At 48.9% G+C, this 144179-nt stretch overlaps 1 protein-coding gene across 1 annotated transcript; it reads right to left on the bottom strand.

Annotated features, from left to right (window-relative positions):
* Positions 1-26559: 26559 nt before the first annotated feature.
* On the bottom strand, positions 26560-133335 carry ADCY9 (adenylate cyclase 9). Its single transcript, XM_063935023.1, has 10 exons — positions 130841-133335; positions 52399-52589; positions 50726-50827; positions 47764-47984; positions 47054-47156; positions 46563-46771; positions 43790-43949; positions 40772-40920; positions 40638-40679; positions 26560-30532 (listed from the first exon to the last, which is right to left on the bottom strand). The coding sequence occupies exons 1-10, from the start codon at positions 132513-132515 to the stop codon at positions 29464-29466; spliced, it is 3921 nt and encodes a 1306-aa protein (XP_063791093.1). The 5' UTR covers positions 132516-133335; the 3' UTR covers positions 26560-29463.
* Positions 133336-144179: the final 10844 nt, after the last annotated feature.

Below are 144179 nucleotides of genomic sequence, written 5' to 3'. Positions count from 1 at the left end.
AGTACAATATATGACACACCTCATCTCACACAATAAATCTCTCCCAAGTAGATTAGTCGGAGCCGATACAGCCAGCAAAAAGGAATGCTTGGTTTGCAAAGGCTCTATCGTAATCTCCGCTGGTTTACTTAAAGGGTAGTGTTGCACTACTCCTGTTACCTCCATTGCTGAAATTGTTTTACCCGAGGTTTTCATACCTACCGTTGAATTTAACACTGACCTGACCGCCCCTGTATCTACAAGGAAAGGTAGTGATCTACCAGCTACATCAATTGTAACCTCGGGTTCATTTCCAAGGCTAGCAATTAACTTCACTGGCTGCAAACTACATGTGTGGCCTAACCCCTATTGTATGTTGTGACCCTCCCGCAGCGCGCTGGCAGCTACAATGTGTGAGGGGGGTAGCTGAGAATTTCCAGAGTTCTGCCAGTCCCTCCTAGGTGGGTACCTCCTGGTTTCCCCTGCATGTGGCTCATAACTCCTCCTATGCGGTCCCTGATCCCAATTACGTGTGTTATACTGTGGGTCATGTTCTGGTCTAGGGGGTCGGTATACCTTATGGGTGTCTTTAAAATTACAGTTCCGTGCGTAATGTCCTTCCCTCTGGCAGTTATAACATTTTACTACATACGACTTACCATCAGGGGTCTGGGGTTTTGGCTGATGTGGCTTCGTTGTCAGGGCTTTGATACTTACTGTTATGAGCCACGGCTGTGACTCATTCCTGTTTTGCATTTTTGGTTATGTATTTTATGTTATACTTCTGTTCATGTTCCCCGTGGGTGTCATGGGGTGTTCGGAGTTCACCCTTAAGGAAAGGGTACTGTTATGAACCACAGGTAGTGGTTCATTCCTATTTTATGTTTATAGTTGTCTTGCAGGCCAGGTTTTCCCGATGCTCTGGTTTAAGAATATTCTTGTTTGCTGCCAGTGGTGAGTCTGTGTAATTGCAGCTTGTTCCCATGTGTTCAGCCTCACTTGTCTGTTGATTGCACCTCTCAGTTGTGCAGCAGGGCAGCTGCACGACATAATTAATTAAGACTCTCTGTTATATGCTGGCTCAGTGCAATTCACAGACGCTGGTGATATTTCCAGGTTTCTTGACTTCCAGAGTTCTTGCGTTCTGAGCTAGTCCCTGCCAGTTCCTGAGCTCCTGTCTAGCAGTGTCTGTCTAGCTGCTTCCAGTGTTGGTTCCTGTGTCGATTCCTGTGTCGGTTCCTGTGTCCTGCCGTGAAGTGTTCCTGTCCAGAAGTCCTGTGGCTTTGTCTTTGCCTAGTTGAGTTTCTGGCTTCTTGGTGTCCACCGGTCTGTCGTTTGGGATTCTGCCTGTCCTCCGGTTCTGAGAGTCTGTGTCGGCTACATTGGGGGTTCCTGTCCGTTTGCCAGTGTTTGTACCGGTTCCGTGAGTAGCGGCTTTGCCGCGTCCGTCGGCCTAGGCCGCAGTATTCTTTGGTTATATTTTGTTACTGGTGTTTTGCAGAGGGTTCTGCTTATGCTGTCACCGCCGGTACACAACAGTATTGTGTCGGCGAGTGGACAGCATTTCCTTGGTTGTTCTTTTCCTTTGGCGGCGTGCCGCACATATATTTAGTTTTAGGGTAGTTAGTAGCCCCTAGCTTTCTGTTGTTTTAGTCAGAGGTCCCCTTGTTATTATCCTGTCTCGGTTCACGCCTTGTCTCACGCTAAGACCTGGGGGCATCGGAGTTGGGCAGACATAATCCGCCCTTCAAACGCGGCTGCCGTGGGCCCAAGAAACCATAGTCACTCAGGCGTGAACTGACCACACGGGTAAAACAACGGAGGTAGGGTGCTAGGGGCTATTTCCACACCACACCTTATTTCAGCGTCACGTTCTGCTGCTCAGGACTCACTACGCAACATCTCCCTTGTTCTGAGCACCAGGAACCTAACATTATCACCAGCCATACAACAAAAAAGAAATAAAGCTTTTTCTTTTTTGGCCCAGTCCAGTGTCTTGTCTAGAATCCAGTCCTGTCTAGAATTCAGAGTCTTGTCTAGAATCCAGTCCGGTGTTTAAAAATCCAGTCATGTCTAGAATTCAGTGTGCAGAATCCAGTCCGGTGTTTTAAAATCCAGCCCAGTCTTGTCTTGTCTAGTTTAAAAATCCAGTCCAGTCTTGTCTTGTCTAGAATCTTGTCTAAGAAATCTTGTCTAGAATCTTGTCTTAGAATCATGTCTGGAATCATGTCTAGAATCTTGTCTAAGAATATTGTCTAAGAATCTTGTCTAGAATCTTGTCTTAGAATCGTGTCTAGAATCGTGTCTTGTCTTGTCTAGTTTGAAATCCTCCTATGCCTATTATGCAAGCCCTGCAAGCATCTCTCTCAGCCCTGAACTCTGCTTTCAGTGCTTTGAAACCTGAGCGGCTGGAAGTTTTGCAGCAATCCTTAAAGCAACTGCAAAACCTTCTGACCAAAATTTTGCTTATTTTGCCAGAAGTTGTTGAGAGTTCATCCTATAAAGAGACTCTTGCTAACAGTATGGTGACAAGTGAATCCTCAGGTTTAATTAAAGAGAAAAGGTTTAAAAGTTTTCTGCGGCCCAGGCTCTCAGAAGAGGAGCGTCTGCGTCGCAGAAACTTAGATTTATGCCTATATTGTGGGGGTTTAGGCCACTATCTGCAGACCTGTGAGTTGCGCAAGCCAAAGTGTGGCGACAAGTCCTGCCCTCTGGCCAAGTTTAGTCAGGATACAAGACCTACTCCTGTCTCTACTGTGGCAGAGGTACTTGTCACACAACCCACACTAAAAAGCACTCTGTCCTATAATTGGGGTCCTTGGGCTAGGGAGCCCCATTATAGATTCAGGAACCAAAGGAGAATGTTTCTCTCCTCTCTTGATTTTCCTGTTGCAGCAGAGTTGCAAGCCCCTGGAGCGGTGCCCGATGCCCGGGGTCCTGGAGTAGTGCCCGATGCCCAGTGTCCTGGAGTGGTGCCCGATGCCCAGGGTCCTGGAGTGGTGCCCGATGCCCAGGGTCCTGGAGTGGTGCCCGATGCCCAGGGTCCTGGAGTGGTGCCCGGTGCCCAGGGTCCTGGAGCGGTGCCCAGGGTCCTGGAGCGGTGCCCGGTGCCCAGGGTCCTGGAGCGGTACCCGATGCCCAGAGTCCTGGAGCGGTACCCGATGCCCAGAGTCCTGGAGCGGTACCCGATGCCCAGAGTCCTGGAGCGGTACCCGATGCCCAGAGTCCTGGAGCGGTACCCGATGCCCAGAGTCCTGGAGCGGTACCCGATGCCCAGAGTCCTGGAGCGGTACCCGATGCTCTAGGTTATAGAGGGACATCGAATATTATAGCTCAGGTGTCAATACCAGAAGGGGTCTCAGAAGCTGTTACCCCAGGTAGAGACTTGAAAAGCGCAACTCCAGAGAAGGTGTCTAAAACCATAGTTCTAGAAGGGAACTCGAGAAGCAAAACCCCAGAAGGGATCTTTGAAGTAATATCCCCAAGTGGGGTCTCGAGAAACAAAGCCCCAAAGAAGGGTCTAGAAGTCACTTCCCCAGGAAAGGACTCAAGAGGCATAGCGTTAGTGGAGGTTCTGAAGGTTATAGCTTCAGCAAAAGTCCCGGAAGTCATAGTCCCGGGAGACGTTTCGATAATTATCGACTCAGAGAGGGAGGCCGACGGCTCGGTCCCAGTGAGGGAGGCCGACGGCTCGGTCCCAGTGAGGGAGGCCGACGGCCCGGTCCCAGTGAGGGAGGCCGATAGCCCGGTCCCAGTAAAAGAATCCGAGGTTCTGGCCCCAGCGGGGTTCCCGGAGGCCACTGCCCCAGCGGGGTTCCCGGAGGCCACTGCCCCAGCGGGGTTCCCGGAGGCCACTGCCCCAGCAGGGTTCCCGGAGGCCACTGCCCCAGCGAGGTTCCCGGAGGCCACTGCCCCAGCGGGGTTCCCGGAGGCCACTGCCCCGGGTGGGGTTCAGAAAGTCACTGCCCCGGGTGGGGTTCAGAAAGTCACTACCCCAGGTGGGGTTCCGAGGGCCACTGCCCCAGGTGAGGTTCCGGGGGCCACTGCCCCAGGTGGGGTTCCGAGGGTCACTGCCCCAGGTGGGGTTCAGAAAGTCTTAGCCTCGAGTAAGGTCAATAGTGACCAGGTCCTTGCAAAGCACTCTAGTCAGTCAGATGGGAAGGAAGCAGATCCTGACTCTGTTGAAGCAGAGTTGCAAGCCCCTGGAGCGGTGCCCGATGCCCGGGGTCCTGGAGTGGTGCCCGATGCCCAGGGTCCTGGAGTGGTGCCCGATGCCCAGGGTCCTGGAGTGGTGCCCGATGCCCAGGGTCCTGGAGTGGTGCCCGATGCCCAGGGTCCTGGAGTTGTGCCCGGTGCCCAGGGTCCTGGAGCGGTGCCCGGTGCCCAGAGTCCTGGAGCGGTACCCGATGCCCAGAGTCCTGGAGCGGTACCCGATGCCAGAGTCCTGGAGCGGTACCCGATGCCCAGAGTCCTGGAGCGGTACCCGATGCCCAGAGTCCTGGAGCGGTACCCAATGCCCAGAGTCCTGGAGCGGTACCCGATGCTCTAGGTTATAGAGGGACATCGAATATTATAGCTCATGTGTCAATACCAGAAGGGGTCTCAGAAGCTGTTACCCCAGGTAGAGACTTGAAAAGCGCAACTCCAGAGAAGGTGTCTAAAACCATAGTTCTAGAAGGGAACTCGAGAAGCAAAACCCCAGAAGGGATCTTTGAAGTAATATCCCCAAGTGGGGTCTCGAGAAACAAAGCCCCAAAGAAGGGTCTAGAAGTCACTTCCCCAGGAAAGGACTCAAGAGGCATAGCGTTAGTGGAGGTTCTGAAGGTTATAGCTTCAGCAAAAGTCCCGGAAGTCATAGTCCCGGGAGAAGTTTCGATAATTATCGACTCAGAGAGGGAGGCCGACGGCTCGGTCCCAGTGAGGGAGGCCGACGGCTCGGTCCCAGTGAGGGAGGCCGACGGCCCGGTCCCAGTGAGGGAGGCCGATGGCCCGGTCCCAGTAAAAGAATCCGAGGTTCTGGCCCCAGCGGGGTTCCCGGAGGCCACTGCCCCAGCGGGGTTCCCGGAGGCCACTGCCCCAGCGGGGTTCCCGGAGGCCACTGCCCCAGCGGGGTTCCCGGAGGCCACTGCCCCAGCGGGGTTCCCAGAGGCCACTGCCCCGGGTGGGGTTCAGAAAGTCACTGCCCCGGGTGGGGTTCAGAAAGTCACTGCCCCGGGTGGGGTTCAGAAAGTCACTACCCCAGGTGGGGTTCCGAGGGCCACTGCCCCAGGTGAGGTTCCGGGGGCCACTGCCCCAGGTGGGGTTCCGAGGGTCACTGCCCCAGGTGGGGTTCAGAAAGTCTTAGCCTCGAGTAAGGTCAATAGTGACCAGGTCCTTGCAAAGCACTCTAGTCAGTCAGATGGGAAGGAAGCAGATCCTGACTCTGTTGATATCTCAACATCTATAATCTTTGATGGGGACTTAGTCCAATTTCTGGCGCTTTACAAACACTATTACACCATTTTGTTGTTTAGACCATTTCTGGGCATCACTTCAGAGAACCTTGTGCTCTATCTGATATATTCCTTTAGAGGAGAGCCTTTTGAGTGGGCAACCAGCCTAATGAAAGCTGAAGATCCCATTCTTCAGGATCCCCCGGCATTCAGTGATGCAGTTATTAAGAGATATGGTTCCAAAGAAATTGGTTCAGGTTCCTCTAGGTCACCCGTCTTATCTGCTGAGAGTTCACCGTATCCTGTAAATTCGGCACAAGAGTCTCAGCCCATTGTTTTGACTGCAGGATGTGCTTTTCTCTCTTCTTCTAATAGTAGTACTTTGCCTGAAAGTTCAGCTCCCAAGGTTAAGAAACCAATCTCTGATTTGAACCCAGCCTTGCTGGGAGGTACCATCAGTTCAGACAATGTTTGGGGAATTACCTTGGTCAGACCTCAAGAACTTTGTAAAAAGAAGAAGAAGAAGAAAAAGAAATGATTATTGACTCTTGCCTTGTTAAAAAAAATATATATATTTTTTTCTTCTTTCCTTGTCTTGTGTCCAGTGGCCACCGTCAAGGGGGGTAGCACCGTTACAAGCTGTTGTCACAGCTTGTTTCTGTTAGACCAGTGTGTCAGGTTTTTTTTTGTATCCCTTGTTTTGGAAAGTCTGAATTTTGGGGTCCTTTGACCCCTCCTCAAGGGCGGGGGTAATGTTATGAGCCACGGCTGTGGCTCATTCCTGTTTTGCATTTTTGGTTATATATTTTATGTTATACTTCTGTTCATGTTCCCCGTGGGTGTCATGGGGTGTTCGGAGTTCACCCTTAAGGAAAGGGTACTGTTATGAACCACAGGTAGTGGTTCATTCATATTTTATGTTTATAGTTGTCTTGCAGGCCAGGTTTTCCCGTTGCTCTGGTTTAAGAATATTCTTGTTTGCTGCCAGTGGTGAGTCTGTGTAATTGCAGCTTGTTCCCATGTGTTCAGCCTCACTTGTCTGTTGATTGCACCTCTCAGTTGTGCAGCAGGGCAGCTGCACAACATAATTAATTAAGACTCTCTGTTATATGCTGGCTCAGTGCAATTCACAGACGCTGGTGATATTTCCAGGTTTCTTGACTTCCAGAGTTCTTGCGTTCTGAGCTAGTCCCTGCCAGTTCCTGAGCTCCTGTCTAGCAGTGTCTGTCTAGCTGCTTCCAGTGTTGGTTCCTGTGTCGATTCCTGTGTCGGTTCCTGTGTCCTGCCGTGAAGTGTTCCTGTCCAGAAGTCCTGTGGCTTTGTCTGTGCCTAGTCGAGTTTCTGGCTTCTTGGTGTCCACCGGTCTGTCGTTTGGGATTCTGCCTGTCCTCCGGTTCTGAGAGTCTGTGTCGGCTACATTGGGGGTTCCTGTCCGTTTGCCAGTGTTTGTACCGGTTCCGTGAGTAGCGGCTTTGCCGCATCCGTCGGCCTAGGCCGCAGTATTCTTTGGTTATATTTTGTTACTGGTGTTTTGCAGAGGGTTCTGCTTATGCTGTCACCGCCGGTACACAACAGTATTGTGTCGCGAGTGGACAGCATTTCCTTGGTTGTTCTTTTCCTTTGGCGGCGTGCCGCACATATATTTAGTTTTAGGGTAGTTAGTAGCCCCTAGCTTTCTGTTGTTTTAGTCAGAGGTCCCCTTGTTATTATCTTGTCTCGGTTCACGCCTTGTCTCACGCTAAGACCTGGGGGCATCGGAGTTGGGCAGACATAATCCGCCCTTCAAACGCGGCTGCCGTGGGCCCAAGAAACCATAGTCACTCAGGCGTGAACTGACCACACGGGTAAAACAACGGAGGTAGCGTGCTAGGGGCTATTTCCACACACCTTATTTCAGCGTCACGTTCTGGTGCTCAGGACTCACTACGCAACATCTCCCTTGTTCTGAGCACCAGGAACCTAACACTTACGGTCATCAGCTTATCCCCCTGTGACTCCCTGTGCTTAATGATGTTCCGATCATGCTCGATAGCGGACTCTCTTAATGCAGCCACCGAAATACCTCTCCAGTTGGGTTGAGTGGTTTGTACCCTTGTTCTCAACGTTTCTTTCAAGCCGTCCATTAATACGGACACAGCTACCTCTCTATGATGTACATTTTCCTTAATGTCCTCGACCCCAGTGTATCTAGCCATTTCCTGCAGTGCTCGATGGAAATATTCAGAAGCAGTTTCGCCTTCTTTTTGTCTTATGGAAAAGATTTTATTCCACTTGACAACCGTAGGGAAATATACTCCTAACTGCAGATTGATCTGTCGTACATTCTCCTGAGTGTACTCATCAGTGAGAGGTACTTCTGCGTCTAATTTACAATCAGCAATGAATTTCACAGGGTCAATATTGGAGGGCAAACATGCCCGTAGCACTGTCCGCCAATCTTTGTTTGTGGGTTCGGTGGCGTTACCTAATTCTCTAATAAACCTCTGACATGCGGCTAGATCCTTTCTGGGATCAGACATAATTGTCCTCAATTCTGTCCGGGACCAAGGACAATGCATAGCAATGTACCTGACGGGAGTGATTCCCTGAGCGTCAGTCTTCCCATTGGGGACTGCGATCACCCTGACAGGATTTCGTTCAATTACATCATTCTGGGTTGCTTCTACAATGTGAGGTGCAATTGTCTCTGCATAATGTACTGTACCGTACTTACCTGTGGACACGACCTCACCTGTCCCTCTGCTAGGGGCCTTTGCTACTGTTCTTACTGGTTGGGCCGTGCCCACTTGTGTGTCTTGTATGGTGGCTGCTAGAGAGAGTGCCGATATCGTGCTGGGCTCATCTTCTTGGTCGCAGTCCTGAGGGAAGTTTAAGATGGGATACAACTTGCACGGGTTAGCATTAATACATTTATCAAGTTCACTCTTATCATATATTAGTATGCCATTGTCTGTAGCCACTTTCTCCCCTGTAATATACAGTGGTGGTGGTGCAGTTGCAATCAGTTTCCTGCTAGGGTTGGAACCGGCTGCGTGTGCTAGTTCCCTTTGGATATCACTCTCTTGTTGCCATAAATGTAAACAGTTTGAGTGTCTGATCCTTTCTTTTCGGGATTGTAACAGACATATCCTAATCCTTAAATTCTGCAACACCTCTGGATTAAAACTGCCTACCTTAGGGAATGGTTCCCTATCTTCCGCAGTCATACGTTCCCATTCATTGCATAAAACTCTGCATGTGATCCATATTTCTCACACATTATGTACCTCGCCGACCCCTTGGGCCGCGGAATATCAACCTAAACCCTGGTTGATCGTCCCTTATTTGAGCAACTGGCCCCCATCTTTTGCAGGTATTGCCTTCTCAGCTAATTCCTACAAAAAAACAAAATACTCAGTGATAAGGCAACGGTGAAAGTTCAACGAGTGCTCTCACCCACTCACGCCCACGTTGGTCAATACACCTAAACACTGTCGTCAGCGCCGGTCGTACCCAACCTAGGGCCCCTGTGTAACCTCTATTTACTGGAAATGTGTGGGAGTGACTTACCCTAACCAGTAAATATTGGTCGTACGAGATTTCCTGAGTGACCAGCGAAACTCCCTTAAAATAAAAAACTGTTACACAAATCACGTTGCGTGTGCTACACCTAGCGCCTATGATCCCGCGATTTTATGCAAATGTCGTAAAAGGGTTTCACGTCGAGCTAAATATTGCACCCACTAACGCGCGGTACAATCGCACAGCGTATAGGTAACTGTTACTTATCCGCTGTACGACCAATGGAATCGTTTTTCAGGCTGCGAAACCTCAGCCGGAGCGTGTCTGAACGGGCCTATATGGGTACTACGCCAACCCCCTGGGCTGCGCTCTCTATACAAAAACCTCGCTGACCTTTTAGGCCGCGGTATTCAGAGCTTCGCTTGACTTTGTCAGCGGTTTTTTGACTTAGCTGACCTCTTGGTCCGCTGTTATCTACTACTTGCTCCTTTGTACCTTAATCAATGTTAACGTGAGCAAGCCACTCTCACGCCACCAAGTGTCCACTCACCTGGTGTGGTCTCCTACGGGATCCCGAATTCCCTGGGTCCACAAAACCTTTATTGTTTGCACACTCACGCTCGTTCACTCATATACACTTTGGTTTTTCTGTACAGAAAATTAACTTTCATTCAGATAAAACAGCCTTAGTTCCAGAGGTAATACAGTAAAAAAGTTTTTTTAAACTAAATATTGGAAAACTGATCAATTTGTCCTATTATCGCGTGGCTATCGTCTCGCCTAAACTAAAACAATGCTATTGTGTGATTTGTACTTAGTGGGCGTATCTTTATGCACGTTGCGTAAACACGCCACGTGTGTATGCCTTTACGTTGCGTACGCAGTCCCTGTGTTTTGTCCGAGACACGTGTACAAAGGCCGTACGTCCGCAGTACTACAAATCCCACACTTCTATAAATGTAAGCGATATTTACCTATAATCACTCACTTAACACAACACACAGTTTCCTCTGTATCAACCTTTACAACTAGGCCAGGCTGTGTGTGCGTCTTACACTTACTCCCTTAAATATTAACTCTATATTTTAACTAAATAGCAACAATTTTTTTTTTCAGTACAGGTCAAAATGAATCTAGTAATCAATGCTTACGGCAATAATGCGAGCAGATATGCAAAGTACAAAATACAGGTGTATGCGTGTGTTGCGTGCGCATTTGGCGCCAAACTGAAATTTACAGATTTTAAAAATAGCTTTGCGTCCTTACCTTACGGATCCCTCCGGCATCCCTTCAAACCATGCAGGGCAGACGCTTATCTAATCAGCACTAGTGTATCCACTGACCAAGAGAAGGCTTACAGGGGATACCTTTCCGCCCTTTGCTGATAGATAAAGTCTGCGTAAACCTGCTAGGCTGCGGGTATGAGGAAGAACCGGACGAGCTCCCAATTGATAATGTCGATATTATCTTAGACCGAAAAGCTATACCTCTAGATACACTATTACCGTGGAGCCGCTATGGCCGCTAGACTGAATACACGTGCTACGAACTTTGTACGCTATTTGCGTACAGAGTCCCGCACGTGGTACGCACTTGGCGTACACACGCCGCGCTGAGTGTACAGAGTACACACAGCGTGCGCACACACAATTGATAACCTTTAAACCTTGTTAATGATACAATGCAATGATATGATTACACTTTAAACCCTTAGCAGCAAAGTACTGCAATCAATGTTATACCTTAAACCTTAAGTAGCGCTGACGGTATAAAGTACCCGCAGTGCGTACACCTTATCAATACTTATACACCTTATACAGATAAATACACTTTAAAGCCCTTGCAGGAAAGTGAAGACACAACACCGATTTGTAGTTGCAACCACAGGGTTCTAAGGCCACAGTGGATTATTCAAAAAGGTAAAACAATACAAATCATACACTACAGGCTAACAAGATAAATCTAAACAGAATAATGGCTACAGAGAATGTACATACGTGAGAATGTTCGCAAGTGAACCCGGCCGGTCCTCGGCTAGTCAGATAGAAAGCGTTCAGAGTCTTCTAACCGGCCAGGCAACAATGGGCTTTTTATACACAACATGCATACACAATACAATGGTCACTGTAATCTCATTGTCCATTGGACACAGAGATGTGTCTTTTCATTACAGAAGAGGTCATAGGTTGATTTGAATAGATGGGCGATGTCTTTCCCCAACTGCTCTTGTGGGTGGTATCCTCTGGATTCCCGCCGCATACATAATATATAGTAAATACAGTTAATGTTCATATTCTACTTCTGTACATAACTATACGCTGGAACATGCGATCTTTCTCTAACCAACACCGGAATGTTACCCACAAAATACCCTACAGCTGGATACTAGACATCACCTTCCAACCTTTGTCTGACCCTTCCTATCATGCAAAGGCGAATCCCTCTGTCCAGGAACTGTTTAAACTATTAATACTCGCTGATGTGGTGTAGGGGAACTATATCTAAAATGTACACTATTTGGGTTAAATATGTAATATTCTAATAACCCTCTATGCGTTCACAAACTCTACCGTAAATACGCATACCACGCTCTAAGGCGCATGACCGTGGAAAGCTACTTTACGCAAATTGCGGATATGTGCACGCACGGCAGACTGAGTGCACGCGCAGCGGGCATGTGCATGGGGTTAGTACAAGGCATATGCATTACAATATTTTTCGACTTTGACAGTTTTCTATGCAAGAAGGTGTTTATTGTGATTTGGTCTGCTGTGCTTCACATTTCTCATACACTGTTTTTTTATGCCTTCTGATTTTTCTCCTTGTATCCATGCAATCATGTGGTTCTCGATATGGGTTCTAGCGCTGAAGTTACGGGGAGGGATGTGATTCGACTATTGGGTTAGAATGTCCATGGTTTAAACAACAAAATTAAGCGCTCACTTTTTTTTAAACAACTTCAAAAATATTAAGCTGACGTAGTGTGTCTATCTGAAACTCACTTATGGGGAAGTAAGGTTATGGAGACCTTGGGTGGATGGGCTTATCATTCCACTTTTTCCTCCAGTGCCAGAGGAGTATCGGTTTTGGTTAAGAAATCACTGCACTTTCACTTGGAGGATAGTAGGGTGGACCCTCATGGTCGCTATGTTTTTTTAAGGGCTGTTATACATCACACACTGTATCATATTTTGGCTATATACATCCCCCCTCCTTATAATAGTGAAGTCTTACGTAAGGCAGCTGACTTTGTTGCTCAATCCCCTGACACACCAGTTATTAGCATGGGTGACTTCAACAATGTCATGGACTTGTCTATTGACCGTTGGAGGGAAGCCCGAGAATCTACTTATCCCCCCTCTGCACCTACCCCCTTTGCAAGGCTTGTTGCTGAACTTGGCTGGATAGACGTCTGGAGATTGCGAAATCTGACCACGGCTCATTATTCTTGTCAGTCCGCTGCTCACCACACACTGTCTCGGATAGATTTATGCCTTATTTCCCTGAGTTTGTCGCCTAGTATATCTGACCTAGTATATTTATCCAGGGGTATATCAGATCACTCTCCAATTTTATTAAAGTTATCCATGTCACACGATAGGGGCACTAGTTTGTGGAAACTGCATCCATTTTGGTTGAATTTAATGGGAGTAGGGTCTGACCTTATTTCGAAATGGAATGTCTACCTTAGTCACAACCCCCCTGATTCCTGCCCTGTTGTCCAGCATGACGCTTTTAAAGCATATATCAGAGGCTCCTTTATTAAAAGGATTGCTGGCATTAAGTTGGGAGGGAGGAAGCGAGACTTGAACAGGCTTGCCATAATTTGGAATCTGTATATATAGAGTCACATTCCCAATCGGATCGTGCAGCATGGCTGGATGCACAGAGGGAATGGGCCGCCTATCTCTTTGATAAGTCCAAACGCAGGCTACTGTTTTCCAGTCACGGGCAGTATTTTCAGGCGGAGCTGGGGGGTAGTTACCTGGCCTTTTTGGCCAGGGATGAGTCTCACTCCCGTACTGTTCAATGCATCGCTGATAAGGATATCAGTCTCTGTTACTCGGGTAAGGATATAGCTGGGGGTTTTCAAAAATTTTATTCTAAGTTGTATTCATCTGGGGTCTCCCACTCAGATGAGCAGATACAGTCCTACCTTTCGTGGGTAAACCTACCTAGTTTGTCATGGGAGTCGCTTGAACTACTCGAAGCTCCTTTCACCCTGAAGGAGGTTGAGCGCGCTGTGTCGTCACTTCCCTCGTCTAAGGCACCCGGTGGGGATGGTCTCCCAGTGGAGATATATAAAAAAATTTAACTCCCTTTTCTGTCCATATTTATTAGATTTATTTAACACTCTGTTTGAGGCTGGTGAACTTCCGCTGTCCATGTCTGAGGCCACTATTATAGTATTGCCCAAGCCTGGGAAGGATCCCAAGGCTCCCGAATCTTACCGCTACATTTCATTGCTATCCTCTGATCCTAAAATCCTGGCTAAGATGCTTGCCATTCGTCTAAACTCTGTTATTGGTTCGGTTATACACCTGGACCAAATGGGATTCACGCCGGGGAGGTCTACTGTGCAGAACCTACGTAAATTATTCTATCATTTGCAGGGGTGTGACTCGCTGGGTTCGGAGGCGGTGGTGGTGTCTCTCAATGCCGCCAAAGCCTTTGATTCGGTTGAGTGGTCCTACCTGTGGCAGGTACTTCGCGGGTTTGGTTTTGGCCCTACATTCATCAAATAGGTTCAGCTGTTGTATTCCTCTCCAGTGGCCCGTGTCTCTGTTAACGGGTACACTTCAGCCTCGTTCTCTCTGGCCAGGGGCACGCGTCAGGGCTGTCCACTGTCCCCAGCCCTGTTTGCATTGGCCATAGAGCCGTTAGCTTGTATGATACGGGATAATCATAATATTCATGGACTTGTGGCCGGTTCTGCGGTAGATAAGGTGGCTCTATACGCCGACGACATGTTACTGTTCCTGAAAGATTCAGATGTCTCTCTCCAGTCTATGCTCCACACAGTTAATGAGTTTGGGGAATACTCTGGTTTGCGTGTAAACTAGGACAAATCTATTTTTCCCATTTCAGGGCATATTCCGGAGACGGTGTGTGTGACGCATTCATTACAATGGACTTTGAAATTTAAATATTTGGGTGTTTGGGTCAGCATCAGAATACGTCAGGTGGAACATTGATCCTATCACAGCTTTTTTTAAACCAAAAAATCCATACGTGGAAAGCACTACCGCTGACGGTGTTGGGGCGCATTAACCTCTTCAAGATGTCTATCCAGCCTAAGTATCTGTACGTTTTGCAACACTCCCCCATTTATATACCTAAAAAAATATTTGCCGGTATTGATAGTCCAATCTCCTCCTTTATCTGGGGTTATAAACATGCAAGGATAGCTATAAAAACACTTTGTAAGTTTAAATCTGCCAGAGGGGCGGGCTTACCCAACCTTAGATTGTATTATCTAGCTGCCCAGTTAGTTCACATCTCAGAATGGGTCACGGAAACAGGTGGTCCGACCTTACAAGGATACTTGACTGATTGGGTGGGTCCCCTCTTCACTCCACTCCTTTTCTTGCTTTCTGGCCTGTCTGTTTCGGGTCTTCCTCCTGTTCTGCACCAGGCTCTCTTAGTCTGGAGGCAGGTGCACAGCCTCTATGACTGGTCGGATTTGGAAGTAGACTCGCCCTTGTGGTTCAATAGTTCCTTTATGGAACTTCAAAAGCTGTCCACTGATAATATATGGGTAACGAGTGGGATGGTATCCTTGGGACAATTGTATGTAGATGGTCACCTTAAATCGTTCACACAACTGCAGGCTGATTTTGGGCTCCCAAGAGCAACTTTATTACGATATTTCCAATTGAGGCATGCAATACAGACCCAATTTAGAACCGCCCCTTCCATTTCACCTTCACCGATTAAACTTATGTTACAGCGTTTGCCCTCTACGGGCAAAGTCTCATCACTATACGCATCATTAAATAATAGAACCCTACCTGCATCTTTAGATCCGCTTAAACTAAGCTGGGAGAATGATGTGGGCCCTTTGTCGGAAGAGCAATGGTTACAAAGTTTAAGCTCTGCCAGGTCAACCACCCCTTGTGTCAGATATCAACATGTGCATTTTTTTTATCCTACATAGGGTTTACCGTACCCCTCAATTCCTCCAACGAGCTGGCCTGAAGCCTGATGCTTTGTGCCCTAAATGCCGGATGGCAGACACTGGGTTTTGGCATCTGCTATGGGAATGTCCGAAAGTTTATAGCTTTTGGACTCAAATTTGGTCTAATATATATACTACTGACCCATCTCTTCCTCAACTTAACCCCAGGGCCTGTCTTTTCGGCTTGGACCTGGAAAAAACCCACTCACTCCTCACATATCAGTATGTCCTATGCTTATCCACGCTTGCCAAAGTTGTTGTTGCACGCTCATGGTTTGCGGAGGCCTCTCCCCAGTTATTGGAGTGGAGGGATCTGGTGGCTTTAGTCATAAAACATGAAAAACATATGTACTTATCCCGTAACTTAATGTCCAGATTTCATTGCAAATGGGATAGGTGGACTCAGGTATACTCGGATGGAGAAATGGTGGAGCCAGTTGGCATGCAGAGTGTATAGTTTTTTTTGTTTGTTTTTTTGGCCGAGGCTGACGCCCTCTTAAACCCTCTGACACCTTCTTATTCCTTATGGTAATATTTTTTTTGTATACACGTTCCTGCATTTGTATATGTGACTTCTCTTGTTTATGTATAATACTGACTTGATGGTGTTATTGTTGGGATGATCTTACAAGGCATTTTGATATCTTTTCTCTTCTTTCAATTGCCTTCAGTGAGATCAACGTGAATATTTGTCTACACTTTCTCGCTCAGTAGCTATGTCATTTCTGGTACTGACAGTTTACTTGCTCTTTTTTACGCACTGCTGCAAAGCGTCATAAGGACACATAATCTGTCGTAATGACAGATTGACCAGTGTATTGTACTGTTCTGTACGTTAATTGTTCTTGTTTGTTTTTTTGTTTATGTACTTATATACAAATTCAATTAAAAAATGTACATGATTAAAAAAAAAAAAATAAGAATTTACTTACCGATAATTCTATTTCTCATAGTCCGTAGTGGATGCTGGGGACTCCGAAAGGACCATGGGGAATAGCGGCTCCGCAGGAGACTGGGCACAAAGTAAAAGCTTTAGGACTAGCTGGTGTGCACTGGCTCCTCCCCCTATGACCCTCCTCCAAGCCTCAGTTAGGATACTGTGCCCGGACGAGCGTACACAATAAGGAAGGATTTTGAATCCCGGGTAAGACTCATTACCAGCCACACCAATCACACCGTACAACTTGTGATCTGAACCCAGTTAACAGCATGATAACAGAAGGAGCCTCTGAAAAGATGGCTCACAACAACAATAACCCGATTTTTGTAACAATAACTATGTACAAGTAATGCAGACAATCCGCACTTGGGATGGGCGCCCAGCATCCACTACGGACTATGAGAAATAGAATTATCGGTAAGTAAATTCTTATTTTCTCTAACGTCCTAGTGGATGCTGGGGACTCCGAAAGGACCATGGGGATTATACCAAAGCTCCCAAACGGGCGGGAGAGTGCGGATGACTCTGCAGCACCGAATGAGAGAACTCCAGGTCCTCCTCAGCCAGGGTATCAAATTTGTAGAATTTAGCAAACGTGTTTGCCCCTGACCAAGTAGCTGCTCTGCAAAGTTGTAAAGCCGAGACCCCTCGGGCAGCCGCCCAAGATGAGCCCACTTTCCGTGTGGAATGGGCTTTAACAGATTTTGGCTGTGGCAGGCCTGCCACAGAATGTGCAAGCTGAATTGTACTGCAAATCCAACGAGCAATCGTCTGCTTAGAAGCAGGAGCACCCAGCTTGTTGGGTGCATACAGGATAAACAGCGAGTCAGATTTTCTGACTCCAGCCGTCCTGGAAACATATATTTTCAGGGCCCTGACTACGTCCAGCAACTTGGAATCCTCCAAGTCCCTAGTAGCCGCAGGCACCACAATAGGTTGGTTTAAGTGAAATGCTGAAAACACCTTAGGGAGAAATTGAAGACGAGTCCTCAATTCCGCCCTGTCCGAATGGAAAATCAGATAAGGGCTTTTACAGGATAAAGCCGCCAATTCTGACACGCGCCTGGCCCAGGCCAGGGCCAACAGCATGACCACTTTCCATGTGAGATATTTTAACTCCACAGATTTAAGTGGTTCAAACCAATGTGACTTTTGGAATCCAAAAAAAAAACTACATTGAGATCCCAAGTGCCACTGGAGGCACAAAAGGAGGCTGTATATGCAGTACCCCTTTTACAAACGTCTGAACTTCAGGGACTGAAGCTAGTTCTGTTTGGAAGAAAATTGACAGGGCCGAAATTTGAACCTTAATGGACCCCAATTTCAGGCCCATAGACACTCCTGTTTGCAGGAAATGTAGGAATCGACCCAGTCGAATTTCCACCGTCGGGCCTTACTGGCCTCGCACCACGCAACATATTTTCGCCAATTGCGGTGATAATGTTTTTGCGGTTACATCCTTCCTGGCTTTGATCAGGATAGGGATGACTTCATCCGGAATGCCCTTTTTCCTTCAGGATCCGGCGTTCAACCGCCATGCCGTCAAACGCAGCCGCGGTAAGTCTTGGAACAGACAGGGTCCTTGCTGGAGCAGGTCCCTTCTTAGAGGTAGAGGCCACGGATCCTCCGTGAGCATCTCTTGAAGTTCCGGTTACCAAGTCCTTCTTGGCCAATCCGGAGCCACGAATATAGTGCTTACTCCTCACCATCTTATCAATCTCAGTACCTTGGGTATGAGAGGCAGAGGAGGAAACACATACCCTGACTGGTACACCCACGGTGTTACCAGAGCGTCTACAGCTATTGCCTGAGGGTCCCTGGACCTGGCGCAATACCTGTCGAGTTTTTCTTAACGGTTTATAATCCTGTGGAAGACTTCTGGGTGAAGTCCCCACTCTCCCCGGGTGGAGGTCGTGCTGAGGAAGTCTGCTTCCCAGTTGTCCACTCCCGGAATGAATACTGCTGACAGTGCTATCCCATGATTTTCCGCCCAGCGAAGAATCCTTGCAGCTTCTGTCATTGCCCTTCTGCTTCTTGTGCCACCCTGTCTGTTTACGTGGGTGACTGCCGTGATGTTGTCCGACTGGATCAACACCGGCTGTCCTTGAAGCAAAGGTCTTACTAAGCTTAGAGCATTGTAAATGTCCCTTAGCTTCAGGATATTTATGTGAAGTGATGTCTCCAGGCTTGACCATAAGTCCTGGATATTCCTTCCCTGTGTGACTGCTCCCCAGCCTCGCAGGCTGGCATCCGTGGTTACCAGGACCCAGTCCTGAATGCCGAATCTGCGGCCCTCTAGAAGATGAGCACTCTGCAACCACCACAGGAGGGACACCCTTGTCCTTGGTGACAGGGTTATCCGCTGATGCATCTGAAGATGCGACCCGGACCATTTGTCCAGCAGGTCCCACTGGAAAGTTCTTGCGTGGAATCTGCCATATGGGATTGCTTCGTAGGAAGCCCCCATTTTACCCAGAACCCTTGTGCATTGATGCACTGAGACTTGGCTCGGTTTGAGGAGGTTCCTGACTAGCTCGGATAACTCCCTGGCTTTCTCCTCCGGGAGAAACACCTTTTTCTGGACTGTGTCCAGGATCATCCCTAGGAACAGAAGACACGTCGACGGAACCAGCTGCGATTTTGGAATATTGAGAATCCAATCGTGCTGCCGCAACACTATCTGAGATAGTGCTACACCGACCTCCAACTGTTCCCTGGATCTTACCCTTATCAGGGAATCGTCCAAGTAAGGGATAACTAAAATTCCCTTCCTTTGAAGGAACATCATCATTTCGGCCATTACCTTGGTAAAGACCCGGGGTGCCGTGGACCATCCCTACGGCAGCGTCTGAACTGATAGTGACAGTTCTGTACCATAAACCTGAGGTACCCTTGGTGAGAAGGGTAAATTTTGACATGAAGGTAAGCATCCTTGATGTCCCGAGACATCATGTAGTCCCCTTCTTCCAGGTTCGCAATCACTGCTCTGAGTGACTCAATCTTGAATTTGAACCTCCGTATGTAAGTGTTCAAAGATTTTAGAATCGGTCTCACCGAGCCGTCTGGCTTCGGTACCACAATAGTGTGGAATAATACCCCGTTCCCTGTTGCAGGAGGGGTACCTTGATTATCACCTGCTGGGAATACAGCTTGTGAATGGCTTCCAAAACTGCCTCCCTGTCAGAGGGAGACGTCGGTAAAGTCGACATTTGGAAACGGCGAGGGGGAGACGTCTCGAATTCCAATATGTACCCCTGAGATATTACCTGAAGGATCCAGGGGTCTACTTGCGAGTGAGCCCACTGCGCACTGAAATTCATTGAGAACGGGCCCCCACCGTGCCTGAGCTTGTAAAGCCCTAGCGTCATACTGAGGGCTTGGCAGAGGCTGGAAAGGGTTTCTGTTCCTGGGAACTGGCTGATCTCTGCAGCCTTTTTCCTCTCCCTCTGTCACGAGCAGAAAAGAGGAACCTTTTGTCCGCTTGCCAACAAAGGACTGCGCCTGATAATACGGCGTCTTATTTTGAGAGGCGACCTGGGGTACAAACGTGGATTTCCCAGCTGTTGCCGTGGCCACCAGGTCTAAAAGACCGACCCCAAATGTCCCCTTTCAAAGGCAATACTTCCAAATGACGTTTGGAATCCGCATCACCTGACCATTTTACTGGTAGAATTGGACAACGCACTTATACTTGATGCCAGTCGGCAATTATTCCGCTGTGCATCATGCATATATAGAAATGCATCTTTTAAATGCTCTATAGGCAATAATATACTATCCTTATCTAGGATATCCATATTTCCAGTCAGAGAATCCGACCATGCCAACCCAGCACTGCACCTCCAGGCTGAGGCGATAGCTGGTCGCAGTATAACACCAGTATGTGTGTAAATACCGTTTTTTGGATACCCTCCTGCTTTCTATCAGCAGGATCCTTAAGGGCGGCCATCTCATGAGAGGGTAGAGCCCTTGTTCTTACAAGCGTGTGAGCGCCTTATCCCCCCTAGGGGGTGTTTCCCAATGCATCCTAACCTCTGGCGGGAAAGGGTATGCAGCCAATACTTTTTAAGAAATTATTAATTGTTATCGGGGGGAAACCCACGCATCATCACACATTTTATTTCTCAGATTCAGGAAAACTACAGGTAGTTTTTCCCTCACCGAACATAATACCCCTTTTTTGGTGGTACTCGTATTATCAGAAATGTATAAAACATTTTCCATTGTCTCAATCATGTAACGTGTGGCCCTACTGGAAATCGCGGTTGTCTCTTCACCGTCGACACAGGAGTCAGTATCCGTGTCGGCGTCTATATCTGCCATCTGCCTGACGGCCTATGAGACGTCTGGACAGGCACAAGCTGAGTAGCCGGCTGTCTCATGTCAACCACTGTTTTTTTTTTTTATATATAGAGCTGACACTGTCACGTAATTTTCAACAGTACATCCACTCAGGTGTCGACCCCCTAGGGGGTGACATCACTGTTACAGACACTCTGCTCCGCCTCCACATCATTTTCCTCCTCATACATGTCGACACACACGTACCGACACCCAGCACACACACAGGGAATGCTCTGATAGAGGACAGGACCCACTTAGCCCTTTGGGGAGACAGAGGGAGAGTTTGCCAGCACACACCAGAGCGCTATATATGTATAGGGACAACCTTACAATAAGTGTCTATCCCTTATAGCTGCTTATATCTGTTATTTTGCCAAATAAGTGCCCCCCTCTCTTTTTTACCCTGTTTCTGTAGTTGCAGGATGCAGGGGAGATTCTGGGAGCCTTCCTACCAGCGGAGCTGTGTGGGAAAAATGGCGCTGTGTGCTGAGGAGATAGGCCCCGCCCCCTTCACGGCGGGCTCTTCTCCCGCTTTTTACTGGAAAACTGGCAGGGGTTAAATACATCCATATAGCCCAGGAGCTATATGTGATGTATTTTTCGCCAACTAAGGTAAATTCATTGCTTCCCAGGACGCCCCCCCCCCCCAGCGTCCTGCACCCTCAGTGACCGGAGTGTGAAGTGTGCTGAGAGCAATGGCGCACAGCTGCAGTGCTGTGCGCTACCTTATGAAGACAGGAAAGTCTTCTGCCGCCGATTTATGGACCTCTTCTTGCTTCAGCATCTGTAAGGGGGCCGGCGGCACGGCTCCGGGACCCATCCATGGCTGGGCCTGTGATCGTCCCTCTGGAGCTAATGTCCAGTAGCCTAAGAAACCCAATCCACTCTGCACGCAGGTGAGTTCGTTTCTCTCCCCTAAGTCCCTCGATGCAGTGAGCCTGTTGCCAGCAGGTCTCACTGAAAATAAAAAACCTATTTAAACTTTTACTCTAAGCAGCTCAGGAGAGCCACCTAGATTGCACCCTTCTCGTTCGGGCACAAAATCTAACTGAGGCTTGGAGGAGGGTCATAGGGGGAGGAGCCAGTGCACACCAGCTAGTCCTAAAGCTTTTACTTTGTGCCCAGTCTCCTGCGGAGCCGCTATTCCCCATGGTCCTTTCGGAGTCCCCAGCATCCACTAGGACGTTAGAGAAAAAAGAAATGCAATAATACAGACCAAAAACATAATGAGGTTTGCACCCTGATGTCTGTGTATTAGGAGGAGGGAGAGATCAGTGTCCTGATGCCTGTGTATTAGGAGGATAGGAGAGGTCAGTGTGTCCTGATGTCTGTGTATTAGGAGGAGGGGAGAGGTCAGTGCCCTTATGCCTGTGTATTAGGAGGAAGGGAGAGCGCTCCCGAAAAGGGGTGTGGCCTAAGAAAAGGGGGCGTGGCTTCACAGAAGGACCCACGATCGCGGGCCATGCCCCCATTTTCATCACTGAGGGGGCATGCCCAGCGCTCTGTGAGCCGCTAGCATGCCCCCTCTTCCTCGTCTATTCACCGCTGCTCTGCTAAGCAGGGCAGCGAGTGCCTGAGCCTCCCAACTGCCCCCCCCCCCCACCGCGGGAAACTGCGGCCCGCGGGTGGGACAGCGGGACAGTCCCGTTTTTTGGGGACAGTTGGGAGGTATGTGATGTCTGTGTATTAGTATGAGGGAGAGGTCAGTGTGTCCTGATGTCTGTGCATTAGGAGGAGGGAGAGGTCAGTGTCCTGATGTCTGTGTATTAGGAGGCGGGAGTGGTCAGTGTCATGATGCCTGTGTATTAGGAGGAGGGGACAGGTCATAGTGTCCTGATGTCTGTGAATTAGGAGGAGGGGAGAGGTCAGTGTCCTGATGCCTGTGAATTAGGAGGAGGCGAGAGCTCAGTGTCCTGATGTCTGTGTATTAGGAGGAGGGGAGAGGTCATAGTGTCCTGATGTCTGTGTATTAGGAGGAGGGAGAGGTCAGTGTGTCCTGATGTCTGTGTATTAGGAGGAGGGAGAGGTCAGTGTGTCCTGATGTCTGTGTATTAGGAGGAGGGGACAGGTCATAGTGTCCTGATGTCTGTGTATTAGGAGGAGGGGAGAGGTCAGTGTCCTGATGCCTGTGAATTAGGAGGAGGCGAGAGCTCAGTGTCCTGATGTCTGTGTATTAGGAGGAGGGGAGAGGTCAGTGTGTCCTGATGTCTGTGAATTAGGAGGAGGGGAGAGGTCAGTGTCCTGATGCCTGTGAATTAGGAGGAGGCGAGAGCTCAGTGTGTCCTGATGTCTGTGTATTAGGAGGAGGGGAGAGGTCAGTGTCCTGATGCCTGTGAATTAGGAGGAGGCGAGAGCTCAGTGTGTCCTGATGTCTGTGTATTAGGAGGAGGGGAGAGGTCAGCGTGTCCTGATGTCTGTGTATTAGGAGGAGGGGAGAGGTCAGCGTGTCCTGATGTCTGTGTATTAGGAGGAGGGGAGAGGTCAGTGTGTCCTGATGTCTGTGTATTAGGAGGAGGGGAGAGGTCAGTGTCCTGATGCCTGTGAATTAGGAGGAGGCGAGAGCTCAGTGTCCTGATGTCTGTGTATTAGGAGGAGGGGAGAGGTCAGTGTGTCCTGATGTCTGTGAATTAGGAGGAGGGGAGAGGTCAGTGTCCTGATGCCTGTGAATTAGGAGGAGGCGAGAGCTCAGTGTGTCCTGATGTCTGTGTATTAGGAGGAGGGGAGAGGTCAGTGTCCTGATGCCTGTGAATTAGGAGGAGGCGAGAGCTCAGTGTGTCCTGATGTCTGTGTATTAGGAGGAGGGGAGAGGTCAGCGTGTCCTGATGTCTGTGTATTAGGAGGAGGGGAGAGGTCAGCGTGTCCTGATGTCTGTGTATTAGGAGGAGGGGAGAGGTCAGTGTGTCCTGATGTCTGTGTATTAGGAGGAGGGGAGAGGTCAGTGTCCTGATGCCTGTGAATTAGGAGGAGGCGAGAGCTCAGTGTGTCCTGATGTCTGTGTATTAGGAGGAGGGGAGAGGTCAGTGTCCTGATGCCTGTGAATTAGGAGGAGGCGAGAGCTCAGTGTGTCCTGATGTCTGTGTATTAGGAGGAGGGGAGAGGTCAGTGTCCTGATGCCTGTGAATTAGGAGGAGGCGAGAGCTCAGTGTGTCCTGATGTCTGTGTATTAGGAGGAGGGGAGAGGTCAGTGTGTCCTGATGTCTATATTAGGAGGAGGGGAGAGGTCAGCGTGTCCTGATGTCTGTGTATTAGGAGGAGGGGAGAGGTCAGCGTGTCCTGATGTCTGTGTATTAGGAGGAGGGGAGAGGTCAGTGTGTCCTGATGCCTGTGTATTAGGAGGAGGGGAGAGGTCAGTGTGTCCTGATGTCTGTGTATTAGGAGGAGGGGAGAGGTCAGTGTCCTGATGCCTGTGAATTAGGAGGAGGCGAGAGCTCAGTGTCCTGATGTCTGTGTATTAGGAGGAGGGGAGAGGTCAGTGTGTCCTGATGTCTGTGAATTAGGAGGAGGGGAGAGGTCAGTGTCCTGATGCCTGTGAATTAGGAGGAGGCGAGAGCTCAGTGTGTCCTGATGTCTGTGTATTAGGAGGAGGGGAGAGGTCAGTGTCCTGATGCCTGTGAATTAGGAGGAGGCGAGAGCTCAGTGTGTCCTGATGTCTGTGTATTAGGAGGAGGGGAGAGGTCAGCGTGTCCTGATGTCTGTGTATTAGGAGGAGGGGAGAGGTCAGCGTGTCCTGATGTCTGTGTATTAGGAGGAGGGGAGAGGTCAGTGTGTCCTGATGTCTGTGTATTAGGAGGAGGGGAGAGGTCAGTGTCCTGATGCCTGTGAATTAGGAGGAGGCGAGAGCTCAGTGTGTCCTGATGTCTGTGTATTAGGAGGAGGGGAGAGGTCAGTGTCCTGATGCCTGTGAATTAGGAGGAGGGGAGAGGTCAGTGTGTCCTGATGTCTGTGTATTAGGAGGAGGGGAGAGGTCAGTGTCCTGATGCCTGTGAATTAGGAGGAGGCGAGAGCTCAGTGTGTCCTGATGTCTGTGTATTAGGAGGAGGGGAGAGGTCAGTGTCCTGATGCCTGTGAATTAGGAGGAGGCGAGAGCTCAGTGTGTCCTGATGTCTGTGTATTAGGAGGAGGGGAGAGGTCAGTGTCCTGATGCCTGTGTATTATTATTAGGAGGAGGGGAGAGGTCAGTGTGTCCTGATGTCTGTGTATTAGGAGGAGGGGAGAGGTCAGCGTGTCCTGATGTCTGTGTATTAGGAGGAGGGGAGAGGTCAGTGTGTCCTGATGTCTGAGTATTAGGAGGAGGGGAGAGGTCAGTGTGTCCTGATGTCTATGTATTAGGAGGAGGGGAGAGGTCAGTGTGTCCTGATGTCTGTGTATTAGGAGGAGGGGAGAGGTCAGCGTGTCCTGATGTCTGTGTATTAGGAGGAGGGGAGAGGTCAGTGTCCTGATGTCTGTGTATTAGGAGGAGGGGAGAGGTCAGTGTGTCCTGATGTCTATATTAGGAGGAGGGGAGAGGTCAGCGTGTCCTGATGTCTGTGTATTAGGAGGAGGGGAGAGGTCAGCGTGTCCTGATGTCTGTGTATTAGGAGGAGGGGAGAGGTCAGTGTGTCCTGATGCCTGTGTATTAGGAGGAGGGGAGAGGTCAGTGTGTCCCGATGTCTATGTATTAGGAGGAGGGGAGAGGTCAGTGTGTCCTGATGTCTGTGTATTAGGAGGATAGGAGAGGTCACTGTCCTGATGTCTGTGTATTAGGAGGAGGGGAGAGCTCAGTGTGTCCTGATGTCTGTGTATTAGGAGGAGGGGAGAGGTCAGTGTGTCCTGATGTCTGTGTATTAGGAGGAGGGGAGAGGTCAGTGTGTCCTGATGTCTGTGTATTAGGAGGAGGGGAGAGGTCAGTGTGTCCTGATGTCTGTGTATTAGGAGGAGGGGAGAGGTCAGTGTGTCCTGATGTCTGTGTATTAGGAGGAGGGGAGAGGTCAGTGTGTCCTGATGTCTATGTATTAGGAGGAGGGGAGAGGTCAGTGTGTCCTGATGTCTATGTATTAGTAGGAGGGGAGAGGTCAGTGTGTCCTGATGTCTGTGTATTAGGAGGGGAGAGGTCAGTGTGTCCTGATGTCTGTGTATTAGGAGGAGGGGAGAGGTCAGTGTGTCCTGATGCCTGTGTATTAGGAGGAGGGGAGAGGTCAGTGTGTCCCGATGTCTATGTATTAGGAGGAGGGGAGAGGTCAGTGTGTCCTGATGTCTGTGTATTAGGAGGATAGGAGAGGTCACTGTCCTGATGTCTATGTATTAGTAGGAGGGGAGAGGTCAGCGTGCCCTCATGTCTGTGTATTAGGAGGACGGGTGAGAGGTCAGTGTACTGAGGACTATGTATTTGGAGGTAATAAATGATTTAGTGCTACGGATTGAGTTGCGGTCCTGATTGATAGAGACGTGTCTGTAATGTAGTATCTGGAGCCCATGCTATACGCACCACTGACGGAGTGAATCATAACAGCACACACACATCCACCAGAACAGTAAATAACCCAGACATCAGAGTACTGAATGCATTTATTTTGGCTTTGCAGGTTTGTTCTGCAGAACAGAGTATATCGCGCAGCAGGAACATTCGATCGCCGCAGAAATCGGAGCGTATAGAGGAGATACGGAGGGAGGGTCACAATAATCTGTGCACAGCCAGCAAATGCCCTTATATCATCCAGGCACTACAGTCTCCTCAGCATATAGACTATTACCCTGTGTACATATAGAGCTAATGTGCAATGAGTACATACATATCACTGTCTGTGCAAACATTTATTACTTCAGATCTGTGCATGTATTTAAATGTAAATAAATATATGCACATATGGTACTATATATATATATATATATATATATATATATATATATATGAGTTATATGTGTGTGTATATATATATATATATATATATATATATGTCAATTTTGTCAGACCGGCACTCCCATATGCATATATAGTCCGCTCCGGTGCCCTCAGACCCAATGGTGTAGAGAAGAAGAAAACACTGCGGCACTCGGAGACTTAAGCATGACAAATGTATTCAAAATGCCAACATGTGAACTCCAACGTTTCGGGGCTCACCTGCATATGCACCTTGACAGAGGGGCAGGTGAGCCCCGAAACGTTGGAGTTCACATGTTGGCATTTTGAATACATTTGTCATGCTTAAGTGTACGAGTGCTGCAGTGTTTTCTTCTTCTTCTTCTCTCTCTCTCTCTCTCTCTATATATATATTATATATATATATATATATATACACACCCATACTAACTTTTTTAGAGATGACTAAAGCCAAATTGTACGGTAGGTTACGGAGGCCTTGGGGAGGAGCTGTGACCTGTCCCCTTTGTCATGCTGACTGTACCCCACAACCCTCACTGCTGACCCCACACAGCTTTCTGGTAAACATTGGCACATGGGAAATAAATAGAGGCACCATAAACGCCTTGTCTATGTCCTAAAATCTAGATTTGGCCCTATAAATAACATATGTTATGTATGTACACAGGTATATATATATTTTTTGCAGTTCAAGGGGATACTGTACACATGTATAAGCCCACATCAACACATAAGTACTTAGGAAATTAACTCACCCGTCATCAGCCATAGCAGTATAGTTATACCTAGTCCTATTTCCTGATTAAAGAGGAAGTATCGGCTTTATAAGGTAACCTATGGGCAGGCTTACCATACTATCCCTTTAAACCAGGACACTCATGAATTACACAGGTTCTGTGGCTGGCTGACCTCAAGCCTGCATTTCACCTGGTTTTAATCAGCCACAGAACCTGTGTAATCCATGAGCGTCCCTGTTTAAAGGGATAGTATGGCAAGCCTACCTATGGGTAATGCCATGTACTAGAGCAGGCCTGGCCAACCTGTGGCTCTCCAGCTGTTGTGAAACTACACCTCCCAGCATGCTCTGCCACGGTTTTAGCATTTCCTAACATCACAAGTGTAGCTGGGCATGCTGGGACGTGTAGTTTCACAACAGCTGGAGAGCCACAGGTTGGCCAGGGCTGTACTAGAGCAGTCTAGAGGCGGATGATCTGCTTCAGGAAAAGCCTTTGTCTTGCTCTGAAACCCCTATGGATGAGGCAGTGGCTGAATGGACTGCCATCTGCAATAACTGGCTTTACCCAGAAGCCCCTTCAACTTTTGAAAAGGATCATTTGCATATTTTACCACAGGGGTACAGCTTCAAATTGTCCCTACCTTTTCTCATTGTTCTAGCAAGAATCATATATTTTTAATATGTATATTTTTTATTTCTCTTCTTGGATTACGCAGCAATTTGCGTTTCTTTAAGTAAGAACAGTAGTGGGGGAGATGTGTCAAATCTTGGAGAGAGTGGAGAAAGTACCAACTAATCAGCTCCTGTCATTTTTCAAAGAAGCTGATTGGCTGGTACGTTATCTCTCTCCGCTTTATCTCTCTCCAAGCTTCGGTAAATCTTTCCCTATATAATTTTTTACGCCAGGAGACTGAGCTGTGCCATTCAGAAGGCAGGAAGAGTTTACAAGTTAGAGCCTAATAGGCCCTACACACTGGGCGATATTACTGAAAGATATGAACGATCTCGTTCATTAATGAACGAGATACCGTTCATATCTTTGAGTGTGGAGGCTCCAGCGATGAACGATGTGCGGCCCCGTGCTCGTTTATCGTTGGTGAGCCGTCGCTTGTGTATGCAGGCCAATATGGACGATCTCGTCCATATTTGCATGCACTGCTAAGGAGCCAGGTGACGGGGGGGTGAAGAAACTTCACTCCTCCCGTCACTGTGCCCCCGCCGCCAGGTTGCCCGTCGGCCGTATCCGCCGTCGGACAGCTCGGCGGTGGATCGCATAGTGTGTAGGGCCAATAAGCCATGGTGAGTGCAGCTGATGTGTGCCAACCTCTGTTCCTGCAGTAAATTTCAGATTTCAGTAGAAGAAACAATTCCTCATGACATCACACTATTTGTTACTCATGGAAAAGATGTCTGGTCAATATCGTAAAAAGTGATACTTCCCCCTTAACAGGAATCTCTTTGCATACAATATGGCCACCATCCTGCTCTGAGCAGTACAGAGGGAAGCTTTGTCTTATAGCAAGAGAGGTATCTTATTACATTGTTCTGTTGTGGCAACAACAAGGTTGGAAAAACATCTCAGCGACCCTCAGGGGTGTCAGTAAACACAAACTAAGATTGGATATTTTTTTTCTTCATGATACTCTTAAAACGCAGGAGGCAGCGCACCTATAACGGGACCTGTTAGGCAGCTAGAGTGTTACTGAAAATACAATACAATCGCATCGTCTTAAAAGAGAAACAAAAGAACTCACTACTTATTGTAAAAAATAAATCCCCTTCCCCCCCTCCTCCCCAAAACCACTTGTTTGCCGTGGGTGGAAAGCATTCCAGAGAGGCGCATGCTTTTGGCAAGTACTGGCGAGAATTGCGTCAAGATGTCACTGTCTTCTCAGCTGGGCGGGAGATACCCACAGAGCGGAAGGCACTTAGTTCAATCCTCAGTATGGCTGAAGAAGGTTGGTGCAAGGAGGAGGCTTGAGATAGGGACAAGAGATTGGTTTTCCCATTTGTGTATCTGAGGTCCAGTGTCTGTGTGACCCGTCAGAGGTAATCTGCCAGGAGGAGGTGGCATGCCTCAGTTTGGAGTATTTATAAACACGGCGCGAGAAGTACAATACGGTCACCATGAGACGAAATGTAGGCTGCAACAGAGTTGGAACCTCGGCCTTACTACCATACCGTGGCTAGTAAGCACAGTATGAAGAGTCACCTCTGTGCTTAAGACAGAGGATATATAGAAGCTCCCAACTCACGATAAACATGTAGATCTTACTCAGAACAGCACATAACTCAGAGAATTAAGAGCCATCTCTGTAGGTAACCGTTGTAAGCCACCTCACCATAAGACTGAGTTGTGGAATGATGGAGTGGCTCTTTAGCACAGAAATAAAGGTCTATGAGTGTTAGAGTGGAGAACCTAAGTGCTCTTCTGGGCCACCAGTTCATGACTGGCGGCTCCCACAAGCTATACGGTCCTTCTCTGCTCCACCCATCTCACCGCGCTCCTCCATCTCGGCCTCTGTCCTCTATCTTCTCCCGCTTGCGTCCTGTTTCCCCAACTCCTGCTTCCACCACCCCTTTCCCTCCAGTCACCAGACTGCTAATTTCATCTGTGGGTGAGCGACCAATGCTCCCATCCACCTGTACCCGGATATCTGGAGAGATAGACAGCTGATGGTGGGGCACTAGGCCTCCGTTGTCCGTACACTTTGGGTATAGGTATGTTTTCATCTGTCCCTTGCCCTTGACATTGACGGTCCCTCTGTAGTCAAAGTCATAGCCCATTTTCACAAGCACCCTATAGCTTTCCTCACTCGCTTGAATGCGGCACTCCACACCTGTTGTGTCCATTCTGCTGGCAATGTTCACAGTGTCCCCCCAGATGTCGTAAAGCAACTTGGTGGTACCAATCACGCCAGCAGTCAGTGGGCCGTGGTTGAACCCAATGCGGAGCTTGAAATTAAACCACAGCATGTTGTTGTTGAAATCGTCCACCACGTTCATCATTTCCTTGGCAAACTCAAAGAGCGTCTGCAGGTGGCGGTGAGGTTGGCTGCTGTCCTGGCACTGAGATGGGTTCAGCCCAGAAGCAGCCATGTATGTGGCTCCAATGGTTTTGATCTTCTCAATGCAAGAGTAATGCGGCTTACTGAGGAGTTCATCAAAATCTCCGATGAGCTCATTGAGAACGCGGTAGCACTCTTTGCCACCCTCATAGTTCTCTTCGTAGAATTCACTGAAGTTGACTATGCTGGCGAATATGACACCAGCGTCGTCGTGGTTTTTGGAGTAACTCTGGGAGACCTTCAGTTGCTCAGCCACGTGATAAGGGATGATGTTGCGAAGAAGCCAGTCGGCCTGATCTCTCATACTCTGGATTTTGGTGCGGTGAAGGTCGGCTTCCACGTCTCCATGGTAGTGCAAACGGTAACTGACTTCGAACTCTCGATTCAAGAACCACACCAACAGGAGGAGAAGGAAATAGGCCACAGCCAGCTCCTGCCCAAGCTGTGAGGATGGCGTAGTGCCAAGACCCAGGGTATCAGTGGAAGGAGAGGGAGAGCTGAAAGGAGACAAGACATTAGACATTCAGTTTAGGTGTGTTTCCTCATTACTCAAGTCTCACTTTCTATATTTTGTAATTATGGTCCATCATACTTTATACTGCAGTTCCTAAGGGGGGAGAATTATCAAACCTACAACGAAAAAGTAGAAGTGCGAACAGCTACCAATCACATTCTAGCGACCATTTATCTTTTACATTCTGTAAAATGATAGCTAAAATCTGAAGGGTTGCTATGGGAAACACCTTTAAAAAAACACAAAAATAAGGTAAAAGAGGAGGTGTTGCCCATAGCAACCAAATGTGTCACCAGGATGGGTCTGTTTTGTCCACATGTCACCAGGATGGGGTCTGCTTTGTACATGTATCACCAGGATGGCGTGTGCTTTGTACATCTGTCACCAAGATGGGGTCTGCTTTGTATACGTGGCACCAGGATGGGGTCTGCTTTGTACACGTGGCACCAGGATGCCCCATAACTGTCTTTGTACGCATGGCACCAGGATGGGGAGTGCTTTGCGCATGTGGCACCGGGATGAGGTGTGCTTTGTGCACGTGGCATCAGGATGGGGTGTGCTTTGTGCACGTGGCACCAGGATGGGGTGTTCTTTGTGTACGTGGCACCAGGATAGGGTGTGCTTTGTACATGTGGTACCAGGATGTGGTGTGCTTTGTGCACGAGGCACCAGGATGGGGTGTGCGTTGTACATGTGGTACCAGGATGTGGTGTGCTTTGTGCCCTGGCACCAGGATGGGGTGTGCTTTGTGCACTGTCACCAGGATGGGGTGTGCATTGTGCACGTTGCACCAGGATGGGGTGTGCTTTGTGCACCGGGATGGGGTGTGTTTTGTGTACATGGCACCAGGATGGGGTGTGCTTTGTGCAAGTGTTTCCAGGATGGGGTGTTCTTTGTGCACTGGCACCAGGATGGGGTGTGCTTTGTGCACATGGCACCAGGATGGGGTGTGCTTTGTGCACGAGGCACCAGGATGGGGTGTGCGTTGTACATGTGGTACCAGGATGTGGTGTGCTTTGTGCCCTGGCACCAGGATGGGGTGTGCTTTGTGCACTGTCACCAGGATGGGGTGTGCATTGTGCACGTTGCACCAGGATGGGGTGTGCTTTGTGCACCGGGATGGGGTATGTTTTGTGTACATGGCACCAGGATGGGGTGTTCTTTGTGTACGTGGCACCAGGATGGGGTGTTCTTTGTGTACGTGGCACCAGGATAGGGTGTGCGTTGTACATGTGGTACCAGGATGGGGTGTGCTTTGTGCACGAGGCACCAGGATGGGGTGTTCTTTGTGCCCTGGCACCAGGATGGGGTGTGCTTTGTGCACTGTCACCAGGATGGGGTGTGCATTGTGCACGTTGCACCAGGATGGGGTGTGCTTTGTGCACGTGGCACCAGGATGGGGTGTGCTTTGTGCACATTGCACCAGGATGGGGTGTGCTTTGTGCACCGGGATGGGGTATGTTTTGTGTACATGGCACCAGGATGGGGTGTGCTTTGTGCACGTGTTTCCAGGATGGGGTGTTCTTTGTGCACTGGCACCAGGATGGGGTGTGCTTTGTGCACGTGGCACCAGGATGGGGTGTGCTTTGTGCACCGGGATGGGGTGAGTTCTGTGCACGTGGCACCAGGATGTGGTGTGCTTTGTGCACGTGTCTCCAGGATGGGGTGTTCTTTGTGCACTGGCACCAGGATGGGGTGTGCTTTGTGCACATTGCACCAGGATGGGGTGTGCTTTGTGCACCGGGATGGGGTATGTTTTGTGTACATGGCACCAGGATGGGGTGTTCTTTGTGTACGTGGCACCAGGATGGGGTGTTCTTTGTGTACGTGGCACCAGGATAGGGTGTGCGTTGTACATGTGGTACCAGGATGGGGTGTGCTTTGTGCACGAGGCACCAGGATGGGGTGTTCTTTGTGCCCTGGCACCAGGATGGGGTGTGCATTGTACACGTGTCACCAGGATGGGGTGTGCATTGTACACGTGGCACCAGGATGCCCGATAACTGTCTTTTACACGTGTCACCAGGATGGGGTCTGCTTTGTACGCATGGCAACAGGATGGGGTGTGCTATGCGCATGTGGCACCGGGATGAGGTGTGCTTTGTGCACGTGGCATCAGGATGGGGTGTTCTTTGTGTACGTGGCACCAGGATGGGGTGTTCTTTGTGTACGTGGCACCAGGATAGGGTGTGCGTTGTACATGTGGTACCAGGATGGGGTGTGCTTTGTGCACGAGGCACCAGGATGGGGTGTTCTTTGTGCCCTGGCACCAGGATGGGGTGTGCTTTGTGCACTGTCACCAGGATGGGGTGTGCATTGTGCACGTTGCACCAGGATGGGGTGTGCTTTGTGCACCGGGATGGGGTATGTTTTGTGTACATGGCACAAGGATGGGGTGTGCTTTGTGCACTGGCACCAGGATGGGGTGTGCTTTGTGCACGTGGCACCAGGATGGGGTGTGCTTTGTGCACATTGCACCAGGATGGGGTGTGCTTTGTGCACCGGGATGGGGTATGTTTTGTGTACATGGCACTAGGATGGGGTGTGCTTTGTGCACGTGTTTCCAGGATGGGGTGTTCTTTGTGCACTGGCACCAGGATGGGGTGTGCTTTGTGCACGTGGCACCAGGATGGGGTGTGCTTTGTGCACGTGTCTCCAGGATGGGGTGTTCTTTGTGCACTGGCACCAGGATGGGGTGTGCTTTGTGCACTGGCACCAGGTTGGGATGTGCTTTGTACACATAGCACCAGGATGGGGTGTGCTTTGTGCACTGGCACCAGGATGGGGTGTGCTTTGTACACGTGACACCAGGATGGGGTGTGCTTTGTGCACGTGTCACCAGGATGGGGTGTGCTTTGTGCACTGTCACCAGGATGGGGTGTGCATTGTGCATGTGGCACCAGGATGGGGTGTGCTTTGTACACGTGTCATGTACACGTGTCACCAGGATGGGGTCTGCTTTGTACATCTGTCACCAGGATGGGGTCTGCTTTGTACACGTGTCACCAGGATGGGGTCTGCTTTGTACACGTGGCACCAGGATGCCCGATAACTGTCTTTTACACGTGTCACCAGGATGGGGTCTGCTTTGTACGCATGGCAACAGGATGGGGTGTGCTATGCGCATGTGGCACCGGGATGAGGTGTGCTTTGTGCACGTGGCATCAGGATGGGGTGTTCTTTGTGTACGTGGCACCAGGATGGGGTGTTCTTTGTGTACGTGGCACCAGGATAGGGTGTGCGTTGTACATGTGGTACCAGGATGGGGTGTGCTTTGTGCACGAGGCACCAGGATGGGGTGTTCTTTGTGCCCTGGCACCAGGATGGGGTGTGCTTTGTGCACTGTCACCAGGATGGGGTGTGCATTGTGCACGTTGCACCAGGATGGGGTGTGCTTTGTGCACCGGGATGGGGTATGTTTTGTGTACATGGCACCAGGATGGGGTGTGCTTTGTGCACTGGCACCAGGATGGGGTGTGCTTTGTGCACGTGGCACCAGGATGGGGTGTGCTTTGTGCACATTGCACCAGGATGGGGTGTGCTTTGTGCACCGGGATGGGGTATGTTTTGTGTACATGGCACCAGGATGGGGTGTGCTTTGTGCACGTGTTTCCAGGATGGGGTGTTCTTTGTGCACTGGCACCAGGATGGGGTGTGCTTTGTGCACGTGGCACCAGGATGGGGTGTGCTTTGTGCACCGGGATGGGGTGAGTTCTGTGCACGTGGCACCAGGATGTGGTGTGCTTTGTGCACGTGTCTCCAGGATGGGGTGTTCTTTGTGCACTGGCACCAGGATGGGATGTGCTTTGTACACGTGGTACCAGGATGGGGTGTGCTTTGTACACGTGGCACCAGGATGGGGTGTGCTTTGTGCCTGTGGCACCAGGATGGGCTGTGCTTTGTGCACTGGCACCAGGATGGGGTGTTCTTTGTGCACTGGCATCAGGATGGGGTGTGCTCTGTGCACTGACACCAGGATGGGGTGTTCTTTCTGTCTGTGGCACCAGAATGGGGTGTGCTTTGTGTACGTGGCACCAGGATGGGGTGTGCTTTGTACATGTGGCATCAGGATTGGATGTGCTTTGTGTACGTGGCACCAGGATGGGGTGTGCGGCACAAGGATGGAGTGTGCTTTGTGCACATGTCACCAGGATGGGGTGTGCTTTGTGCACCAGGATGGAGTGTGCTTTGTGCACATGTCACCAGGATGGGGTGTGCTTTGTGCACCAGGATGGGGTGTGCTTTGTGCATGTGGCACCAGGATGGGGTGTGCTTTGTACACGTGGCACCAGGATGGGGTGTGCTTTGTACACATGGTACTAGGATGGGGTGTGCGGTGTACACATGGCACCAGGATGGGGTGTGCTTTGTGCACTGGCACCAGGATGGGGTGTGCTTTGTGCATTTGGCACCAGGATGGGGTGTGCTTTGTGCATGTGGCACCAGGATGGGGTGTGCTTTATGCACGTGTCTCCAGAATGGGGTGTTACTTGTGCACTGGCACCAGGATGTGGTGTGCTTTGACCACGTGGCACCAGGTTGGGATGTGCTTTGTGCACGTGGCACCAGGATGGGGTGTGCTTTGTGCACTTGGCACCAGGATGGGGTGTGCTTTGTACACGTGACACCAGGATGGGGTGTGCTTTGTGCACGTGTCACCAGGATGGGGTGTGCTTTGTGCACTGGCACCAGGATGGGGTGTGCATTGTGCATGTGGCACCAGGATGGGGTGTGCTTTGTACACGTGTCACCAGGATGGGGTCTGCTTTGTACATCTGTCACCAGGATGGGGTCTGCTTTGTACACGTGTCACCAGGATGGGGTCTGCTTTGTACACGTGGCACCAGGATGCCCCATAACTGTCTTTTACACGTGTCACCAGGATGGGGTCTGATTTGTACACATGGCAACAGGATGGGGTGTGCTATGCGCATGTGGCACCGGTATGAGGTGTGCTTTGTGCACGTGGCATCAGGATGGAGTGTGCTTTGTGCACGTGGCACCAGGATGGGGTGTTCTTTGTGTACGTGGCACCAGGATGGGGTGTGCTTCGTGCACATGGCACCAGGATGGGGTGTGCTTTGTACACGTGGCACCAGGATGGGGTGTGCTTTGTACACGTGGTACCAGGATGGGGTGTGCTTTGTACACGTGGCACCAGGATGGGGTGTGCTTTGTGCATGTGGCACCAGGATGGGCTGTGCTTTGTGCACTGGTACCAGGATGGGGTGTGCTTTGTGCACGTGTCTCCAGAATGGGGTGTTATTTGTGCACTGGCACCAGGATGGGGTGTTCTTTGTGCACTGGCATCAGGATGGGGTGTGCTCTGTGCACTGACACCAGGATGGGGTGTTCTTTCTGTCTGTGGCACCAGAATGGGGTGTGCTTTGTGTACGTGGCACCAGGATGGGGTGTGCTTTGTACATGTGGCATCAGGATTGGATGTGCTTTGTGTACGTGGCACCAGGATGGGGTGTGCGGCACCAGGATGGAGTGTGCTTTGTGCACATGTCACCAGGATGGGGTGTGCTTTGTGCACCAGGATGGGGTGTGCTTTGTGCATGTGGCACCAGGATGGGGTGTGCTTTGTACACGTGGCACCAGGATGGGGTGTGCTTTGTACACATGGTACTAGGATGGGGTGTGCTGTGTACACGTGGCACCAGAATGGGGTGTGCTTTGTGCACTGGCACAAGGATGGGGTGTGCTTTGTGCATTTGGCACCAGGATGGGGTGTGCTTTGTGCATGTGGCACCAGGATGGGGTGTGCTTTGTGCACGTGTCTCCAGAATGGGGTGTTACTTGTGCACTGGCACCAGGATGTGGTCTGCTTTGACCACGTGGCACCAGGTTGGGATGTGCTTTGTGCACGTGGCACCAGGGTGTGCTTTGTGCACTTGGCACCAGGATGGGGTGTGCTTTGTGCACGTGGCACCAGGATGGGGTGTGCTTTGTGCAAATGGCACCAGGATGGGGTGTGCTTTGTGCACGTGGCACCAGGATGGGATGTGCTTTGTGTATGTGGCACCAGGATGGGGTGTGCTTTGTGCACTGGCACCAGGATGGGGTGTGCTTTGTGCACTGGCACCAGGATGGGGTGTGCTTTGTGCACGTGGCACCAGGATGGTGTGTGCTTTGTGCACGTGGCACCAGGATGGGGTGTGCTTTGTGCACATGGCACCAGGATGGGATGTACTTTGTGTATGTGGCACCAGGATGGGGTGTGCTTTGTGCACGTGGCACCAGGATGGGGTGTGCTTTGTGCACGTGGCACCAGGATGGGGTGTGCTTTGTGTATGTGGCACCAGGATGGGGTGTGCTTTGTGCGCTGGCACCAGGATGGGAGTATGTTTGTGCACGTGGCACCAGGATGGGATGTGCTTTGTGTATGTGCCACCAGGATGGGAATGTGCTTTGTGCACGTGGCACCAGGATGGGAGTGTGCTTTGTGTATGTGGCACCAGGATGGGGTGTGCTTTGTGCACTAGCACCAGGATGGGAGTGTGCTTTGTGCACGTGGCACCAGGATGGGATGTGCTTTGTGTATGTGGCACCAGGATGGGAGTGTGCTTTGTGCACTGGCACCAGGATGGGATGTGCTTTGTGTATGTGGCACCAGGATGGGGTGTGCTTTGTGCGCTGGCACCAGGATGGGAGTGTGCTTTGTGAACATGGCACCAGGATGGGGTGTGCTTTGTGTATGTGGCACCAGGATGGAGTGTGCTTTGATCACATGGCACCAGGATGGGATGTACTTTGTGCACGTGGCACCAGGATGGGATGTGCTTTGTGTATGTGGCTCCAGGATAGGGTGTGCTTTGTGCACGTGGCACCAGAATGGGATGTGCTTTGTGTATGTGGCACCATGATGGAGTGTGCTTTGTGCACCAGGATGGGGTGTGCTTTGATCACGTAGCACCAGGATGGGATGTGCTTTGCGCACGTGGCACCAGGATGGAGTGTGCTTTGATCACATGGCACCAGGATGGAATGTTCTTTGTGCACGTGGCACCAGGATGGAGTGTGCTTTGATCACATGGCACCAGGATGGGATGTGCTTTGTGCACGTGGCACCAGGATTGGATGTGCTTTGTGTATGTGGCACCAGGATAGGGTGTGCTTTGTGCACGTGGCACCAGAATTGGATGTGCTTTGCGTATGTGGCACCAGGATGGGATGTGCTTTGTGCACGTGGCACCAGGATGGAATGTTCTTTGTGCAAGTGGCACCAGGATGGAGTGTGCTTTGATCACATGGCACCAGGATGGGGTGTGCTTTGTGTATGTGGCACCAGGATGGGATGTGCTTTGTGTATGTGGCACCAGGATGGGGTGTGCTTTGTGTATGTGGCACCAGGATGGGGTGTGCTTTGTGCGCTGGCACCAGGATGGGAGTGTGCTTTGATCACATGGCACCAGGATGGGGTGTGCTTTGTGTATGTGGCACCAGGATGGGGTGTGCTTTGTGCACGTGGCACCAGGATGGGATATACTTTGTGCACGTGGCACCAGGATGGGATGTGCTTTGTGTATGTGGCACCAGGATAGGGTGTGCTTTGTGCACGTGGCACCAGAATGGGATGTGCTTTGTGTATGTGGCACCAGGATGGAGTGTGCTTTGTGCACCAGGATGGGGTGTGCTTTGATCACATAGCACCAGGATGGGATGTGCTTTGTGCACGTGGCACCAGGATGGAGTGTGCTTTGATCACATGGCACCAGGATGGGATGTGCTTTGTGCACGTGGCACCAGGATGGGATGTGCTTTGTGTATGTGGCACCAGGATAGGGTGTGCTTTGTGCACGTGGCACCAGAATTGGATGTGCTTTGTGTATGTGGCACCAGGATGGAGTGTGCTTTGTGCACCAGGATGGGGTGTGCTTTGATCACGTAGCACCAGGATGGAATGTTCTTTGTGCACGTGGCACCAGGATGGAGTGTGCTTTGATCACATGGCACCAGGATGGGGTGTGCTTTGTGTATGTGGCACCAGGATGGGATGTGCTTTGTGTATGTGGCACCAGGATGGGGTGTGCTTTGTGCACGTGGCACCAGGATGGGATGTGGTTTGATCACGTAGCACCAGGATGGGGTGTGCTTTGCTCACGTAGCACCAGGATGGGATGTGCTTTGTGTATGTGGCACCAGGATGGAGTGTGCTTTGTGCACGTGGCACCAGAATGGGATGTGCTTTGATCACATGGCACCAGGATGGGGTGTGCTTTGTGCACGTGGCACCAGGATGGAGTGTGCTTTGTGCACCAGGATGGGGTGTGCTTTGATCACGTAGCACCAGGATGGAATGTTCTTTGTGCACGTGGCACCAGGATGGAGTGTGCTTTGATCACATGGCACCAGGATGGGGTGTGCTTTGTGTATGTGGCACCAGAATGGGATGTGCTTTGTGTATGTGGCACCAGGATGGGGTGTGCTTTGTGTATGTGGCACCAGGATGGGGTGTGCTTTGTGCGCTGGCACCAGGATGGGAGTGTGCTTTGTGAACATGGCACCAGGATGGGAGTGTGCTTTGTGTATGTGGCACCAGGATGGGGTGTGCTTTGTGCATGTGGCACCAGGATGGGATGTACTTTGTGCACGTGGCACCAGGATGGGATGTGCTTTGTGTATGTGGCACCAGGATAGGGTGTGCTTTGTGCACGTGGCACCAGAATGGGATGTGCTTTGTGTATGTGGCACTAGGATGGAGTGTGCTTTGTGCACCAGGATGGGGTGTGCTTTGATCACGTAGCACCAGGATGGGATGTGCTTTGTGCACGTGGCACCAGGATGGAGTGTGCTTTGATCACATGGCACCAGGATGGGATGTGCTTTGTGCACGTGGCACCAGGATGGGATGTGCTTTGTGTATGTGGCACCAGGATAGGGTGTGCTTTGTGCACGTGGCACCAGAATTGGATGTGCTTTGTGTATGTGGCACCAGGATGGAGTGTGCTTTGTGCACCAGGATGGGGTGTGCTTTGATCACGTAGCACCAGGATGGAATGTTCTTTGTGCACGTGGCACCAGGATGGAGTGTGCTTTGATCACATGGCACCAGGATGGGGTGTGCTTTGTGTATGTGGCACCAGGATGGGATGTGCTTTGTGTATGTGGCACCAGGATGGGGTGTGCTTTGTGCACGTGGCACCAGGATGGGATGTGCTTTGATCACGTAGCACCAGGATGGGGTGTGCTTTGATCACGTAGCACCAGAATGGGATGTGCTTTGTGTATGTGGCACCAGGATGGGGTGTGCCTTGTGCACGTGGCACCAGGATGGGATGTGCTTTGATCACGTAGCACCAGGATGGGGTGTGCTTTGATCACGTAGCACCAGGATGGGATGTGCTTTGTGTATGTGGCACCAGGATAGGGTGTGCTTTGTGCACCAGGATGGGGTGTGCTTTGATCACGTAGCACCAGGATGGGATGTGCTTTGTGCACCAGGATGGAGTGTGCTTTGATCACATGGCACCAGGATGGGGTGTGCTTTGTGCACGTGGCACCAGGATGGAGTGTGCTTTGATCACATGGCACCAGGATGGGATGTGCTTTGTGCACGTGGCACCAGGATGGAGTGTGCTTTGATCACGTAGCACCAGGATGGGATGTGCTTTGTGCATGTGGCACCAGGATGGAGTGTGCTTTGATCACATGGCACCAGGATGGGATGTGCTTTGTGGATGTGTCCCTAGTAGAAGCTCAGCACAGTCAGACAAGGTGAGATGTTCGCCTGCCCTGATGGTCTCACAGAAAGAACAGCCCTGATCATTGATCATTGTCCATAATGTTTTATATATTGAGTTAAATGCTGCACATATGTTTTAATCAAGCCCATCATATACAGTATACACTATATACAATTGTAACAAAAAGCCATTACATCTAATGGTCTGGGGGTATATTTACTATTGGTTGGTTTAGCCGGTTAGGCTGGTTTAGAATTTATTTCTGCTGCCGCTGTAGAACCCACCGGCAAACGCCCAATAGTAAATATACACCCTGACGGAATTTTCCTGATGCTATATAGTGAGCTGTGATTATGTCGCCATAAGAACGTCCATTTGATTCTCCATATCTCATCTTACCTGTAGTTTGTTTCCATGTCAGACTCTGGTATTACTGGGGCTCTAGAAAAAAAAAGAAATAAACAATTAACATTATTTAAAACGAATAAAGCATCTAATCTGCTCTGCATTCTCCCCCAGCGGCCCCCACATACCTGGCTGGAAACAGCGGCAGATACAGGAGAATCAGCAGCGCCGCACCGGCCAGAGTTGCAAGAGAGGATCGCAGCCAGGAGCTCAGCTGACAGAAGTTACAGTACTGCACCATAGGGATCACAAGAGCGGAACACAGGAACATGGTATACTGTAGGAGGTACAGAGACACAATGTGACCACCAGAGGGCAGCACTCTACAGGTCTACACAACAATCCTCATTACCCAGATTACATAATCAGAGTGTGTTTCTGTGATAGATGATTTTCAGTGCCAGCAGCCCACCACTAACAGTAGGTGTTTAAGGGGACAAATGAGTGGATGGAACACAATTTAGCAGTATTGCTAGGTTTTTAGGTGTAATGTTAATGACAATTATACGTTCACGTGTCAGCCTCCTAAGTAGTTACTGCTGTATGAGAGTATCGTCTCAGTGATGTCACTATTGTCGCTAATTCTTAGTACATTGCTGGATTTTGGTGGTCATTCCGAGTTGATCGCAGCCAGCAACTTTTTGCTGCTGGTGCGATCAACTAGTACACGCCTATGGGGGAGTGTAGTTTAGCTTAGCAGGGCTGTGATCGCTTGTGCAGCCCTGTAATCCAATGCATATACAGTAACCCCACTCATATACACAATCCCACGTGTATACAGTAACCATACTCATATACAGTAACCTCACGCATATACAGTAACCCTACTCATATACAGTAACCCCACTCATATACTGTAACCCCAAGCATATACAGTAATCTCACTCATATACAGTAACTACACTCATATACACAATCCCACGTGTATACAGTAACCACACTCATATACAGTAACCTCACGCATATACAGTAACCCCACTCATATACAGTAACTCCTCTCATATACTGTAACCCCACTCATATACTGTAACCCCAAGCATATACAGTAATCTCACTCATATACAGTAACCCCACTCATATACACAATCCCACGTGTATACAGTAACCACACTCATATACAGTAACCTCACGCATATACAGTAACCCTACTCATATACAGTAACCCCACTCATATACTGTAACCCCAAGCATATACAGTAATCTCACTCATATACAGTAACTACACTCATATACTGTAACCCCACTCATATACTGTAACCCCACTCATATATAGTACCCCACGCATATACAGTAACCCCACTCATATACAGTAATCCCACTCATATACAGTAATCCAACGCATATACAGTAACCCCACACATATACAGTAACCTCACGCATATATAGTAATCACACTCATATACAGTAATCCCATGCATATACAGTAACCCCACACATATACAGTAATCCCACTCATATACTGTAACCCCACTCATATACTGTAACCCCACACATATACAGTAACCCCACACATATACTGTAACCCCACACATATACTGTAACCTCACACATATACTGTAACCCCACACATATACTGTAACCTCACACATATACTGTAACCCCACACATATACTGTAACCCCATGCATATACTGTAACCCCACACATATACAGTAACCCCACTCATATACTATAACCCCACGCATATACAGTAATCCTGCACATAAACAGTAACCCCACTCATACAGTAACCACACTCATATACTGTAACCCCACTCATATACTGTAACCCCACATATATACAGTAACCCCACACATATACTGTAACCTCACACATATACAGTAACCCCACACATATACTGTAACCCCATGCATATACTGTAACCCCACACATATACAGTAACCCCACTCATATACTATAACCCCACGCATATACAGTAATCCCATTTATATACAGTAACCCCACTCATATACAGTAACCCCACACATATACAGTAATCTCACTCATATACAGTAACCCCACTCATATACAGTAATCTCACTAATATGCAGTAACCCCACTCATATACAGTAACCCCACACATATACAGTAATCTCACTAATATACAGTAACCCCACTCATATACAGTAACCCCACACATATACAGTAATTCCATTATATAAAATAACCCCACTCATATACAGTAACCCCACTCATATACAGTAACCGCACACATATACAGTAACCCCACTCATATACAGTAATCTCACTAATATGCAGTAACCCCACTCATATACAGTAACCCCACACATATACAATAATCTCACTAATATACAGTAACCCCACTCATATACAGTAACCCCACACATATACAGTAATTCCATTTATATAAAATAACCCCACTCATATACAGTAACCCCACTCATATACAGTAACCACACACATATACAGTAATCTCACTAATATGCAGTAACCCCACTCATATACAGTAACCCCACTCATATACAGTAATCCCATACGTATACAGTAACCCCACTCATATACAGTAATCCCATACGTATACAGTAACCCCACGCATATATTTTCCGGTTTTCACTTCCTCCTTGCAATGGCTTCTTCAAAAAAAATGTTCAAATAACAATTGTGTAGCGTAACTTTTCCACTCCAATATGCCTATTTATCCCCATTCAGCTATAAAATGACCGCCCGTGTAGGGCGCCACATTTATACCAATACAGAAATGAATGCGGTTTTCCCTCCAAGTGGCACCTAACTATGTCTTAATTAACTCACGAGAGTAAAAAGATATTGGGGTAGTCATTATTACGCGTGTCATACTTGTACATTACAGAGAAAAGATATTGGGGTAGTCATTATTACGCGTGTCATACTTATACATTTCAATAATATATATTTTTTGCTATGTGTGCATAGAAATGTGCATTCCGCTATAAAGTTCCCCTGGGTCACACATGATGCCTCGCTGAAAGTATAGCTGCCGTCCAATCACGATACCAGGGGAGGCACACAGCTAATGTCATTCTGCAAATCCGAAGGATGGAAACCCAACACCTTCCGAATGCAGTATATCCTCCTCTGTAAGGGGCAGGGGATACCCCTATTGCTATGCAAATTGCTCTTTGCCATATCAAGGAAACATTGTCCACCCTAAACAACAGCATCCATACGTGTGTGTTGGTGTAGAAGTCCGCGGTCAGGTAGGAGAAGACGACTGCTGCGGGGAGACACACGAGCACGGTGCCAATTAGGTGACGGGGCAGCCAGCCAGAGATAACTTCCAAGAGCCGCCTGGTACACAGGAACGTATCCTCCAAATAGAACGCCATCCTGGGGAATGCACAGAGGGAGAGCGGATGAAAGAGTCTAAGGCAACGGAAGGATTTAAAATCACCTGTTATTTGCTGGAGAATTATCTTTTATGCATTTTGTGCCTTTTAAATATAAGCAGTGTCATAAAACTGGGCCTCACAAGATAACATTTTCCAGGAGGGATATCAGCTCATATGTGTAACTTATTGGGTCACTATAGCACTTCTGCTTCGCATCTTATGGCGGTGAAGTGGGAAGCAATAATGTAACCATAGTAAATCCTTACTACTGATTATGGGGGGTATTCAATTCAAGTCGGAACTGCCGTCTTGTCGGAAAGACGGCAGTTTCCAACATTTTTAGGTCAGATAGTGTTTCGACCTATTCAGTTAGGCTGCCATTTTTCCGTCAGGTCGGCAATTCCGACTTGTCAGAAAACGTGGAACGCTGGATTAGGCGCGGATCCATGTGTTTTGTCGGATTCGCAGCCAAATCTGACAGGTTTTAGCCGTTTCCGACAATGGCCTTAATTCAGAGTTGATCGTAGCCGTGCAAAAATTTTGCACGGCTATGATCATTTACTCAGACATGCGTGGGGACACCCCACACAGCGCTAGTCCGCCCCGCATGCCTGGCTCTGCCCCGCCGCACAGGTACAAATGCATCGCACAGCAGCGATCAGGTCTGAATTAGGCCCAATGTCAATCCAACTTTAAAAAAAAAAAAGTCAGTTTGACATTGTCGAGCACGGCCAAATCCGCTAATTGAATATTGAAATGTCGGAAAGGATCCGACATCAATTGAATACCCCCCTATACTGCTGTCTCACGGCTGAAAAAAAAAAACCCATTGGAAATTCCACGCCTCTGTGCACTACCGAGGGTTAACGGCTCTGCAGAGCGCACAAATATTGTTTCAACAAAGCAACAACTCACATCATGTAATGAATAGGGAACCGAGAGGGGTAGAAGACCGCAAAGTACTATTTTTTGCTTTGTTTTGGGGGTTTTTTTTGCAACCCGAATTGATGTGTCAGCTGTAATCCGCAAGGAGAATCTCTATTGTACGCGCTTATCTTTCCACCGGAAGGCAGCAGCAAAGTTAATAACAATAATTTGCAAATCAATTGGACATCATTATTATTATGTTTTAATAAGCACGGAGGTTCCCCCTAACGCTGCATCAGTGCCGCAGCAAAGCACTCCAGCGAGCTGGGCACACGTGCTGCACCGACGGGGTGGGGAACGGAGCCTAAAAATAATGATCTATCTATCTGGAGCTCACAGGATTTCGTATTTATACACTGAAAGGAGCTTTATATATATATGTAAATGTCATAAGATGAGGTTTATGGTGTTTCCATAGAACATAAAGGTATTATCCACATAGTTTTCTTCTAAGCCTGTGTTCCTGCTTTGTCTCAGCAGACGTACAGAGTATACAGATGTATAGTGAGCACACAACAGGCTAGTGAGAAGTTCTTTGGATTCCAGGATCATGTCTGTGCGGATAACACCCACACTGATCTGTGCTGGACCGTGTTACTCTATATCTTTGGGCTCTTTCTTAGACGTCATCTGGCCACCTTCAGTACAACGGAGACAGTCATTGTCCCAGCGGCCAGAAATTTCCTTTGTCACCCCCCCGCGGTAAGTATCCACCACCACCAGTGAGACCCCAGTAATTGTTGTGGCTTACTATAGAAAGCACTATCTGCTATTCACATACTGGCCTGTGATTGGCAGATAGGGCTTCTGCCAGATGTAATGTGCTCTAGGGCTGCAGCCGATGCAGTCCCTAGAAGCCACAGGGGAGAAAGGGGGTGCGCATGCACAGGTTTCCCTAGCAGCCATAATGCGCTTCCATGGGCTGCATCCTAGGCAGTCCATAGAAGCCAGTGTTGGGGAGGGTTTCTTCTCTCCTGACACTGACTGTGGCTTGTACACATGGACAAACCTGTAGTGGATTTTGTTATTACCCCCACCCTCGGTGCATCAGGCGGCGCAGTGGCAAGTGCGGGCATAGCCTCCAGGTGCGGACTGCGGGCAGAGCAGTGGGAGGAGCCAGCAGCCCCCCGGAAGATGGCAGGTAGGAGCCACCACTGCTCTGGACCAATATGCAATAAATGGTACTTAACTGCTTCTATCACATTTCTGTGCAGGGACGAAGGGTTGAGAAAACGAGGTGTTCCACCTACCTGACTCTGACTTATGCATATGCTAACATCACCACATCTATCTGCTAAAGTCACCCAGGGGCGTATCTACCCCTTGGCCAAGAATGCTCTCGCCAGGGGCCCGGGCCAGGAAGGGGGTCGCCTAGCAGTGCAACTCGCAGCCATGTTGTAGAATCACATAGTAGTTCAGTCTGAGAAGACAGGAGATCACCGCCCAGGCTCCTCTGCCATCAAACGGACCTTCTGCCCGCCCTATCTATGGCACATTGAAGATTATGCATTAACTGTTCATTTTGTAGGCTCTTCTTTCCGTTACCTGACCCAACAACTTGCACTGTTTCAAAGTAACCCCTTGTTAATAGATACATCCACCATTACAACACTGGTGGACAATCGGGAACTCCGAGCTTGGGTGGGCCACGGTACAGCAGCCAATCATTTTCATGTTGGCTCACCTGACAGAGACGAGCAAGGACAGAAATCCCAGGAGGCCGCAGACTGCTAGCACAGCAAGTGCCGGCGTTGGTGGGAATGCAGGAACCGCGCCTGGCTTCAGGAAACAGGTGACGGAGAGGAGCAGGAAGATGAAGAAGGAGAGAAGAACATCCAGCAGAGAGCTGAAGGTGGCGCTAGCAAAGGTCTTCACTGGAGCCATGCGCATGACCTGGAGGGACATGGAGACATGGAGTTAGTATTCCCCCATTTCCCTGGTTGTGCTAGCACTTCTCCATTGGGAGCCCGTTGCCCAGCAGCATGCATGGAAAACAGATCAGTACAACACGGCTAGTCACATGCGTGGGCAACCGCTCCCTTATTCCAAATGGACAGAACACAGTGGGAGTATGGATTTAGTTGGGAGGCTCCATCGCCAACAACAGGCAAACAGAAGTTTTAGCAGGCAATTATTCCAATCTCCCATATACACAAAGCCTGCACTGAGAACTACCTCCTCCTGGTAGCTGGCTCGATATGAAGTCTCCAGCTCCTTGTCTTGAAAGTTCAGACTCAGTGGGTTAATTGGTGGCTTGAAGAAGTAATCCTTCATTAAGCTGCAAGAGAGAGATGGGTCAGTGTACAGTAAGGAGCCTCTCGTTCGTGTGGCTACAGAATATCTCAGATCGTGGCCTGACCTGGCTACATGGCCCAGATGGAATAGCCGTCAATTTGCGGGCACCAGCGCCATTTGGCGATACAGCCCCCAGATTCAAAGCAGCTATGCTGACAGGGATTGACAGTCAGGGACCGTTTGGGGGCAGTCACGGGAAGTGGGGGCACAGGTGCAGGCCTCGTGACTGTTTTCTGAGCATGCCGCAGCCTGCGACTGCAATCTCGTATGCAGATGCAATGGCTATGCCGTCTTACCTCGTGCAGCAATGCTGGGCCGTCATAGGGCGACTTCAAAATTCAGTAATCGACTGATCTGCGACAGCTGCGGCATTTGCATATGTTTGCACAAGCCGCTGCACACACATTCACAGCTGCCACAGCATTCGTCAATGTTTCTGAATCAGGCGCTACGTCTAGTGTCTATATTTCTGAAACCGGGCCAGTGCCTATAAATCATTGGTTATTATATCTTGGCCCCATGGCGCTGTCTGTCCAGACAAGCGTAGTCATTGTAGAAAGTCCTGTCCGCTTCCCTATCCAATAATTTACCTGTCTTCTTTAATGACCTCCACAAAATGAGCGTCTGTCTTCTCCCGGATGTTCTTGAAGCGGAGAGGGAGCAGGGCCGTCTGGTCCATGCTAACTCCACACCAGCGGCCTTTTTCTTGAAGCATCTCATACAAGGAGGCCTGGCTGTTGTTCAGTGTTTCTTCTGGAGGGGGACTTAGTAGCCCATTCTGGGTTTTCAAGTGGCGCCCGATGGCTGTTGGCTGGAGACATAAAAAGAAGTAAAGAGGTTTCAAGAATTTTATATATTAAATCCAAAGTCAGTCCCTTTGTCATTTTAATCGCACATATGGGGTCACTCCGAGTTGATCGCTAGCTGAAATTGTTTGCTGCGCAGCGATGATGCAAAAAAAGGCACTTCTGCACATGCGTATGCGGCGCAATGCGCACGCGCAACGTACTTTCACAACGGCCGATGTAGTTTCACACAAGGTCTAGCGAAGGTTTTCAGTCGCACTGCTGGCCGCAGAGTGATTGACATGAAGTGGGCGTTTCTGGGTGTCAACTGACCGTTTTCAGGGAATGTTCGGAAAAACGCAGGCGAGCCAGGAAAAACACAGGCGTGGCTGGGCGAACGCAGGGCATGTTCGTGACGTCAAAACAAGAACTGAACAGTCTGAAGTGATCGCAAGCGCTGAGTAGGTCTGAAGCTACTCTGAAACTGCACAAAATTATTTTGTAGCCGCTCTGCGATCCTTTCGTTCGCACTTCTGCTAAGCTAAAATACACTCCCAGTGGGCGGCGGCATAGCGTTTGCACGGCTGCTAAAAACAGCTAGCGAGCGATCAACTCAGAATGACCACCATAATCTCTCATCCTCATATTCAGCCCTTTCACCCCTTTCCAGTATTCTGTTATTCTCCTTCTACCCACGTCAAATTCCCTTCTGTCTACAACACTTTGGGGCCGGTGCAGAGCTGAATGCATGTTGGCTGTAACTGCTCCGGCACATGGAACTAAACGCCTATATATGCTGAGTTACACACACCTGGAATGGCGTACAATTGGTCTCATAGCCCCCATCATTTTCCGTGCGCACTTTCACCAGCCCTATCTCTGCATTGCCTGCACTTACTGTATGTTACCGTGGGCCTAATTCAGATCTGATCGCAGCAGCAAATTTGTTAGCTAAGGGGCAAAACCATGGCCCTCATTCCGAGTTGTTCGCTCGCAAGCGGATTTTTGCAGATTTGCTCATGCTAAGCCGCCGCCTACTGGGAGTGAATCTTAGCATCTTAAAATTGCGACCGATGTATTCGCAATATTGCGATTACACACCTCGTAGCAGTTTCTGAGTAGCTCCAGACTTACTCGGCATCTGCGATCATTTCACTGCTTGTCGTTCCTGGTTTGACGTCACAAACACACCCAGCGTTCGCCCAGACACTCCTCCGTTCCTCCAGCCACTCCTGCGTTTTTTCCGGAAACGGTAGCGTTTTTTCCCACACGCCCATAAAACGGCCTGTTTCCGCCCAGTAACACCCATTTCCTGTCAATCACATTACGATCGCCTGAACGATGAAAAAGCCGTGAGTAAAATTACTAAGTGCATAGCAAATTTACTTGGCGCAGTCGCAGTGCGGACATTGCGCATACGCATTAAGCGGAAAATCGCTGCGATGCGAAGATTTTTACCGAGCGAACAACTCGGAATGAGGGCCCATGTGCACTGCAGGTGGGGCAGATATAACGGGCGGTATTCAATTCTTTTCACCCCCTTCCACACCTATTCTGTTTCTGCTGACGGGCGTGGTATAATCATTTTAGCTTGCTACCCCCAGGGTAGCGTGGGCGCCCAACCCTTTACGCAGCTAAACCTGATTACTGTACGTAATAACGGGTATCACTTTAGAAAGGAGATTGGGCATGATATATCATTTGAATACCTGCTCGATATGTGCAGAGAGTTAGATTTGGGTGGGTTATTTTGTTTCTGTGCAGGGTAAATACTGGCTGCTTTATTTTTACACTGCAATTTAGATTTCAGTTTGAACAAGCCCCACCCAAATCTAACTCTCTCTGCACATGTTATATCTGCCTCCCCTGCAGTGCACATGCGGGGTAATTCAGAGTTGATCGCAGCAGCAAATTTGTTAGCAGTTGGGCAAAACCATGGGGGTCATTCCCAGTTGATCGCACGCTGGCTACTTTTAGCAGCCGTGCATACGCATGCGCAGAAATGCTGATTTTTAGCCTGATCGCTGCGCTGCGAACAACGGCAGCTAGCGATCAACTCGGAATGACCCCCCCATGTGCACTGCAGGTGGGGCAGATATAACATGTGCAGAGAAAGATTAGATTTGGGTGCGGTGTGTTCAAACTGAAATCTAAATTGCAGTGTAAAAATAAAGCAGCCAGTATTTACCCTGCACAGAAATAATATAACCCACCCAAATCTAACTCTCTCTGCACATGTTCTATCTGCCCCACCTGCAGTGCACATGGTTTTGCCCATTAGCTAACAAAATTGCTGCTGCGATCAACTCTGAATAAGGCCTCATGTCCTCGCTAAGCCTATATAGTATTACACTGCTACAGCCCAGTTCTGCCGCATCAGTCACAATTAGTTGTGTGGCTGAGATGCATTGGGTGTAGTTGCATACACCTAGTTAGTTACAGAGCACTGCTCAGTGCATGATACTCTAGAGCAGAGGTTCTCAAACTCGGTCCTCATTACCCCACACAGTGCATGTTTTGCAGGTCTCCTCACAGAATCGCAAGTGAAATAATTAGCTCCACCTGTGGACCTTTTAAAACGTGTCAGTGAGTAATTACACCTGTGCACCTGCTGGGTTACCTGCAAAACATGCACTGTGTGGGCTCCCGAGGACCGAGTTTGAGAACCTCTGCTCTAGAGGCTCTGCACCAGCCATATACTGTTCTCAGTATTTCCCTTTCATCTCTACCCTTCCCACGATCATCAGCATGCATTAGCTGCTCCTACCCGAGTGCCCCCTCCTTTCCACTCTTCTGGGGTCCCGTTGGCTGCAGCTGCCCCTTCCTCCGCTCCATCTCTGGTCCCGGGGTCTCCGCAGGATGGACAGCTCTGCAAATAGGCAACAGAGGAAACCTGTGAAACCATTGGATTTATACATACATTCACATTTACCAATGACTTCCGATTGCCAGCACCGATTTGCAAAGGTGAAAGATAAATGCATAAGCTCAAAACCTGGCCACTGTTCAACCTTCCTCATTAAACGACTGCATTCCTATGAAACTCCAGTTCACGGGGTAAAAGTCTACGGGGAAAATGAGCGTGATCTGCGACCCTGTCCCTATCATTACAGCGGGCGGCGTCTGACCTGACGCATTTAAAATATTAATTTAAAATAAATGTAAAAAGCATGCACAGTGAAATATTTTATACCGGTGGTAATGTAACTAATGGGGAGAGGTCCTGCTGTATTGCGGGACTTAAGTGTCTATGCACTTAAGAGAGTGGAGAGTGATAACATGGCAGTTAGGAGCTTATTGGCTTGTACTTTATCACTCTCCAAGTCTTAATACATAAGGCCCCTTGGCATTATAATGCTATAATTTGAGAAGCAGGCGTGATACACGGAGATCGGTATGAAATACCTACAATCGAAATCCCGACCGCAATTGACCGACGGTCAAAATCGCGAAAAGGTCAAAATACCGACATGGACAAAATACAGACATTTAAAATACCGACAAGGCCAAAATACTGACATGTAAAATGTCGACAGGCCAAAATGCCGACATGAGTTTTTCACTGGGGGTTTTTGTGTGTATGTCAACATAGGTCAACATGCACACCATATAAGTGTACCGCGTCCCCTCGCATGGCTCGCTGCGATTGCCATGCTTCGGGCACACTATTATATTCCCCCGTATTATATTTCCCGGTAGTATATTCCCCCTCCAGTTCCACTGGGATGGTAAAGTGTGAACAAGTCGGTTTCAATCATGAAAAACTCATGTCGGCACTTTGACCTGGCAACATTTTACATGCCGGTATTTTGACCTTGTCTGTATTTTAAATGTCGGTATTTTGTCCGCGTCAGCATTTTGACCTTGTCGGGATTTTGACCGTCGGTCAATTGCTGTCGGCATTTCGACCGTCGGGATTTGATTGTCGGAAATTGACTGCATCCCGATACATGCTCATGTGTTGCAGAGGGAACCCATTAATATTGATGTATGTCCATAGTCACATAGGGGGAGATGTGTTTATAGCTTGGAGAGAGATAAAGTACCAGCCAATGTGATACACTCGGCCCCTTACGTTACGCATGTGATGCCTGCTTGTGCTTTGTCGCACTCCCTGCAGGTGGCCCGGGGACAGTAATAGATTGGGAATCAATGTGAGCCTCATTAAAGCTGCACTGCCTCCACGGGGAGCAGGACCCGGGGGGTAGATTATGTAATTAATTGCAGCTAATGAGGACAAAGGGTGGCAGGGGAGTCTTCCTGGGGAAAGCCTGTTGGCGTTCTGCTGAGATCAGTCAGTAACCCCTTGCTCGCGGCTGCAGAGTCAGGATGGCAGTTGTGACATCTACCTTTGATATGCCGTGTGTTTCTTCCCCCATATAACTGCCAGACCCTGATGGGGCGGGGGGCACTCACTACCCCGCACAGCGTGTTACGTACCTTGAGTTTTTCCACGTGAGAGCAGTGAAGAAGGGACTCACTGGCGCTGTCCGGGATGAGGGCCCCTGCACCACACAATGTCTGTGAGCCAACGGCGGGGTCTGGTCCCTCCTGCGATGGGAGCAGAGTCTGGGAGCAGCTGCAACTGGGGGCCCTCGGCCTGCGCCCGGAGATCAGGTAGGTCTTCAGTCCTGTGGGAAAGATGAAAACGTTCCGCTTACAATCAGAGGTGACCAGTCAGTAAATGGTCACAGCTGACATCTCCAATCGGTGCAAGTTCCAAAGGGTAAATATATGCGGTGTGCCTTCTCATACCATGAAACCTCTTTATTCTGCCCCCCACGCGGCCATGCATAAACCTTTTTAATGTACCTTTGTGCAGGGAATGCCTTATAAAGAAAGCACTGTACCAATATAAAGTGCTTTATTCTCTTTCCAAGCCAAGAACAAAACCACAATGCAGGATGCGTGTCTGGGTAATTGGACCTTGTGACACCAGACAGAAGGCGACTGTCAGAGGCCATCAATTCTCCCGAGGCTCTCCTCGTTTCTCCACACAATGGACAATCGGCCAGATACACAGGACCGTTATTTATGTATTATGCTCCTGTCAGGTGATGGCATTTAATAAATGGCACATGGCCTCCTTAGGTGCGCCGCTCTGTTCCCACTAACCGTCTCCTGCCTCGCAGGGATAAGAACCAGTCAGGTCATTGGCAGCACAATACAGCACAGCGGGTGGCTTCGGCCCACTTGAGGGATGAGGAGATGGGCAGAAAGAGGACAGATTAGTGACATCTAATACTGAGCTATATAGTAAGGGTGCAGGGTAGGTGCATTCCCAGCCCTGTCCTGTGTTGTGTTGTGCTCAGAAATGCGGCTACATTGAGCAGTAGTCACACAGTCTCCTTATTTTGTTTCCAGTTTTCCGGAGACCTAGAGGGAGATGTATCAAAGCTAAAGAGTGGAGAAGAGGACAAATGGAGGCGTTGCCCACGGGAACCAATCCGCTTCTAGCTATCATTTACCAAGTACATTCTATAAAATGACAGGCTGGTTGGTGCCTGAGGGAAACTTCCCCACTTGTTTGCTTCTCTACATTTAAGATAGGTTGCATGTGACAGGGGCAGTGACATGATGTGAGGAGGGGATCGGAGGCAGCAGAAAGCCACAGACTGAGAGTTACTCTATATAGTGGGAGGAGCAGGGTCCCCAGCAGCACAGAGTATATCAGGAGATGAGTGATGTGACAGTGAGGATAGGGCTGCATGTGACGGGGCAGTGACATGATGTGAGGAGGAGAAAGGAGGCATACTCTATACTATGTGAGATTCAACTGGCATGCCCGCGCATTGCGTCAAAAGGTACCTAAAATGTGCATACAATCCTTCTATTCCTCTCACAGATGCGGTCGAAATCGAAGGTTAGCACCGATTATCTCACAAGTGTATGGGCACCATTAGATAGTGGAAGGAGCTGGGTGTCCGGCAGCACAGAGTATATCAGGTGGAGTGATGTGTCAGTGAGGACAGGGCTGTATGTGACGGGGCAGTGACATGATGTGAGGAGGGGAATGGAGGCAGCAGGAAGCCACAGACAGAGTTATATAGTGAAAGGAGCAGGGTCCCCAGAAGCACAGAGTAGAGATGTGTGAGGAACAGATATGGGAATATTTACAGTTAAACATAATTACATACATAGTGGCGACTAGAGATGGACTCAGGGGCATTTGCACCATTACTGAGCTGCACCTATGTGACGTTTGTCGCCCCTCTCACTTAGAAAGGAGATGTGGTGTGCAATAGTTCTGTGCAGACACAATTTAAGCATTCTGCTGTAAGATGCATCTTATTTTGGTATATAGGTGAAATATGTTCCTACACATGACGTACATTTTTTGATTGCATGATGACGACTGACACATATTTGTGCTGACAGAAAACAGAAGGGGGGGGGGGGGAGCTTTTCCCCCTAGGTATCCCCCTGCACACTAAATAGTACTTCCAACAATACTTGAAAACTATATGGTAATAGAAATTCAGAGATATTCGTTGCATGCTCCTAGGTAACTAGCCCTCAATTTGGGTGTATTTTTGTATGTGCCTTTATCATGAGTCCTTATAGTACACAATTATATTGCCCTGAGTGGGTACTGTTGTCATGCAGTGTAGGGACTGCCAGTAATCAGAGAAGCCGTGAAGGGGCCCCGCAGCATACCATCTATTTGCAAATGCAAGCAACAAATATCTCTGAATTTCTATTACCATATAGTTTTCAAGTATTGTTGCAAGTACTATTGCAAGTAGTGTGCAGGGTGATACGTGGGGGGAGGGGGGGGGGGGAAATCCCCCCATTTCTTTTCTGTGACCCCTCCCTTTCATGCACCTGATTGGGTGATGCCAGATTGATTGAGCAGCTTCCACTGTGTTTGCACATATTTGTGCTGGACATATCTATATACTAGATTTAAGCACAAATGTTACTCAACATGCAGACGTATATGGAGGCATATTTGGACGTGCAGAAATAGGCGTTATTTGCGTACAACCATAAAGTTACCAGATCAAAAGATTTGTCCGTGGAAATTCTTTGTTCGAAACAATGAGCCTCACTATACACAAGTGAGCAGAATTCTGGCGCCCTGTACGGGGAAATGTAGGCAGAGCTCCAGTGTGATTACATGTACTTGTCTCTTTAATGAGTGACACGCAGTGACCCTGAGAGCTGTCACACGCGCTTCACCCGTTCGGACGTGTTAGGTGGAGACCTTGCTATCACGTTGGAGAAATAAATAATTCAGCTGTTGATCCTGATTTTATTACCTCATACATCAATACCCAGGACAGAGGATGGTATTTAAGTGACCGAATCCAGACCTGAATATTCTCAGCCCGCTTGTGGCACCAGAAATCTGCCATCTTAAAATAGTTTTTTGTTTAGTGCGTCATTAAATACCGTGCAATAGTTGGATCACCAACATTTGCCATACACGTACTTTCCAGACATGGCGGACGTAACAGGCAACCTGCTCCCATCGGTGTGCCGATATTGAGGCATATGGAGGCAGCCGTATTGGACATCTGCAATATTCCAGCTGTAGCTGATGCACAATTCGTTTTACCACTTGTTTCACACAACACAAATATACAAATAGTATTCAACGTTATACGTTATAATTAATGCGCCAATTTCTCTGCTGAACGTCTAGATATAAATATGTTATTTACTGATACAGAGATGAATGCAATGCTGAGTTTATACGCAGTGCAGAAATTGTTTTTGCAGACACGCATGCGTATTAAACGCATGTGCTGCGATGGTCTTGCGACGGAGGTTGCAGTGAGGATTGGCTCACAAAGTGACTGATAGGGAGCATTTGTGAGTGGTAACGGGGGAGTGGCTACTGAAACACGTGTCGCAACTGTTTCTGGGACGCGTCACAGCTTGGGACTGCGATACCATCGCCGTTACAATGTCTCTGGCGCCTTACTGCCAGCGACCATGCTACCTGACAACATGGTTTGTCAGAATGTCGATATGCATTGGATCCTTGTGTCTTTGTACACAAACAGCTGTTCAGAGAAGCAGCCATTGAGCGTGGTGTGGTGTAAAGACACGGATTACAAATGACAGCAACTATCCAATCAGTGTGGCCTTCTCTAGTGGGCGAAAGTGTTGGAGGGCTGTAGGCCACCAGGAAGCAGCTTTTTTGGGGTTGTCTTTAGGTTGCCGGCGGCCGGGCTCCCGGCGACCACCATACTGGCACCAGAATCCCGACTGCCGGCATACCGACACCTTTTTTCCCTCTTGGGGGTCCACGACCCCCCTGGAGGGAGAATAGATAGCGTGGCACGCGTAGTGTGCCACCGTGCCCGCTGCGTGACGAGCGCAGTGAGCCCGCAAGGGGCTCATTTGCGCTCGCCCAGCTGTCATTATGCCGTCGGTTGGGATTCCGGCGCCGGTATGCTGGTCGCCGGGACCCAGACCGCCAGCAAACCAAACTGCACCCCTTTTTTGTAGGTGCCTGATTCCTGCAGGGAATGTAACCATGTGCAGACTAGGATGGAGTTCCTGCAATGACCCTAAGTCCACATCATGACGGTGACCTGAAAAGGACAGGTTTGTAGTGTTTTGTGGGTTCAGAAACACATTCTCACTATAATCCTGAACTTTTCATCCCATGGTCATATAGGAAACAGAAGCCAGAAGTCACAGATCTGTTTACTATTGGACCAAACTGACGAACCATGTAGGCCTTCTCCTGAGGCCTAGGCAGGGTGTGGCTAGACTTACAGATAGACGCATCTAGCACCTCTCAAGCACTGCCAGCCTTGATATCCCACCTGTTAATCAGCGGAATATTTTTTGAAACTGAGTTATGGCCACTCAGTCCATCATTTATTTGAGGGGTCTTATCCCAAAGGCTCCATAGGCATCTACAACTTAAATCCAAGGAACATGTATGTCAATGTGAAGATCACAGGATAAAAAAAAACAAAAAGGTTCCATGGAATAGCATTAAATTCTCAAAAACCAGGCCCTGGTCAGCCCAAGGGTGCAAGAACTCAAGTAAGGTAGGTTGGTATATGCCAGCCAGGAGAAGTGAGGTGATGAGGCACCATTATACGAGGGTGCCCACTTTCCACATAAGATCTGCACCCATCTAAAACATGTCTGAGCCATACTCACCTAGTTTTGAAAAAGCATTTCAAGGAGATTGTGAAAGCAGCACCTATCAGCGCGGGCGTATACTTCTACAGTACATCTGGGAGGCGGGTCGTAAAAATTACTTACATCCAAATGTAAATAAGCCCCTAAGTTAGTAAGATATACCTGTTGAAGAAAATACACCAATATTTTCCAGGAATTGTTTGTGTATTGTGTTTTACAAGAGATTCCATATACTGTAAGTGGCCATGAGAAACCTTATTTAACATGCATGTAGCCATAGAGATCATTGTGCCTTACAACCAATGCAGGGAAATGTATTATTTTTTCCCCCAAGAATGTAACAGCTGCATAATGGGGATAAGGTGCAATCAGGGAGATTGCTGGACTATGCAGGGAGTGCGGGAGATTGCTTCTATTTCAGGGAGTCTCGTGCAGAATGCTGGAGAGTAGGCAACTATGGTCTGAGCCCTGCCCATTTCTGCTACCTACATCTACCAGCCCTTCTGATGCAGAGAGTTCTCAGGAAGTCTTATTTCCATCTTAAGACCCTCACCTCCCAGGAGCTGACACTCATTACTTGAGTGACAATATAATCCAGTTTATATGCCGCAATTTCTGTTACCCTAGGAATGGGTATCCTGGGGGGGAAATCGGCATGGCGAGTTAGTGTACCCACAATGGTTGAACGTGACAATAAATCTGATTTCCATGCATCTGCTGTCCTAGATGTCGTAGCAGAATTACGTTGCACGTACAATGAAATATGCCGTTTCTCCGTCGGATCTCTTGCACCAGGGATAGAGGTGGTGCAAGCGTGTACTAATGATGATTACGCCTATGAAACAAATGTTTGCATTCCATTGTAATGATGGCTGCCAATTGGCCTCACTGTGTGTAGGCGATGGGCCCACTTTTAATCACATTTAGGGGGTGATTCAAACCTGATCGCTGGTCTGCTAATTTTGCCGTCCTGCGTTTGATAGTCGCTGCCCAAAAGGGAGTGTAATTTGTCCGGTGCAAGTGTGCTTGGGCACGCCTGCGTTTTTCCTGACACTCCCAGAAAGCGGTCCGTTATCACCCACAAACGTCCTCTTCCTGTCAATCACCTTGCGACTGGGTGTGCGATTAAAATTTTCGCACCAGCCTGTCGCTGTTTGGCGATGCCTGTTGTTGTTTGGCGATGCGCGTGCGCATTGCGGTGCATACGCGCGCGCAGTCTATCGATAATCGCCCACTGTGCGAAAACGCACAGCAGCGATCAGCTCTGAACCGGGCCCTTAGTTCTGAACATATATATACGAACACACACAAATATGGCTTCAGACAGCTGCAAATCCTACACAGGGACGGAAGGTTTGTACATTACACAATGAGCGTCAGCAGGAAGCCTGCATGTCCTCTCAGTCTATTATCAGTTCTGCTAAGTAGGATGTGAGTTATCTGTGTGACCCAGAGCCTTGCACCGAGTGACTGCCTACAATACACAAAACAGTATGTTTTTATGTAACGTGTCCATGGATCCCTTTCATATTCACAAGCACATATGTCTGTGTTCTAATCCTCACTGCGGTTACTAGTCATTATTATGTAAAAGTTAGCGGCGCAGAGCCATCCCTGTATTTGTGTGCACTGCAAGTAGCTGCCAACTATACACACATGGTAACACCCAGGATTATGGGGGTCATTCCGAGTTGATCGCACGTAGCAACTCTTTTGCTGCTGGTGCGATCAACGTGACGCCGCCTATGGGGGAGTGTATTTTAGCATAGCAGGGCTGCGATCGCTTGTGCTGCCCGCATATGCTAAAAAAGTTTAAAGTAAAACAAGACCAGGGCTGCAGTTACTCACCCAGTGCGACGGATCCAGCGATGAAGGTCTCGGTCCTGACGTCAGACATCCGCCCTCCAAACCTGGATCCACCTGCGTTGGACTCACCACGCCTGGAAAACGGTGAGTATCCGCCCCGGAACGCCTCCTGCCTGTCCGTCTTCTTGCAATCGCCGCAACGATCACATTTCTCGCCGGCAGCGTCATCCGCCGCGCATGCACATTTCCGACCCGTTCGCACCGCTGCGTGCGAATAGATCGGAATAACCCCCACAGTGCGCTGCTTTAAGAGCACGTACGTAGCTAATACATAAGTGTTTATAGGCAACGCATCCGCTCTGCGCTCTCACCTTTTCCACAGGTGGCCCATATTGGAAAGAGGATGTGTCTGCAACAGAGCAGGCAGGGTGACTGACTTGTGCTGCTGAGATGCGCTGTGAGGGTTGGTGGAGTCACATGTGATGTCACAGCAACTGAAATAACTGTAAAGTTACCTTTTTCTTTTTGTACTAGATTTTCTCAGGATATGTGTTGGATTGCCGCTCAGATTGGAGATTGGAACTATGGGGGTCACTCAGACCCGATCGCACGCTGCATTTTTGGCGCAGCCTTGCGATCGGGTCTTAACTGCGCATGCATGCGGTCCGCAATGCGCAGGTGCGTCACTGTCCGGCAACGGGGGTCGCCGGACAGCGACTGTTTCTACGACGAAAGCGATTGCAGGGGCGATCTCAAGAAGATTGACAGGCAGAAGGCGTTCCTGGGCGGCAACTCACCATTTCCTGGGAGTGTCTGGAAAAACGCAGGCGTGTCCACCCGTTCCGGAGGAGGAGTCCTGACATCACCAGCGGCTTACCCCCTCCCCCTGTAGGCGGCGATTACCTGGTCGCAGCAGTGCAAAAAATAGCCTGCGTGCGACCAGGTCTGAATTAGGGCCTATGTCAAGAGTGTACAAGTGTGAGTGGGGAAGAGGGGGGCCGCATAGTCTCTATAAAGAGATGAGTTTTCAGAGAGCGTTTACAGATGGGTGAGGTAAAAATCTGTTCCAACATAGGGAGGGATTAGGTATTCTTGTCAGGAGTGAAAGGTGGACATCGGTGAAGAGGATAGGTGCAGGACAAAGGCAGGAGGAGAGTATGACAGAAATGAGGTATGAAGTATGCGGGTGTATGACAGGGTGGTGGTGTTGAGGTCTTTTGTGAGAGTAACTTGAATCGGAATGTAAAAATATGTGAAACCAGTTCGGGATCTGTGGATGATGCAGCAGATGTGCAGAAAGAGGGCGATGCGTATTGCCGCAACATTCAGGATAGATTATAGTGGGAACAGATAAGAGCGGGGAATAGATAGAAGGAGGTTAAGGTACTGTAGTGGAAGTGGAAGGTGATGAGAGAGTGGATAGGAGTTTGAGTTGCATCCTGGGTAAAAAATGGCGGATTCTAGCAGTAGCTCAAATGAGAATGCGACAGGACTGGGGAGACACTGGCTATGAGTTGGTGACTCTGGGAGGATAGAAGATGGTAGCCCTGTTATAGTCATGTTGAGCTTTCGTTTGGGGCATCCATGTTGGGACATCAATGATGAAATAAGAAAGAGACAGTTGGTCGCACAAGATATCAAGGAAGGGAAGGCATCAATGGAGCACACATAGAATTGGGTGTCATCATCACAGGGGAGGCACAAAATACATGAATTAGTTCACCAAGAAAAAAGGCTGAGAAGATAGGCAGGAGAGCAGGATGCGGCAGAGACTGAGGTGGTAAGAGATGTAGGAAGCTGCTCCAGCAGTCCTGCACCTCTACCCGTTTGCAGTATACACTCACTGGCTGGTGAGCTGTAGGAAACCCTGCTCCGCTCAAGCTACGCTCCATCTACCAGTGTGCATGTAACAGTGAGTACGGCTGTACCCGCTATCTATCAATAAATCTACACCACTGGTTACTGGGCTGTTCATAGTCATCCACTAACGTGTGCCTATATACAGTAACTCTGCAATATCAGCGAAAGCCATCCACTAGAGTGTGCCTATATAACTCCTCATTATCAGCTCCTGCACACACATCGTCGCCAACTGATCACTGTTGTGAGGGCACTGTCAGTGGCATGCCGGGCTCGGCCGCTCAGGCATGTAACTTAGGTGTGTGGAGAAAGTAGCATTGCTACTTCGCTACCTTGTCCCTGTCCGGCTCTGGGAGTATTACTGAGGGAGAGTCCTCCATAGATCGGTAAGCAGACGGCAAATAGAGAGTTTCCCTCAGTGCCCTACTACCACATCATCTTATTCTCAATGTAAAGGCCCAGATTTATCGAGCCTTGGAGAGTGATAAAGTACCAACCAATCAGCTCCTGTTTCAGTCTGTGTTTGAAAAATGACAGTTAGGAGCTGGTTGGTTCTTTATCACCATGCAATTTATCACTCTCCAAGGCTTGATAAATCTGGGCCAAAGTATCTAATATGTGTGGCTACTGGCACAGCAGTGCTGAGTAGCGTCATTAAGGGCGAGATGTATCAAGCCTTTCCGAAAGATAAACTGGAGAAGTTGCCCTTATGCTAATGCCGCGGCTGATAGTCTTCCTACTGAGACTGCACCAGCTGTAGGGATGCGCAGATTCTCCAGCTAAAGATGGCCGCCTGTGTCAGAGTGACATGTCGACATCTGGCTAGCTATGAGCAAGAGGCGTCCCCTCAGCATACGTACGACGCCGAACATGGCCGCCTATGTCAGTGTGACACGCCTGCATCTGGCTAGCTAGGTGTAAGAGGCGTCCGCTCGACATGTATGGTGCTAAACATGGTGCAATCATGGCTACATGCCCATGAGACGCTTCTATTACATGTGTGCGCTTCGATGAGACCAAGTAACGCAGATTTTACAGACGGAGAGAAACTTCCGGCTCAGAGTTTCCGGGTAAATACGCAAAAATGAGTCCTACTAAACATCACTACATACATCCGCGAGATATCTATCTATCTAAGCCCCCAAAATGACAGAAACAGGTGTTTGTGCCGTGAGGCCACGCCCACGCACCATGGTCACTCCCCCAGTTGATCGAAGCCACGCCCCCTCTATATAATCTCTCTCAAATGATCTATATATCTATCCCTAATCTATTTGTTTACATAATATTAATAGTGATAAGATGATATATTATCTACTATATAAAAATGAAAATTTGTCCTTCTGTCCTTCTATACAAATCCACAGTTTACAAGCGAAGGTCGTCAAATTTTACATACAAGCGTATTGAAACACGGCGGAGGCAACTAAAACAATTTGAAATCCCTACCACCACTAGGGGGCAGACAGCAGCACAGAGTATATCAGGAGACAGCATAGCTCCGGAATTGCTGGAGCAATGTACTCAAAAATTTGTACACAGATGCCTTACAATGTGGCAACAAACACTGTGGGGGGAAGACACCCCTAGGGGTGAGGCAGCAGCACTGAGTATTTCAGCAGACAGCATAACTGGAATGCCTGCAGCAATTTACAACAAACTTGGTACACATATGACTTACACTCTGGGAACAAACACTGTGGAGGTCAGACACCCCTAGGGGTGGGACAGCAGCACAGAGTAAGGGGTACATTTACTAAGCAGTGATAAGAATGGAGAAGTGAGCCAGTGGAGAAATTTCCCCACGAACCAATCAGCAGCTCTGAATCATTTTATAGTATGCAAATTATAGATGTTATTTCAGTGCTGATTGGTTGCCATGGGCAACTTCTCCACTGGCTCACTTCTCCACTCTTATCACTGCTTAGTAAATGTACCCCTTAGTCAGCAGGCAGCAAAACTGTGGAAGGCCTGGAGCAATTTACACCAAACCTGGTACACATCTGACTTACAATCTGGGAACAAACTCTGTGGGGGTTAGACACCCCTAGCACCCCTAGGGGTGGGCAGCAGCACAAAGTATTTCAGGAGACAGCATAACTCCCGAATGCCTGGACCAATTTACAACAAACTTGGTACACATATGACTCACAAGCTGGGAACAAACACTGTGAGGATAAGACATCCCTAGCACCCCTAGGGGTGAGGCAGCAGCACAGAGTTTTTCAGCAGACAGCATAACTCTGGAATGCCTGAAGCAATTTACACCAAGCTTGCTACACATATGATTTACACTCTGGGAACAAACACTGTGGAGGTAACACACCACTAGCACCCCTAGGGGAGGGCCAGCAGCACAGAGTATATCAGGACATGGGCCCTCATTCCGAGTCGTTCGCTCGGTATTTTTCATCGCATCGCAGTGAAATTCCGCTTAGTACGCATGCGCAATATTCGCACTGCGACTGCGCCAAGTAATTTTACAATGGAGATAGTATTTTTACTCACGGCTTTTTCATCGCTCCGGCGATCGTAGTGTGATTGACAGGAAATGGGTGTTACTGGGCGGAAACAGGCCGTTTTATGGGCGTGCGGGAAAAAACGCTACCGTTTCCGGAAAAAACGCAGGAGTGGCCGGGGAAACGGGGGAGTGTCTGGGCGAACGCTGGGTGTGTTTGTGACGTCAAACCAGGAACGACAAGCACTGAACTGATCGCAGATGCCGAGTAAGTGTGGAGCTACTCTGAAACTGCTAAGTAGTTTGTAATCGCAATATTGCGAATACATCGTTCGCAATTTTAAGATGCTAAGATACACTCCCAGTAGGCGGCGGCTTAGCGTGAGCAACTCTGCTAAAATCGCCTTGCGAGCGATCAACTCGGAATGAGGGCCATGAATTATATGTCAGTGATGATGGGGCTATATCATGTGACAGGGCCAGTGACATGATGTGAGGAGGGGAATGCAGGTAGCACAAACCCACACACTGACAGTTATATAGTGGAAGTAGCACGGGCCCCCAGCAGCACAGAGTGTATCAGGAGATACATAATGTGCTGCGATATATAATAAACTGTAAAAAATGCGATAATTTCACAGGGGCAGTGACATGATGTGAGGAGGGGAATGGAGGCAGCAAGAAGCCAAAGACTGAGAGTTGTATAGTGGGAAGAGCAGGTTTCCTTGGGGGACCAAAAAGGGGTCCGGACACTATACAAAGTGCGTCAGGGAAGCAAGGTATGCCTATATACTAGATCTCCAACCAGCGTAAATTAACGAACAACTATCATTCTAATTTACCATCCTCATCCCGTAGCGAAGCACGGGTATTCAGCTATCTCCAATGTTATTTATACTGTGTGTTTCATATTTACATTTATTGTTGTAAACAGACATTCTTAAAATCCCAGGTAACGCCGGGTACTCCAGCTAGTATATAATATAAATAAAATTAGAATTGGGAGTTCGAAAAGTCCCACCGCATGATTGTTTTTAAACACTTTCTTTCCTGTATGTTAATAAAACAGAATTTGTAACGTACTTATCCACATTAAGTGTTGTCTCTCTCTGGCCTCCCACAGCTGCATTGGAGATCTGCAGCTAGGGATAGCCATCCACCATCGATTATTTTAAATCATCGATGGTCTATGATCGATGGTAACTACTTTTACCATCGATGGGGGAGAACCAGATGGTTCCCACCATCGATGATAAAGAACTATCAAATATTTTTTTTTCTCTCTCTAGGGTGTCAGGGACACGGAGCATAGTTCCACCCCGGACACCCGTGAAGCTACGCCCCCGGGCCACGTCTGGCTCAATACTAATGTAATGGGGACCAATTATCGGGAAAACCATTGATGGTTCCCTTACAGATGGTTGCACACCATCGAGGTTATCCACCGATGGTACCATCTATGGATAACCCACCGATGGCCATCCCTATCGAGACAGCGCTCACTGCGGAGGGACTTTCCTAGATAGATAGATAGATAGATAGATAGATAGATAGATAGATGTGTGTGTCTTTATTACATGCACTAAATGCTCCATTACATCTATACAGCATGTACACAGTCGCGTCCATTGCCGCCATACAGTCAGCGCATAGCATGCCAGATCTGTGGCTAATGCACTGTGTCAGTTGAGTATTTGCTGGAGAGACAGAGGTGACAGCTGGGAGCAAGCTGGGGCCTCCTGTCACTGAGACCTGTGGGTGTGAAAGGGACACTTGTGTCTTCATGTATATTTCACAAAGCTTAAGTGTTCAGCAGATACATGAGTAACGAGGAGGGAGGATATGGCAGGAAGCCAAGGAGAGAGCAGGTGAGAGAATCAGACAGCAAAATAGAGGGAAGAGAGAGGGGGAGAAGACAAGAAGGCCTGGCTGACAGACAGAGAATATGCACAGCGTGTGTGACTGTGTGTGTGTGAGTGGGAAGAGGGTGGGGGGGGGGAGGTTGCTGGTAGAAAGAGACATCAGCAAGTAATGAGACACACACTGGTAGGAAACACAGAAACACACAGTATGCAATGTTGAGATTCTATTTTTCGGTCCTGCCGCCAAACAGCGAGTGTCAGCTCAGCGTACGCCACAGAACATATTGCCAGTGTCGGTTTAGTCTGGGCTTGCCCACTGCATCCTCCTTTGATGAAGGGCCCATCTGCCAGCCTAGGCCCGGAGCCAAAGCACACAGCCAGGAAAGCCGCAAAGAAGGGTGTGTGACGGTGGGGGAGTACACCAGCATACCACTGCTCTACCAGCACAGGGCCCTGAAGCAATGTAGCTAGAACAAATTGCAGGATGGCACATGCAAGCCGATCAAAGTCACCTGGAGGTGGAAAACACAATTCTACACAACTCTGCTAAATTGTGTTATTAGTTATTACAATTAGTGTTTTTCACTGTTCTGCTGCAAATCGTCTCACCTTTGTTCCTGAGTGTTCCGCACAGCGCACGTAGGTGTGGATTCTGTGTGGGACGTTCCGGCACCTGATTTCCCATACGGCCTAGACAGTCTACTTACTAGCTTATGCTAATTCCAGAGTCCAACCCATGCATAGAGAAAAAATGTGCGCTCTCTGCCGGGCACCCACTTCTCTAGCCGGCGGCCGGCGATGTGATAGAGTCAGCTGAGCATGCGGAGGACTCTGGGAAAAGGGTGCGCCACCCATTTTCCCTGCATTTTTTTTTACCTCACAAAAGACCAGGAAAATGGCCGCTGATGTGAACTCCAGGGAGGTTTTATGAACATGGGTGCAGGGTGTGATGTGTGGGCTCCCCTGGCACGTATGTACTGTCACTTATGTTTTGCACATGCGTTTCGCCTCATCAAGCACCATGCTGTGTGATGCAAATCCTGTCATCAAGCCCTCTACTTGCTCTTTCACCTCCCCTATGGCATCTCTGAAGGGAGACAGAAGAAGCTGGGAAGTATGGTCATACTTGCCCAATTTTTTTAACCTCCCTTCCAGAAAACCCCAGGGTGGTAGTCAAAGGGCAAGTTCAGGGGATGACATGACGCGTTTCGCATCTCACAGACTTGGCCTGTCCACTTCACAGTGAAATGAGGCTTACTCTCCAGGACACTCTGAAATCCAAGTACGTTTTACATTACCCTTATTTTTTTTTTAATTGCCAGAACAACAATTTTAATTATTATCGCTCAGTCTGTTGTTTTTTTTTCTCCAAAGGACGTATTACTGAATAAAATCAGGTCAGCTCCAGCTTTGTCCAAAAGTAACATTATTTACCATTGCCATGGTGATCTGACCACGGGGGGTTACTTTTGTGATGAAGTTTCTGACTTAGACTTGGCTAAGAAATCACGATAGCAGTCCCCTACTGTTTATACGTGTAAATGCGCAAAGGAAAGAGGCAGAATGACTCATGCAAAACAAGTTTACTAAATACTTATAGGAAAAAAACATGTAAAAAAAAAAATAAAGTTATTATTTCTCTTTAACGCTTCTGCTGCCGAATTGGTTAAAAAAGAGAAAAAACAAAAACAAAGCACAATCTGGTTGACGGAAAAGCCTAGAAGCCGTGTTGTGGGGTCAGGTGGACGCCTGAGAGAGGTGACTCTGCAGATCTTGGCTGCTGAACAGGACAGAAGCCATGAATGTCCCCTGTGAGAGTCCCTCTTAGTACAGTGATGGATGGATCCTCTGGCAGAGAGGAGAAGGAGACCACAGATGAAGAATGATGAAGTCGAAGGCAAGAAGAGGGATGGAGGAATCATGAGACCCGCTGTATGTTCACCAATGTAATCATTTGTGACATATGGACTCACTGCCTCAGGAGTTAATGTTATGCCTTCCACACCACATGGATAGGATCACTTCGGGAATGTGGATAATGTCAACATTAGCGGTGAAAAAAAATTGCAGCTGTATTTTCATGGTTATTTTAACTCTTGGCAAAGCCTAAAGAGCACAAGTATTAGGGCAGGGCGGCAGCAGCGTTACCAGAAAAGGGGCATTAATAGAGCACTTTACTAATGCACTGCTATTTACATAAGGTTTATTGATATAAAAAAAGTGGGTTTATACGATGATAGAGGAGAGGTGCGGCTAGTGCGTGCACTTACACCTGATGACAGAGGAGAGGTGCGGCTAGTGGTGCACTTACACCTGATGAGAGAGGAGAGGTGCGGCTAGTCCGTGCACTTACACCTGATGATAGAGGAGAGGTGCGGCTAGTGGTGCACTTACACCTGATGATAGAGGAGAGGTGCGGCTAGTGGTGCACTTACACCTGATGAAAGAGGAGAGGTGCGGCTAGTGGGTGCACTTACAGCTGATGATAGAGGAGAGGTGCGGCTAGTAGATGCACTTACAGCTGATGATAGAGGAGAGGTGCGGCTAGTGCGTGCACTTAGAACCTGTTGATAGAGGGGAGGTGCAGCTAGTGCGTGCACTTACATCTGATGATAGAGGAGAGGTGCGGCTAGAGCGTGTACTTACACCTGATGATAGAGGTGCGGCTAGTGTGTGTGTTATTACACCTGATAATAGAGGAGAGGAGCGGCTAGTGCACTTACAGCTGATGATAGAGGAAAGGTGCGGCTAGTGCGTGCACTTACACCTGATGATAGAGGGGAGGTGCGGCTCTTGTAGGTGACCTCAATTAACCTTGCGATCTGAGGTAGACCGCAGGTTTCCACCATAGACTACAATAGGGATTTTCCCACGATTATAGCCTATGGGTTCTGCTTGACTGGCAGGCCAGGAGCGCACAGCCAATCAGGAGAGCGCTATGATGTGGTGCTCCCTGATTGGCTGGCTGGTCTCCAAGTGACAGAAGTCACAAGGTGGCCCGGCATTCGGGAATAGATCACACATGGATCCCCTTACGTTCGGACGGTACAGGTTAATGCGTTTTTTTGGGGAGTTTTGTTTAACCCCGTGGATGCCTACATGGAATGAAGAGGACTGATCTATACTGGAAATAAATGAGTATATATATATATATATATATATATTTTACAGGTACCCTATGGATTCTACTTGACAAGGGGAACGAGGGGCTCCGTGGGACAGTAGATAAGTATATGTGTGTAAGTGTGTTTTAATAAACTTCTTGTATTTATTGCAATATTTGTTTTGCTGTTTATCTACAGGTACCAGCAGGCGCTTTAATGCACCGCATGCCGGTACTTGTAGTTCTCCAAGTACATGTATGCGGGGCAGGCTTGCTGTGAGCCGTAGTTCCACACCAAAAGACAATATTAACTCTTATTTTTACACTTGTAATGGCTATTAGCCCGCCATCCACAACCCACAGATGGCGGGGACAGCCCCGGGCTTCATCCTTGGCCTTTGGGTGCCTGGAGGGGGGACCTCTTTATTGGGGGGGGGGGTTTCCCCCCCGTCTTTTTGGAACCAGGATCGGTCCAAGAGCCCAGTGCTGGTTTTTAAAATACAGGGAACCCCTATGCAATCCCCCCACCCCCCCCCCCACCCCGGTATTTTGCCAACCAGGATCGACTCAAAGAGCCCGGGGCTAGTTATGTTCAGGAGTGGGGACGCCACGCATTTTTTGTTTTAACTCTTTACTACACTTTTACACAGAGAAGAATGCATGGATCTCACTGATTCTTCAAACATGCCAGCCAGAAGCTGGTTTATTTGAAAGTTCTATTTGTGTATGAATTCCATCCTTTTCCGGCAGTGTATAGCTATTGTCGGCAGTGACTGAGAATATGAATCCTTAGTAAATTCCTGTGTTCTATAAGGTGTATGTGAAAATCCAACTGAGTTTGGTACGATGGTCTATTGATTCGTATTTGTGTGGACGGCAGCGTATCTCAATGCGAATTGTTAGAACTTTGCCGTGATTGCTGTTTAGTAAATTACCGAGTTGCATTTTCGTATGAAAATGCAAACTCGAATGAAATCGGGAGCTTAGTCAATTTCCCTTTATATATTAAAATACGTCCGGACACACAGGAGCTAATGCAGAGCGGGTCTGTGTAGCATAACTTGCAGAAAATTGCTCTGTGCACGCCCAGAGAACAGACGGACACCACTGCGCCTATTGCAGGTTTGCCTGACACTTGCGCCTGCTAGTGCCCGGAGAGACGTGGCGCTGACCAAGCATGCCCGCAAGCAGAACAGACTCACACACTGGGAAAGCCGCATTATCTCTGGGTGGTCGGAGGCAGGTGCAGCTGCATCACTGACGATGATGATGGTGGAGCTCGTCCACGGCTTGTGATTGGCTGACGCTGGAAGATCCTTTCTCCGTTGCTTGCACATGTTAAGCTACTATTAGCGTGTTTTAGCAAATGAGCTAACCAGACGGAGCGTTGTTTCTGCCATACCGTGGGAGGGGTTTTTACGTTTAATTGAATCCTGCGCATTTCGCAAGAAAAAAACAAGGGGTTAAAAACTTGGGTGCAACTGTATATGAGGCATGCCTGGCATAAACCGGGTGCATATGAAGCCAATACTAAACCCTACCCATCTGTATGTGCCTACGGCAGCAGATGGGCGGAAATATGCGTTTTTTTGGTGTGCTTTTGTATTTTAGCACAAATAACACCCACATTTCAATCTGACTCGGCGTACGCCCCCCTCACACTGCTCGAGGGTATGCTTTAGCAAATGCTGTCGAACTACAACTCCCAGCGTGAGCAAAAGTTGGAATGTGGCAGCACTCTGGCAGCTGGCCATCCTCAGGGACGCGGGCATGTAATTACCACAGCCCTCGCTCAGTGCCCTATTGTTCCTGCCTAAAGCGAGCGCACGCTCCTCTCGCCCTCCTCCTGGCAGAACCTGACACCTTTGGCTCACTCTGACTGCAGAGCAGCAGCACAACGACCCGTGCCCCCACTGCCGTACTGCTGGGGGGGCAGCTTCTCCGCACACAATGCTGGCAGCAGCGGCTGATATCTCTTTAAGCAGCGTTGCACTGTTACCTGCGCCCCGTCTGCATCTCGATGGTGTGGGGACACAACATAAAATGATTGGCTCTTGTGTGGGAACATAGCATTCCATCCAACGCTCTGCCTAATGACACACACTGTGCAGACAAAGAGGAGAAATGAAATATTGTGGCTTTGAGGTCTGACAAGCTGTCTGCCAAAACTCCATTAGGAAAGGACTGCATGCTGTTGTAATCAAGGGACTGGCTTTTCCAGTGACACTGATTGCTCTGGTGAATTATAAAGGCCTGGGGGCTGGGGTCCTAAGCTATACTAATGCACTGGGCCATGCTGGCCTAACCTCTCATAATGCTCAGGAGACTCCGGAATTTCTGGGAGCAGAAGGGCAAGAGTTTGCTTGATCTTGAATTTCGGTATGAATGCAGAGCTTCTGAGTTTTTGGGTTTTAAGCAGGTGTCAAAAAAGTTGCACCCTCCAGCATTCCGCCCACTTCATTAAGGGGACTTCAGGGCCAGATTATCAATGGGGCAGGTGAGGCTACAGCTCCAGGCCTCTGAGGTAAAACAGTCCCACCGTCATGACCAGCATTCACATGTTGGCCACAAATCATAATGATTAATATTCTATATATATTTTCCTCACAATGGGCGGTATGTACTAAAGCCTAAAATGCAAAAAAAAAAATATATATAAATTCTGCTTTCTGCAGCGGGGTACACTGGGTTCCACAGGGATAACATCAGGAGTGTAGAGTAGGATCTTGATCCGAGGCACCAACAGGCTAAAAGCTTTGACTGTTCCCAAGATGCTCAGCGCCACCTCCTCTATAACCCCGCCTCCGTGCACAGGAGCTCAGTTTGTAAGTTGGTGCTTGCAGTGCAGGCTGACAACAGTGAGGGCTGCTCCAACAGCCCTGAAACGAGCTTTTTTAAGTGAAGATAGAAGACTTCAAGGGCTGCAGCAGAGGCACTCTCAGTGCTAGATGTCATTCTGACATCTCCTGCTGCAGCTCCATCACCTCCCCCGACGGCGCTGCATACTCCCGCGCCCTGGTTGCCGGGTACTTATAGCGGAGGGCTCCGGTTCAGGAAGTGATGCACACACACTCACCGCAGCTCTCCAGGATCGCGTGGCCGCATCTAGGGAGGAGGTAAGAGGGTCCCGCAGGCACGCCCATTAGGAGGCGGGCCGCGCGCACTGGCGTGGACACTGTGTTGGTACAGGGACCCCACTAGACCACCAGGGCAGGGGCACAGGTCAATTTCACTAAAAAACGTTTTACTATGGCCCACAGTACCCAGTGGTGAAGTCCAGCAAGGGGACAAGGCTCTGACCTGTAGCCCCTCCCCCAGCCCCAGGGCGCCATTTAGAGTAAATGTTTCCGCCCTGGAGCTGCATCTCTCTCTCTCCCTCACTCCCTGTCAGCGTTTGGGCGCCATCTTCACATGCTGAGCTGATCCTGGGACTGTATGGGCAAAGCCTCCTCTGAAAAGCCGCCTGCATCATCAGTGCTGTGCATTTTACAGGACACTTAAGTATTCTACATGTCTGGTGACAGTGTTAGTTAAGAAACAGTGCATTACTTCAGGGTTATATAGTACAAGTACCCTGTGATATACATCCAGTTTTTACTGTGCATTGTTATATCTATTACTCTGTATAGCTTTACTTAGTATTACTCAGTATTGCTAGTCCAGTGCAGTTTTATTGTGTGTCATAATTTCTGCATTGTGGTTATTGTTTGATATAGGTATTTCACAGGATATACTTATTGTGTATTTTTCTCCGTGATTTTCAGTCACTGTATACCTCTTGAATCCTCTGTTTGTGCTATCACACTGCACAGGGGGTTCTTGGTCAGGTATTATACTGCTGATATTGTACTGTGTTGCCCGTGGTTCACACTTTTATAGTATGTCAGCTTCAAGGGACGATGGTTCTGTGGCTGATCCCGCAATACGCTGTGGTGATGCCGCAGACGCATTAGAGGAAAACATAGCAGCGGAGGGTTCAGGTTCTGGGGGTTCTCTACCCCCCAGTAGGTCTGTAGCAACGGGGGTACATAATGACCCGCCTTGGGCTACTTTCTCTACTTTACTAAACACACTGGTAACTAGACTTACGCCCCCTATGGGACATCACTTGCCTGCATAGCCACATATTGTCCCTGCGGTTAATCCGCCATGGGCAGATCTCCTGTCCACTCAGTTACAGCAATTGAATCACTCACTGAACAAACAGAAACCTAACCCTCGCCCGCCTAAGACCAAGGGATCCTCTAAGCGGGCCATTACTTCCTCACAATCCACACATATTTCAGACACTTCGTCTGATGAAGATGGCGTGTATACTGACCCCTCAGACACTGACCCAGATGCTTCTGATGGGGAATCTGTTTCACAGGTGGATGTTCCTAACCTATTAGAGGCTATCAGGCTGATTCTTCAAATTGATGATGACCCAGAACCTGTCATTACCTCTAAGAAACCTGATAGATTTAAACGTCAGAAGGATACTAAATTAGTTTTACCTCATTCTGACCATTAAGTTGACATATGTCAGGAATCCTGGGAAAATCCAGGAAAGAAATTCACACCTCACAAAAAGATGCTTGCTCGCTATCCCCTCGCTGCGGAGTTAAGTAAAAATTGGCAATTGCCACCGCCGGTGCATTCGCAAGTTGCTCGGCTGGTGGTGTCCTCTGCTCTGCCTGAAACTACCGTCACCTCTCTGAAGGAACCAACGGATAAGCGTGTGGAGGGTTGCTTGAAAGCTATTTATACCCTTGCGGGAACTGTGCATCGGCCCACTATTGCTGCTACTTGGGCTGCAGAAGCTATTGAAGCATGGGCTCAGGAGGTGGAAACAGAGCTGCCGTCCAATTTTTCTGATAATGCTAGACAATGTCTTTCGTATATTGGGGGTAATTCAGAGTTGACAGCAGCAGCAAATTTGTTAGCAGTTGGGCAAAACCATGTGCACTGCAGGGGTGGCAGATATAACATTTGCAGAGAGAGTTATATTTGGGTGGGTTATATTGTTTCTGTGCAGGGTAAATACTGGCTGCTTTATTTTTACACTGCAATTTAGATTTCAGATTGAACACACCACCCAAATCTAACTCTCTCTGCACATGCTACATCTGCCCCACCTGCAGTGCACATAGTTTTGCCCAACTGCTAACAAATTTGCTTCTGCGATCAACTCTGAATTAGGCCCATTGCACAGCCTCTCATTACATTAAGGAAGCGGCTTCTGATGCCGGTATTCTGGCGGCCAAGGCTTCTACTACGTCCATTCTGGCTCGCCGGATTCTCTGGTTACGGTCCTGGTCTGTGGATCTGGACTCTAAGAAAACCCTGGAGGTACTTCCTTTTAAGGGAAACATACTTTTTGGTGAGGATCTCAACAAGATTGTTGCTGACTTAGCTTCAGCTAAGACTGTGTGTCTACCTAGTATTGCTCCTTCGGTCCCGAAGGTTAAAAGTACTTCCATTCGTTCCTTTCGACCTCCAGGTAGAGCAAAGGGTCAGGCGTACCCGTAACAGGCTCGCACTTCCAAAACCACTAAGCCCAAACCTAAACGGGCCTGGGCTGCCCGTCTACCTGCTTCCAAATCAGACAAGCCTACTGCATGATGTGGCGGGCCTCCCAATGGGGGATCCCAGGGTGGGAGGCCGACTTCTAGGGTTTACCCAGGTATGGTTGAAGGCCACTTCCGACGCCTGGGTAAGGGAAGTCGTCACGGATACGCCATATCCTTCAAGAATCGTCCCCCTCATCATTTTTGCCTGACAAACGTCCCTTCGGATCAGGTGAAGGCAAAAACTCTTCATTTGGTGGTACAGTCCCTCCCGGACACAGGAGTGGTAGTGCTGGTGTCTCTGGCTCAGAGAGGCAAGGGGTACTATTTACTGCTGTTTCTAGTCCCGAAACCTAATGGAACCTCCCGGCCCCTTCTCAACCTCAAGTCCTTGAACAAAGTTGTGAGGGTCTCCAAGTTTTGTATGGAAACTCTTCGCTCTATTGTTCTGGCTTTAGAGCCCGGGGACTATATGGTCACTCTGGACATACAGGATGCTTACCTCCATATTCCTATTGCCATGTCGCATCAGCAATACCTGCGGTTTGCTATTGGCAACCTCTATAATCAATTTCGGGCCTTACCTTTTGGATTGACCACGGCTACGCAAGTATACACAAAGGTCATGGCGGTAATGACGGCCCTACTACGTCGTCAGGGTGTCAGGATCCTACTGTATCTGGACGACTTGCTGATCCTGACGAATTCCCCAGAAATTCTCCTCCGTCATCTGGATCTGAAGGTCCAGTTTCTGCAAGCCCACGGGTGGCTCATCAACTGGAAGAAATCTTCCCTGGTCCCTGCTCAGAGCATGGTGCATCTGGGGGCATTGTTGGACACTAACAACCAACGGTTGTTTTTGTCTCAGGAGAAGGTCCTGAACCTTCAGGACAGAATTCAACGTTTCCTCTCTCGCCCGCGAGTGTCGATACACTCGGCGATGCAAGTAGTTGGCCTCATGGTGCCGGCTTTCGACATGGTAGAGTATGCTCAATTTCATTCCCGCCCTCTGCAGAAGCTGATTCTTGCCAAGTGGGACGGCCTGCCTCACTGGATCAGGTCTCACATGATCTCCTTGTCTCCAGAGGTTCGTCTGTCACTGAGCTGGTGGCTACAGGACCATCGATTGAGCAGGGGTCGTCCCTTCTGGATCTCCAACTGGGTCCTTCTGACGATGGATGCCAGTCTGCGGAGTTGGGGCGCGGTGTTGGAGCAACACTCTCTTCAGGGTCGGTGGACCAGGGAGGAGTCTCTCCTCCTGATAAACATTCTGGATTTGCGGGCGGTGTTCAATGCTCTGAACCTGGCCCAGCATCTCATACAGAACAGGCCTGTTCAAGTACAGTCAGACAACGCCACCACGGTGGCGTACATAAATCATCAAGGCGGCACTCGAAGCCGCATGGCAATGATGGAAGTGTCACGGATTATTCAGTAGGCGGAATGCCATCTGCCAGCCATATCGGCTGTGTTTATTCCACGGGTCCTCAACTGGGAAGCGGACTTCCTCAGTCATCAGGACATACACGCCGGAGAGTGGAGCCTCTATCCAGAAGTATTTCAACTCCTAGTGGACAAGTGGGGCCTACCAGACGTAGACCTGATGGTGTCTCAACACAATCACAAGGTTCCAGTCTTCGGAGCAAGGACAAGGGATCCTCAAGCAGTTCGTGGACGCACTGGCAATTCCATGGAACTTTCGGCCATATGTGTTCCCTCCCATGTCACTTCTGCCCAGGGTGATAAGGAAGTTCAAGCGAGAAGGAGGAATCCTACTTCTGATCGCTCCAGCGTGGCCCAGACGGCATTGGTTCTCAGACCTACAGGGTCTCTCGTTAGAGTGTCCTTTTCTGCTTCCGCAACGCCCAGACCTCCTCGTTCAGGGCCCTTGTGTATACCAGGATTTGGCCCGGCTGGCTTTAGCGGTGTGGCTCTTGAAGCTTCAGTTCTGAGGGCCAAAGGATTTTCTGAGGCAGTCATTCAAACCATGTTGATTCCGTAAGCTGGCTTCGGCCCAGATTTATCATAGGGAATCTTACTTTGCTTGGTGCCCTTCTAACAATCATGACGCTTACAAGTTTAGTACGGCCAAACTTTTGGCCTTCCTACAACGGGGCCTGGACTTAGGCCTGCATCTGGCCTCCATTAAGGTTCATATTTCTGCCTTGTCGGTATGGTTTCAGAGAAAAATTGCGACTCTGCCTGATGTTCATACATTCACTTAGGGTGTGTTACGGATTCAACCTCCCTATGTCCCGCCGGTGGCTCCTTGGGATTTGTCGGTGGTTCTGGGGGCCTTGCAAGAGTCTCCGTTTGAACCTCTTGAATCTGTGGACCTTAAGTGGCTTACTCTTAAGGTCTTGTTTCTGCTGGCTATTGCCTCTGCTAGACGGGTTTCAGACTTGGGTGCCTTATCCTGTCGGTCACCCTTTCTGATTTTTCACCGTGACCAGACGGTTCTTCGGATACACCCTGGTTATCTACCTAAGGTGGTGCCTTCTTTCCACCTTAACCAAGAGATTGTGGTTCCGGCCTTTATCTCTACTGATTTGTCCTCCAAAGAGCGGTCTTTGGATGTGGTACGGGCTCTCCGTATCTATGTAAAGAGGACAGCCTCCATTAGGAAATCTGATTCTCTTTTTGTACTTTTTGGTTTTCACAAACGTGGCTGGCCTGCGAATAAGCAGACCTTGGCCAGATGGATTAGAATGGTGATTGCACAAGCTTATGTACAGGCTAGTCTTCCAGCTCCTGCTACCATCAAAGTCCATTCTACTTGGACCTTCTTGGGCAGCCCGCCGTAGTGCGACCCTTGAACAATTGTGCAAGGCGGCTACGTGGTCCTCAGTGAACACGTTCATAAGGTTCTATGCCTTCAATACTTCCGCCTCCCAGGATGCTTTCTTTGGACGCCGGGTTCTTGTGCCCGCTACAGTGCGTCCCCTCCCATGAGGAACTGCTTTAGGACATCCCCGATGTTATCCCTGTGGAACCCCGGTGTACCCCGCTGCAGAAAAGGAAAATTATGGTAAGAACTTACCTTTGTTAAATATCTTTCTGCGAGGTACACTGGGTTCCACAGGGCACCCACCCTGATGCACTTAGCTTCTTTGGGTTGGCATGGCATTAGCCGCTGACACCTTCTCCTGTTGTGAGAATGTGGTGTACATGGCTACTAATGGTTGTCGTCTCTTTTACCTGCTACTGCATTGGACTGGTTAACGAAACTGAGCTCCCTGTGCATGGAGGCGGGGTTATAGAGGAGGCGGCGCTGAGCATCTTGGGAACAGTCAAAGCTTTTAGCCTGTTGGTGCCTCGGATAAAGATCCAACTCTACACCCCGATGTTATCCCTGTGGAACCCAGTGTACCTCGCAGATAGAGATTTAACAAAGGTAAGTTCTTACCATAAATTTCCTTTTTGGGGTTATTACCGCATTTCCATATTTACCAAGCTCCACAATGCAATAGATTCCGGTGCTTGTAACTAGTGGATAATGTCATCTGTAGCTTGAGTTACCCAATGGAAGCCTAGGGGCTTTTTTTTGCAACTCCCCCTGAGAGCGATCCAATCGGATCCCTCCCAGCAACCCCTGCAGCCGCCGCATCACACTGCGCAAGCGCATAGGGACTCCCCAGTCTCCCTAAACCCAGAAGTCCACACACCGCAAAGGACAGCTCTTTCGATTGTAATTACATATGGTTAAATTAAATTAACTGAGGCAGTAATTAAGTCACCTGTGGCCAAACATGGATATACTTAAAACCTGGACTGTTAGTGCTTCTTCAGGACCGAGTTTGGGAACCGCAGGATTAGGGAGTGCACCCCACATGCCACACCCACACATCACTGGCCACGCCTATACTGCGCTGGTCACAACTCCCTACTTCCCGCAAGAGGTCCTTGATCATTTCCAGCCCCAGATCCATGTGGCCCTTATACCGGCCCTGTTGAGCTTGGTGGTCAGGCTCATAGTGTTATTATGGCCCCACACAGATGTGCGATGCTGCTATACAATGAATGCAAATATTTCTACTAGTTACCAGCCCGTCAAAATAACGGAACACAGCCGGCGGCTGTGTGCACCCTGAACAGAGCAACACTTGAATTTCTCTGTCGGGCGCCATCTAGTGGCTGCCGGCGCACAAAACACTTGAATTCCCTCCATAGATGTGAGGAGCAGCTTTAGCCTTTTATTATATAGGATAATGGCCCTCATTCCGAGTTGTTCACTCGCTAGCTGCTTTTAGCACACGCTAGGCCGCCGCCCACTGGGAGTGTATCTTAGCTTAGCAGAATAGCGAACGAAAGATTAGCAGAATTGCTACTAAATAATTCCTTGCAGTTTCTGAGTAGCTCCAGACCTACTCCTAGATTGCGTTCCCTGCAGACTGTTTAGTTCCTGGTTTGACGTCACAAACACGCCCTGCATTCGGCCAGCCACTCCCCCGTTTCTCCAGCCACTTTTGCGTTTTTACCTGGCACGCCTGCGTTTTTTGGCACACTCCCTGAAAACGCCATGTTGCCGCCCAGAAACATCCACTTCCTGTCAATCACACTACGAACACTGGAGCATTGAAAAAACGTCGCTCGAGCTTGTGTAAATCTACTAAGTTTTGTGTTAAATAACTAAGCGCATGCGCGCTGCGTACCATGCGCATGCGCATTTTCTACCTAAGCACTCCGTTGCGAAAAACGGCAACAAGCGAACAACTCGGAAATACCCCCACTATGAGGGATCAAGGAATTTTGTTTTTTATATTTCCCAAAAAATGTGTATTGAATGATCACAGTAGATAAGAGAAGCATTACAAGAATAAGCAAAACATATCATATTCATAGCGCTGATAGAGACCAAATACAGAGTCTAAAGGGCCCCATACACTAGAACGTTAATGCCCGATTTCATCCGATTTTGGGCATTCGGCCCAATATATCAGATGAAATCGGGCATTTTGGAGGTGTTTCCGATCCGCGTTCCTGCGAGCATCGGATCGGATCCTGCAGATTGACCGTGCTGCACTAGTGATCATGTCCAACCCCACAGTCATGGCTGGGATCGCACAAGATACATCGTATGCAAAAGGACAGCATACGATGTATCTTGGGCGATCCTGCCCCCCGGGAGGCTGCCGGGGTGATCGCCTGCGACATGACGGTCGGACGTGTCGCAGCAGTGTGTGGGGCCCTTAAGAAATTACCAGTCTTATCATAAAGGCGGGGAGGGGAGGGGAAAGAAGGGGGATACCCAACTGAGAGAGTGAACGAGAAGGAAGTGGAATGGGACAGAGATAGGAGAAGAAGAGAGATTAATTCAAGCAGATGGGGTCATAGCTGACGAGTAGACTGTTTCAATCTAACTCGAATGGAGAATGATCGTTCTGTAATGAGTGTCAAGGGTTCCATATTTTATCTAGTGACTTAGAAGAGTTGTTAATGATACTGGTCATGAATTCCATCCGGTAAGTATACCACATTCTAGAAGTGACTCATTGGAACGATGGAGGGACAGGCTTTTTCCAGTCAACTGCTTCTTCAGAAGTGGTAGCTGCAACTATCTGACGTTGTCATTTATTTTGGGGTCGGGTTGCTGAAGGGAATCCCAGTGGGAGAAGAAAGCATCTGGCCTGGCGTGGGATGGAAACTTGACGAATGCGTGATATTCAATCAGTGACATCTCACCAAAGGTCCCAGTGTTTATGACACGTCCACCAAACATGGAGGAAAGTGCCTTCTGTAGGGCAGCCTCTCCAGCAACTGTCCAGTGAATCTGGGTGCATTTTTTTTAAGCGAGTTGACCCATAATACCATCTACATAATAATAATAATAATAATAATAATTTCTAGACGTTCTCTTTTAATGTAACGCAGATAGAGCTAGAGTCCGCATTCTCGACAATCTCTGTCCAGTCATCATCCTACAGCACTACTCCCAAATCTGCCTCCCGGGCCGACTCAAGTGCATCACAGGGAGAAGCAGGGAACAGGGAATTTTACATATATAATCTGGGAATATTGGCCCTCATTCCGAGTTGTTCGCTCGCAAGCTGCTTTTAGCAGCATTGCACACGCTAAGCCGCCGCCTACTGGGAGTGAATCTTAGCTTATCAAAATTGCGAACGAAAGATTAGCAGAATTGCGAATAGACACTTCTTAGCAGTTTCTAAATAGCTCCACACTTACTCGCCAACTGCGATCAGTTCAGTCAGTGTCGTTCCTGGTTTGACGTCACAAACACACCCAGCGTTCGCCCAGACACTCCTCCGTTTCTCCAGCCACTCCCGCGTTTTTCCCAGAAACGGTAGCGTTTTTTCAAACACTCCCATAAAACGGCCAGTTTCCGCCCAGAAACACCCACTTCCTGTCAATCACACTCCGATCTCCAGAACGAAGAAAAAACCTTGTAATGCCGTGAGTAAAATACCAATCTTCATAGCAAATTTACTTGGCGCAGTCGCAGTGCGAACATTGCGCATGCGCAATTAGCGGAAAATCGCTGCGATGCGAAGAAAATTACCGAGCGAACAACTCGGAATGACCACCATTGTTAGTAGTTTGCTATGGAAATTAGCGTTTCTTCGCTTAGAGGCCCCTTAATCAAGTGACGTGATTACATCACTATGTAAAGCAGTGGTGGAACTGCTCTGAGTGCAGGAGGTAAGGTTGCTTTGCAGCCCAGAGCATCCGTCCCCCCTCTTAGGTGCCAGCCAAGCCCCATCCCCACTTTTGAGGCCCACTGTCTGCTTTTCAAAGTCCTCTCCTGTGCAGCTCATGCACAATGAGCGCACACGCCTGGAACTGCACAAGCTCAGAAGCAGACAAAGAGGTCGTGGAATCTGCTGCAACCTCACCGGGCCCCTGCCTTAGTCTTGCTATGGGGCCCTGTGATCAGTGTGAAAATCTGTGTACATGGGTCTGTGAGTCTCCACTGCACAGCAGGGTATCAGATGTGCATATCACCCATCCTGCCCATGCAGACATCGCCTTTGTAGGGGGCGTCCGATCATCAGCTGCAGGGAAGGACACTCGCTGCCTTTTATGGTCCAAGATGTGAAGGCGAAAGGAGGAAACGCAGGGAAAGGGGGAGTTATTAACCCCAGCAGTTTCTGTCTGTGTAATGTCAGTTCTGGGCAGAGCTCTCAGGTGAGAATGCAGTTAGTAAAAGAATGCTCTGTATACTGCGCACAGGGACGCAGGTTGAGGGCTCATTAGCAAGCAGAAGGCTCATAAAGGTTGTGCGTTATAATGGGATCATTATTAGCCTTGCATGGCATCATTAGTTCCTTGATCTGGAGACATGGTGTAATTGTGGTGATGCTCTGCAGGGATTAGCGTGATGCTCTGCAGCTCACGCTGCACACAGTCTTCTCTCACACGTGGTGCAATCCTCTCCCGAGTCCCAGCAGCCATGGAGTTTTGGGCTATATTGGGAGTGAAGGAAAGGATTCCTATGTGCTAGATTTCTGAGTAAACACTGTCAGGCCAAAGCCTCATCCCCATTCCTGTCACCCAGCGAGAGACTATGCAGTACATTACATTTTCCTAAGACAATCCAGGCCTTATGGGTATAAACCCGCTAAACAGGCAAACACTAGGCCCCAGAGATTGCAAAAGGTGATATACTGAGGTAACTTCCTATCTAAACATGGTTAATTTACGGTTCTGTGCAGAACCAGGCCTCAATGGAATTTGCATCCCTGGTATAATCTGATACGTAACAGCTAAGCCTAAGGGAATTGTGTAAATATAATATAGATTTCTACACAGCCGTCATAGTACGGAGGAGCATATATTTATTTAAACTAAGTCTGAGGGCCAGATTTCTACAACACAACCATCTCAAATGTAAAGCTGCATACCCTCCTACTTTTTGGCAGGTACAGTACCTTTTTTTTATGTTCTAAATTATGCCACACAGTAGTACAACTTTATTTACATTACACCGCACAGTAGTATCCCTTATTCACATTATACCACAGTAGTGCCCATTATACACATTACACCACACAGTAGTGCCACTTAATCACATTACACAACACAGTAGTGCCCCTTATACACATTACACCACACAGTAGTGCCACTTAATCACATTACACAACACAGTAGTGCCCCTTATACACATTACACCACACAGTAGTGCCACTTAATCACATTACAGCACACAGTAGTGCCCCTTATACACATTACAAGACGTAGTAGAGATTCTTATTCACATTATTATTATTATTATTATTATTATTATTATTATTATAATTATTACATTTTATTTATAAGGCGCCACAAGTGTTTAGCAGTGCCATACAAAGGACAGTACAGGAAGACAAAACTTAGCATTACAGTAAATAAATAACAAAAATAGAGTACAGGTAACAAAGAGCACCACAATTCTCAAGACATAATACAGCTTAGATGTAAGTAGCGAGGGAGTAATCATCGTGCGACTTGGGGCTGATGGCCATAGATAGAGATGAGCCTTTACCAGCAGGAGAAAAAGCGGGTAAAGATGGTCGCTGAGTAGGAGAGAGCTGCGAGTGAAATGTGTTGAGAAGAGGGCTTTGACAACAAGAGGAAAGAGGGCCCTGCTCTGAAAAGCTAACAATCTAGTGGGAAGGGGCGACAGACAGATGAGCAAGCAAATGGGAGGTAGCCTGATGGCAGTATGTAAGCAAAGTAGAGATCATGCCACAGGAGTGCTCCTTATTCATGTTATGTCACACAGTAGACCCTTAATCATGTTACACCACACAGGAGTACCTCTTATACAGATTTCAACACACAATAGTACCCCTTATTCACATTATGCCATAGTAGTGCTCCTATTCATATTACATCACACAGTAGTGTTCCTTATTCACATTACATGACACAGTAGTGCTCCTTATTCACATTACACCATACAGTAGTGCTCCTTATTCACGTTATGCCACACAGTAGTGCTCCTAATTCACATTTCTTCACACAGTAGAGCCCCTTAATCAAGTGACATCCCACAGTTGTACCCCTTATTCACGTTATACTACAGTAGAGCCCCTTATTGCAAATTATCCTACACAGATGTACCCCTTAAACACATTATGCCACACAGTATGCCCCTTCTACACATTATGCCACACATGTAGTACCCCTTATACACATTATGCCACACATGTAGTACCCCTTATACACATTATGCCACACAGTAGTGCCACTTAGTCACATTATGCTACACAGTAGTACCCCTTATTGCAAATTATCACACTCAGAAGTACCCCTTATACACATTATGCCACACAGTAGTGCCACTTATTCACATTATAATATGGCCATTAATAATCCTCCTCCCTCCCCATGCCTCTCTCTCACAGACCACCAGTAAATCATGATGTGATTTCATTCATAATTGATCCAGGCTGTTACAATACTCACCCCCCGACCAATTAAGAAGTGACTAAGGGCAGGGGTACACTACTACTGCTGTGCTGCTGTATGTCTGACACTGTAACAGGCTGAGGCTGTCAGTGATATCTCTGTGGCATTTTGCTCCCAACACCAATGAAATGGCTCGTTGCCAGGGCACTGGACTGCGGGAGACGGGGGAGGGGGCAGAGCACACAGGACAGGCAGTAGCACTGCCCACTGTAATGTATATTAGTAGCAATGTGCCCAGCAGAGAAGAACCTGGGCACACTGCTACTATTATACATTGCAGATGACGCCAAGCAGTGGGTAATTACAGATCGTGGCAGCGTCCAGTTCCGTCCACAGGGCTTCTGCGCTCTGTGCAGTGGCACCGGCTGCACCACCCTAGTTACAGCCCTGCATTAACCCTCTATTTTCTTAAACTGCCTCTGGAGACCTGTATCAAGAGAAGTTGCCCATAGCAACCAATCCGCTTCAACCTATCAATTTATAAAATGTACATGATACATGCCAGTTAGAAGTTGATTGGGCAACTTCTCCAACTGTCCTCTTCTGTACCCTTTAGTAGATTTGATACATCTCCCCCATAGACACAGAACACAGCACGAGGAGTGATATGGGCGCCAATCACAGCGAGGAGTGATATGGGCGCAGCAAGGAGGGTACAGATTCAGACCTCAGGGAGGAGCAATAAGCTAAAATCACCAATGCACATAATTATGTATGTATGCTTTATCCACAACATACAGGGCCTGCATCACTGGTGCACAGAGTTGCATTTACAGCTGCCATTTTGGATGCAACGAATTAGTAAACAAAAAAAACAGTAATGACTAAGCTGATGTCTTGTCCTCAGAGACGCCCAGCTCCAGCACATCACACGTGCCACAGATGTGCAAAAGACAGAACATCGTGAACATGGGTCGCAGATCTGCTCACCAGTCTACGCTGTCTCAGAATGTGCCTTCAGATAAGACACCAGGCCCTCTCCAACTGTGTACAAGTATGCAGTGCTACACTTGGCCACACCCAGAAAATGGCCCATGACATACCCTTTGTTTTTCTAGCTACTCCCCATGACCTCCTCAAATGCTGGCTACCTGTCACTCACTGGGGAAGATGTACTTAGCCTTAGCAAGTGATGAAGTAAAAACCAATCAGCTCTTAACTGTCATTTTTCAAACCCAACCTGTAACATGGCAGTTAGGAGCTGATTGGCTGGTACCATTGGTGTATCTATAATGGGTGTAATGTGTGCAGTGCACATGGGCCCCTGGGTTGGGGGGGGGGGCCCACATAGCACCCATGTTTTATTACTCACCTTTTTACGGAGTCCCGCATCGGAGCTACAGCCACGGTAAAAAATCACCAGCAATATGGCCGCCGAGCATGCGCAGTAGTAATTGTCTCCGGAACATGGCAGGTGGAGAAGGTGTATTGGTTTATTATATCATAAACAATGTTTCATTTATACTGCACTAAAGATTGCTTACCTAGAGGATATAGCACTTATGGGGTGGTGAAAAGGTCAATTTAATTACATCTCATATTTAACAGTACATCACCCCTCCTCATTCTCCGAAACCTGCCTTTCAGTAGGCTCCAATGTCAACAATCAGTCACTGAATCTGCTGTGCCGTTGCCAAGTCATAGGTGCTACAAATTAGACTTGCCTCAAACACTGGAGCATTGAGTGAGTTCCCTAGTAGGAATGTAAAGCCTTTGCCTGCTAGCTAAGCGTCATGCGAGGTGCAATTACGCAACGGCCGTGTAGAAAACTTATTTAACAAAACTAGGGGGAGAGTTATGAAAACTGGTGCTGAGGAAGGCGGTGGTGTTGCCACAACCAATACGTTTCTAGCTAGCGTTTATTAATGTAGTCTGCAAGAGTAAAGTGTCTGGTTGCTATGGGCAACACTATTATGTTGTAGGTCTATGGAGTGCGCTACTGCGCTTCATCCATATTGCCTAACACCTTGAAGCAGTCTCCTTTACCAAGATGGCCGCCGTAAAACCATGCCCCCATAATGTCATGGCGACAAACCGCATTCAAGGTCATTCCAGCCACTTTCACAGAGGGCCTCAGGGTCCTACGGTGCTCTTGCTGGCCCTGCCTGTCTGTTTTTTATTTAATACTTCTCTCTGTGCGGGGATTATATTGCTCCAAGGTGGGCTGAGACACTGTCGAGTGTGAAGTACTTACATGGCTTAGCCGCCAAGTGTCCCTGAAAACTAATATAACATTATTTTCAGCGAGGTGTAGTCCTTCACTACTAGTGCTGCAATTAAACATTTTACTACACGCCTAGGACTCATTGGCCGTTGTTGCCAATACTCTGTATAGGAGATGAAGGAGGTGCAGGGGGTGTTGCTCTGTATGTGACATAGGGGTATATGTACTAAGCCTTGGTAGATCTCCCCCACAATTTTGCCCCAGACCCCTGCTGCTCAATGCCGAAATTGTGCCACTGAGCTCAGAGCTATAGGAAGGGGTGGGTGCTGTCACCCTGGGCCCTGGAGGTGGTACTGTCGCTGCTCAATGGCCCCTGCATCTGGCTAGCTAACAGGGTGCCATTAAACTGCACTCGGAGACCAAGAGCACGGCTGTGCTGCTCAAAAGATCCAAAGGCAGCTCTCCACTTTCTCCTGCCGCTGGCCCCGCCCCCTCAGATGAAATAACTAGAGATGAGCGGGTTCGGTTTTACTCGGATTTGCCCAAATCTCCTTATTGGCTATCAGACGTCACGTGTTTTGGTTAGCCAATAAGAAAAATCCAGAAAATAAGAAATGGCGATAATTCTGGTGTAAAGTACTGAGTAAATCCGAACCCGCTCATCTCTAGAAATAACATGTTCATGGGCCGGGCCTGCACAGGGCACCCGATGCTGATTTAGAAGCGGGGGGGGGTAGTTCCATGATGATGCTATTCACCGCAATTTGCAGCTACTCTATTCTCTCGGGAGTCAGGGACAGCGCTCCTAAATTCGGGAGCCTCCTGGACAAGAAACAGTAGGAAAGCATGCCGCTGGCCCTATGTGAATACTCACCAGCGTTCTGTATAGTTTACCCAGGCAGGCTTCCCTGCAATAAGCCAAGCACCTGAAAACCAGACTATGCTTTATTCTTGTCAAACAAATTTAAAGCCTATAAAAGCCTGATTGAACTTTAGCTCCCATATTTGCGATTAGCACGAGGCTCCTGTAAAACCTCCATCTGCCGGGTGTCCTTTCCTTGAATAAACTCGCAGCTGCCTGGCCATGCGAATGTCTTTTCTATTACATAAATATTGTATTAATCTCCGAGACGTTGTGTCAAACAGATTTATTGCCACCGTTCCATTCTCAGTAACATAATACAGTAATAAACCACCTATAAAAAGATGTCCAGATATATATTCATATACAATGAGAGAGTAAACCATTGAGGGTGTATAAATATTTGATATTACTGTGCAGTTGTTAGGCCTATTAGCCCCGTCATAAAGAGAAGCCCTGAGCCTAAGCCGTGCTAACACTGGAGGCGCAGCTGTCCTGGATAAAGGAGCCCACAACCGCGGGTGCCACCAGTGCACAAGCAGCCATATCCCACCCCTGGCACCGACAACAGCACCCGGCATGGAAGGGGTTAAAGGTTCTCATGGGAATCATTAGAAGTCTCCGACTAGCCTCCCAGGCTCTGCAGGATGGGTTCCAAGCTCTGAGGGTCTAGTCTCCCACGGCGGAGCAGGGCAGAGTGGTCTAAATATACCACAGCACCACATTCCAGCCCACAGCGGAGACACGAAGGGGGAGTGGGGGGTGTTTCTAGGAACTCCCCTAGTGACTTATCGCAGCGCTTACCCAAACAACAGCTTGCCTTCTGCTTTCATACATGTCTGCCTCATCAGCTTGGTGCAGCCACAGTCACTAGGCTTGCTTCCAGACTTCTGTTATCATTATTAATAATAATAAAATACTTATTAGTACAGTATATGTAATAAAGCACTTTCCCTATCATACAGGATATAGATATTAGGGGTTGGGTATGAAAGCCCGGCGGAGAGGATGCCAAGTGTCAGTATCCCTACACCGGCATTCCACCTGCCAGAATGCTGGCAGTGGGCTGAGCACTACGAGTCCTCTTGTGGGCTCGGAGGCTACCTGCGCTCGCCACGGGATCTATTCCCACTCTATGGGTGTCATGGACACCCACAAGTGGGAATAGCCATGGCGAGTGCTGTTGGCACTCGACCACCATGATATTAACTAGTAGTCACTGAGGGGTTCTGTGACAGGAAAGCAGTCGGTGCATTACTGACCGGTACGTCACAGGCAGAAGTAATCATGACAGAAGGCTGGGGGGTGTATTCCTCCTGCAGGTGCATAGGGAACATACAGAGGGACATATTTATTTAAGTATATTTGTGGGATATCTCCTGAAAACATTTTTAATCTGCCGCAGGCCCTCCATTTCTGACCGCCCCCCCCCTCCTTGGTTTGCTGCACCGGCACTATTATAGGTCCACGGTTGACACAGGCCCTGGATCCAGAGGTCCGAAACCACACACCCGTCACCCATATAATTATACTTACCCCTCCGTAGTCCCGCAGAGGCCAGCAATGAAGACAGAAATCACCAGGAAAATGGGTGGCCCCCATTTTCCTGGTGATTTACACATGTGCAGTAGAAATTTTAACAGGAATAAGGTGTGGGTGCCATGTTCCCGTAGACCTGCGCATGTGACATATACTCTGGCATGAAGCCAGAGTCTTCAGTGCTGAGCCTGCTGCCAGAGAGAAGGTGGTCTGCATGGAGCCTGCACTCGGGACCCCCCTCTCTTAATCCGCCCAGGGTTTGCTGGTAAGACGTTCGATGTTCTATGCAGTACGCACGGTGGACGCTAAAGGAAGTAGAGTGAGAGTGTAAGCTATCACTCTGCTTCCAGTTACTAACCTGGACCTGCTCTTCTCAGAGACCGTGTTTCAGCAAGAGCTTTTTACTTAGTCCACGTTTTTACTTAGCTCAATTTAGGGGGATATTTACCATATCCACACCTAAATTGGCGATATGATAAATCGACCCTAAAGTACTGAATAGCATTTTGGGATGGTGGTGCGGACTCTTTCCCAACACCCCCAATCTCATCTGAAAAGAAGCTTATTACCTAGATTGCGCCGTATTGAAAACAGCATAGTTGTCAAACAAGCGCCGATTCGATTAGCCGCAGGACCACCCCCAAGCATGCACTTAACGTGCATTAACAGAAATCTGCACTAGTTGGTGCTTCCGGGCTTTGTCACAAGTTTACCATGGGTGGTAATTGCAGAGCTCCATGCACTTAATCCAGCAACTGTGGATAACTGTGCGTCAGACCGTGTTACCGCAGGAAATAATTGCATAGCTAAAGGCACTTAACCCAGAAGCTAAAAACACGCTGTAAATCCCGCAGTTAATTGAATCAGCCCCATAGATGTCAGTTTCACAGTGTTTATTATAATGGACCCACAAGCAATACAACGATTAGGCCCGATTGCTAGATGATGACGCAGATGATGACGCACAATTAATTCTACAGAATTAACAATAATAGTGAAGATGTAATCATAGGGATTTTTTAAAATATTTGCCCACCTTGTAGAAATAATGCATTAACCTGAACTGATTGTGCAACAGAACATGAGACTGTGACATACTGTATGTGTAACAAAGTCTTAAAAACATCCTGAAGTTTGAATTCTGTTAAAGTGCGCACTGTGGAGGCATCCATTTTCTGTCAGCCGCTTGTAATGAACTGATAGACTGCAGTCTCATGAATATTAGTCAGAGCATAAAATGGCTGCCTTCACTCTATTTTAAAACACAGAATTCTAAACAACAAAACATTGTTTTGTGACTCTGGTATTTTGTCTGTTACACCAAGGCAAACTGCTTCAAGGTCACACTGTGAGACATGCAATTCTGCTGCTACGTATCAGACACATTCTGTACACAATGGTGCGCATTAATAAAGGGCTGCAAAATAGCGCCAAAAACCTGTCAGAAAGTCACATTAAATACATGAGGTAAGAATTCAAGAGAAAAACATTTGGACAAAAGTCTCTAATCAGTTACTTATATAACACTTCTTTGCTTGTGTTATTTTTGTGCATACAGGTGTTACAAAACTCCCCTGTGCAAATACTGACTGCTGCGTTGGAAAACATCGGCAGTAAAACTTAAATAAGAAAACATTTATATATCCACTTGTAAATAAAATGCACATTTTTCCGATATATGATCATGTATTGTAGGTTAAAGTCCGGAGATGGAATTCTAGCTTTGTACGGTACTTAATTCAGCATACCCATAAAAAAAATTATGTGCATTTGCTAACATATATCAAAGCTGACAGGCTATAAGAAGTATTTTGGTAATTAACTTATTTCCTTGGTTTGTACCTTCAGATTGTTGCTAATGATAATGCTGCAGTTTCTCCACAGTGTAGTGTAACTACCATGGCAACCACAGTCACGTGGCATGCTATGCAGTGAGCAGGAGAGCTGAGGCACGCCCCTCTGAGCTCTGATTTTACTTTAAGACCCTGCCCCACCTCTTTACCATCACATGGCATGCTGACAGTCTGAGAGCCTGCTTTGCATGGCAGACTGACTGTGCCGGTGTTTCGCAGCCATACTTTTTTGCCTACAGAGAGATTTTGGAAGGGAGATAAAGAGCTGTAGGAGGATAGCTAAAAACAAAGACAGACCACCAGGTAATAGCCACATCACCAATGCTCTAAAATGTACAGCTGAGGCATACCAAAGGCATTACCATTAATATCAATGCCTATGAATGCACATCTACCCGACTTCAAAGGTCCTGATGGCGCCTAGATTTGTCTGAGACACACCCCTAAAATGGCCATGACACTCCTACATTTTTTGCCGCCATTCCCCATAACCGCCCCCAAAATGGTCCCTGACTGACCATCATTTTGCGAACCGTTGCCGCAAGACCATCACGCTACATGCATATGCAGTCATCCGAAAATCGGGTTTTGCGTCTATCTCTGAATCTGAGCAGGCTGGCAGTGCTATGTGGGATTCAGCAGCTCCAAAGCAGCCATGGAACAGTGTCTAGCTTACATCATGACACTTACCTATCTTCAGTCACGATTCTGGCACTGCTATGTGTGTGTGTGTCTGCGTGTGTATGTTGTAATTGTGAATACAAAGCCCCTGTGTTCCAGGTTAGGAGAATGAGTGACACTAATAGACCTTTCACCTAAAGGGACCTATGCAAAAACAAAACAGAGAAGAGTAAAGAGCAGCACTTGTGCTAATAGGACTGAACTGGCAGCCCTTCAGACTATTCCAAGCATAAGGATTGCGCTACTAGGCGCATATCTACAGACGTCGCCCCCTCAAGGTGCAATCCCGCGCCTCTGGCCAAGGAACAGTCTTTCATAAACAACAGAACACTCAGATTCTTTAAACACTTAGGGGAGAGCCAAAGAAAAAGAGGATGTTTGCTTTCTCAAGTGCAACTGAAAAGGACCGGGTACGTCAATCAACTGTCATTGTGTTTCCCTGCTAACTGTCTTCATTGGAAAATGATATCAGGCTCGGAGAGATCGGGAGAAGGTCTGGGCGAATAGTCCAAGACTGGCCCCTAGATCAGTTTGTATGGTCGTCCAAATTCAGCGTATCTGGCCTTTCGGTGCTATGGCCAAGAAACCAGGTCACTTGCCTTTGAGCATGATGGGCTTCAGTTCCGGGTGTGGTATGGAAGGTAGATAGTAACTAAGTCGACAGTGTCTAAGTCGACCACTATTGATCGACAGTAACTAGGTCGGCAGCGTTTCTAGGTCGACGTGGTCTAGGTGCCACACACCGCAATGCCCTTGATACGTTAAAACCCCACACTACGGCAGGCAAGAGTCCCCATTTCACACATTACGGCAGGTGTCCCCATTTTACACAGAGAGAAAGAGAGAGAGAGAGAGAGAGAGAGAGAATACTTACAGAGGCGATTACCGCTCTTCGGCCCGTCTCACCAGTCGCTCCTCGCGCCGGCCTTTCCCTCTTCCTAACTTGGATCCTCCTCTGTACTCCGCTCGGGGGGGGGGGGGGGGGATGGGAGTTTCGCGGAGTGACGGGGTTGCGTCGTGACGGGTTACTCGGGGAGAAATAGGAGGGGGAAGCAGGGAGCCACAGTTAGTGCCGCGGCGGGCGCCCAGTGCGGTTGCACTGCTCGCCTGCCCCAAGAAACGGTCCTGGTCCCATCGCATGGCTCGCTTCGCTCGCCATGCTTCGGGCAAGGTGCCTCACTCCACTACCGCTTTGCTTGACACAGATTACCGTTCCAATCGTAGTCACATGGATCGTTAAGTATGAAAAGGTTCAAAAAAAGAAAAAATTTGTGTCGACCTTTTGACCTGTCGACCAAGAACATGTTGACATAGAGACCCTGTCGACCTAGTTACTGTCGACCAATAGTGGTCGACCTAGATAGTGTCGACCAAGTTACTGTCGACCTAGAGACCGGATCCCTTCAGTTCCATATATATCGGTGCCTCTATTGTCATACCTGCAGCAATATGGGCTGCCCGCTGGGTCAGTATATACTGAACTGAGCGCAAATCTGTCCAAACACAGGCCCTCATTCCGAGTTGATCGCACGTAGCAACTTTTTGCTGCTGGTGCAATCAACTAATCTCCGCCTATGGGGGAGTGTATTTTAGCATAGCAGGGCTGCGAACGCTTGTGCAGCCCTGTCATGCTAAAAATGTATCACACAAAACAAGACCGGCCCTGGACATACTTACCCAGTGATGATGGTCACAGCGTTGACGTCAGACATCCGCACTCCGTTCGCCTGCACACGCCTAGGTTTTTCTTACCAGTCCCCTAAAATGGCTTCAAACGGTCAGTTGACGCCCCGGAACACCTTCCTGCTGTCAATCTTCTTGCGGTCGCCGCTGCGACCGCTTTCTTCGCTGTCAGCATTGTTGCCCGGTGACGTCCAACGATGCGTGTGCGTAATGCGCACGCCACGCATGCGTATTCGAGACCCGATCGCACTGCTGCGAAGAATTGTAGCGTGCGATCGGGTCGGAATGAGGACCACAATCCTACGCAACATTATACTGGGACTGTTGGATCTAGGCAGACAGACAGTGGTTGCCATCTTGCAGTTCCGTGTTATCTGGATGCTTCATAAGCGCCAAAAATTCTATATATACTTACCAAACCTTTGTGTACTGTGTTTCTGGCTGTTTCTATTAACCTGCTTTCTCCGGACCTTATTTACACTGTGATACGCTACAGAAGTAGAAGCCACGCTTGTGCTTTAGATCTGTACTAGCTGTTGTACCCGTTCTTCGCACAGGAGTTTTCTGATTGTCACGGTTGTAAATATAAATAAGTGTTAAAAATGTGGTGAATCTATAGAGATGTAGATTTGAGCCGTCTTAATGTAAGTAAATATTAATCCTTGGTTCTTGGCGTTACCCGAGGAGCAACCGTAGCAGATACGGTAAAAGTGACAGGACCATTGTTGTAGTTTTATTAAATTCTACACACTGGAGGTGCAATCCACCTTTTGATCCGATTGTCGGTTTGGGCGTTATTGTTCACGGAACACAAGCCACGCATCGGTAATTATGTCATTATGTCAACTCCCTTTCCATCCCCTTAGTGGAGGTTTATTAACATTCTAATACGTCGTTTTCCTATTTCCCACCTGCAGAATACCTATGTTACATTTCATCTTCCTAACATATCGGGAAGTAAGAGAATCAGTTGTGAGTCAGTGAGTGGGTGCTTACACACACACACACACACACAGACAGACAGACAGACAGACAGACAGACAGACAGACAGATAGATAGACAGACAGATAGATATTAAGATTCACATATGGTAATATGTACTAACATTAAAATGCAGTCAACCCTCTGAAAACTGTTTTTTTTTCAGAGGTTTGCTGCAATCACCATATGTATTAAGCTCAGGATAATGGGGGTCATTCCAAGTTGATCGTAGCTGTGCTAAATGTAGCACAGCCACAATCATTCACACTGACATGCGGGGGGACGCCCAGCAAGGGGCTAATCCGCTCCGCATGTCAGTGCCGGCTTCCCCGCAGAAGTGCAAAGGCATCGCACAGTGGCGATGCTTTTGCACTTCAAGAGTAGCTCCCGACCAGCGCAGCTTTAGCGTGCTGGCCGGAAGCTACTCGTCGCTCCCCGTCCCGCAGCGGCTGCATGTGACGTCACGCAGCCGCCGTGTCCAGCCCCCCCAACGGTCCGGCCATGCCTGCGTTGGCCAGACCGCTCCCCCTAAAAGGCCGCTTAACGCCGCCGTCCAGCCCGCTCCCGCCCAGCGGTGATCGCTAGGCAACGACGGCTGCCATGTGCCGGCGTACTGCGGTGCCAGCGCATGCGCAGTTCCGACCCGATCGCTGCGCTGCAACAAACTGCAGCGAGCGATCGGGTCGGAATGACCCCCAATGTAACTTTCCGGACCTTGTACCAATACATGATACAGCCCACATTATGGCATAAGCGCTGCAATCGCATACTGACAAGTTTATGCCCAGTGCACATGCGTAGGAGCCGTGCTGCGAGTGTTCACACAGTGGGATGCGATCGCATCTCACTAATGCGAACGCCTCTGCCGGATTGACAGGCAGAGGCGTTCGCCGGGCGGCGGGTTGGCACTGCAGGGGCGTGGTGTCAGAAATGTGGGCGGGTTCAGGGCGACCGCTGCAAACAGGAAAATGGTGGCGGCCCGACTTCCTTCGCAGCCCGACAGCGGAGGCAGGGGGCTTCACTTATTTAGCGATGCGTTCGCAATTGAAATAGGTTTCCCTTCCCCATACGCATGACTCAGAATAACATGGAGTTTATGGTACACAATACTCCAGTCCTAAGACACGCCCACAAATCAAAGTGGCAATGTCCAATCAAACTGCTCAGCTCCCGAAACGCCTGACTTTGCAGAAAGACAGATTAAGCCAAGTAGCATCCAACTCAGCATAAGATGGATGTATACAAAGATGTGTAAATTTGCATCTCATTGTGCGCATTATGCAAACACTCGGCAATTGGGGATCTGAGTGTCTCAGAATAAGCCCCACACTGTCAATGGTCAGCACTTTAGTGAAATCCAGCCCAGGCTATATGGCTCTGCTGCTAGTTATGGATTTTACATGTGTGGGAAGGGGTACTCATCTATATATAAATAGCAGAAGGATGACTCTTATGAGTGACTTATTTCTATGGTGCCATTGTCTGAGCAGGGCAAATCATACACCAAATTAAAGGTCTTTGTAGATTTGCAGAAAACTATTAGTTTTGCATTGTTTCGGAGTTGTGTGGCAAAACATCCTCCTGCTATGTACAATGCATCACCATTGTGCTCTGGAAAATGTGAGTTAGTGAACTCTCCCTGTGCACCTACTGAGTGACCTGGAACATGTGACCTGCTGGCTGGTCTGGAAACTGTGACAGTTATTTGCAGCCAACCACTATGTATGGATTTTTATCACATTTGACTCCTAAGCGGGTGAAAATGGATAATATGTTCTGCTCAGCAAACCTTTACCCGGCTGAAACTGGGGGGTGTGGTAGGGTATGCCGGCCGGGCTTCCGGCGGCCAGTATACCGGCGCCGAAATCCCGACCGCCAGCATACCGACAGCTGGGCGAGCGCAAATGAGCCCCTTGCAGGCACGGTGGCACGCAACGCTATTTATTCTCCCTCCACGGGGGTCGTGGACCCCCAAGAGGGAGAAAAGGTGTCGGTTTGCCGGCTCTCGGGATTCCGGCGCCGGTATACTGTAGACCACCCGATACTGGGCACATCACCTAGTTTTTCATTTGTTCTTACAATGAAAGATATAGCAATCACCATTATCAATCATAGCTGGTCTTCGGTAGGTATAAAACGTTAATCTGAAACGAAGTAGCCTATAACTAAATAGGACACAATGCATACTATACTTGCATATATACTCAATTCTCTAGGCACCTGTGAAAGCCTTTCATCTGGTCCTCTCCCGCGCAATGGGACACAGGCACAAGATGCACGCAACTCTGTATGTGAAGACATATGCTGCGCAGCGGTACCAACTGCGCGTCACACAAATGGACAATCGCACAGCGGTAAATGAGGCCCCTTTGCAGGAAATAAGATGGTTTGCATCATTTCAGGTCACATCTAGTTATGGAAAATCCTCAATAGCATAAACCCCACTCGTACAGGGACGATTTTTATCCCATATCAGCCGGAATCCAGATCCACAAAGATGACAAGCGAGTCACATGCTAATGTAACAAAGGTAACATTATTACAAGGTAATTACACCTATAATAAACGTGTCCCCACTATGAAAGATTCTTTTGTAACACTCGCAAATCTGACGATGCTCAAAATGTCTGCACTGAGCGCACTTTATTCAGGAGGTGGTTAATCTTGTGCTCTCAGATCTTGGTGGCATTGTGGCATCAGGTATTGTATATGCAGTCCACAGAACAGTGTCACGCCGTGGCCAGGTTCTAGTGACGCTAGTTATAGTCATAGGGTGTAAGGAGGAGCTTTGGGGCTGAACATCAAAATTTTGGGAAGGGCCACTGTTGCCTTTCCCTCCTTCACTTTACTGTTATTGCGGCCTCTTTTGCCGCTCTGCACCCTCAGGTCGTACAGAAGGATACAAAGAGGCGCAGGCTGGATGGGTCACGTGGTTCTGCTGTCACATTCTGTGTTTCTATGTAAGGGAGCTTATTCAGCAGGACTAAAGAGCAGCCCAACGGGATATGGTGAGGAGCCTGGGTGCTCCCCTTGCTACATCAGCAGCTTCACCACACATCCCAACTATTGCAAATCACCCCCTCTCCTGTCTCTGTGTACATACACACTGCTCCGGGCTCACCCCCTCTCCTGTCTCCGTGTACATATACACTGCTCCAGGCTCACCCCGTCTCCTGTCTCCGTGTACATACACACTGCTCCGGGCTCACCCCGTCTCCTTTCTCTGTGTACATATACACTGCTCCAGGCTCACCCCGTCTCCTGTCTCCGTGTACATACACACTGCTCCAGGCTCACCCCCTCTTCTGTCTCCGTGTACATACACACTGCTCCGGGCTCACCCCCTCTCCTGTCTCCGTGTACATACACACTGCTCCAGGCTCACCCCCTCTTCTGTCTCCGTGTACATACACACTGCTCCAGGCTCACCCCCTCTTCTGTCTCCGTGTACATACACACTGCTCCAGGCTCACCCCCTCTTCTGTCTCCGTGTACATACACACTGCTCCAGGCTCACCCCCTCTCCTGTCTCCGTGTACATACACACTGCTCCGGGCTCACCCCGTCTCCTTTCTCTGTGTACATACACACTGCTCCGGGCTCACCCCCTCTCCTGTCTCCGTGTACATACACACTGCTCCAGGCTCACCCCCTCTCCTGTCTCCGTGTACATAAACACTGCTCCAGGCTCACCCCCTCTCCTGTCTCCGTGTACATACACACTGCTCCGGGCTCACCCCGTCTCCTTTCTCTGTGTACATACACACTGCTCCGGGCTCACCCCCTCTCCTGTCTCCGTGTACATACACACTGCTCCAGGCTCACCCCGTCTCCGTGTACATACACACTGCTCCAGGCTCACCCCCTCTTCTGTCTCCGTGTACATACACACTGCTCCGGGCTCACCCCCTCTCCTGTCTCCGTGTACATACACACTGCTCCAGGCTCACCCCCTCTCCTGTCTCCGTGTACATACACACTGCTCCGGGCTTACCCCCTCTCCTGTCTCCGTGTACATACACACTGCTCCAGGCTCACCCCATCTCCTTTCTCTGTGTACATACACACTGCTCCGGGCTTACCCCCTCTCCTGTCTCCGTGTACATACACACTGCTCCAGGCTCACCCCATCTCCTGTCTCCGTGTACATACACACTGCTCCGGGTTCACCCCCTCTCTTGTCTCCGTGTACATACACACTGCTCCGGGCTCACCCCCTCTCCTGTCTCCGTGTACATACACACTGCTCCAGGCTCACGCCTTTCTCCTGTCTCTGTGTACATACACACTGCTCCAATCTCACCCGTCTCTTGTCTCCGTGTACATACACACTGCTCCAGGCTCAGGCCTTCTCCTGTCTCCGTGTACATACACACTGCTCCAGGCTCACGCCTTTCTCCTGTCTCTGTGTACATACACACTGCTCCGGGCTCACCCCCTCTCCTGTCTCCGTGTACATACACACTGCTCCAGGCTCACGTCTTCTACTGTCTCTGTGTACATACACACTGCTCCAATCTCACCCGTCTCCTGTCTCCGTGTACATACGCACTGCTCCAGGCTCACGTCTTCTACTGTCTCCGAGTACATACACACTGCTCCAATCTCACCCTCTTCTCCTGTCTCGTGTACATACACACTGCTCCAGACTCACCCCCTTCTCCTGTCTCGTGTACATACACACTGCTCCAGGCTCAGGCCTTCTCCTGTCTCCGTGTACATACACACTGCTCCAGGCTCACGCCTTTCTCCTGTCTCTGTGTACATACACACTGCTCCGGGCTCACCCCCTCTCCTGTCTCCGTGTACATACACACTGCTCCAGGCTCACGCCTTTCTCCTGTCTCTGTGTACATACACACTGCTCCAATCTCACCCGTCTCCTGTCTCCGTGTACATACACACTGCTCCAGGCTCACGTCTTCTACTGTCTCTGTGTACATACACACTGCTCCAGGCTCACCCTCTTCTCCTGTCTCGTGTACATACACACTGCTCCAGGCTCACGTCTTCTCCTGTCTCTGTGTACATACACACTGCTCCAGGCTCACGTCTTCTACTGTCTCTGTGTACATACACACTGCTCCAGGCTCACCCTCTTCTCCTGTCTCGTGTACATACACACTGCTCCAGACTCACCCCCTTCTCTTGTCTCGTGTACATACACACTGCTCCAGGCTCACCCCCTATCAGGGGCGTATCTAGAGAGTAGGAAGCCTTTGTGCAGGCTCCGTCAGGGCCCCCTCCTCTCTAGCCGGTGGAGGCGCTGTTGCTCTGGGCATTAGGGTCCCTACGGGAACCTAACACTCTCCCAGAGTCCAGAGCGCACGCGCAGATCTCCGGGAAAATGGCGTGGAAGCCATTTTCCCAGTGATTTTCCTACTGCGCATGCGCAAAGCACAGGTAAAATGGCACCGCAGTGCTTCCCAACCTCGGTTCTCAAAGCACACTAGCAGTCCAGGTTTTGAGGATATCCATGCTTGAGCACAGATAATTAAATCAAAATAACTGACAAACTAATTAAGACACCTGTGCTCAGGTATGGCTATCCTTGGAACTGGAGACGAGCGGTTCAGTTTTGATTCTGTTCGTTCAGCCAAATTCAGATCTGGAAATAAGACAAATCTTCATCTTTCCAGAAAAGATGTCTGTGAAAGATGACATTTTGTCGCGGAAAGATGACATTTCGCCTCATTTTCTGGTCTGAATTTGGCGGGAAGAACCGCTCATCCCTGTTTAAAACCTGGACCGTTAGCGTGCCGTGACGGCCCTATAGGGCTCAGTCAATAATATGGGCTGAGAAAATGCAAATAAAATGCACAAAAGGGAACACCGGCTTTAGAGAGGTTTTAATGCATTTGTCACATTCCATGTATTGTACAGGTACAGGGGGGTAATTCAGACCTGTTCGCTCGCTAGCGTTTTTTGCAGCACTGCGATCAGGTCAGAACTGAGCATGCGTATGCACCGCAATGCGCAGGCGCGTCGCACAGGTACAAAGCGGATCGCCGCCCAGCGATGGGTTTGTGCGACGGATCCGTTCGCACGGGCGATCGCAAGGAGATTGACAGGAAGAAGGCGTTTCTGGGTGGCAACTGACCGTTTTCTGGAAGTGGTTGGAAAAAACGCAGGCTTGTCCATGCGTTTGCAGGGAGGGTTCCTGACGTCAATTCCGGACAGGCTGATGTGATCGCAGCGGCTGAGTAAGTCCTGGGCTACTCAGAGACTGCACAAGATCTGTTTGTACAGCTCTGCTACACATGCGTTCCCACACTTGCAAAGCGAAAATACACTCCCCTATGGGCGGCGACTATCTGATCGCAGCAGTGCAAAAAAACCCTAGCGAGCGATCAGGTCTATTAGGCCCAATGTGTATTAACATACGAGAAATAACGCAGACTCCTTCCGTACATTTTAGAGAACAATGGTGGGAACGGCCCCTCCGACTCAATTTGGAAACGTCATCTTTGTGTGTTTTTATTAACACACGACAAGCGTAATAACAGCGGACAGGTGTGAACACGCTGGGAAGCCAGCCCACACAATTATTACACAAATGAGAAATACAACTACACATAAAGGTTACTTCCCTATTATAACCACTATACACAAGGATGATACAGGGACGTGATCCCAGTTCTGGAAAAAGTTACGGCGGGTTAGCGTCTGGGACTCTGTGACCTGTGTCTAGGAATGTGACTTCCAATCAAAGACAATATTGTTTATCTTAAATACACAACGTCAGTGTGCTTGTAATGCATATAGTAAAGTGAACGGGAGAGGTTATCAGTAACTTGCGATAAGAAAGTGCTATTAATAATCATGACTTGAGGCCCTTTGGCTGTAAGCAGTGTGTTGTGTGCCCAAGATGGCTGCCTCGTCGGGTACCCTCGCGCACGCACAGAAGGGGCTTCGGGAAAGGCGTCTCGCTCGGCTACAGGTTACTATTCCCAAGTGTACGCTACATGGATGTTAAAGTGTGAAAAAGTTGCGACAATCTGCGGGTTTGAAAAACGACAGTTAGGAGCTGATTGGCTGGTGCATTATCACCTTGCACTTATCACTGCTTTATCACTTCTCCAGGCTTAATACATATGCCCCCATGTTTCTTATTGAGAAATTGTTATAAGAAGTGACTTGTGCCTACCTGTTGTCCCTAGGGTAAGTTATGTGGGTGGCTGTGAGGGTTATGCTTCTGTTTGTACACACATGTTATGATTGGAAGCCACCAGTACAGGTTTTACCTATTACATTGACTATTAATAATTTGATTTGGTCCTGGACCACCAACCCGTGGCACCCCTGCAAGTGCCCTGCGGCACCCAGTTTAGGAACCAATGATCTAAGGCCCTGATTCAGCTTCATTAGCAAAAGTGCAGAAATCGTTATTTGGTGACTTTTGCACATGCACGCATGCTAGCTGCACGTATGGGCGAGGACTTCGATTGCAATCGCAATCGATCTTAGTCTAAGTGCTGGTTGGGGGCGGCGTTGTGGCGTTTTGTGGTCAGCGTTGTGGGGCGTGGTCCAGATAACAGAGGCGCTTCCGGACCGTTTGCAGCCCAAAACATGGCGGCCCTGCGTCTGCCTTTCCGCAGGGGGCTACTCTAAAAATGCGAGCGCTCACACTTTAGCGCGCGGGACACACACACACACACCCTTTACTTCTGCTACGGCGCTTGGTAGGCATGTACTCATCAATCAAACCATTCCAATCATTTACAGTAAATCTCATTTTTACAATGATAGCACAGTCTAATATCACAGAATAATACGCTATAACATAATACATCACAATAGTCCTGCAAAGCTACTGGCGCACATAACACAGCGTGGCGTCACATGTTCTACACCTCAGCTATTCGTTATAATTCAGCATGTAATGTTCTGCGTCTTAAGGCCCGTACACACTGGTCGATATATCGGCTGTTCTCCTGAACGGCCGATATATCGCGGGACCGTTGACCAGTGTGTACGGCCGATACGTCTGTGAACTCCGTCGTTCACAGACGTATCGCGTCGGCCGCGCAGCACAGCCGACGGCCAATATATCTACCGATATATTGGCGCGTCGCTGTGTGTGTACGGGGCAGTCGGCTGACCGCCCGTACACATGCTGCGGCGGCCGGCGGTGATTGACAGGTGAACTGGGCAGGCGTGTGTACACGCCCGCCCAGTTCATGACGTCAGTCCCCGACGGATCGAGCAGTGTGTATGCTGAACACACTGCTCGATCCGTCCATAGATAAATCTGCAGATCAATTGATCTGCAGATATATCTGTTAGTGTGTACCCACCTTTAGGAAGTAAAAGACAATATCTGGGACTGGGAGGGAACATTACTGGTCAGTGATCACATATATATACACTTAGGCTGTATCATATTTATATTTACTGATTGGCTACATCTGTCCAATCACAAACTAGCGGATTGTCTGTCGGATGATTGATTGGCAATATAATGTATGTCAGTGATCATCTGCCCGCAGGCTATATGAGTCGCACACAGATAACATGGATTATATATATGATGTCTGTTGCCGTAGCATCCAATCTATACTGTCTGTGTGACTGTAGGACGGCTGGCAGTCACGTCAGGGGTCTATGTGTGAGGTGGGAGCGTCTGGGGCAGAGAGGACAGTGAAATACCCCAGAAGGATAGTAACTGAGCACATATTTGGGCTCAAACACTGTCTCCACATCTTATAATGCAGAGCACACATTTACTGCACTGCACTATGATTTGCTTGGGTTTTTGCATAAACTCAATGGGGGAAGTCTATCAAACCTTGGAGAGGCCAATTCTGCTGATTGTTGGTGTTACCTGCAAGCACCCCCCTCCCTTTCTCACCTGTAGACACGTATATACTGTACACATAGCACCGGCACAGAGATCAGCTCAGACACACACACACACCTTATGGCCACACAGAGAGGCACTGTACACTTTATCGCACAGCCTGGGTATACCTCCACACAGGCCTCCTGCTGCTGCCACTGCAGTCCTATGTGTACAGGAATAACACAGAGCAGGTCAGGCAGCCAAAACTCCCCACAACACAAATAAGCTCATGCACCAGTCAGAGGTACAAGTTTCAGACTGGGTTAAGCGCCCAGCTCCGGGCCGCAGGAAACTGATCCAAAGCAAGTAACCACATCTGGATTGTGGGCGGTAAAACGTGGGGGCTGATGTATCGCTCAGTGGTGAAGTTGACCAGTGGAGACGTTGGCCATAGTAACTAATCAGCCTCTACAGAATGTATTTGATAAATGCTACCTCAAAGATGATTGGTTGCTATTGGCAACTTCTCGACTGGTATAATTCTCCACTTTTCACTGTATTAACTCCAAAGTTTTCTTCAGTGAAAGCCTAATTAAGAATAACAGTGAACGGCATTATCGCATCTATAACCACTGCTGTGTGTGAGACAGTGGGGGGAGGGGCATAATGACATGATTGATGACATCATCAAGGCGCCAGGGAGGCTGATCTACTCTCTGAGAAGTGCAGGGAGTCTCCCCGAACTACGCGAGTTTCCCGGACACCGCTCAGTACAGGTTGCTATTCCCAATCTTAAGCAAATGTTTAAATGGAAATGGTCGACATAAAAAAGGTAGACTTTTTGTTTTATTTTTTTGGGTGTTTTGTTACTTTTTTTTGCCACAAACAAGCCCCATTAGTGTACTGTGTCCCCTCGCACGGCGAGCGAACTTCGGGCAAGGTATCTCGCTCCGCTACTGGTTAATATTCCCAATCGTAGTCCACGTGGATGGTAAAGTATGAAAAAGTTGAAAAATGTACAAAAAAATAAAAAAATAGTTTCAACCATATATGTATAGACCATTGACATGTCGACCTTTTGACACTGACGAACTAATGCATGTCGACCATTAGTGGTCGACCTATTGACTGTAGACCTTTTTAGTGTAGATCAATAGATCAGACACTGTTTAAAAATATGTGAACCCCCCAAACTAGTGCCGACCATATGTGTCGACCATTGCCACGTTGACTTTTTGAACTTGTCGACCATAAGCACTGTTTACCTTTTACCTGTCGACCTAATACACGTTGTCCATATGCTGTCGACTTACTGACCGTCTATCTATGCCCTGTCTATACATTGGAACCCGAGTGCTTGGCCATCCTGCGGTACTTTAATACAGATCAGAAAGAATTTCTGTCGCACGGGGAATTTTTATATCTATTATATAGTACAGATTTACCCCTATTGTCTAATAAGAATGTGTTGATACACTTGTGGCTTGGGTGTGCTGCCGCAGTTGGGCAACTTCTCCACTGGCTCATTTCTCCACACTTTACACTGCTTCATGAATAGACCCGTGATGAGTTACAACCCAGCGAAAGAGCTCTGTATTTGGTGCCGCATTATTTTAAAATCTAACTTTTATCGCATACATTTAAATGCATCTCACACGAAGAAGCAATAGGAAAATATGGGCAAAAATACGGATGAGAGCTAAAGTATGTGTAAAGAGCGAATTAGGGTTTAAAAAGACATAAATTCTAGTTCTGTAGCCAAACGTCTCTCAGGCGTCTTTTATTCTTCACATAACAATGCATACGAGAAATGACTGCACTGGGACGATAGCGATTGTTTGTCCATGGAAAATGATCAATGTGTACGTATTCAAGGGAATGGTTTATGCACCAATAATGCAGCATCCTCTCACTCCAAATATATGTTTAACGAATACATATGTACCCTAAATATAATGTACTGCCACCGGCAGATCAATAGCAATGAACTCCCTGTGACACCAATTATACAAGTACTAATCAATCTCAGAACTCTCTTAGCTTATTGACATAAGCAGATTGTGTAGCAGTAGTCTATTTATACAACTATTATTACAGTCAGGGTCGCTGAAAATATTACACCTGGGGTTCAATATAACAGTCTGCGAGAAGCAGGCAGTGCAGGGCACGGGGCCTAATTCAGATTTGATCGCAGCAGCAAATTTGTTAGCTAATGAGCAAAACCATGGGGCTAATTCAGACCTGCGTTTTCGTACAGCAGGCGATCAATTCTAAACTGGGCATGCGTGTGCATCGCAATGCGCAGGCGCGTCGCACGGGTACAAAGCGGATCGCCGCTCAGCGATGGGTTTGTGCGAAGAATCCATTCGCACGGGCGTTCGCAAGGAGATTGACAGGAAGAAGGCGTTTGTGGGTGGCAACTGACCGATTTCTGGGAGTGTCTGGAAAAACGCAGGCGTGTCCAAGCGTTTGCAGGGAGGGTTCCTGACGTCAATTCCGGTCCCGGACAGGCTGAAGTGATCGCAGCGGCTGAGTAAGTCCTGGGCTACTCAGAGACTGCACAAAAACACACGCGTTCGCACACTTGCAAAGCGAAAATACATTACCCTATGGGCGGCGACTATGCGAACGCAGGACTGCAAAAAAAAACCCTAGCGAGCGAACAGGTCTGAATTAGGCCCCATGTGCACTGCAGGTGGGGCAGATATAACATGTGCAGAGAGAGTTAGATTTGGGTGTGGTGTGTTCAAACTGAAATCTAAATTGCAGTGTAAAATAAGAATTTACTTACCGATAATTCTATTTCTCGTAGTCCGTAGTGGATGCTGGGGACTCCGTAAGGACCATGGGGAATAGCGGCTCCGCAGGAGACTGGGCACATCTAAAGAAAGCTTTAGGACTATCTGGTGTGCACTGGCTCCTCCCCCTATGACCCTCCTTCAAGCCTCAGTTAGGATACTGTGCCCGGACGAGCGTACACAATAAAGAAGGATTTTGAATCCCGGGTAAGACTCATACGAGCCACACCAATCATACCGTACAACCTGTGATCTGAACCCAGTTAACAGCATGATAACAGAGGAGCCTCTAGAAAAGATGGCTCACAACAGCAATAACCCGATTTTTTGGTAACAATAACTATGTACCAGTATTGCAGACAATCCGCACTTGGGATGGGCGCCCAGCATCCACTACGGACTACGAGAAATAGAATTATCGGTAAGTAAATTCTTATTTTCTCTAACGTCCTAAGTGGATGCTGGGGACTCCGTAAGGACCATGGGGATTATACCAAAGCTCCCAAACGGGCGGGAGAGTGCGGATGACTCTGCAGCACCAAATGAGAGAACTCCAGGTCCTCCTCAGCCAGGGTATCAATTTTGTAGAATTTTACAAACGTATTTGCTCCTGACCAAGTAGCTGCTCGGCAAAGTTGTAAAGCCGAGACCCCTCGGGCAGCCGCCCAAGATGAGCCCACCTTCCTTGTGGAGTGGGCATTTACAGATTTTCGGCTGTGGCAGGCCTGCCACAGAATGTGCAAGCTGAATTGTACTACAAATCCAACGAGCAATAGTCTGCTTAGAAGCAGGAGCACCCAGCTTGTTGGGTGCATACAGGATAAACAGCGAGTCAGTTTTCCTGACTCCAGCCGTCCTGGAAACATATATTTTCAGGGCCCTGACAACGTCTAGCAACTTGGAGTCCTCCAAGTCCCTAGTAGCCACAGGCACCACAATAGGTTGGTTCAGGTGAAACGCTGAAACCACCTTAGGGAGAAACTGAGGACGAGTCCTCAATTCCGCCCTGTCCGAATGGAAAATCAGATAAGGGCTTTTACAGGATAAAGCCGCCAATTCTGACACGCGCCTGGCCCAGGCCAGGGCCAACAGCATGACCACTTTCCATGTGAGATATCTTAACTCCACAGATTTAAGTGGTTCAAACCAATGTGACTTTTGGAACCCAAAAACTACATTTGAGATCCCAAAGTGCCACTGGAGGCACAAAAGGAGGCTGTATATGCAGTACCCCTTTTACAAACGTCTGAACTTCAGGGACTGAAGCTAGTTCTTTTTGGAAGAAAATTGACAGGCCGAAATTTGAACCTTAATGGACCCCAATTTCAGGCCCATAGACACTCCTGTTTGCAGGAAATGTAGGAATCGACCCAGTTGAATTTCCTCCGTCGGGCCTTACTGGCCTCGCACCACGCAACATATTTTCGCCAAATGCGGTGATAATGTTTTGCGGATACATCCTTCCTGGCTTTGATCAGGATAGGGATGACTTCATCCGGAATGCCTTTTTTCCTTCAGGATCCGGCGTTCAACCGCCATGCCGTCAAACGCAGCCGCGGTAAGTCTTGGAACAGACAGGGTCCTTGCTGGAGCAGGTCCCTTCTTAGAGGTAGAGGCCACGGATCCTCCGTGAGCATCTCTTGAAGTTCCGGTTACCAAGTCCTTCTTGGCCAATCCGGAGCCACGAATATAGTGCTTACTCCTCTCCATCTTATCAATCTCAGTACCTTGGGTATGAGAGGCAGAGGAGCAGTGGCGTAACTACTGCCCCCGCAGTCCTCGCGGTGGCTTGGGGGCGAGGGGCTGCGGGGGCGCCACTGATTACAGCAGACTGACATGCGGACGAGCGCCCGCATGTCAGTCTGCTTTCTCCTTCCCGCCGCCGCTTGTTGGAGGGACACGGACGGCACAGCGTGTGCCTCTCCTGTGTCCCTCCTGCATCATCTCCGGCGGCCGCGGGTCTAATAGGGGGAAGTGCCGTCCGTGAGCCAATTAGAGCTCACGGACGGCACTTCCCCCTATTAGACCCGCGGCCGCCGGAGATGATGCAGCAGGAGGGACACAGGAGAGGCGATCTGTGCCCTCCGTGTCCCTCCAATAAGCGGCGGCGGCGGCGGCGACGGCGGCACTGGGGGGAATATCTGGCACTGGGGGGGGGGATGTCTGGCACTGGGGCATATATGGCACTGGGGGGGGGGATATCTGGCACTGGGGCATATATGGCACTGGGGGGGGGGATATCTGGCACTGGGGGGGATATCTGGCACTGGGGCATATATGGCACTGGGGGGGAGATGTCTGGCACTAGGGGGGATATCTGGCACTGGGGCATATATGGCACTGGGGGGGGATATCTGGCACTGGGGGGGGATGTCTGGCACTGGGGGGGATATCTGGCACTGGGGGGGGATGTCTGGCACTGGGGCATATATGGCACTGGGGGGGGATGTCTGGCACTGGGGCATATATGGCACTAGGGGGGGGATGTCTGGCACTGGGGGGATATCTGGCGCTGGGGGGGGGGATGTCTGGCACTGGGGCATATATGGCACTGGGGGGGATGTCTGGCACTGGGGGGGGATGTCTGGCACTAGGGGGGATATCTGGCACTGGGGGAATATCTGGCACTGGGGGCATATGTGGCACTGGGGGGGAATATATGGCACTGGCGGCATATCTGGCACGGGGAGAATATCTGGCACTGGGGGCATATGTGGCACTGGGGGGGAATATCTGGCACTGGGGGCATATGTGGCACTGGGGGGGGGGGTAATATGTGTACCTGGCACATGGGGGGGGCTATATTTGGCACCGGGGGCATGTGAGTACCTGGCACCGTGGGGGAATATCTGGCACTGGGGTCATATGTGGCACTGGGAGCACAGCCCTAGCAACAAGGACTACCTCCTAGCAACGAGCATGACACCCAGTGCATGAAACACCTGACAACGAGCATGACACCCAGTGCATGAAACACCTGGCAACGAGCATGACACCCAGTGCATGAAACCCCTGACAACGAGAAGGTAATTGAAAAGTAATTAGAAGCCTTACTGTAGGACTTAATGTGTAATGGGCATTACGGTGTGTGGCATAATGTATCACGGACATTGCGGTGTGTGTCATAATGTGTCACAGGCATTACAGTGTATGGTATACTATATCGCGGGCATTGTGATATGTGGTATAATGTCTCAGGGTCATTGCAGTGTGTGGCATAATGTATCACGGACATTGCGGTGTGTGTCATAATGTGTCACAGGCATTACGGTGTATGGTATACTATATCGCGGGCATTGTGATATGTGGTATAATGTCTCAGGGTCATTGCAGTGTGTGGCATAATGTATCACGGACATTGCGGTGTGTGTCATAATGTGTCAGGCATTACGGTGTGTGGTATACTATATCACGGGCATTGTGGTATGTGGTATAATGTCTCAGGGTCATTGCAGTGTGGCATAATACATAACGGGCATTGCGGTGTGTGGCATAGGGTATAACGGGCAGGGCATTGCGGTATGTGTCACAGGCATTACGGTGTATGGTATACTATATCACGGGCATTGTGGTATAATGTCTCAAGGTCATTGCGGTGTGTGTCATAATGTGTCACAGGCATTGTATGTGCTATAATGTATCAGGGGCATTGCAGTGTGTAGCATAATGTATAACGGGCATTGCGATTCCTGTCATAATGTGTCGGGGGCATTACGGTGTGTGGCATAATGTGTCACAGGCATTACGGACCGGTGTGTGGCATAATGTGTCGGGGGCATTATGGTGTGTGGCATAATGTGTCATGTGCATTATTGTGTGTGGAATAATGTCTAAGGGCCATTGCAGTATGTGGCATAATGTATACTGGGCATTACTATAAGGAGGAAAAAATAAGAATTTACTTACCGATAATTCTATTTCTCGGAGTCCGTAGTGGATGCTGGGGTTCCTGAAAGGACCATGGGGAATAGCGGCTCCGCAGGAGACAGGGCACAAAAAGTAAAGCTTTACGATCAGGTGGTGTGTACTGGCTCCTCCCCCTATGACCCTCCTCCAAGCCTCAGTTAGGTACTGTGCCCGGACGAGCGTACACAATAAGGAAGGATTTATGAATCCCGGGTAAGACTCATACCAGCCACACCAATCACACCGTACAACCTGTGATCTAAACCCAGTTAACAGTATGATAACAGCGGAGCCTCTGAAAAGATGGCTCACAACAATAATAACCCGATTTTTGTAACTATGTACAAGTAATGCAGATAATCCGCACTTGGGATGGGCGCCCAGCATCCACTACGGACTCCGAGAAATAGAATTATCGGTAAGTAAATTCTTATTTTCTCTATCGTCCTAGTGGATGCTGGGGTTCCTGAAAGGACCATGGGGATTATACCAAAGCTCCCAAACGGGCGGGAGAGTGCGGATGACTCTGCAGCACCGAATGAGAGAACTCCAGGTCCTCCTTAGCCAGGGTATCAAATTTGTAGAATTTTACAAACGTGTTCTCCCCCGACCACGTAGCCGCTCGGCAGAGTTGTAATGCCGAGACCCCTCGGGCAGCCGCCCAAGAAGAACCCAACTTCCTTGTGGAGTGGGCTTTTACCGATTTTGGCTGTGGCAGGCCTGCCACAGAATGTGCAAGCTGAATCGTACTACAAATCCAGCGAGCAATAGTCTGCTTAGACGCAGGAGCGCCCAACTTGTTGGGAGCATATAGTATAAACAGCGAGTCAGATTTCCTGACTCCAGCTGTCCTTGAAATGTATATTTTTAAAGCTCTGACAACGTCCAACAACTTGGAGTCCTCCAAGTCGCTTGTAGCCGCAGGCACTACAATAGGTTGGTTCAGATGAAATGCTGACACCACCTTAGGGAGAAAATGCGGACGAGTCCGCAGTTCTGCCCTGTCCGAATGGAAAATCAGATATGGGCTTTTGTAAGATAAAGCTGCCAGCTCTGACACTCTCCTGGCCGAAGCCAGGGCTAGTAGCATGGTCATTTTCCATGTGAGATATTTCAAATCCACAGTTTTTAGTGGTTCAAACCAATGAGATTTGAGAAAGTCCAAAACAACATTGAGATCCCACGGTGCCACTGGAGGCACCACAGGGGGCTGTATATGCAGCACTCCCTTAACAAAAGTCTGGACTTCAGGAACTGAAGCCAATTCTTTTTGGAAGAAAATCGACAGGGCCGAAATTTGAACCTTAATAGATCCCAATTTGAGACCCATAGACAATCCTGATTGCAGGAAATGTAGGAATCGACCCAGTTGAAATTCCTCCGTCGGAGCACTCCGATCCTCGCACCACGCAACATATTTTCGCCAAATGCGGTGATAATGTTGCGCGGTTACTTCCTTCCTTGCTTTAATCAAAGTAGGAATGACTTCTTCCGGCATGCCTTTTTCCTTTAGGATCCGGCGTTCAACCGCCATGCCGTCAAACGCAGCCGCGGTAAGTCTTGAAACAGACAGGGACCCTGCTGAAGCAAGTCCCTTCTCAGAGGTAGAGGCCACGGATCTTCCGTGATCATCTCTTGAAGTTCCGGGTACCAAGTCCTTCTTGGCCAATCCGGAACCACTAGTATCGTTCTTACGCCTCTTTGCCGTATAATTCTCAATACTTTTGGTATGAGAGGCAGAGGAGGAAACACATACACCGACTGGTACACCCAAGGCGTTACCAGCGCGTCCACAGCTATTGCCTGCGGATCTCTTGACCTGGCGCAATACCTGTCCAGTTTTTTGTTGAGGCGAGACGCCATCATGTCCACCATTGGTCTTTCCCAACGGGTTACCAGCATGTGGAAAACTTCTGGATGAAGTCCCCACTCTCCCGGGTGAAGGTCGTGTCTGCTGAGGAAGTCTGCTTCCCAGTTGTCCACTCCCGGGATGAACACTGCTGACAGTGCTATCACATGATTCTCTGCCCAGCGAAGAATCCTTGCAGCTTCTGCCATTGCACTCCTGCTTCTTGTGCCGCCCTGTCTGTTCACATGGGCGACTGCCGTGATGTTGTCCGACTGGATCAACACCGGTTTTCCTTGAAGCAGAGGTTCTGCCTGGCTTAGAGCATTGTAGATTGCTCTTAGTTCCAGAATGTTTATGTGAAGAGACGTTTCCAGGCTCGACCACACGCCCTGGAAGTTTCTTCCTTGTGTGACTGCTCCCCAGCCTCTCAGGCTGGCGTCCGTGGTCACCAGGATCCAATCCTGTATGCCGAATCTGCGGCCCTCCAATAGATGAGGACTCTGCAACCACCACAGAAGAGATACCCTTGTCCTTGGAGACAGGGTTATCCGCTGGTGCATCTGAAGATGCGACCCTGACCATTTTCCCTCTGGAAAATTCTTGCGTGGAATCTGCCGAATGGAATTGCTTCGTAAGAAGCCACCATTTTTCCCAGGACTCTTGTGCATTGGTGTACAGACACCTTTCCTGGTTTTAGGAGGTTCCTGACAAGCTCGGATAACTCCTTGGCTTTTTCCTCCGGGAGAAAAACCTTTTTCTGAACCGTGTCCAGAATCATCCCTAGGAACAGCAGACGTGTTGTCGGAATTAACTGGGATTTTGGAATATTCAGAATCCACCCGTGCTGTTTTAGCACTTCTTGAGACAGTGCTAATCCCATCTCTAGCTGTTCTCTGGACCTTGCCCTTATTAGGAGATCGTCCAAGTATGGGATAATTAATACGCCTTTTCTTCGAAGAAGAATCATCATCTCGGCCATTACCTTGGTAAAGACCCGAGGTGCCGTGGACAATCCGAACGGCAGCGTCTGAAACTGATAGTGACAGTTCTGTACGACGAACCTGAGGTACCCCTGGTGTGAGGGGTAAATTGGAACGTGGAGATACGCATCCTTGATGTCCAAGGATACCATAAAGTCCCCTTCTTCCAGGTTCGCTATCACTGCTCTGAGTGACTCCATCTTGAACTTGAACTTCTTTATGTACAGGTTCAAGGATTTCAGATTTAGAATAGGTCTTACCGAGCCATCCGGCTTCGGTACCACAAATAGAGTGGAATAATACCCCTTTCCTTGTTGTAAAAGGGGTACCTTGACTATCACCTGCTGAGAGTACAGCTTGTGAATGGCTTCCAAGACCGTCACCCTGTCGGAGGGGGACGTTGGTAAAGCAGACTTCAGGAAACGGCGAGGTGGATCCGTCTCTAGTTCCAACCTGTACCCCTGAGATATTATCTGCAGGATCCAGGGATCTACCTGCGAGTGAGCCCACTGCGCGCTGAAATTCTTGAGACGACCCCCCACCGCCCCCGAGTCCGCTTGAGAAGCCCCAGCGTCATGCTGAGGCTTTTGTAGAAGCGGGGGAGGGCTTCTGTTCCTGGGAAGGAGCTGCCTGTTGCTGTCTCTTCCCCCTTCCTCTGCCTCGTGGCAGATATGAATATCCCTTTGCTCTCTTGTTTTTAAAGGAACGAAAGGGCTGCGGTTGAAAAGTCGGTGTCTTTTTCTGTTGGGGAGTGACTTGAGGTAAAAAGGTGGATTTCCCGGCTGTAGCCGTGGCCACCAAATCCGATAGACCGACACCAAATAACTCCTCCCCTTTATACGGCAAAACTTCCATATGCCGTTTTTGAGTCCGCATCGCCTGACCACTGTCGCGTCCATAAACTTCTTCTGGCCGAAATGGACATAGCACTTACCCGTGATGCCAGTGTGCAGATATCCCTCTGTGCATCACGCATATAAAGAAATGCATCCTTTATTTGCTCTAAAGACAGTAAAACATTGTCCCTATCCAGGGTATCAATATTTTCAATCAGGGACTCTGACCAAGCTACCCCAGCACTGCACATCCAGGCTGTCGCTATAGCTGGTCGTAGTATAACACCTGTATGTGTGTATATACTTTTTTGGATATTTTCCATCCTCCTATCTGCTGGATCTTTAAGTGCGGCCGTCTCAGGAGAGGGTAACGCCACTTGTTTTGATAAGCGTGTGAGCGCCTTGTCCACCCTAGGAGGTGTTTCCCAGCGCGCCCTAACCTCTGGCGGGAAAGGGTATAAAGCCAATAACTTCTTTGAAATTAGCATTTTTTTATCGGGGGCAACCCACGCTTCATCACACACCTCATTTAATTCATCTGATTCAGGAAAAACTATAGGTAGTTTTTTCACACCCCACATGATACCCTGTTTTGTGGTACCTGTATTATCAGCAATATGTAACGCCTCCTTCATTGCCAAAATCATATAACGTGTGGCCCTACTAGAAAATACGGTTGATTCGTCACCGTCGCCACTGGAATCAGTGCCTGTGTCTGGGTCTGTGTCGACCGACTGAGGCAAAGGGCGTTTTACAGCCCCTGACGGTGTTTGAGGCGCCTGGACAGGCACTAATTGATTGTCCGGCCGTCTCATGTCGTCAAACGACTGCTTTAGCGTGTTGACACTACCCCGTAATTCCATAAATAAAGGCATCCATTCTGGTGTCGACCCCCTAGGAGGTGACATCCCCATATTTGGCAATTGCTCCGCCTCCACACCAATATCGTCCTCATACATGTCGACACACACGTACCGACACACAGCAGACACACAGGGAATGCTCTTAACGAAGACAGGACCCCACTAGCCCTTTGGGGAGACAGAGGGAGAGTTTGCCAGCACACACCAAAAGCGCTATATATGACAGGGATAGCCTTATAATAAGTGCTCCCTGTATAGCTGCTTTAATAATATAGTTTTGCCACAATTTTGCCCCCCCTCTCTTGTTTTACCCTGTTTCTGTAGTGCAGTGCAGGGGAGAGCCTGGGAGCCTTCCTGACCAGCGGAGCTGTGTGAGGAAAATGGCGCTGTGTGCTGAGGAGATAGGCCCCGCCCCTTTTTCGGCGGGCTCGTCTCCCGCTCTTTAGTGGATTCTGGCAGGGGTTAAATATCTCCATATAGCCCCCGGAGGCTATATGTGAGGTATTTTTAGCCAAAAAAGGTTTTCATTTGCCTCCCAGGGCGCCCCCCTCCCAGCGCCCTGCACCCTCAGTGACTGCTGTGTGAAGTGTGCTGAGAGGAAAATGGCGCACAGCTGCAGTGCTGTGCGCTACCTTAAGAAGACTGAGGAGTCTTCTGCCGCCGATTCTGGACCTCTTCTCGTTTCAGCATCTGCAAGGGGGCCGGCGGCGAGGCTCCGGTGACCATCCAGGCTGTACCTGTGATCGTCCCTCTGGAGCTAATGTCCAGTAGCCAAGAAGCCAATCCATCCTGCACGCAGGTGAGTTCACTTCTTCTCCCCTAAGTCCCTCGTTGCAGTGATCCTGTTGCCAGCAGGACTCACTGTAAAATAAAAAACCTAAGCTAAACTTTTCTAAGCAGCTCTTTAGGAGAGCCACCTAGATTGCACCCTTCTCGGCCGGGCACAAAAATCTAACTGAGGCTTGGAGGAGGGTCATAGGGGGAGGAGCCAGTACACACCACCTGATCGTAAAGCTTTACTTTTTGTGCCCTGTCTCCTGCGGAGCCGCTATTCCCCATGGTCCTTTCAGGAACCCCAGCATCCACTAGGACGATAGAGAAATGACAAATAATGTAAGGGGCATGAATCAGGATTATTTTTCTTTCCTGTGGTGGCTAACGTCTGGGCGTGCAGGTTGCAAAACTGGGGTATAAGGTAGTCTTTTCCTGCAATACCACGCCCCTTTATGAGAAACCACGCCCATTCCAACAAAACCACGCCCCTTTTTTGCAGCGCGCGCCTTCGGCGCCGCATATTTATCCCTTTCTTGCTCCCAATTATGCGGCGGGTGGGTGTGGCGGGGGGGGGGGGGCGCCAAAGAATTTTTTGGCTTGGGGGAGAAAAATTTCTAGTTACGCCACTGCAGAGGAGGGAACACATACACTGACTGGTACACCCACGGTGTTACCAGAGCGTCTACAGCTATTGCCTGAGGGTCCCTTGACCTGGCGCAATACCTGTCGAGTTTTTCCCAACGGTTTATAATCATGTGGAAGACTTCTGGGTGAAGTCTCCACTCTCCCGGGTGGAGGTCGTGCTGAGGAAGTCTGCTTCCCAGTTGTCCACTCCCGGAATGAATACTGCTGACAGTGCTATCACATGATTTTCCGCCCAGCGAAGAATCCTTGCAGCTTCTGCCATTGCCCTCCTGCTTCTTGTGCCACCCTGTCTGTTTACGTGGGTGACTGCCGTGATGTTGTCCAACTGGATCAACACCGGCTGACCTTGAAGCAGAGGTCTTGCTAAGCTTAGAGCATTGTAAATGGCCCTTAGCTTCAGGATATTTATGTGAAGTGATGTCTCCAGGCTTGACCATAAGCCCTGGATATTCCTTCCCTGTGTGACTGCTCCCCAGCCTCGCAGGCTGGCATCCGTGGTCATCAGGACCCAGTCCTGAATGCCGAATCTGCGGCCCTCTAGAAGATGAGCACTCTGCAACCACCACAGGAGGGACACCCTTGTCCTTGGTGACAGGGTTATCCGCTGATGCATCTGAAGATGCAACCCGGACCATTTGTCCAGCAGGTCCCACTGGAAAGTTCTTGCGTGGAATCTGCCGAATGGGATTGCTTCGTAGGAAGCCACCATTTTACCCAGAACCCTTGTGTACTGAGACTTGGCTCGGTTTTAGGAGGTTCCTGACTAGCTCGGATAACTCCCTGGCTTTCTCCTCCGGGAGAAACACCTTTTTCTGGACTGTGTCCAGGATCATCCCTAGGAACAGAAGACAAGTCGTCGGAACCAGCTGCGATTTTGGAATATTGAGAATCCAATCGTGCTGCCGCAACACTACCTGAGATAGTGCTACACCGACCTCCAACTGTTCCCTGGATCTTACCCTTATCAGGGAATCGTCCAAGTAAGGGATAACTAAAATTCCCTTCCTTCGAAGGAATATCATCATTTCGGCCATTACCTTGGTAAAGACCCGGGGTGCCGTGGACCATCCATACGGCAGCGTCTGAACTGATAGTGACAGTTCTGTACCATAAACCTGAGGTACCCTTGGTGAGAAGGGTAAATTTTGACATGAAGGTAAGCATCCTTGATGTCCCGAGACATCATGTAGTCCCCTTCTTCCAGGTTCGCAATCACTGCTCTGAGTGACTCAATCTTGAATTTGAACCTCTGTATGTAAGTGTTCAAAGATTTTAGATTTAGAATCGGTCTCACCGAGCCGTCCGGCTTCGGTACCACAACAGTGTGGAATAATACCCCGTACCCTGTTGCAGGAGGGGTACCTTGATTATCACCTGCTGGGAATACAGCTTGTGAATGGCTTCCAAAACTGTCTCCCTGTCAGAAGGAGACATCGGTAAAGCCGACTTTAGGAAACGGCGAGGGGGAGACGTCTCGAATTCTAATTTGTACCCCTGAGATATCACCTGAAGGATCCAGGGGTCTACTTGCGAGTGAGCCCACTGCGCGCTGAAATTCATTGAGACGGGCCCCCCACCGTGCCTGATTCTGCTTGTAAAGCCCCAGCGTCATACTGAGGGCTTGGCAGAGGCGGGAGAGGGTTTCTGTTCCTGGGAACTGGCTGATTTCTGCAGCCTTTTTCCTCTCCCTCTGTCACGGGGCAGAAATGAGGAACCTTTTGCCCGCTTGTCCACGAAAAGACTGCGCCTGATAATACGGCGTCTTCTCATGTTGAGAGGCGACCTGGGGTACAAACGTGGATTTCCCAGCTGTTGCCACCAGGTCTGAAAGACCGACCCCAAATAACTCCTCCCCTTAATAAGGCAATACTTCCAAATGCCGTTTGGAATACGCATCACCTGACCACTGACGTGTCCATAACCCTCTACTGGTAGAAATGGACAACGCACTTAAACTTGATGCCAGTCGGCAAATATTCCGCTGTGCATCACGCATATATAGAAATGCATCTTTTAAATGCTCTATAGGCAAAAATATACTGTCCCTATCTAGGGTATCAATATTTTCAGTCAGGGAATCCGACCACGCCAAGCCAGCACTGCACATCCAGGCTGAGGCGATTGCTGGTCGCAGTATAACACCAGTATGTGTGTAAATACATTTTAGGATACCCTCCTGCTTTCTATCAGCAGGATCCTTAAGGGCGGCCATCTCAGGAGAGGGTAGAGCCCTTACAAGCGTGTGAGCGCTTTATCCACCATAGGGGGTGTTTCCCAACGCACCCTAACCTCTGGCGGGAAAGGATATAATGCCAATAACATTTTAGAAATTATCAGTTGTTATCGGGGGAAAACCACCCATCATCACACACCTCATTTAATTTCTCAGATTCAGGAAAACTACAGGTAGTTTTTCCTCACCGAACATAATACCCCTTTTTGGTGGTACTCGTATTATCAGAAATGTGTAAAACATTTTTCATTGCCTCAATCATGTAACGTGTGGCCCTACTGGAAGTCATATTTGTCTCTTCACCGTCGACACTGGAGTCAGTATCCGTGTCGGCGTCTATATCTGCCATCTGAGGTAACGGGCGCTTTAGAGCCCCTGACGGCCTATGAGACGTCTGGACAGGCACAAGCTGAGTAGCCGGCTGTCTCATGTCAACCACTGTCTTTTATACAGAGCTGACACTGTCACGTATTTCTTCCAACAGTTCATCCACTCAGGTGTCGACCCCCTAGGGGGTGACATCACTATTACAGGCAATCTGCTCCGTCTCCACATCATTTTTCTCCTCATACATGTCGACACAAACGTACCGACATACAGCACACACACAGGGAATGCTCTGATAGAGGACAGGACCCCACTAGCCCTTTGGGGAGACAGAGGGAGAGTTTGCCAGCACACACCAGAGCGCTATATATATACAGGGATAACCTTATTTAAGTGTTTTTCCCTTTATAGCTGCTGTATGTTTAATACTGCGCGTAATTAGTGCCCCCCCCCCTCTCTTTTTTAACCCTTTCTGTAGTGTAGTGACTGCAGGGGAGAGCTTCCCTCCAACGGAGCTGTGAGGGAAAATGGCGCCAGTGTGCTGAGGAGATAGGCTCCGCCCCCTTATCGGCGGCCTTATCTCCCGTTTTTCTATGTATTCTGGCAGGGGTTAAATGCATCCATATAGCCCAGGAGCTATATGTGATGCATTTTTTGCCATCCAAGGTGTTTTTTATTGCGTCTCAGGGCGCCCCCCCCAGCGCCCTGCACCCTCAGTGACCGGAGTGTGAAGTGTGCTGAGAGCAATGGCGCACAGCTGCAGTGCTGTGCGCTACCTTGTTGAAGACAGGACGTCTTCTGCCGCCGATTTTCCGGACCTCTTCTGCCTTCTGGCTCTGTAAGGGGGCCGGCGGCGCGGCTCCGGGACCCATCCAGGCTGGGCCTGTGATCGTCCCTCTGGAGCTAATGTCCAGTAGCCTAAGAAGCCCAATCCACTCTGCACGCAGGTGAGTTCGCTTCTTCTCCCCTTAGTCCCTCGATGCAGTGAGCCTGTTGCCAGCAGGTCTCACTGAAAATAAAAAACCTAAACTAAAACTTTCACTAAGAAGCTCAGGAGAGCCCCTAGTGTGCACCCTTCTCGTTCGGGCACAGAGATCTAACTGAGGCTTGGAGGAGGGTCATAGGGGGAGGAGCCAGTGCACACCAGATAGTCCTAAAGCTTTCTTTAGATGTGCCCAGTCTCCTGCGGAGCCGCTATTCCCCATGGTCCTTACGGAGTCCCCAGCATCCACTTAGGACGTTAGAGAAAAATAAAGCAGCCAGTTTTTACCCTGCTATAAATTTGCTGCTGCGATCAGATCTGAATTACCCCCTTTGTGCGAGTCTGGCCGGATTTTTACAGCGGCAGTCATTTACACGCCAAAACCAGGTTGCTTTTGCCGTATAAATGATTGGCGCTTTAAAAATCCGGCACAAAGGGCCTTATTCAGCTTCAATTGCAAATTTGCAAATCGACCGATTTTTGGACGGCTGCACATGTGCGCGAAGGCCGAAATGCATTCGCAATGAGTGATCGTTTGTGAGAGGCTACGTGGCATTTGTGGGGAGTGGTTGGGAACATGTAGACGCGTCATGGCTGTTTTCGGGGCGTGCTTCTGACTTCAGCTGCGATGATAAACATGGCGCCGCCGTGACTGCAACCGCGTATATCTTGCCTAGGCATGGATCGACCGGAATTGTCGATGGTACTTGATTTCTGCGTATACATCACAGTTATGCGATGCAAACGCAAATTTGTGAATGCAACGGTGGGCGTCTTTTACCTTTCCGGGCGGCTCTTCATATGCGTTTTATAGCAGAAGCATTTCTGAGAAAATTGCAATTTCTGTCTCAATAGCGAACCAACCTGAAGGAGGTCTAATCGTATTGCACCTCCTGCTTTTCGCAGGCTATTACATTTTACCCCTAATGTTCTCTTATGAGGGTTAGGGCGGGATGTACTAAAGGGAAAATGCGGTAAAACCCCCGCTTTGAGGGGTTTTACCGCATTTTCATATGTACTATAGCCTGGGTGCCGGGTTTTCGACGCTGAGGGTATCGCCATCTTTTCATGGCGATACCCTATATAAGCCTATGGGCTTCTTTCGCACTTGCCGCTCAGCGCCGCACCCTCCACCCAGCGCCGCACCTGCCGCTCCCAGCCCCACCCCTCACCTGTGTCCAGGTAGCATCCTGGAGCAGCTCCACGATCCTCCACTTCCTCCTCCCCCGCAGCACAGCCTTTTGTCCTTCCGGCTGCAGGGGGGAGAAGGAGAGTCCCGGGGACTCCCAGCACGACATCTCCTGGGGCTGGGAGGTGACGGACCCCACAGAGATCCCCTGCCATCCTTCTCACAGGTATCGCACGGGGCCTCTGTCATCGTGGTGGGCGGCGATGTATTTTAATACAGCCCGCCCATAATAGAGATCCCTCTTAGCTTATTATTTTAAGCACAGTGTATAAGAGTGTGAGCCTTGCGGTACACAAGCCAATCCTATATAATGTGTCATTGTATAAGTCAGTGCTTTTATCATTTTTAGATGATACTTTTAAACTATCTGCGCAAGTTTAATAACATGTTACAGCGCCTGAGGTGGTTTTAGGTAAAATAAATATTAAGGAGGAGGTTTATCGATCCTTGCAATGGAGGAATTCAATGAAACGAGGAGCGCGGGGAATGAGTGCCTGGAGCTGATCAGTTAGCCGCGCTGTAAATCCTCCTGAGGTGCGAGCAGAAGTGCAGCAATTCCAGTTAACTTTTATCAGACTGGTTGCTGTGGGCAACTCCCCACTTGTTCTCTTTAGAATGGTGGTAAGAAAAGATAAACATTCGTTCAAAAGGCCTAGCAGCCACAAACACAGGCAGGGCAGCTTCACCCTTTGCTTCATGTGGAAACCGATGTATCTGCTAATTTGTACCACTATGGGCACACAAAGGAGCGGAAAGGGAAGAAGCTGGGGGAGGAGGCGGCACAAATATCATATGTAAAACACATGGATTCTGCCAGCCACAGGACACAGAGCAGAAGTTAGAAGATGAAAGTATAGGAAACAATAAGCCACTCACATTGTCCGGAGTCACACATTACACACTGTAATAACCAGAGTATTTGAATGCTGCATCCTGAAATATCGTCTACGTAACACTACATGCATCCCTACCCCCAGACGGAGCCCCGGGGAGGGGGCGCTATACCCGGCCACGTTTATCAGGACCGCTTCTTTGCTGCCGCCAAAGCAATTTACAATGGGGTCGATTCAATTCACCGACAGTTGAATAGCGCCAGGATTTAGCTCCCGGCGCTATTTAATACAGCGCCAAGTGACACTCAATTGTCAGGAATTCTTGTCTCACCCCCGGGGGATGAGAGAGGAAATCCGACGAAAGTGCTGCCACGCAGCCGGCGCAAGGCTGATTCTGTCAGGAATCAGCATCGCGGCGGGGAGTTAAGTCGGAGATTAAGTTAAGTCGAGTTAATTCCCGGTGCTATTCAACTGTCGGTGAATTGAATCGACCCCAATGGGTGTAAAAGGCTACACACCTGTACAGAAACTGCACGGGTTTTGTTTTGTAATTGGGGACATGTACTAAGCAGTGATAAAAGTGGAGAAGTTGCCCATGTCAACCAATCAGCTGTTCTGTATAATTTTATAGTATGCAAATTATAAATGTTACGTCAATGCTGGTTGGTTGCCATGGACAACCTCTCCACTGGCTCACTTCTCCACTTTTATCACTGCTTAGTACATCTTCCCCTAAGCCTAAAGTCAAAATAAATCATGCTACACCGTTTCCACTTTTAGGGGAGGTATTCAATAAGCGGTGATGACTGTGACGTGTCGGCGTTCCGGCTGCTTCTCCAGTACCTTGTGATCACTGTTCATAATGTTGACGCGAGAATGTTGCTGTGGACATTCAACATGTCAACAATGTCTGTGTGTCAACATGACATAATGTCAACAGACAAAGTTTATTTGCAGTGGTTAGGGTTAGGCAGTGATAAGGGTGAGGCTGCGGTCAGTGTTAGGCATACTTACCTCCGCAACGAAATCTGAATGGTCGTCATGCCAAGTATTGACATTCTGAATGCGGACGTTTGTCACGTCAACCTTCCACCCAGAAGGGTGCCCTTCTGTCTTGGGAGAACCTATCACTGATTTATTACATGACCCCTCATGTTATTACTGTGCTGTATTCTGTTACTGTTCTATGGCATGATTCATCCTACAGCTATCCTGTATATAGCACATGACCCCTCTCATCTTATATCGGCCCTCATTCCGAGTTGTTCGCTCGGTATTTTTCATCGCATCGCAGTGAAAATCCGCTTAGTACGCATGCGCAATGTTCGCACTGCGACTGCGCCAAGTAACTTTACTATGAAGAAAGTATTTTTACTCACGGCTTTTTCTTCGCTCCGGCGATCGTAATGTGATTGACAGGAAATGGGTGTTACTGGGCGGAAACACGGCGTTTCAGGGGCGTGTGGCTGAAAACGCTACCGTTTCCGGAAAAAACGCAGGAGTGGCCGGAGAAACGGTGGGAGTGCCTGGGCGAACGCTGGGTGTGTTTGTGACGTCAACCAGGAACGACAAGCACTGAAATGATCGCACAGGCAGAGTAAGTCTGGAGCTACTCTGAAACTGCTAAGTAGTTAGTAATCGCAATAATGCGAATACATCGGTCGCAATTTTAAGAAGCTAAGATTCACTCCCAGTAGGCGGCGGCTTAGCGTGTGCAAAGCTGCTAAATTCGCCTTGCGACCGATCAACTCGGAATGAGGGCCATCATTCCTTGCTGTGCGAAGAGGTTGGCACACACACACACACACACACACACACACACACACACACACACACACACACACACACATTATTTATGTGTGTGTATATATATATATATATATATACTGTATATATATTAAATCAATAATGTGTAACATTTACCACTGGGTATATAGCATAGATACATCGTATCCGCAGAAAAGGACAGTGGGGCAGATGTATTATTTATTATTATTATTATTATTACTACCAGTTATTTATATAGCGCACACATATTCTGCAGCACTTTACAGAGAATATTTGCCCATTTACATCAGTCCCTGCCCCAGTGGAGCTTACACTCTATGGGGGTCATTCCGAATTGTTCGCTCGCTAGCAGTTTTTAGCAGCCGTGCAAACGCTAAGCCGCCGCCCTCTGGGAGTGTATTTTAGCTTAGCAGAAGTGCGAACGAAAGGATCGCAGAGCGGATACAAAATAATTTTGTGCAGTTTCAGAGTAGCTTCAGACCTACTCAGCGCTTGCGATCACTTCAGACTGTTCAGTTCCTGTTTTGACGTCACGAACACGCCCTGCGTTCGCTCAGCCACGCCTGCGTTTTTCCTGGCACGCCTGCGTTTTTTCGAACACTCCCTTAAATTGTCAGATAACACCCAGAAACGCCCACTTCATGTCAATCACTCTGCGGTCAGCAGTGCGACTGAAAAGCTTCGCTAGACCCTGTGTGAAACGACATCGTTCGTTGTAATAGTACGACGCGCGTGCGCATTGCGCCGCATGCGCAGAAGTGCCGATTTTTTGCCTAATCGCTGCGCAGCGAACAAAAGAAGCTAGCGATCAACTCGGAATGACCCCCAATATTCCCTATCACATGTACACATTCACACTAGAGTTCATTTTGTTGGGAGCCAATTAACCTACCAGTATATTTTTGGATTGTGGGAGGAGGAAACCCACACAAGTACGGGAAGAATATACAAACTCCACACAGTTAGGGACATGATGGGAATCAAACCCATGACGTCAGTACTGTGATGCAGTAATGCTAACCATTACACCATCCGTGCTGTCTGGAGAAGGCATAAAGAAGTGATAAAGTGGTGATAAGTGCAAGGTGATAATGCACCAGCCAATCAGCTCATACCTGGCAATTTACATATTGGAGCTGATTGGCTGGTGCATTTATCACCTTGCACATATCCCTGGTTTATCACTTCCTTATGCCTTCTCCAGGTTAATACATCTGCCCCAGTATTAGATGTATGGAAATACATACTAATTACCGGCGGTCGGGATCCCGGCCACCAGTATGCCGGCAGCAGGGTAAGTGCTACAAAGCCCCTTTCGGGCTCTCTGCGCTCGCCACTGGTTATTTTCTCCTTCTATGGGTGTCGTGGACACCCATAAAGGGAGAAAAGCCTGTGGCGCCGGTATTCCGGCGGCGGCATTTCACCACCTGTTTGGATTCCAGCGTCGGCATTGTGAACGACGGGATCCCAAGAGGCGGTCTCGTGATTGCCTCCTGATGTATGTATGGACACCCACGAGTGGAAACAGCCCTAGTACGCCAGGATTCCGGCAGGCGGCATTGTCGGCTGGCGGGATATCGGCGTCAGTATCCTGAACGCCGGGATCCCGACATCCGGCATTTTAACTGCATCCCTTTATCAGAGCTGCTGTACCGGAATGCGGTTTTTGATAAGTGGGGACTTAATAATTTCCTATGACAGTGATATGCAGCGATAAGAATAGGTGATTGCTTATTTGGTCCCATTGCCACAATTATAAATGAGCCCCTTAATCAGTTACACCTGGATATATACCGACGCTGACTATGCTAGGACACAGGCTTTGCACAGTGCATGTGGGATATGGGCACGGGATGGTTTGTTATACAGAACGCTGCGATTATGTCTCCGGAGAGAACATTTCTACCCGGCTCCTCTGCTACTCTACGCATGGCTGGCAGTATCACAGCGAGCTGGCTTACGCCTAGGAAAACTCTGCTAAAAACAATCTGGTCTTGCTTACTGTGCAATGTTATAGAAGTAACTGGTTAATGTTGGTTAATGTTAGTAATAGCTCCTCTGATAATATGGCATTTTTCCATGTGGTCAGTGTACTGGAGCAGTGTAGTTTTGTCGCTTCTTGCTGTTGTAGCCGTGTGAATAAAACGCAAATTGTGATAAAAAGGGAGGCTTGCCGCAGCGAAGTCACAAGAACTCTGGCGCGCTACGAGAGGCTATTTGGAGCATCTGTAAGACGGAGGCAACGTGATCGCTCCCATTCAGGTTAAAAATACCTTTTCTTCTTCTTTTCTAAGCTGTTAAATGTAGGGTTAAATGTTATAAGGATGATAAGCCAAGATAATGGTGTTTGTTTTTTTAGTTAATTGATGCAAAATGATTATGCATGCATCTGAGTGACTCGCACTTCACAGGTTAGGAGTGTTGTGTGTGATATGTGGGTGTAGTTTGTGCGGTGATGTGCTTATTTTGTCTCCATTGTGTCTGGGTACATTTTGAGAGCAAGGTCTTACTGACAGATCCTAGTGGTGTCCCCTGGGAGTAACAAGCATGTTGCAGAGAGAAGCCTTCACGGTTTATATAGGGTTGGGTATGTGGGACCGGCGCTCTCAATACCGACGGCATTTAGATGCCCGGCGGGGAGGCAAGTGCAACGAAGCCCCTTGCAGGCTCGGTGGCGAGCTGCGCTCGTCACAGGTTCTATGTCCACTCTATGGGTGTTGCAGGAAAACCACGAGTGGGAATAGTCCCTGTTGGTCGGCATGCAGAAGGGGCGGGATGTAGGTGCCGGTATTGTGACCAGCGGTCTCCTGACCGCCGGTCACATAACTACAACTCGTTTATATATATAAGGGTCAGTGGGTAGGGCTGTAAACTATCTGCCCATTGGAGTATCAGGGGTTACACACTAGGCACCAGATTGGCAGGTCTTTCATACACTAGGCGCCAGATTGACAGGCCCTACCATACACTAGCCACCAATTTGTGGCCCTATCAGACACTAGGCATCGGATTGGTGGCCCTATCAGACACTAGCCAACAGATTGGTAGGTCTATCATGCACTAGGCACCAGACTGGCAGACCTATCATACACTAGTCCCTGACTTTTGGCCCTTTCAGACACTAGGCATTGGATTGGTGGCCCTATAACATACGAGTCAAAAGATTCGCAGGCCTATCATATACTAATCACCAGACTGGAGGCCCTATCAGAAACTAGTAACCAGATTGTCAGCCCTGTCATATACTAGGCAGTAGATTGGTAGACCTACCATACACCAGTCACCGGATTGGTTGACCTACCATACACCAGTCACCGGACTGGTAGACCTACCATACACCAGTCACCGGATTGGTAGACCTACCATACACCAGTCACCAGATTGGTACACCTACCATACACCAGTCACCGGATTGGTAGACCTACCATACACCAGTCACCGGATTGGTTGACCTACCATACACCAGTCACCGGACTGGTAGACCTACCATACACCAGTCACCGGATTGGTAGACCTACCATACACCAGTCACCAGATTGGTACACCTACCATACACCAGTCACCGGATTGGTAGACCTACCATAAACTAGGCACCAGATTGGTAGACCTACCATACACTAGGCACCAGATTGGTAGACCTACCATACGCCAGTCACAGGACTGGCAGACCTATCATACACTAGTTCCCAGGTCAAGCACCTGCTTTAAACACTAGCAATCAGATTGCAGTAATGACTGTCTATAAAAAAAAAAAGAAAACTATATTCAAACAAAACATTATTTTTAAGATGGATTTCTATTTAGAAAATCACTAACTATGAGCTATGAGTGTCAGTAAAGCTGCATGTATTCAGCCATCAACTGAGGTAGTTTAACTATCAACTGAGAACGTTGTTATAACCTTATATGATCATGATAACATTGCTTTCAATGTGTTTTCTAAACAGGGCACCAATTATGTAAATTATCTCCATGTTATGACAACAGTTTAAAGAAAGGAGAAGCATAGCTGAGGTGAGACATCAAACAGGACAGGGCTTTGTGAGAGGTCAAACCAGATCTGTCTGAGGTGACAGGTCAAACAAGTTAGGTCTGTGGATGAGGGCTCAAATATATTGAGGGGAATTCAATTCCCGCATCGACATGCTGTGCCGTTCTGGATAGGCGGAATCGCAAATTCTCCCTTGCAAAAAAAACCATGCTATGTCTAAACTACCATTAATGCCCAGCAGCAAAATGAATTCCCACCAATAAGGCTGGTTTTAGAAGTCAGCTAAGCTTGGGCTTAATTGAGAGATCCAGCACTATGGGCTGAGATGAGAGGACAAATTATTGATGAGATGTCAAACAAGATTCGATTGAGGAGTCAAAATGGCTGGGTGGAAAAGTCAAACTAGATTAAGTTGAGGTGATGGGTCAGACAAGATGGGTCTGATGGCAGAAGTCAAACAAGATGGCGTTGATGGAGAGGTCAAACAAGATGGCGTTGATGGAGAGGTCAAACAAGATTGGGCTGAGGGGAGAAGTCAAAGAAGATTAAAGTTCCGTTAACATTAAGTAGCCATTTGACAATAATAGAATTATTATAAATGACCATAGCTAAGAGATGGACTAATTACTTCCACATTTGTTGGGTGCAGAAAGAAATCTGCTGTCCACGAACAGAAAATTCCTCCTGCGCTTTATTTTTGTTCTCTTTTGGCCAAGTAATACGATAAAATGAAAGATATAATCAGGTGTGGAAAATCCCAGAAATTAGAAGGCACGGGTTTATTTCATGCAAAAACAACAGTCAAAGAATTGAGAAGACTTGAGAAGAAATGTACTAAAGGGAGGTTTGATAAAGCCGCTTCTTTCACGCCATGTTTTCTGCGGTTTTCATACTGCCGGATTTACTAAAGGAAAAGCCGCAGAAAAACAGCAGATATGAAATTTTGGAAACCGTGGTAATACAAATTGCTGTCACGATTTTGAAACAGTAAAGGATAAAAACCTCCATATTTATCAACTACCGGTTTTAAAAAAAACGCCGGGATAACCAGTCACACTAAAGAGGCAGCCAAGTACCATAAGACATTCCGAGCAATCATAGGGTTGATCTATTATCCGATGGTGCGCACATCGCCGGATTCACGCCGCGGCCAGTGGGACGCCTATTGAGTGCGGCATTACTATACAGACTGCGTCAGGACCACTGTGAGGTAGTGAACAGTCCTGGCGATATAAAATAAAATGTCCCGTAAAGTCAACACAGATCGATATTTCCAACCAGTTCAATTCATAAGCAAAGGAAAATGCGATTAGGACTCCGGGGAAAGTTACAGGGCTCAGCTCTTTCTTATGTTGTGTGAAAGCTGCGTTCACCGTGACGTGAATGCAGCACTACTGCAGCCAATGTTCAGGATCAGTGAACTCTTGTAAAATCCTTCCTCCATTTACTTACAAGCCTAAGAGTATTAAAGATCTATTTTACCAAGTGGTCAGTGATCCAGGAGGTTTGCTGCAGAAATGCTGCCTCTGCGCAGGGTGAGCGCAACGCACAGGCAGCCTGCACACAACGCAGCGTCCGAGGCCTGTACTAGACGCACTGATAGGACATGAATGTGGCTGTGATACATTGGCTCACACGTTGCTTTGGTAATCGTTGTTAGAATTGCTTTGTGTTAAACACAACTATAATGATATGATGTATAAAGCTTTGCTCCCGGACATGTCTGCCTGCTTGCGTAATAAGTGTGTAATATAACCACAAGTAAATGGCTTCTAGTTGAGAGCACAGGAAATCAGTGTATAATGCATGGGATACACAAGACCTAAATGGCCTTTAATGCTGGTGGTTTAACTGTTTGTGCGCCGGCTCCAGAACGTCTCCCACCCGTTCCGCCCATAGCGCTCGCTGCAGGCTCTGCGAACGCTGCAAAACCTCAGATAAATTGCCTTTCCTTACCACAGATAAGTCGGAAAACTGCTAGTATTAATAGTAATTAATCAATGCAGTGGTAACAAATGAAATAAATGGGGCCACGTTCTTCCCCTGTCGCATGTGAGCCATTACGGCCAGAAAACATGGCATGTAACATTAGTTTAATTCCTCCCGTGTGGCACGGGGACACTTCCCTGTTCACTTTAACCTATCAACAGGGGCACAACGAAGCTCTGTGAATGCTCTCCTTATATGAGGACAGGATCACACAGTGCTGGGATTATATATAATATACAGTGGATCTCCTGATTGCAGATTATCTGGACAGGATCACACAGTGCTTGGATTATATATAATATACAGTGATTGCCTGACTGCATATTATCAGGACAGGATCACACAGTGTTGGGATTATATATAATATACCGTGATCTCCTGACTGCAGATTATCAGGACAGTATCACACAGTGATGGGATTATATATAATATACAGTGATAGCCTGACTGCAGATTATCAGGACAGGATCACACAGTGCTTGGATTATATATAATATACAGTGATAGCCTGACTGCAGATTATCAGGACAGGATCACACAGTGTTGGGATTATATATAATATACAGTGATAGCCTGACTGCAGATTATCAGTACAGGATCACACAGTGTTGGGATTATATATAATATACAGTGATAGCCTGACTGCAGATTATCAGTACAGGATCACACAGTGTTGGGATTATATATAATATACAGTGATGGCCTGACTGCAGATTATCAGTACAGGATCACACAGTGTTGGGATTATATATAATATACAGTGATAGCCTGACTGCAGATTATCAGTACAGGATCACACAATGTTGGGATTATATATAATATACAGTGATTGCCTGACTGCAGATTATCAGGACAGGATCACACAGTGCTGGGATTACAGGTTGAGTATCCCTTATCCAAAATGCTTGGGACCAGAGGTATTTTGGATATCGGATTTTTCCGTATTTTGGAATAATTGCATACCATAATGAGATATCATGGTGATGGGACCTAATTATAAGCACAGAATGCATTTATGTTTCATATACACCTTATACACACAGCCTGAAGGTCATTTTAGCCAATATTTTTTATAACTTTGTACAGTAAACAAAGTGTGTGTACAATCACACAATTCATTTATGTGTCATATACACCTTATACACACAGCCTGAAGGTCATTTAATACAATATTTTTAATAACTTTGTGTATTAAACAAAGTTTGTGTACATTGAGCCATCAGAAAACAAAGGTTTCACTATCTCACTCTCACTCAAAAAAGTCCGTATTTCGGAATATTCCGTATTTCGGAATATTTGGATATGGGATACTCAACCTGTATATATAATATACCGTGATAGCCTGACTGCAGATTATCAGTACAGGATCATACAGTGCTTGGATTATATTTAATATACAGTGATAGCCTGACTGCAGATTATCAGGACAGGATCACACAGTGCTGGGATTATATATAATATACCGCAATCTCCTGATTGCAGATTATCAGTACAGGATCACACAGTGTTGGGATTATATATAATATACAGTGATAGCCTGACTACAGATTATCAGTACAGGATCATACAGTGCTTGGATTATATTTAATATACAGTGATAGCCTGACTGCAGATTATCAGGACAGGATCACACAGTGTTGGTTTTATATATAATATACTGTAATCCCATGATTTCAGATTATCAGGACAGGATCACACAGTGTTGGGATTATATATAATATACAGTGATTGCCTGACTGCAGATTATCAGTACAGGATCACACAGTGTTGGGATTATATATAATATACAGTGATAGCCTGACTGCAGATTATCAGTACAGGATCACACAGTGTTGGGATTATATATAATATACAGTGATTGCCTGACTGCAGATTATCAGGACAGGATCACACAGTGTTGGGATTATATATAATATACAGTGATTGCCTGACTGCAGATTATCATTACAGGATCACACAGTGTTGGGATTATATATAATATACAGTGATAGCCTGAATGCAGATTATCAGGACCGAATCAGACAGTGATACACAGTGATCTCCTGACTGCAGATTATCAGGACAGGATCAGTTAGTGCTGGGATTATATGTAATATACAGCAGTCTCCAGACTGCAGATTATGAGGACAGGATCACACAGTGTTGGGATTATATATAATATACAGTGATAACCTGACTGCAGATTATCAGGACAGGATCACACAGTGTTGGTATTATATATAATATACAGTGATAGCCTGACTGCAGATTATCAGGACAGGATCACACAGTGTTGGGATTATATATAATATACAGTGATAGCCTGACTGCAGATTATCATTACAGGATCACACAGTGTTGGGATTATATATAATATACAGTGATAGCCTGACTGCAGATTATAAGGACCGAATCATACAGTGATACACAGTGATCTCCTGACTGCAAATGATCAAAACAGGATCAATTAGTGCTCGGATTATATACAATATACAGCAATCTCCAGACTGCAGATTATCAAGATGGGACAGTTAGTGCTGGGGTTATATATAATAAACAGCAATCTCCAGACTGAAGATTATCAGGACAGGATCAATTAGTGCTGGGATTATATATACTATACAGCAATCTCCTGACTGCAGATTATCAGGACAGAATCAAAGAGTGCTGGGATTATATATAATATACAGCGGATCTCCTGGCTGCAGATAATCAGGACAGGATTAGACTGTGCTGGGATTTGATTTAATATACAGAGATTTCTTGATTGCAGATTATCAACACAGGTCATGTTCTTTATATAACTACTATTAATGGATGATCTCTTGAAAACACATTACATGTGAAACTTGATCGTGTCAATGATCAAACTGATTATGTATTATCTTAATTAAGTGATACTACAATACTTAAGCATACCATTGTGGAATATGAAAGGAAATGTGTCTAAAATCTGGGTTGAAACCATAATCCAAGTTAATTCTATTAAGATCGTGTGGCATTAACTTCCACGTAATGAAATTCTAGGCAACCTTCTGCCACTTATTATACTGTAGATCCCTTTGCTGCAAATCAAGTTATTATTTCTGAAGATGGGATTTTATTTTTGGAAAGATGAAGAGTGTTTTAGTTAATAGCATACAGCAAGTAGCAGTATATGCATGCTCCTGTACTGTAGGGCCTCATGCTACAGCTCTTTCTATGGATTTGATTTTACCTTTAAGTTGATCAGCCGCTACGATCTGTCCCACACGCTCCACCACCAGACTGTCTTCCATCAAGTAGCGGTCATCCAGGTACTTTGCGGTTTTCTCCGAAATGTGCACTTTACCAGCAACTCCCAACTGCTCCATAAGATTGGCAAGGTTGACGTCATTTGACCACACATCAAATTTGAACCTTCTCATACCAAGGATGCCACATAGAACCGTGCCAGTATGGACACCGACACGCATGTTGACCATTTCCTTCTTTTCCTGGCAGAACTGCTCAATTGCCTTAATCATCCCAAGACCCATCTCAATGCAGCAGTAGGCGTGATCGGTCCGTGGCTCGGGGCATCCTGCCACACAGTAGTAGCAGTCGCCCAGGGTGCTGATTTTCTCACACTTCGTCTCCTCACAGAGCCGGTCAAAGCGGCCAAATAAGTCATTGAGAAGTCCCACTAGGGCATGGGCAGATTTGTTGGCACTCATTTTGGTGAACCCTACAATATCTGCAAAAAGGATGCTGACTTGTTCTATCCTCTGCATCTTGAAAGGCCTGAAGACTATGGGAGTCTTTTGGATAGAGGACTTCTTCTTGCGACTCTTGGGGCTAGAGGCCGAGTGGCGCTTGACAGAGTTCTCACTCTCATCATCGCCCTGCTTCATTAGGTCATCGGCGATGATCCTTGGCATGACAGAGTGAATCATCCTTTCTTTGAGGGCCTTCTCCACTTCTAGGTCTTTGCCGTGCATAATGGACTGGCCAACCTTTAAGAAAGTGCTGCGGGATCGAACCTCAGACATTATGAACAGGTGCATTCCTATGGCGTGAATGCAGACGTGCAGCAGAGCTTTGCTGAGCAGTTCCCAATGGGCCATCCTACCCACCAAAGGAGCAAAACACCCTTCATCGCGAAAATGGTATCCGAAGGTCTCAAACAGAATAGAGTATGCCACCCCAAGGCAGGCACTGAGGTACAGGGGCAGGTGCATGACTGTGTAGAGCAATAGTAGAACCTCCACACATATGGAAAAGCTGCCAATCTGGGATAAGCAAGAAGTGGAACCCGTAGGTGGGAGGGAGGTAAAGTTTGAGAGTCCATCAGCGGCAGCTTCGGGGGTCAATGCCTGGAACTGCGAGGCCAACGTGAGAGCAAAGACCAGAATTGTGACAACCATGGAGACCACTGTGCAGTGTCGGGAATAAGGTTTGGTGAAGGTAAAGAAAAAGAAGCTTAGGCACACCACCAGGAAGCTCAAAGTTGGTACAAGGTGAGCAATCAGTTTGGACTTTGTATGGATGCCAAAGTAGATGCTCCACAGGAGCCCAGACACAGAGAGGTACAAAAGAGCATAGCGGAACCTGCGCTGTGTTTGCGGGAAGCATCTCTCCACACAGGCCTCCTCTAGGTTACTGGAATCGAATTTTGGGTTCCACCAGTTAGACGTGGACCTTTCAAAAAGCTGAGGGAGCTTCTTCTGCCTCCGAGCACCCCCGGTCCCCCCACCTTTCTTCACTCCAGACTCCCCCGAGCTACAGCTGGAGGATATGCTGTATTTGCAACGTCTGGAGGATCCTTGGTTCTGCTGCCTGTTAATTTTCACAGTCACACTGCTACAGTCTCCGCTGCCATCACATCTCACCTCCGTGTGATGTAGCAGCTGCTGGTTCACGGGGGAGGCCATGTTATCAGTATATACTTTGCCTGGGACTTTTTTTTGTCTTCTTTCCAGCCTGTACCCTCCAGCAGGGAAGCTATCCTTCAGCTACAGACCAGCAGAAGGTTCCTGAGTCTCCTGACAGCTCCCAGCCTGCCTGAGGCGGCACACACTTGTACCTCCATGCAAAGTAGCACTGGCAGCCAAGTACAGTCATTCAGAGCGGGTGCAGATCTCTCCTGACGGTCCACAGCAGAGGAAGGCAATGCAGTCCATACATTAGTAGGTACATTTAGGACATCAGAGGCACCGCTGGAGGCTGTGGAACCTGCTGCAGCCTACCATCTCCCTCCCCCTGCCTTCTGTAAATATTTAGGAATTGCTCAGTGAGTGCTGTCAGTCCCAAGGGAGACAATAATCTATATGTTCCATCCACCCTGGGGGGCTCCATCTTTCATGGGAAAATAATCACGGGCTGCTGGGACAGCATGACAGGCGGTGTTACTGCAGGGAAACCAAGGGCAGATGCACCTTTATCTGAGTTAGCCCAATACCCCTCCTCTTTTGGGGTGTTATTCCAATGGTGGGTGTTGAATGCAATCCTCTCTCCCTCCTGGATAGTGGCTTTTGCAGTGGGAACAGCAGCCTCCCCTTCACTCCCTGTGTTCCCAACAGGCCAGGGTGCCCCTCTCCTTGTTGGTGGCAGGGGTACATAGAGGGGCGCTCTGGGGCTCTTGCTTTCCTTCTCCAGCCATGAGGGAGCCTCTCCTCTCACCAGCTCACAGACAGGCCGCTCTCTCCTCTCTCTCTCTTTCCTGGCTGCTTTTTCTATGCTGGGCTGAGCAGGGAGGGGGGTTAGGAGGAGGAGAGACAGAGGGGGGGCCGAGCAGAGAGGGGAGGGAGGGGAGAGGGAGATGGGAAAGGGGTAGAGGCTGAGGGAAAAGAGCCATAGTTATGGGATTTCAAGGGGAAAAGAGGGTGGATGAGGAGAACATGCCATGGATGCAGGATGAGGCTTTGGGAGGCAGGGGGAGAAGAACTGGACAGTCCTGTGTGATGTTACACAGTCATTTCTGTCTGGGAAGATTACGTAGGTCATTCCCAGGCGATGTCTCCCCTTCCTATAATTCATCCAAATGCAGTCGTACAGTCTCCCTCTCTCTGATATTATGTACTGTATCTGGCCCAGATACAGTACATCCCTGCTTGTGCACAGGTGGATTATTTCAAATGGCTGGGACAATTGGCATAAAAAAAAATCTAACATTCTGTTTTTTTTTTTTTCTGATTATCTTGAGTCAGATACTATCTAGTTTTTCTTAGTCTAATTAGAGTTGTGTTACCCTCCGGCGCACCCGCTATGTTCACAGACTTGGGGTTCACGAGCATTATGAATGCATGATTGTTATAAAGTCATATTCAGGTTATTAGATTTGGTTAATTTTCACAAAAGTCATATGCTAGACCATAGGTTCCCAAACGCGGTCCTCAGGGAACCCAAGTATATCCATGTCTCAGCACAGATGGTTACATCAAATTGACTGAGGTGCTAATCAAGTCACCTGTAGCCAAGCATAGTATCTCAGTCAATATGATTTAACCATCTTTGCTGAGACATGGATATACTTAAAACCTGGACCGTTGTGGTGCCTTTAGGACCGAGTTTGGGGACCTCTGGACTAGCAAATGTGAGATCAGTGTAAGGATGACAGGGGTCATTCCGAGTTGTTCGTTCGTTATATTTTTCTCGCAACGGAGCGATTAGTCGCTAATGCGCATGCGTAATGTCCGCACTGCGACTGCGCCAAGTAAATTTGCTATGCAGTTAGGTATTTTACTCACGGCATTACAAGGTTTTTTCTTCGTTCTGGTGATCGTAGTGTGATTGACAGGAAGTGGGTGTTTCTGGGCGGAAACTGGCCGTTTTATGGGTGTGTGCGAAAAAACGCTACCGTTTCTGGGAAAAACGCGGGAGTGGCTGGAGAAACGGAGGAGTGTCTGGCCGAACGCTGGGAGTGTTTGTGATGTCAAACCAGGAACGAAACTGACTGAACTGATCGCAGTTGCCGAGTAAGTCTGGAGCTACTCAGAAACTGCTAAGAAGTGTCTATTCGCAATTCTGCTAATCTTTCGTTTGCAATTTTGATAAGCTAAGATTCACTCCCAGTAGGCGGCGGCTTAGCGTGTGCAAAGCTGCTAAAAGCAGCTTGCGAGCGAACAACTCGGAATGAGGGCCGACAAACGAGTAGGCACCTAAATGGCTTTGTTGTGTTTATTAATGTTTTTGTCCATGCAAACTTCTGATTCACTGAAACAGAGAAAGCACATACACTCTCACTCACACTGCTGTCCCATGTAGGAATGAACTGACAGAGAAGGCGACCTATAACGCTTCCTATTGTCTACTCATTGCCCGATACTGCGCATACATCTAAGCTGCTAAAAAGTCGCACAGAGCATGTGTCCCTCGGTGTAAGTGTACAGAGACACACATAGCATGCGTCCCCAGTGTGAGCGTACAGAGGCGCACAGAGCATGTGTCCCCCAGTGTAAGTGTACAGAGACACACAGAGCATGCGTCCCCAGTGTGAGCGTACAGAGGAACACAGAGCATGTGTCCCCCGGTGTAAGTGTACAGAGACACACAGAGCATGCGTCCCCAGTGTGAGCATACAGAGGCGCACAGAGCATGTGTCCCCCGGTGTAAGTGTACAGAGACACACAGAGCATGCGTCCCCAGTGTGAGCGTACAGAGGCGCACAGAGCATGTGTCCCCCGGTGTAAGTGTACAGAGACACACAGAGCATGCGTCCCCAGTGTGAGCGTACAGAGGCGCACAGAGCATGTGTCCCCCGGTGTAAGTGTACAGAGACACACAGAGCATGCGTCTCCAGTGTGAGCGTACAGAGGCGCACAGAGCATGTCCCCCCCCGGTGTAAGTGTACAGAGGTGCACAGTGCATGTCCCCCCCGGTGTAAGTGTACAGAGACACACATAGCATGCGTCTCCAGTGTGAGCGTACAGAGGCGCACAGTGCATGTGTTCCCAGTGTCAGCATACAGAGGTGCACAGTGCATGTGTCCCCCGGTGTAAGTGTACAGAGAAACACAGAGCATGCGTCCCCAGTGTGAGCATACAGAGGCGCACAGAGCATGTGTTCCCGGTGTGAGCGTACAGAGGCGCACAGTGTATGCATCCCTGGTGTGAGCGTACAGAAGTACACAGAGCATGAGTTCCTAGTGAGAGCGTACAGAGGCGCACAGAGCATGTGTTCCCGGTGTGAGCGTACAGAGGCGCACAGTGCATGTGTTCCCGATGTGAGCGTACAGAGGAGCACAGTGCATGTGTTCCCAGTGTGAGTGTACAGAGGCGCACAGTGCATGTGTTCCCAGTGTCAGCATACAGAGGCGCACAGTGCGAGTGTACAGAGGCGCACAGGGCATGTGTTCCCGGTGTGAGTGTACAGAGGCACACAGTGCGTGCATCCACAGTGTGAGTGCACAGAGGCGCACAGTGCATGCGTCCCTGGTATGAGTGTACAGAGGCGTACAGTGCATGTGTTCCCACTGTGTGCGTACAGAGGCGCACAGGGCATGTGTTCCCGGTGTGAGTGTACAGAGGAGCACAGTGCATGTGTTGCCAGTGTGAGTGTACCGAGGCGCACAGTGCATGTGTTCCCTGTGTCAGCGTACAGAGGTGCACAGTGCGAGTGTGCAGAGGCGCACAGGGCATGTGTTCCCGGTGTGAGCGTAAAGAGGCACACAGTGCATGCGTCCACAGTGTGAGTGTACAGAGGCGCACAGTGTATGCATCCCTGGTGTGAGCGTACAGAAGCACACAGAGCATGTGTTCCTAGTGAGAGCGTACAGAGGCACACAGAGCATGTGTTCCCGGTGTGAGCGTACAGAGGTGCACAGTGCATGTGTTCCCAGTGTGAGCGTACATAGGCGCACAGGGCATGTGTTCCTGGTGTGAGCGTACATAGGCGCATAGGGTATGTGTACCCAGTGTGAGCGTACAGAGGCGCACAGTGCATGTGTTCCCGATGTGAGCGTACAGAGGAGCACAGTGCATGTGTTCCCAGTGTGAGTGTACAGAGGCGCACAGTGCATGTGTTCCCAGTGTCAGCATACAGAGGCGCACAGTGCGAGTGTACAGAGGCGCACAGGGCATGTGTTCCCGGTGTGAGTGTACAGAGGCACACAGTGCGTGCATCCACAGTGTGAGTGCACAGAGGCGCACAGTGCATGCGTCCCTGGTATGAGTGTACAGAGGCGTACAGTGCATGTGTTCCCACTGTGTGCGTACAGAGGCACACAGAGCATGTGTTCCCGATGTGAGCGTACAGAGGTGCACAGTGCATGTGTTCCCAGTGTGAGCGTACATAGGCGCACAGGGCATGTGTTCCTGGTGTGAGCGTACATAGGCGCATAGGGTATGTGTACTCGGTGTGAGCGTACAGAGGCGCACAGTGCATGTGTTCCCAGTGTGAGTGTACAGAGGCGCACAGGGCATGTGTTCCCGGTGTGAGCGTACAGAGGCGCACAGTGCATGCATCCGCAGTGTAAGTGTACAGAGGCGCACAGTGCATGCATCCGCAGTGTAAGTGTACAGAGGCGCACAGGGCATGTGTACCCAGTGTGAGTGTACAGAGGCGCACAGTGCATGCATCCCCGGTGTGAGTGTACAGAGGCGCACAGTGCATGCATCCCCGGTGTGAGTGAACAGAGACGCACAGTGCATGTGTTCCCAGTGTGTGCGTACAGAGGCGCGCAGGGCATGTGTTCCCGGTGTGAGCGCACAGAGGTGCACAGTGCATGTGTTCCCAGTGTGAGTGTACAGAGGCGCACAGTGCATGTGTTCCCAGTGTGAGTGTACAGAGGCGCACAGTGCATGTGTTCCCGGTGTGAGCGTACAGAGGCACACAGTGCATGCGTCCACAGTGTGAGTGTACAGAGGCGCACAGTGCATGCGTCCCTGGTATGAGTGTACAGAGGCGCACAGTGCATGTGTTCCCAGTGTGTGCGTACAGAGGCGCACAGGGCATGTGTTCCCAGTGTGGGCATACAGAGGCGCACAGTGCATGTGTTCCCAGTGTGAGTGTACAGAGGCGCACAGGGCATGTGTTCCCGGTGTGAGCGTACAGAGGTGCACAGTGCATGCATCCGCATTGTAAGTGTACAGAGGCGCACAGGGCATGTGTTCCCGGTGTGAGTGTACAGAGGCGCACAGTGCATGCAGCCCCGGTGTGAGTGTACAGGAGCGCACAGTGCATACATCCCCGGTGTGAGTGAACAGAGACGCACAGTGCATGTGTTCCCAGTGTGTGCGTACAGAGGCGCGCAGGGCATGTGTTCCCGGGGTGAGCGTACAGAGGTGCACAGTGCATGTGTTCCCAGTGTGAGTGTACAGAGGCGCACAGTGCATGTGTTCCCAGTGTGAGTGTACAGAGGCGCACAGTGCATGTGTTCCCGGTGTGAGTGTACAGAGGCACACAACGCATGCATCGCTGGTGTAAGTGTACAGAGACACACAGAGCATGTGTCTGCAGTGTGAGTGTACAGATGCGCACAGTGCATGCATCCCTGGTGTGAGTGTACAGAGGCGCACAGTGCATGCTTCCCCGTTGTGGGCGTACAGAGGCGCACAGTGCATGTGCCCCTGGTGTGAGTGTACAGAGGCGCACAGTGCAAGCATCCCCGTTGTGAGCGTACAGAGGCGCACAGTGCAAGCATCCCCATTGTGAGCGTACAGAGGCGCACAGTGCATGCGCCCCTGGTGTGAGTGTACAGAGGCACACAGTGCATGCGTCTCCGGTGTGAGTGTACAGAGGCGCATAGTGCATGTGTTCCCGGTGTGAGAGTACAGAGGCACACAGCGCATGTGTTCCCGGTGTGAGTGTACAGAGGCACGCAATGCATGCGTCGCTGGTGTAAGTGTACAGAGGCACACAGTGCATGTGTCCGCAGTGTGAGTGTACAGAGGCGCACAGTGCATGCATCCCCGGTGTGAATGTACAGAGATGCATAGAGCATGCGTTCCCGGCATGAGCATACAAAGGCGCACAGAGCATGTGTCCCCGGTGTAACTGTACAGAGGCGCACAGAGCATGTGTCCCCGGTGTGAGTGTACAGAAGCGTACAGAGCATGCGTTCCCGGTGCGAGCGTACAGAGACACACAGAGCATACATCCCCAGTGTAAGTGTACAGAGGCACATAGAGCATACATCCCCGGTGTGAGCATACAGAGGCACATAGAGCATGCATCCCTGGTGTGAGCATACAGAGGCACATAGAGCATGCATCCCTGGTGTGAGTGTACAGAGGCACATAGAGCATACATCCCCAGTGTAAGTGTACAGAGGCACATAGAGCATGCGTCCCTGGTGTGAGCATACAGAGGCACATAGAGCACGCATCCCTGGTGTGAGTGTACAGAGGCACATAGAGCATGCGTCCCTGGTGTGAGCATACAGAGGCACATAGAGCATGCATCCCTGGTGTGAGTGTACAGAGGCGCACAGAGCATGCGTCCCTGGTGTGAGCATACAGAGGCACATAGAGCATGCATCCCTGGTGTGAGTGTACAGAGGCGCACAGAGCATGCGTCCCTGGTGTGAGCATACAGAGGCACATAGAGCATGCATCCCTGGTGTGAGTGTACAGAGGCGCACAGAGCATGTATCCCTGGTGTGAGTGTACAGAGGCACATAGAGCATACATCCCCAGTGTAAGTGTACAGAGGCACATAGAGCATGCGTCCCTGGTGTGAGCATACAGAGGCATATAGAGCACACATCCCTGGTGTGAGTGTACAGAGGCACATAGAGCATGCGTCCCTGGTGTGAGCATACAGAGGCACATAGAGCATGCATCCCTGGTGTGAGTGTACAGAGGCGCACAGAGCATGCGTCCCTGGTGTGAGCATACAGAGGCACATAGAGCATGCATCCCTGGTGTGAGTGTACAGAGGCACATAGAGCATACATCCCCAGTGTAAGTGTACAGAGGCACATAGAGCATGCGTCCCTGGTGTGAGCATACAGAGGCACATAGAGCACACATCCCTGGTGTGAGTGTACAGAGGCACATAGAGCATGCGTCCCTGGTGTGAGCATACAGAGGCACATAGAGCATGCATCCCTGGTGTGAGTGTACAGAGGCGCACAGAGCATGCGTCCCTGGTGTGAGCATACAGAGGCACATAGAGCATGCATCCCTGGTGTGAGTGTACAGAGGCGCACAGAGCATGCGTCCCTGGTGTGAGCATACAGAGGCACATAGAGCATGCATCCCTGGTGTGAGTGTACAGAGGCGCACAGAGCATGCATCCCTGGTGTGAGTGTACAGAGGCACATAGAGCATACATCCCCAGTGTAAGTGTACAGAGGCACATAGAGCATGCGTCCCTGGTGTGAGCATACAGAGGCACATAGAGCACACATCCCTGGTGTGAGTGTACAGAGGCACATAGAGCATGCGTCCCTGGTGTGAGCATACAGAGGCACATAGAGCATGCATCCCTGGTGTGAGTGTACAGAGGCGCACAGTGCATGCATCCCCGGTGTGAATGTACAGAGATGCATAGAGCATGCGTTCCCGGCATGAGCATACAAAGGCGCACAGAGCATGTGTCCCCGGTGTAACTGTACAGAGGCGCACAGAGCATGTGTCCCCGGTGTGAGTTTACAGAAGCGTACAGAGCATGCGTTCCCGGTGCGAGCGTACAGAGACACACAGAGCATACATCCCCAGTGTAAGTGTACAGAGGCACATAGAGCATACATCCCCGGTGTGAGCATACAGAGGCACATAGAGCATGCATCCCTGGTGTGAGCATACAGAGGCACATAGAGCATGCATCCCTGGTGTGAGTGTACAGAGGCACATAGAGCATACATCCCCAGTGTAAGTGTACAGAGGCACATAGAGCATGCGTCCCTGGTGTGAGCATACAGAGGCACATAGAGCACGCATCCCTGGTGTGAGTGTACAGAGGCACATAGAGCATGCGTCCCTGGTGTGAGCATACAGAGGCACATAGAGCATGCATCCCTGGTGTGAGTGTACAGAGGCGCACAGAGCATGCGTCCCTGGTGTGAGCATACAGAGGCACATAGAGCATGCATCCCTGGTGTGAGTGTACAGAGGCGCACAGAGCATGCGTCCCTGGTGTGAGCATACAGAGGCACATAGAGCATGCATCCCTGGTGTGAGTGTACAGAGGCGCACAGAGCATGCATCCCTGGTGTGAGTGTACAGAGGCACATAGAGCATACATCCCCAGTGTAAGTGTACAGAGGCACATAGAGCATGCGTCCCTGGTGTGAGCATACAGAGGCACATAGAGCACACATCCCTGGTGTGAGTGTACAGAGGCACATAGAGCATGCGTCCCTGGTGTGAGCATACAGAGGCACATAGAGCATGCATCCCTGGTGTGAGTGTACAGAGGCGCACAGAGCATGCGTCCCTGGTGTGAGCATACAGAGGCACATAGAGCATGCATCCCTGGTGTGAGTGTACAGAGGCACATAGAGCATACATCCCCAGTGTAAGTGTACAGAGGCACATAGAGCATGCGTCCCTGGTGTGAGCATACAGAGGCACATAGAGCACACATCCCTGGTGTGAGTGTACAGAGGCACATAGAGCATGCGTCCCTGGTGTGAGCATACAGAGGCACATAGAGCATGCATCCCTGGTGTGAGTGTACAGAGGCGCACAGAGCATGCGTCCCTGGTGTGAGCATACAGAGGCACATAGAGCATGCATCCCTGGTGTGAGTGTACAGAGGCGCACAGAGCATGCGTCCCTGGTGTGAGCATACAGAGGCACATAGAGCATGCATCCCTGGTGTGAGTGTACAGAGGCGCACAGAGCATGCATCCCTGGTGTGAGTGTACAGAGGCACATAGAGCATACATCCCCAGTGTAAGTGTACAGAGGCACATAGAGCATGCGTCCCTGGTGTGAGCATACAGAGGCACATAGAGCACACATCCCTGGTGTGAGTGTACAGAGGCACATAGAGCATGCGTCCCTGGTGTGAGCATACAGAGGCACATAGAGCATGCATCCCTGGTGTGAGTGTACAGAGGCGCACAGAGCATGCGTCCCTGGTGTGAGTGTACAGAGGCACATAGAGCATGCATCCCTGGTGTGAGTGTACAGAGGCACATAGAGCATGCATCCCTGGTGTGAGTGTACAGAGGCGCACAGAGCATGCGTCCCTGGTGTGAGCATACAGAGGCACATAGAGCATGCATCCCTGGTGTGAGTGTACAGAGGCGCACAGAGCATGCATCCCTGGTGTGAGTGTACAGAGGCACATAGAGCATACATCCCCAGTGTAAGTGTACAGAGGCACATAGAGCATGCGTCCCTGGTGTGAGCATACAGAGGCACATAGAGCACACATCCCTGGTGTGAGTGTACAGAGGCACATAGAGCATGCGTCCCTGGTGTGAGCATACAGAGGCACATAGAGCATGCATCCCTGGTGTGAGTGTACAGAGGCGCACAGAGCATGCGTCCCTGGTGTGAGCATACAGAGGCACATAGAGCATGCATCCCTGGTGTGAGTGTACAGAGGCGCACAGAGCATGCGTCCCTGGTGTGAGCATACAGAGGCACATAGAGCATGCATCCCTGGTGTGAGTGTACAGAGGCGCACAGAGCATGCGTCCCTGGTGTGAGTGTACAGAGGCGCACAGAGCATGCATCCCTGGTGTGAGTGTACAGAGGCACATAGAGCATGCGTCCCTGGTGTGAGTGTACAGAGGCGCACAGAGCATGCGTCCCTGGTGTGAGTGTACAGAGGCGCACAGAGCATGCGTCCCTGGTGTGAGTGTACAGAGGCGCACAGAGCATGCGTCCCTGGTGTGAGTGTACAGAGGCACACAGAGCATGCGTCCCCACTGTGCTCAGGAGCCGTTCTCACGCAAGTGCGCTCGATGTAGAGCCACACACACCTCAGTAGCAACTACACTTGCGACAGCCAGGGATGGCTGGGTGTTGGCCTGTAGGCTATGGGGGTCATTCCGAGTTGATCGCTCGCTAGCTAGTTTTAGCAGCCGTGCAAACGCTATGCCGCCGCCCACTGGGGAGTGTATTTTAGCTTAGCAGGAATGCGAACGCATGTGCAGCCGAGCTCTGCAAAAACAGTTTTCTATTCAGCGCTTGCGATCACTTCAGCCTATTCGTGTCCGGATTTGACGTCATGCGAACGCCCAGCCACGCCTGCGTTTTTTCAGACACGCCTGCATTTTTGCAAACCCTCCCTGAAAATGGTCAGTTGACACCGAGAAACGCCCCCTTTCTGTCAATCTTCTTGCGGCCGTCAGTGCGACTGAAAACTTCGGTAGAACCTGAGCACAACCACAACGGGCTTTGTACCCGTACGTCGCGCATGCGCATTGCAGGGCATACGCATGCGCAGAAATGCCATTTTTTTTGCCTGATCACTGCGCTGCGAACAACGGCAGCTAGCGATCAACTGGGAATGACCCCCTATGTTCAGTGAGGATGTGCCAATGGAATTGTGGGCAACGTCTTTTGTGAGACGGATCTTTTGCACCACGGATAGGGCTGATAATGATCTATACAACTTTTCATATGGTGAATATATGCATTTAGGGCGTAATTCAGTAAGAATTGCACCTTCTAGCAGCAGCTTTACAATTGCAATCCTTTGCATTGCAAATGCAGGAGGAGGTGCATGCCACCTCATACCTCCCTGCACACCACCTCCCTTCTGCATTTGCAATGCGATCACATCAGTGATAAACATTGCGACCATCAGTCGCGATGTTCATCTGCGACGGCAGGCTGAGTAAACCTCAGCTTACTCAGGTTTTCCGTCGAAGCGCGGCTTGCGAGTTCAAGGAAATTGCATCTTGCAACGCAGTCCTTGCCTCGCAACTCCCTGAAAATCGTCTCCTTCCCTTCCCGCGAACGCCTCTGGCGGTCAATCAGGCAGAGGCATTCGCATTTCTGCAAAGCGATCGAAAGACACTTTCTGCACATGCGCGGAACGGGTCCTGTGCCCGACAACATGCCAACGCAGTAAGGATTGCATAAGTGACCCTCAGTTCCCTGCACGCACTGCAGGAGAAATGCATTCCCACTTGCTTCAACGCTGCTTCAGACCGTCCGTGTTCTACCTATTGTACTGTGCCAGATGCTTCTGTCAACCAAGAGGTTGTGTATATCAGAGAGGAAGGGAAGCTGAACGGCTAGAGCTTTATAAAATGCACAGTCCTGGCCTCGTCATTCATCAATCCTTAAGTCAGACCAGTATCTTCCTGTGAGTCTCCACGTCCAGTGCCCAGGCTTTATTCTGTCATGAGATAATGGTGCTGCAGAACGCAGGACATAGGTGTCACAGAAAGCCCATAAACGGTCATTATATTCATATTGTCTCCTTTTGTCCTCCACCTGTATGCCTGTCATGTTAATAAGGAGATATACTGTAGCTGCATGAGGCTGTGTGTCCTGGGAAGGTAAATGCTGCACTCTGCTGGTGAAGCTGCTGCACTACATGCTAATGTAGCGCAGCAGCTTCACCAGCAGAGAGCAGCATTTACAAAGAGAGGTGAGGAACAGCAGTAACGTTATATAAGACAAGTGACTATATATACAATAACTGACAGAACAGGGAGGTCCTTACAAAATAAGAATAAAACTATT

This window comes from Pseudophryne corroboree, chromosome 7 (assembly GCF_028390025.1).
Source record: "Pseudophryne corroboree isolate aPseCor3 chromosome 7, aPseCor3.hap2, whole genome shotgun sequence".
In the NCBI taxonomy this organism is placed as follows: Eukaryota; Metazoa; Chordata; class Amphibia; order Anura; family Myobatrachidae; genus Pseudophryne; species Pseudophryne corroboree.
This window is presented reverse-complemented; position numbering and strand designations above follow the sequence as displayed.

Coding starts and splice junctions, on each gene's coding strand:
- ADCY9 (XM_063935023.1), bottom strand. CDS start 132,515: ATGGCCTCCCCCGTGAACCAGCAGCTGCTACATCACACGGAGGTGAGA. Junction 47,157..47,763: donor GAGGTCATTAAAGAAGACAG/GTAAATTATTGG, acceptor TCTCTCTTGCAG/CTTAATGAAGGATTACTTCT. Junction 40,921..43,789: donor ACTTCTACACCAACACACAC/GTATGGATGCTG, acceptor TACCTCCTACAG/TATACCATGTTCCTGTGTTC.